The 133,478-nt window shown below is 62.1% G+C and overlaps 3 protein-coding genes across 22 annotated transcripts; 2 read left to right on the top strand and 1 right to left on the bottom strand.

Moving 5' to 3' along the window:
• The first annotated feature begins 12,158 nt into the window (after window positions 1–12,158).
• On the top strand, window positions 12,159–24,525 carry CAPN10 (calpain 10). 3 transcript variants are annotated; one of them, XM_045559929.1, is made up of 12 exons: window positions 12,165–12,441; window positions 15,094–15,225; window positions 16,350–16,546; window positions 17,178–17,395; window positions 18,972–19,113; window positions 19,543–19,709; window positions 19,971–20,251; window positions 21,328–21,530; window positions 21,687–21,948; window positions 23,499–23,698; window positions 23,928–23,973; window positions 24,133–24,525. In XM_045559929.1, the coding sequence occupies exons 1-12, from the start codon at window positions 12,295–12,297 to the stop codon at window positions 24,160–24,162; spliced, it is 2,025 nt and encodes a 674-aa protein (XP_045415885.1). In that variant the 5' UTR covers window positions 12,165–12,294; the 3' UTR covers window positions 24,163–24,525. The 3 variants fall into 3 exon arrangements, with proteins under 3 accessions (XP_045415884.1, XP_045415885.1, XP_045415887.1); XM_045559931.1 differs by lacking the exons at window positions 21,328–21,530; window positions 21,687–21,948; XM_045559928.1 differs by lacking the exons at window positions 23,928–23,973; window positions 24,133–24,525 and having other exon boundaries at window positions 12,159–12,441; window positions 21,687–23,591.
• A 2,392-nt stretch (window positions 24,526–26,917) lies between these two features.
• GPR35 (G protein-coupled receptor 35) lies at window positions 26,918–44,548 on the top strand. Of its 2 annotated transcripts, none has more exons than XM_045559927.1 (2): window positions 26,918–27,008; window positions 43,567–44,548. In XM_045559927.1, the coding sequence occupies exon 2, from the start codon at window positions 43,576–43,578 to the stop codon at window positions 44,494–44,496; it is 921 nt and encodes a 306-aa protein (XP_045415883.1). In that variant the 5' UTR covers window positions 26,918–27,008; window positions 43,567–43,575; the 3' UTR covers window positions 44,497–44,548. The 2 variants fall into 2 exon arrangements, with proteins under 2 accessions (XP_045415883.1, XP_045415882.1); XM_045559926.1 differs by lacking the exon at window positions 26,918–27,008 and adding an exon at window positions 39,676–39,990.
• A 9,626-nt stretch (window positions 44,549–54,174) lies between these two features.
• On the bottom strand, window positions 54,175–115,184 carry KIF1A (kinesin family member 1A). Of its 17 annotated transcripts, none has more exons than XM_045559909.1 (48): window positions 115,061–115,166; window positions 110,384–110,460; window positions 109,312–109,491; window positions 108,815–108,880; window positions 108,231–108,409; window positions 107,929–108,040; window positions 106,409–106,486; window positions 105,713–105,778; window positions 104,992–105,009; window positions 102,155–102,230; window positions 100,739–100,817; window positions 99,728–99,870; window positions 99,248–99,274; window positions 97,867–98,075; window positions 96,645–96,724; window positions 96,166–96,241; window positions 93,700–93,779; window positions 93,391–93,497; window positions 92,285–92,368; window positions 91,069–91,249; window positions 90,882–90,954; window positions 90,343–90,436; window positions 88,444–88,592; window positions 87,873–88,051; window positions 86,321–86,458; window positions 85,380–85,649; window positions 80,722–80,840; window positions 78,806–78,891; window positions 77,877–78,015; window positions 77,623–77,791; window positions 77,354–77,444; window positions 76,513–76,631; window positions 75,689–75,744; window positions 74,089–74,197; window positions 73,183–73,249; window positions 73,000–73,084; window positions 70,409–70,514; window positions 62,652–62,766; window positions 61,528–61,661; window positions 60,628–60,689; window positions 60,164–60,309; window positions 59,328–59,528; window positions 58,741–58,818; window positions 58,100–58,224; window positions 57,336–57,488; window positions 55,533–55,725; window positions 54,800–54,918; window positions 54,175–54,454 (listed from the first exon to the last, which is right to left on the bottom strand). In XM_045559909.1, the coding sequence occupies exons 1-48, from the start codon at window positions 115,164–115,166 to the stop codon at window positions 54,412–54,414; spliced, it is 5,442 nt and encodes a 1,813-aa protein (XP_045415865.1). In that variant the 3' UTR covers window positions 54,175–54,411. The 17 variants fall into 17 exon arrangements, with proteins under 17 accessions (XP_045415865.1, XP_045415870.1, XP_045415871.1 ...); XM_045559914.1 differs by lacking the exon at window positions 85,380–85,649 and adding an exon at window positions 68,178–68,204; XM_045559915.1 differs by lacking the exon at window positions 85,380–85,649 and adding an exon at window positions 63,949–63,972.
• Between the last annotated feature and the right edge of the window lie 18,294 nt (window positions 115,185–133,478).

Here is a 133,478-nt window from a genome sequence, read left to right as displayed (position 1 = left end):
GCTGCTCTTCAGGGTCCCCAAGGGCTTGGCTGACAGAGCAGCCCACCGCCCTGGGCCACACGGCACCCTGCAGAGCCTCCCACCCGGGCATGTCTCCCCTGCCCACGGCCAGGCTGTCCCAGCCCCGCTCACGCACAGCAGCTAGGATGCGAGGGCCGGGGGTGGGCACAGCCCCGATGCCGCTGCCGGACAGCCTGTTCGCCCTCCTTCCCGGTCCAGAGGCCCCTCCCCAGTGTCCCCTCCGGTCCTGGCCGCAAGTTCTAGTCCAGGCTTTGGGGGCGTCCTTGCGAACGGCAGGCCGGGTGAGGCTGTGCTCCGTCCAGAGCCCTCACGCCCAGCAGGGGACAGGGATGGGACAACTGCAGAACACCCTGCGGAGAGGGATGGGGTGTGGAGAGGGAGGGGGCGCCTGGCAGTCCCTGCTCCACGGCCATCTAAAGCCCCCCAGCAGGCAGGGCCAGGGACCCTGCCCCGAGTGGCCACCCTCGGGAGGACCCTCTTTTCCTGTTTGCTTCTTGGCTACACCTGAACGTGGTGGCCACAAAAAGTCCCTCCTTAGTAGCCGATGTGCCTTCTCAGCCCTTCTCTCCCAGGCTGTGTGCAAGTCTCAGTGGCCACAAGCCCTCACCCAGGCTCTTCGTTTCTTTGGCAATTCGACTCTCAACAGCTTTGTGTCTCCGGGTGTCCTTGGTTCCACCCCTGGTGCCACTGCCATACCCACTGTGCTTCCTCCAGATGCAGCTCAGCTGTGTCACCTCCGCCTGCCTCTTCTGACTTCAGAAAGCTCAGAAGTGACCCTCAGTAGTTATAACCGTGGGGAGGGGGTGGGGGTGGGGGCACCCACATCCATGACAGTGTCCTTACCGGACCCACCCTGGCTCTGTGCCCACTTCAGGCTGCCTCAGCCCTGTGGGTTCGGGTGTCCCCGGCTTCCTGGATTCCTCTTCCTTCCAGCAAACGCAGGGTCCTTTCTAGCCCTTCTCCTCCCCGTGGTGTCTTGTCAACATAGCCCGGGACTGACACTCACTGCCAATGTCACTTCCCAGCCTTTTCCACTGGACCTACAAATTATTTCATACGCTGTCCCATGAGTCATCACAGTTGAGTTTCACCAGATGTTCTGCCACCATGTGACACGGCGTGCCAACATTCCAAACTCCAGTAGGTTATCTGATGGCTGCAGCCTGGCGCCCCGTCCACAGGCTGGCTTCTGTACCGGGCAGCCACGTTACGCTCCAGCACAGACACACAGACGTCTACAGCAACAGAGCTGTATTTCTCACGCTGCATGTCCACCTCGGGCCAGCGGGGCCAGCAGGGCCGGGCGGGGGGCGGGGGGAGGTTCTCTTCAGTGTGACTATTCAGGGACCTGTGCTGGAGGAGGAGACGTGTCCTGGCACCTTGCGAGGGGTAACGAGAGCCGCTAGAGGGGCTCACAGTGGAAGCCCCGGTGAGCCACTCACCACTGCCGCTCACGCTGGCCCCACAGCCACAGGGCTGCAAGCCCGCCACACGCACAGCAGTGGGGGCATCTGGCAAACAGCACCAGCGAGCACCACAGGAGCGAAGGCCAGGACTCGGGAGAGAGCTGCATTTTGGGAACGGTGGGGACTAACCAGGCTGTTAGCAGAAGAGTGGTGTCGCTGGGGCTGGGGGTGACACTCAGAGAGTGGTAGGGCACGTGACACAAGAGCTTGGCTTCTACAGAGGCAGCGGTGTGAGCGGACGGTGGATTTGCACGTGTAGTCCCGTGTTGCCTGGGGCCTCTCTGGTCCTTACAGTCCAGATAAGGTTTTCTGAGTCCCTCGAGCCATGTCCCGTGCAGTCCAGACTTGTCCCCAAGAATGTTTCTCTCCCATCCTCACTCTTACTGGGGCTTCCTGGTGGTGCTCCTCTCCCAAGGCCAGATGCTTTGACAGAACACGAGGGGCTCAGGTGTAAGGGCCCAACTGAGAATCACCCACCCAGGATGGCGCCAAGAGTGTGACGGAGCACAGCACACTCAACAAACCAAACTTACACCTGAGAAGCCAGGCACAGTGGCTCACATTGGCAATCCTAATACTCTGGGAGGCCGATGGGGGAGGATCGCTTGAGCTCAGGAGTTCAGAGACGAGCCTGAGCAAGAGCGAGACCCCGTCACTATTAAAAATAGAAAAATTAGCCAGGCACGGTGGTGCGTGCCTGTAGTCCCAGCTACTTGGCAGGCTGAGGCAGGAGGATCACTCGAGCCCAAGAGTGAGAGGTTACAGTGAGCTATGATCATGCCACTGCACTCTATCCTGGACAATAGAGTGAAAAAAAAAAAAAAAAAAAAAACACTTACACCTGAGAAAACAGAGCTACCAGAACAATCAGAAGAGGGCTTTAGAACACATATAATCAAAATCTTAAACATAAAGGGGGTTTTGGAATAAACCATAAGATAGGAATAGGCACTTGCGAAACAAGAACAGGTAGTTAATGAAAAAGAACCAGCTAGAGACCTTGGAAATTTTTTAAAAGGCAATTATTAAAAAATGAATACTCAGTAGAATGATGCTATGGTTTGATGTCCCCTTCCACAACTCATGTTGAAATTTAATTGCCATTATTAAGAGGTAAGACTTTTTAAGAGGTGATTAGGCCATGAGGCTTCTGCCCCCATGAATGGGATTAATATAATGATCACAGGAGTGGACTGTTAGAAAAGCAAGTTCAGCTCTCTCTCACCTGCCACCTTCCGCAAGGGGACGATGTAGCAATAAGGCCCTCGCCAGACGGGGGCCCCTTAAGCCTGGACTCTCCAGCCTCCAAAACTGTAAGAAACAAATTTCCTTCTTTTATAAATTGCCCAGTCTATGGTGTTCTGTTCTAGCAACATAGAACAGACTAAGGTAGAAAACTGGTACCAAGAAGTGGAGTTGGTGCTGTAACACATACCTGAAAATGTGGAAGCAGCTTTGGAACTGGGTAATAGGCAGAAGCTGGGAGGATCTGGAGGAGCAGGCTGGAAAAAAAACACACGCAGACACACACACAAAGCCTGTATAGCCATGAATGGAGCATTACGGGTGACTGTGGTGGGGGCTCAGCAGAGAATAGCTGTAGCAGGTCACCGAAGCGGCTGTGATCAGAATGTTGGTAGAAATATGGGCAGTAGAGGCAGCTCTAATGTGGTCTCTCTCAGATGGAAACGAGGAACAGGGCTTTGGAAACCGGAATAAAGGCCATCTTTGTTATAAAGTCCCAAAGAACTTGGCTGAATCGTGCACGTGCCCAGGGGCTTTATGGAAGGTGGAATTTAAAGTGATAAACTGGACTATCTGGCAGAAGAAATTTCTAAGCAAACTATCAAAGGAGCTGCATGGCTATTGCTAACCACGCATCGTAAGATGTAAGCAATAAGAACTTACTGAAAGACAGAATTTATAATTCGAAGGGAAGCAGGATGAAAGACGTGGGAATTTGCAGCCTGGCCACACCAAGAGAGAAAAGGCACGTTAAGGAGAGCAAACCATGGTGTGGCCAGGTGACCACTTGCTGGAGAGATTAGTAGAAATGGAATGGAGCCAGGTGCGATTTGTCCAGGCAACGGGAGAAGGCATTTCAGAGATCTCTGAGGTTGGACCTCCCATCACAGGTCCAGAGCAGGGCCTCGAGGGCAAGGTTTCCAGAGACACTCGAGGGACCTCAGCTTTCACCGCCCAGGGCCGCCTGGGGACTCTGCTCCCGGAATCCCAGTGCAGTGCTCCTTGGCCACCCCAGCCATGGCTCCAGTGCTGCAGCTCAGCCAGCCACCCTGGAGGGCACAGGGCATAAGCCGTGAGCCTCAGTGGTGCCACGAGGCACTGACTGCAGACACACACAGTTTGCGAGCTGTGGGGACATGGGAGCCTCCCGGACTTCAAGGATGTCATGGACAGCCTTGGGGCTCAGGCAGAAACTTGGCATGGAGGGTCCCCACCAGGGCACTGTCCGGTGGAGCCACGGGAGTGGGCCCACCACCAAGACCACAGAACTGTAGAATTGTGCAGCACCAGCCTGGGAGAGCTGCAGGCACAAGGTGCCAACCCAGGATAGCTTAAGAGTGGGCTGAGCCCAGCAAAGCCATAGGGTGGGACTGCCCAAGGCCTTGGGGGTCCAACCCCTGCCCCAGTGTGCCTGATGTAGCCCAAAGGACCACCAGATAGCGTAACAGTAGAAAGGAGGGCTTTACTGGCGATATCAGTTTGCACACTGGAAGAGCTACTCTCTGCTGTTTGACGAGGGGAAGGCCAGGTTGGGTTTTAGGCCTCACAGGGTCTGCCTCACAGAGTCATACCTGTCCAGCAGGTTTGGGGGAAAGCTACACATGTGGATATTTATGAGGGGAGCCGAGCACATGCGCCACACGTAAACATGTATGTAACACACCCCATGTTCGCTTTGAGGCAGGGTTTTAGCAATTAAAATGAAGCGGAGTTTGGCTCCTTACATTAAAGGGTGAACTATAGGACACAGACGGTTTGGTGCAGCTTCTGGACGCTAGTGAAACTGGCTGAAGGTCTCAGAGGAGGATGTTTGCAAAGGCCGGTCCTCTGTCCAGTCAGTGTGGTGGGCTGGGCTGTCAATCAACCGATGATTTGCCTGACAGCTCCTACTGTTGGGGGTTTAGCGAGAATGCGGTTTTCCCTGTAGCCATAGGAATTTAGAAATGTGCCCCGCCAGTCAGGCCTTGAAGCCTCGATCTCTAGGCAACTTGTTTCCTTAACCTGAGGGTCCATCTGAGCTGGTAAAGGGGCATCTACTTTGGTCCTCAGATCACACCAGGACGCAGGACATGAAATCAAAGGAGTTTCCAGCTTTAAGACTTACTGTTGTTCTCCCCGTTGGGTTTTGGACTGACTTGGGACCAGTCACCCCTTTCTTCTTGCCTATTTCTCCTTTTCGGAAGGGGAATGTCTATCCGAGGCCTGTCCCCACTGCATTTTGGAAGCACGTCACTTGTTAACTCACAGGCTCACAGCTGGAGAGGAAGGTGCCCTGAGTCTCAGCCTGGTCTGACTGAGATGACACTTTGGACTTCTGAGTTGATGCTGGAAGGAGTGAAGATTTTGGGGACTACTGGGATGGAACGAATGCATTGAATGTATTTTGTATGTGAGAAGGACATGAGTTTTGGAGGGCCAGGGGAAAAATGCAACAGTTTGAATATCCCATCCAAAACTCATGTTGACATTTGAGTGCCAGTGTGACAGTGGTCACAGGTGTGACCTGTGAGAGGTGATTAGGCTCTGTCCTCATGAATGCATGAATGTCACCAACATGGAAGTGGGCTCGTCATCACAAACGTGGGCTGTGATAAAAGCAAGTTCAGACCTCTCAGTCTCTCGAATGTTCTCTTGCCCTTTCACCTCTGCCATGGTGTGATGCAGCAAGACGGCCCCTGCCACACGCGGGCCCCTTGACCTTGGACTTCCGGCCTGCAGAACCGTGAGAAATGAATTTCTTTTCTTCATGTTTCCCAGTCTGTGGGATCCTGTTACAGCAACACGAAACGAACTAGACACGTGGTCACATGAAGAGGGGTCCACGGGCTGGAACATCAGGATCAAGAGGCTCCCAGGACAGCAGAGCGATTTTAAGAAGGGAAACCATAAAGCAAAAGCTAAGTAGTAGTCGGTACTTGAGACGTGGGGTCACAGAGAGACAGACAGAGAAGTTCAGACCCATGAAGGCTCCTCTCTCCCCACATTCCCTTCGTTCCACACGCAGGGGACCTTTCCAGGCTCACACCCCAGACTCAGCCTCTCCTCCTCCTCTCTCCTCTGCCCCTTTCCTCTCCTCTCCCCAGCAGCTGCCCACCCAGCAGCGGAGCCCCTGGGGCTCCAATCCCTAGCAGCCCACCTAACCCCAGGCCCATAAGGTGTTTTCCCTGACAAAGAGGATCCTTCCACTAGGGGGGGAATCTGATGCCAGAGGTTAGGCCTCCCCTCCCCGACCTTTCTCTCCACATGACGCTGAGAAACAGAAGCTCAAGGGAAGGGAAGTCACAGCCAAATGTGGGGCTGGGCAAGGGTGTCTGTAGAGCGGCTGGCCCGGCACAGGACCCGAGAGGGGCTGCTAGCAGGCGCGGGGCACAGTGCTAAGATCACTACCACCCACCACCCAGGCCCAGAGAAACCTCTCCTTGTTCAGAATGAATGAGCAAACAGGCAGAAAAAAAATTCCACAGTGTGATGTGAATACAACACCCACAACACAGAAAATAGCCCACGTCTAGAATATGCTCACCTCAGAGGACTAAAGTCAACTGTGGAAATTGTCTGCGTAATGTTCATAAAATGTAAGAGCACATGACCATTTGGAACCAATAGTTACCAAAAAAATTCCTGTAAGGAGAATGTATGATTTTTATAATGAAGAAGAAAACAAAGCTTAATCTAAAGTATCACCAAAAAAGAATCCATTCCTGCATGGCAGAGGGCAGTGGGCTGAGGCCCGCCTTGCGGAACACTAGGGAGCTGCTGTGTCCCCGCTACGGCTGTCACCTCTTCCTCTGAAGCTCAGGTGCTCACTGGTGGAACGAGGCAGGAAGACCTACCTCTGCAGGTGTGCGAAGACCATGCAAACTCAGTGTCTCAACTTGTTCCAAATGAGCCTTGGCCCATTGAGCCCCTGGGGGCTGCCCCAGGAGAAACACTCTCCACTACTCTTGGGCTGCAGGAAAGATTGAGGTGGTCCGGTTCCAGCCCTGCCCGAGAAGACTCCTTCGGCTGGAAGCTTCAGGCTGGGCAACGGGAGAAACCCACGCTTCCAGGACCCCACCCCACCGCGCCCCACTTGCGACAATTCCACCAAAGGGCTCTTCGGTGGAGGAGCAGTGGCCACCCCCAGAGGCCCAGGACCTTGACTGTGACTAACCACCCCTGCAGCCCAAACTGTGACCAGCACTGACATTCCCTGAAAGTCCAGGACCATGACCTTCACTGACCACCTTCACAGCCCAAAACTGTGACTGTCACTGACCATCCCAGAGACCGAAGACCATGAACTTCACAGACTGCCTCCAAGACCACGACCTTCACTTACCCAAGGACCATGGGCTTCACTGACCACTCTCTGTAGCCCAGGACTGGCCACAAGCTTTACATCCAGTTTCTCTTTTAATCCTTGAAGCTGTCCTGTTGGCAGTACGATGGGGTTGTAGGTGAGGAAACAGGCTCAGAGAGCATTCAGGACTCCTACCTGCTCAGCAGGACCAGGCGGTCTTTGCTCAGGTCATCTTCTACTGCTGTGGACTGCGGAGCCCTGGCCTGCTGCCCTGCAGATGCCTCTTGGACCCACGGGAGTGGGCCAGGCTCCCTGACACCGCTCCTGCTTGGAGTGGCAGTTGGCTCCAGGACTTGCCTTTCCTGAGAATCCCAGACATAAGGCCTTGCTCTGAGGGACAGGTGCCCCGTTGCCCGCAGGCCCAGGGCACCACACCTGCTCTTCAGGAGCCCAACACAGCGCCTGGGGGTGGCAGGTCTGGGCTGTCTGTGGGCCTAAGCTGCCCTGCGTTTCAGACCTGTAAATGTAACAGTGAATGTGCCGACCCTAGCACACCACAAGGTGTTCTGAACACTGCTTTTCGCCCCATGAGCTTCCTAGAGTGGCAGGGCCTGCAGGGAGTCTGTGCCTTCCAGTCCTGCAGGGCCAGTGGGCTCCGCCATCCCCCTTTCCTCACCCTCAACTCTCCCTTTCTAACATGACTCACCACCGAGCACCTCCTAAGAACCAGATCTCTCTCTCCCCTTCTCCACTGCTGCCACAAAGTCTGCACCTCTGGGCTTCCTCTCACTGGCCCCAGCCTCAAGGACCTGCTTTGGAGCCTACTAGAGTGATCGTTCAAAATGCCAACGTACCGCCTCTCTTCACTCACCCGCAGAACAAGGGATGGTTTCTAACCTCGGGGCCTGCACGCTGGCCCTCCCTGGAGGATGTGATTGCCCTCCCCACCTTTCACAGCTCCCGGGCTGTGGGCTGCACCCTGCGCACGCCACACCCCCATCTCAGCCCTCAGGGATTTGGTAGTTCTTAAAACATGGCCATGAATTCTCTGATACTTCTTCCCTCAGAAGGTGGAGCTTAAGTTCCCTCTACTTGAGCATGGGCTGGACTTAGCCACTGGCTTCCAATGAGTGGCACATGGCTGGAATGCCGAAGCACACCATCCGACGTGGGGATAAAATGTACTATGGCTCCCGCCTCCCCTTCCTGTTGGATCACCTGCTCTGGGAGAAACCAGTGGCCGTGTCGTGAGGATGCTCAGGTCACCTCACGGAGGTCCACACAGTGACGAAGTAACGCTGCATGTGAGTTTGGAAGTGGATCTTCCAGCCCCAGCCATGCCTTCAGGTGACTCCAGCTCTGGCCCCACACTTGGACTTCAATCTCCCAAGAGACACTGAGCCAGCACTACTGTAAGATCTGCTCGCAAATTCCTTACCCACAGAAGCTGTGAGATAATGTTGGTTGTTTTCGGCCACTGAGTTTGGGGTAGATAATCAACACAGTGACAGCAAGTCTGTCTTGCTACAGCACAAGATCCAACTGAAAATTACTCCAGCAATAAAATTAAATCTTCTAGTATCCTACGGCCAGAAGTCCCAAGGTGGGGTGGCTCTAGGCCTCCCCTGTCCACGGGCTCAGCGATATGGCCAGAGACCCAGGTTCTTTCTATTTCTGCGCTGGGTTTCGGCATATTGGCCTCTGTCCTCTGGCTTGTCCCTTGTGGTCAGTACATGCAGTGAAGCCGGTTACAGCAGTGTATGGTACTATGTCCCCACACGCTGGCTCCCAAGACTGGAAGAGAACGACCTGCCCTGGCATCTTACACAGACTGAGGAAAACCTCCCTCGAGCCCCAGGCTGCCTTTTGTGCCTCACTGCCCAGGGATGGGCACGTGCTCCTCCCTCAGATTCTACTCTGACTTTGGAGCTAAGAAGTCAGACTTTCCAGATGACTGTAGCTGCCAGAAACTGAACAAAATCAAAACCGAGGGTTCCTGTTGATAAGAAGGGAGGTAGTGGCCGCGTGGTGGATCTCCAGCGGGACGTGGCAGCCTGCCAAACAGACGGTGCCCGCGGCCCAGTACGCCTCCCTCGGCCTCCCCCAGCCGCTGCTGCACGGCCCCCACCAGGGCTCCTCAGCAACTCCCCTCCTGAGCTGGATCAGCCGCTGGCTTCCCTTCTCAGCCCCACCTAACTCCGATTTTTCTAAGTTTGGAATTTTTGGACAAGGCACTGATTTTTAATCTGTCTCCATGAGAATGCAATGACCAGCACAGGGAAGTGCCCAATTATCGCCCCTTGACCAAACAGAGATGTAAGGTTCAGAGGAGACCACCTTGGCTTGTGACGTCAGGGAACATTCCCTTGAAACACAAGGACAGTCATCCAGGCAGAACAAGCGGGGAGGCGGGAGGGAGCAGGCAGGCACGGTTGCTTCCAAAGGGCCCCTGAGCACCCATGGACTTGGGAAAGTGGTTAGATGTGTTTCAGACAGTCCACTGGCCAGGAGTGGGGTCACTGGCGGAACCAGTCCTGCCTGAGGGACCCTCATCCTCCTATAACCCTCAAACACTGCAACATGGGGGTGATGTTCCTTCCTTATAGTAAGAATCCGGAGGCTCTGAGACTTTAATTATAGAATTATAGTGCCTCAGCCCAAGAGCCCGCAGCTGAGACTAGGGCTGTGAACTAGCTGACTCCAGAGCCCCTTCTTATCCCCCCAGCCCAAGCTGCTTCCAAATCCTCCTGACATCCCAGGAGCCAGAGACCCCACCACATGCAGGGCTGGGGATGGGCCCTGGAGGGAGAAGGGAATGCCCTCTTAATTGGCTGAGGGACATCTCTGCACTCTGGGACAGTGGATGGGACCACAGGGCATTCGGGGTGTCTTAGTCCACTCTGTGTTGCTATAACAGAATACCCTTAGGCTAGGTAATTTACATAGAAAAGAGGTTTATATGGTTCACAATTATGGTGCAAAGTTCAAGATTGGGCAGCTGCAGCTGGTGAGGGCCTCATGCTGCTTCAGTGCATGGCAGACAGTGGAAGGGGAGTGGGCATACACAGAGATGGCGAGAGAGGACGGGAAAGAGAGAAACCAAGGAAGCTAGACTTTTCAACCCACTTTGGGGGGAACTCACTCACCCTCTCCACAGGGCATTAATCTATCCACGAGGGATTCACCCACATTACCCAAACTCCTCCTACTGGGCACCAACTCCCAGCACTGCACATTGGGGATCACATTTCAACATGCGTTTTGGCAGAAATAAACCACATCCAATCCATGTCATGGAGTTAAGGGGGGTGGGGCAGGCTGACAGAGAGCTGCACTACGCCATCTCTGGCTGAAGCACCAGTAGTGCTGGTCACTCACCCATCCTGCGGGCCTGGGCTGCTGCCTACGTAGCACCCACTGTCTCCTGGCCCCTTCCAGGTTCTGGGGATCTGGCTCTGGGCATGGGCCCTGCCCTAAACATGGATGACAGGGAACACATCACGAGCTGCTGGCTCTCCAGAGCTTGTCAGCCTAGGAAAGTGACATGGCAAAGGCCCCGACAGAGAGTCTGCACCCTGGGCTGGCCCCAGCTCTGCTGCCCACCCATATGTGTCCCCTGGACAAACCAGCTGCCCAGCACCCAAGACAGAGAAAAAGAACTTGCTTCTTGCTCCTCCAAGACCCCCAGGTGCAGCAGAGTCCAGGGCCTTCCTGACTCCTTTCAGCTATGGTGCAGCCGCCAGCCTGCCAAGGAGTCAGAAACAATTTCTGGAAGAGTCAGCACCAAGGGGGTGCTGAGCAGGCATGAAGCATCCCAGAGAAGTGTTGACTATGTGGTCACTCCCTTTTCTAGAACTGCAACGACGAGTACCCTGACCCCAAAGTAAGGGGCTGGGACCTGGTGGAATCAAAATAGCACAATGTCACGCCACCTGAACAACTTCTACTCACAAAGGCCCTGTCTGGCCTCTCAGAGGGAGGAGCTGCAGCCGTTACAGGAACCTCGGGCTCCCAAACCAGGTTTAGTTTCTCTTCTAGCAGTAGGGACTTTTCACACCTGACCGCAAGAACTTCAGCTTGACCATCCTTCATATCCTGAGGTCTAGTAACAGTGGCTAGAAGAGGCAAAAGTCCTAACAGGTAGCAAACAGCTGTCACTAGAAGGGTTGGGGTCCCCTTCTCTCCTGCCTGACCCTCTGTAAGGACTCTAGCCTCAGCGAAGCAGGCTTGGAGGGGCAGGCAGAGAAGCAGCCTCAAGCTAGCCACCTCCTTGCTGGGAATGGAGGACAGACGCCTGCAGCAAAGGTGAATCCTGGCGCAAGCCCTGAGATCACTGTCCTCACCTCCCGGTGGCAATGAGTGGCCCTCAGCCGTGACTGTGTGCCCAGGAGGTCACTGCCCCAGCCACCAGGTCCAGATGTCCAGCCATCTGGGGACAGAATGCTTGGCGGGACGCTCCAGCCTCACCCCTTGTGCCTGCTTAAGACAGAGCGTCTGATCCGAAACTGCCTCGCAACAAAGCCGGGGCTTGCAAGGCCCAACCGGCGACGTGGCTCGCTCAGGCCTCTCCCAAACACAACCAGGAGAGCGGCGGGCACTGCATCTGTCCTTGACGGCTCGCAACTCGCCTTCCCCAGCGAATCTCCCATTAGTTTCTCCCCACAACCTGCGGCCACGAGCTCCGCAGCGGAGGGGCAGACAGGGGCCGGAAGAAGAGGCGCATTCTGGGAAGCAGAGACGCATTCTGGGGGCAGCGCGGCATGCTGGGACCTGTAGTCCGCGGCGCGACCGCGGCCGAGGAGGCCTCCCACATCCCGGTAGCTCCAAGAACCCGCAAGTGCAAGCGGCCCCTACGCCCCTGCCCGAGCCGAACCATCTCGAGCGCAAAATGCCTGCCGGCCCTCCGGGTAGGAGCCGTGGCCGGGACAGTTCCCGGTCCCGCCGGCTCCGGATGCAGAAATACAGCAGAGGCCACGGCGCCGCCGCGCTAGAGCCGAGCCCAGGGACCCCCGCCCCCGTGGGCCTCGAAAGCGCGGCTTGCTCCTCCCGGCGCTCGAGTGCGATTGGGCCGCTGTGTCATGTGATCCAGCACGGCGCTCCCGGTTGGCTGCAGCTTGGTTACCTGGGCGACGGAGCGAGCTGGCGCCCTGGCAGGATCAGTACCCGAAGGTGCCGGCGGGTTGGACGGCCAGGTCGGGCGAGGAACGGGCGCGCTCGCCCTGCCTCCGGGGCCGCCACCCTGCGTCCGCCGGCTGCAGATGGGCGCCCGGGGCGCCGAAGATGCGGGCGGGCCGGGGCGAGACGCCGGCGCCGGCCAGGGAGCTCTTCCGGGACGCCGCCTTCCCCGCCTCGGACTCCTCGCTCTTCTTCAACCTGTCCACGCCGCTGGCCCAGTTCCGGGAGGACATCACGTGGCGGCGGCCCCAGGTGGGGCGCGGGGCGCGGGCGGGCGGCGGCGGCGGCGCCGTCTCTGGCTTCTTCCGACGCTGCTCCTCGCCAGGCGGCGGGGCCGGGCGGGCGGCCGGGGCGCGTCGATCGCGGGCCCTGGGTGGCGCCCGCCGCCCCTCGGAGCTCCTTCTCCAGCCCGTCCGGTGCGAGCGGGACTCCGGGCCGACCCTCCGTGGCGCCCGCCTGCGGGAGCTCCGGGCGGAGCGAGTGCGGCGTCTGGGCAGAGACACGGACCGCGCCGCCCCCCTCCTGCTCTGGAGCGCGCTGGCCACACCTGGCTCCGGGTCAGCGCGCGGTCCCGGCCGCGGCCGTCCTGCCCTGCCGCTCTGCGCGCTGCGTCTGCTGTCGCTGGCGGTGCGGGCGTCTCGTGCTCCCCTGGGATGGCCAGGCTGAGCTGTCAAAGCAAAGCAAAGCGTGGTGGAATTTCAGCCTGGGAGTCTGTGCACCTGTATTTCCAGGTGTAAACATTTTAAAATGGCAACGCAAAGAGATGCCCTCGCCTAGTGCTGCGTTGCTTTTTTTAGAAATGGTTTATCTGTTGAGTGACACTGCCCAGGAACACCCTCGCCCTAAGTGGGTGCAGTCTGTGGACACACCTGCGTGGCCACCAGCCTTTGAGCAGAGCGGAACTTCCTGACGGGTTCTGGCATCTGAGGCGGCTTTGACAGGCGGCTTGGTTTCCTTGGGCAACCCAGAGGGAGCCCGGGAGGAGGCAAAGGTCAGAGCCTGCAGAGCCTTTGGGCCACGGCATTGGAATTTGAGTTTTATGTGATTGAAAATGGGTTTTGGTGCAATTAGAAGTTAGTATAGGGTTTTAGTAGAGAAGCGATTCTATTGAATTTTTTAATTTATTTTGTTTTTGTTTATTTATTTACTAAAGAGACAGGGTCTCACTGTGTCACCCAGGCTGTAGTGCAGTGGCAGGATTACAGCTTAAGCGATCCTCCAGGCTTAGCCTTCTGTGTAACTGGGACTACAGACGCTCACCACCATGTCCAGCTAATTTTTTAAAAAATTCTTTTGTAGAAATGGGTCTTGCTTTTGCCCAGGCTGGTCTTGAATTCCTGGCCTCAAGCAATCCTCCACCTCAGCCTCCCAAAGTGCTGGGATTACAGGCCCGAGCTACCGTGCCCAGCCTTGGATCTGTGTTTCAAGCTCACTCTTGCTGCTGGGTGGGACATGGAGTGTCGGGGCAAGAGTGCCAGTGGCCATTGCAGTGGTCCTGGAGAAAGATGCAGGGGCCCCAGGGTAGTGTGACAAGCTTTAGGATGTGGATTTGGAGAGATGGAGTGGAGAAGGACTTTGGAGGGGGATTGGCAGGCGTCAGGGATGGATTGAAGGAGAGAGGGTGAGAATAACGGAGGAGTCGGGCATGACTTCTGGATGGCTAGCCTGGGCAGCTGGGTGCATGGCGGCCTAGGCAGAGGCTGGGGGTGGTCTGGAGTTGGGCTTTGCTCCCACACGTAGAGGTGGAGCAGTCAGGAAGGCAGTGGGTGTGGGAGTTGGGAGCTCAGCAAGATCTGGGCTAGAGACATTCATCTGGGGTTGGAGCGTCGTAGGTGGTTTACAGTCCAAGGCCTGGGAGGGTGTGCCGGAGGAAGTACCAGTAGAAAAGAAGGGAGACTCAGGACTGAGCCTTGAGGAACCCTAACTTTTCTTGAGTTCAGGCAGGGGTCCTGACAGGTAGCCTTGAGAAGCAACAGGCAGTGAGGTGAGAGGACAGCCAGGAGCATGTGGCATCATGGAAGCCAAGAAGGGACCACTTTGCGGGGCAGGGGACAGTTAGCTGTTCTGAATGCTGCTGAGTAGTTGAGAAGGACAAGGGCAGAGAGATGCCCATGGGACTGGACAACGTGGAGGTGACGTTGACAGAGGCCGTTTTGGGGGTATGATTGGCTCAGAAGCTGGAGGGACCCATGTTGAGAGTGAACGGGCGGGAGGAGGCAGGGGCAGCAGCTCTTTCAAGAAGGTTGTTAATGAAAGGGAGCCTAGGAGGGAGCGTGGTGTGGAGGGATAACTCTTCTCTCCTGCCTTTATGCTCGTGGGATCCTCTGGAGGTGGGAGGGGCGGAGTCGTGGAAGGAGAGCAGGCTCTGGGCGGTAGGAGGGGCCCAGGGCCAGTGGCTTCTGGTGACGCAGAAGCCAGGCAGGCAGCTCGGGGGTGTGGACAAGGGGAGCCGGGGTGTTTGGAGGAGACAGAAGAAGGGGAAGGTATGAGATAGTGTGGGGACGTGGGAAATTGAGCCTTCTAGAGAAACAGTAGCAGCAGGGTGTCCAGCAGAATGGAGAACCTATTTGAGATTTGCCATCTGAATTCAAAGTGAAATTGTTTCCTAAATCAACATTTAGCTGTTGTGAGAAGGAGCATGGTAGGATTTGTCTGGAGTTGCGGGTTTTGCTAATAAGGAAGGTAGACAGAGATGGGCACCCCAGACGCTGAGCTGGATGGGGGTCTGCAGCCAGGAGGCGCTAAAGGACAGTGGCTGCCAGAAGCCAGCTGCCGCTTGTCCCCTTTGGGGCCACAGAGATGGTCCGAAGCGCCTCTCCAGTGTGTCACCTAGATCCTTAGGTTTTAGTTTGAAAGATCAGCCTTCAGGCACAATCTAACTCTGGACAATTTTCTTTATTTCAGGAAATCTGTGCCGCACCCCGGCTGTTTCCAGACAAGCCCTGGGAAGGGCAGGCGAAGCAGGGGCTGCTGGGGGACTGCTGGTTCCTGTGTGCCTGCGCCGCCCTGCAGAAGGGCAGGCACCTCCTGGACCAGGTGGGCGGTGGCGCAGGTTTCTCCTCTGCCCTCTCCCCCCGCCTGCGCGCAGGGAGCGCCGGACAAGCAGAGCCTTGTCTCTTCCCTGCCGGGGCCTCTGCTGCGGCTGCCCAGGCCAGTTAGGGGAAAGTAGCCGGGCTCTGGGCAGAGCCTCCGGACCCCCTCTCCTGCAGGAAGGATGCCTCGGCCCCGTCAGAGGGGTCCGTCGGGGAGGCCCTTGCCCGTCTCCTGAGCTCTGTGTTCTCCCTCTAGTCAGAGCCACACATTGGAATAAAGAGACAAAGGTGCCAGCCCGGAGAAGACAGGGCCAGCAGAGGGAGTCTCTGTCTCTGGTTTGGAATGTGTTTCCTTAGTTGATTATTTTGATAGGTTTTGAATATAAATTGGAAAAAGGTTATTAAACCGTTCCTGATGCCTTCTCAGACGTCCCTTCCCCAGCAGTGTCACCGTTGATCAGTGCAGCAGCGTGGACAGTGGTGACCTGCAGAGTTTGCCCATGGCCCAGGCCCCATGCCAAGCGTGTCACAGTCACTGGCTCTCAGTCTCCAGCCTCACCAGCTTTGACGCTTTTTTACAAATGAGGGTGCTAAAGCCATTGTCATTGTGTGTCTGTCCAGTAAGTGGCACAGCCAGGACGCAGTCCTCCTGGTGCAAAGCCGCACTCTCCTAAGCTGGGTCTGAATGCTGACCCCGAAGGAGCCCAGCAGTGGGTGCGGGGGGCTGTTGGGTGTGGGGCACCAGACTCCAGCAGCAGGAGGGGCTGCCACTCCTGTGGTGACATGCTGTTTGCAGCCAGCTCTTGTCAAGAATTGGGGCACTTGTACCTGCAGAAGTCACATTTGTTTTGGATTCAGGTCAAATGCTTATTTAGGACAGTAGAACATATTTGGGGATACTTGGATCCCTCAGGGTGGCCCTCAAATATTTAAATGAAAGGTCTGCTAATTTTGCATCCAGTGACTGAGCTTCCTGTGAGCGCTGACATCTAGGTGTGGAGTAGGGTCCTTTGCAAACAGCGGGGGCCCGTGGAGGGGTCCCGCTGTGGTCACGCTGTGGTTAGGACCCTGAGGAGCGCCAGGCGGTACTTGTCTCATGGTCTCCTTTGTCTCTCCCTGTGGTGGCAGGTCATTCCTCCAGGACAGCCCAGCTGGTCCGACCAGACGTACCGGGGCTCCTTCACCTGTCGCGTTTGGCAGTTCGGACACTGGGTGGAGGTGACCACGGATGACCGCCTGCCGTGCCTTGCAGGGAGACTGTGCTTCTCCCGCTGCCAGAGGGAGGACGTGTTCTGGCTTCCCTTGCTGGAAAAGGTCTACGCCAAGTGCGTGTGCTGGGGCCAGAGGGGCAGGGCGGGCGGGCAGCTGCCACCTCCTTGGGACGCCCGGAGGCTCGTCCCTGCTCACTGTGGGCTGCGGGGCCTGTTCGGTTTGGGGGCAGGGCCTGTCCTGTGGGAGGGGCCTGTCCCGTGGGAGGGGCTGACTGGCCCAGACACAGAGATTCTGCTCCTGGGCCAGCAGGAACCGTCGCCTCCACGGAGAGAATGTGCCTTGTCCTCTTTTTTCTCTCAGACCCAGCAAGAGCCACGCTTCCCTGTATTTGCATTTGAACCCCTGGGACAGGCAGCCTCCCTGCCTGGTCACTGGCGAGAAGCGAGGCCGCCCAGGCCTCCCAGTGCCTGTATATCGTGGTCCCGACTCAGGGACTGTGGCCCTCACCACAGTCTTAGTTGAATAGCCTTCCCTCTGAGGAGGCACTTGTCACCTTGCTAAAGGAGGCTGGGCTGGAGCAGGTGTGCCCGGAGGAACTGAGGAAGGCCGGCCAGGGTAGTCGGTGCCGTGATCGAGGCTGTGGATCACAGGCCCCGGGACGTGCTGGAGACCACAGGGGTCGGGGAGAGGCGGTGGCCATGCCCGACGCTGGAGCTCACTCCTGTTGTGGCCGTGTTCCCTCAGGGTCCATGGGTCCTACGAACACCTGTGGGCAGGGCAGGTGGCGGATGCCCTGGTGGACCTAACTGGTGGCCTGGCAGAAAGGTGGAACCTGAAGGACTTGGCAGGAAGTGGCGGCCAGCAGGACAGGCCTGGGGGCCGGGAGCCCAGGTCCTGCCAGCAGCTGCTGCGCCTGAAGGACCAGTGTCTGATCAGCTGCTCGGTGCTCAGCCCCAGGGCAGGTGAGGCACGAGGCTGGGCGACACGTGGTAGCTTTTTATATAACTGTTTACGTAGCTCGGTCAGGACTGAGTGGAAGGAAGAAAATTGGTCCTCAAGGGTGGTGTCCTGGGTTTGTGGTCTTTCCTTACTGTCCCCCTGCTCCAGAGGGAGGGGACCCTTTTTCCCTTGACCAGTCCTTTCCGCTGCATGAGCAGGAACTCGTGTTCTGATCACTGTCACGCGGAGGTGTTGTAAGAAGCAGGCAGCACTGAGTGGAAGCTGGGCATGTGTGTCGTCCCTGGTCCAGCTGGTGACCTGGCAAATGAAAGCTCATTCTTTATTTTAGTGTCATGTGTGTTCATTAAAGAAAGTTTGTTTATAAAAAAGAAAACCACTCAAATATAAGCATGTGCGATTCTTTGGTGCACATGCTCAGTTTTTTCATAAACATACACCTTTTACGTTCTGTCTGTGTCACAGACGGAATTTCCCGTGCCGTTACGTAGGCTGCGGCAACGCCGTATTTCATTAGCGGACTGCCGTAGCTTTCTTCATCCCTTCCCTGATGCTGGATATTTAAGGTGTTTCTGATCTTATGTAACTATGAATAATATTGGCATGAACATCTTTATATATTTTTCATATTTAGGATTATTTTTGTAATTTTGGTCAAAAAACGTGGCCATCAGACTGAAAGCTGTTGACAGTCACACGCCCAGCATGCGCGTGAGGGCTGGCGGGGGCCCTGGTCTGGGTCCCCACAGGCAGACCCCGAGACAGGACTCCAGAGCACGGTGGGGCACGGGCAGGCTGGAGGGCTTGTGCTCCCCCCAGGAGCCTGGGCGCTGGCCTGGGAGCTCCCGGGGGCGGGGTGGGGAGCTGGACTAACTCCTGGCACTTCAGGCTCTGGAGAAAGCCCCGGGTAGAGAGGCAGCTGCTGGCGCGGGAGCCTGCTGAGGTGGCCAGGGGCTGGGGACCCGGCAGAACACCCGGAATGGCGGCTGCAGCGCTGTTCTAAGCAAAGCATTGCAGCCCTTCCAGGAGTTCCTTCTCTTCTTTCTGGACCCCCGTGCCTCTCGGGACGCGGCACTCCTCTGTCCGGCTCTTCCATTTCTGCATCCGTGTGTCTGGAGGTCTCTGGCCTCCTCGCTGGGCCCCAGTCCTGCCGTGGTTTCTGGTCGGACGCTGTCTCAGCGTGCCCTGCCTCCGGGAGCCTTGCCTGTGGAGATCCCTCGGGTCCTTGGCGGCTGCAGTTGTGTCAGCAGTAGCGGTCGTGGCGGGTCTGAGGGCAGGCCCTGCGCTGATGGGCACAGGCAGCGTGAGGCCTGGAGAAGGGGTGACTTGTCCAGCGCCGGACGAGGGTGGCAGCCGGGCCGGGTTCAGCGTGCTCGGTGCTCTCCAGGGCGTCCCCCGCTCACGGGGCTGCAGTTGTTGGGAAGGGAGCCCCTGTGGTCCCTGGGGACCTGGGACCTCCTCGCAGCCGCCGCTGGGTGGGCTGGAGCATCTCCCAGGGAGAGAGACAGAGACCCTGCGTCCTTGTCAGTTTAGGGACCTCCTGCTGCCCTTCCTGTCGTGACTGAGCTGCTCCTCACGTAGGTGCCAGGGAGCTGGGGGAGTTTCATGCCTTCCTTGTCTCGGATCTACGGGAGCTCCGGGCTCAGGATGGCCAGGGCATCCTCCTGCTGCGGATTCAGAACCCCTGGGGCCGGCGGTGCTGGCAGGGGCTCTGGAGAGAGGGGTGAGTGCTGGGGGCGAGGTCTCGCTGTCGTCAGGAGGAGGGCTGCCACGGCCGTAGGTACCTGGGCCCCAGGACCCATCTGGCCCACACCCTGGTCACGTCCAGCTGGCAGGACAGTGCTTGGTTGTCTCTGGCAAGGCCCACTCAGTGCCTGCTTGCGGGCACTGCACCCTGTCTGGGCCCCAGACAGCTCTCGTGAGGCCTGGGGCTCCGTCCAAGGCCACGGGTAAATGTCATTCTGGGCTCGAGTGGTGGCCCTGGCAGGAAGCTCCTCTGGGCAGGGAGAGAGACTCTGACGGGTGGCCACTGCCCGGAGGGCCTGGTGCTGCAGAGCACCCCTGAGCGTGGGCTCCGGCCCACCCTGCCCTGCCTGTCAGGGGACCCGCAGCTCGCAGGGAGAGTCCCCTGCTGAAACACGTTTTCTTCCAGGGGTGAAGGGTGGAGCCGGGTGGATCCAGCAGAAGAGTCTGAGCTCCTGTCCCAGCTCCAGGAAGGGGAGTTCTGGGTGGAGGAGGAAGAGTTCCTCAGGGAGTTTGACGAGGTCACTATTGGCTACCCAGTCACAGAGGCCGGCCACCTGCAGAGTCTCCACACAGGTGCGAGGGTGGGCGCTGTTGGGAGCGTGTCCCCTCCTGGAGGAGAGGGCTGGGCAGGCAGCACTCCGCCCAGGCCCGTCTTGCTTCTCTTCGGCATGGAGAGGTTGTCCGTCCCCTCCCCGTCCCCGTCCCCCAAGGAGAGGGAAGAGGGCACTGTCGGAGGGTGCTGGCTTTCTCTGGGTCCCTGCCTCAGCTCGGCAGTATAGCGGGGAGCCGGCACGGCGCCATTTCCCAGAGCTGACGCCGGCGTGTTCTCACTAGGAAAGGTGCTCTGCCACACGCGGGCACTGCCCGGGGCCTGGGTCAAGGGACAGTCGGCAGGAGGCTGCCGGAACAACAGTGGCTTTCCCAGCAACCCCAAATTCTGGCTGCGGGTCTCAGAGCCGAGCGAGGTGTATATTGCCGTCCAGCAAAGACCCAGGATGCGCATGGCAGACCGGGCAGGCCAGGCCCGGGTGCTGGTGGGTGACGACCGAACCTCATGGAGCCCAGCGAGCTTCCCGGGCAAGGACTACCAGGCCGTGGGCCTGCACATCTGGAAGGCAAGTCAGCCCCGCCTTGTTCCCCTCTCCGTGCATTTGGGGGCACAGAGGCCGTGGAGGTCTGGGTCCCGGGAGTTGCCACACTGGGACATGGGTGACTGCACACGCCTCCCACTGCTGCAGGGGTTCAGACGCCTGCTGACACCCCCACAGCTGTGGCTCTGACCCGAGTCTGCAAGGCCGGGCTCCCTCCCCACACCCGGGCTCGCTGGCCAAAGGAGAACAGAGGCCCTGGGCCCTGCAGGCTCAGGCCAGCTGCCCCCTTCTGAAGCAGGGAGGGTGGAACCCCCTGAGGAGCTGCCAGGGCCGAAGCCCAGCTCTGCCACTTGCTGTGTGACCTCCCCACCCTCAGTCTCTTCCCTTGGGACATGCGATCCTGACTGGCTGCGTCTGTCCACACTCAGCCCCAGGCTCCTAAGTCGCTACTTCCTGGAGGGACTGGCAGAGGTGCCTGCCGTCTGGGTCAGGGTGCTGCCTGTTTGCTCACTCAGTGACTAGTGTTTCTTTCTTTTTATTTTATTTTTTTCTTTTTTAAAAAAGAATAGAGACAGGGTCTTGCTCTTTCTCGGGCTGGTCTCAAACTCCTGAGCTCAAGTGATCCTCCTGCCTCGGCCTCCTAGGGTGCTGGGATTACAGATGTGAGCCACCACACCCGGCCAAGTGACTGGTTTTTAATCTTGTGTGTCTTGACAGAGTGTGACACCTCATACCACATTGTTCCCTGTCCCTTTGTGGGTGTGGCCAGATTATGTTCCTTCCCTCTTGCAGAAGTTGCTGGAAAGCCTTATGTCCGGCAGTACCAGGCCGCAGTGGCCACAGTATTTTGTGGGCACAGCCCTGTTTCCTTCCCGCACAAGAGGACTCGTAGGCTCGTATCTGGCAGACGCTGCCCACAGGGCTGAGCAAAGCCCTGATCCACGGGCGTTTCTGGCTGGCCCTGAGGGCCGGGAGGGATGGACAGGCCTGGGTGCGCTCCTCTGTCACCTTGAGAAGTCCCCGTGCTCTGGGCAGGGAGGAGAGGGAGCGCCCCGGGCCAGCCTCTCCACGGCGCTGAGCCTCTGCCCGTGCTGCCGCAGGTGGAGAAGCGGCGGGTCAGCCTGCCCAGGGTCCTGTCCTCACCCCCCGTGGCTGGCACCGTGTGCCACGCGTATGACCGGGAGGTGCACCTGCACTGTGAGCTCTCACCAGGCTACTACCTGGCCGTCCCCAGCACCTTCCTGAAGGACATGCCGGGGCAGTTCCTGCTCCGCGTCTTCTCCACCGGGAGGGTGTCCCTCAGGTGAGCGAGCAGTGTGGCTGTTTGCTCTCCGAGACTGCAGCCCTGGGGGAGCAAGGACCCCTCCCAGGCAGGGTTCGGGCGGTGTCCCCCTGGGTTGGTGGGTGTTCGTGCTTGGCACAGGCTGCCTGGGACACGCTGCCTTGTCTCTCCTGTCAGCACCGTCAGGGCTGTGTCCAGGAGCGCCACCCCCGGGGCAGCCCTGCCCACCGGGGAGTGGGGGACCGTGCAGCTGCGGGGCTCCTGGCGGGCTGGCCAGACGGCGGGGGGCAGCAGGAACTTTGCCTCCTACCCCACCAATCCCTGCCTCCCCTTCTCCGTCCCCGAGGGCCCTGGCCCACGCTGCGTCCGCGTCACTCTGCGTCAGCACTGCCAGCCCAGGGGCAGCGAGTTCCACCCCATCGGCTTCCACATCTTCCAGGCAAGCTCCTCCCCCAGGGAGGCATGGGGGGAGCCCCAGAGCATTTGCATCTTGGTCCATGTTGTCCTGGCTCAGTCATTCGGGCGCCTCAGCCAGGCTGGCTGGTCACACAGACCCATCTCTAGGATTGAAAGTCTGTATTCACCGCGGTCGGCCCAGGCAGCCCTGTGTCCACCCGCCCTGGCTCAGGATGACTGTCACAAGGTCCCTTCTCCCAGGACCCAGGGCTCTGCCGGCTGCTTTTGTGGCTGTGGCCCAGGAAGCGACTGCAGGGAGGTCCCGCCTGGGCCCTGCCCCGTGGAATGGTCACACCCCCTGGAACCACCCGGGCGCAGCACCCGCTTCCCCGTGCCTGTGTCTGGGTGCTGGGCGTGGAGGGGAGGACCCCGCGGGCCGGGGGCTGCCTGCCAGGAGCCGGAAGAAGCAGTGGCCGGTTCCTGGTGAGGAGGGCACTTCAGGTGGCCAGAAGAGGGCATGGCGGGCAGGTGGACTGCCTGGTAGTCTGCTGGGTGGGCTGCTGAATCCAACAGGCAGGGGGGGCTTTCAGGTCAGGCGACAAACCAGGTGGGCAAGGAGCTGTGGAGCGAGCACTTGGCTACCCAGGGTGGGTCTGAAGCTGGCACCTGCGGCTGCAGGAGTCTGCAGGTGGGCTCAGCCACACACGGAGGGTCTCAGATCCCAGACAGCAGGCATGAAGGACACCGTCACTCCATGCCGTGGTCGCCTGCAGAGGGAGGGCGGGAGGGCAGGAAGGGGAGGACAACCTCATGACAGGAACCTTGATGGCCAGGGAGCCAGCCCCTTTGCCCGGTGTTGTTACCTGCCGGGGAGAGGAGCTCGTGCAGGTGGGGAGGGTCGGCACATCCGAGCCGGCACCAAGGCACCTTCCCCAGTCTGCTCTGCCCTGCCTGTCCCTGGTGACCAGACAAAGACCCTCAGCAGATTTGTAATTAGAGGAAGAGGGAGGGGTGACATGCTGAAGCCAGGGCTTGCGGGCCCGGACTCCACAGTGACAGGCCGGGTTCCGCATCCCACGAGGGCCAGGTGCGCTCTGGGGCCCAACCCAGGGGCTTGGGTGAATGGGCAGGTGCCCAGAGGAGCACGTGGGCCGGAGGGCGTCCTGCAGCTGCTGCTGGGCACTGAATGTGTGCCACAGTACAGGAGGAGCAGGTTCCCCTGAGCGAGAAGGTGCCCTGGCCCTCCGTTCCCAGAGCTGACGGGAGACCCCTGGAGTCCTACTCCTTGCTCCAGGCTACCAGTGCCCGGGGCCAGGCAGTGGTGGGTTTTTTAAATAAAGCCCCCTGGTGATCTGACGCTGCCAGGCCTGGGCCCATCAATGGCGCCTTCAGCAACAGTGACTGGGCCTTGGTGAGGAGGTGAGTCCCTCCTCCTCGGAGAAGGGCTGGGGGCATCCAAGTAGCCGGCAGCTGGTACCCATAGGACCCTGGGCCATGCGCCCTCCACTGGGGCAGTGAGGAAGGGGAGCAGCCTCTGGGCTGTGCGCGCCCCGCCCCACGGCAGGCCCCCCAGTGTGAGCCTGTGCCCGCCAGGTTCCTGCGGGTGGCGAGAGCCCGGGCGCGCCCCCACTGCTGCTGCAGGAGCCGCTGCTGAGCTGCGTGCCGCATCGCTATGCCCAGGAGGTGAGCCGGCTGTGCCTGCTGTCAGCGGGGACCTACAGGATCGTGCCCTCCACCTACCTGCCGGACACAGAGGGGGCTTTCACCGTGACCATAGCAATCAGAATAGACAGGTGGGGCCTGGGGCCCAGGGGGCAGCCACGGGAGGCTGGGGCCCTGGCATCTTAGCACTTGCCCGTCCTCCTCCCTGTTCTGTCCTGCCCTCCCTTCACACCCGGGTTCCTCCCCACCCTGGCAGGGACTGAGGCAGACGGGCACGCCTTGCACCCCTTCCTTGCCGCTCTGGGCCCTGGCGAGTGCGGGGTGGGGTCTGGGAGGGCTGACCTGGCGCTCTCCCCACAGGCCATCCGTTCACAGCCAGGAGATGCTGGGCCAGTTCCTCCAGGAGGTGGGTATGCTGCCTCTCAGCTGCCTGGGGCTGCCTGGCGGCCTCAGGTCTCCTGGTGGCCTGTGCTTGGGACATGAGGTGCCCTCGGGGCACCTGGGCAGGTGTGAGGGGAAGGCAGCCAGTGCAGTCCCTGCCCAGACCCTGCCTGTCCTCTCGCAGGTCTCCGTGATGGCAGTGATGAAAGCCTAACGGGCGGCACCGTGTGCCAGTTCAGCAGCCGGGGCGTCCACACATGGCGCCACCTCTGAGCCTCGGCTCTGGGGGGTGGCCGTGTGCCTGGGTCCGTGCGCGGCACCATGTCCCCGGGAGACGCAGCCCTGCAGCCAAGCAGGTGCAGAAGGGGCAGGAAGAACTCGGTGGCCTCTGTGTCCCACCGCCAAGATGGCAGATTCCAGGGCCTGGACACTTGAGAGCGTCCCGGAATTCCTCCCGCATCTCTGTCGTTGGCTCTGGACGGAGGCCTTACACCCGGCGGGCGTACACGGCAACAAATCTTATTTGGACCTCGGGGATGTAACTTTATAAATAAACACGAACACCGAGCAGTTTACACATTCACCTTGTTCCAGTAGCTCGAGGCTGGTCCGTGTGCTGTGCGGCTGTGGGGGCGGGGCTGGGTGGGGCTGTTGAGACTGAGACGGGGACGATACAGGTGGCCTCCGGAGGGGCCAGGGGCCTGGACAGTGGGTGGGGCTGGCCGGGCTGGGCGGGCAGAGCCCTGGGCTGGGGGACGCAGAACACTGCTGGACTCTGGGGTGCCAGGAGGAGAGACCCAGCGCGAAGGCACCGCCCAAGCCTGGCAGTGAAGACAGACATCTCGGGGACGGATACTGGAACAGGAGCCGCTGCAGGAGGAACGCGAGGCCCGTGTGGAGGGATCCGTGGGTCTAGATGGCAGCTCTGCCTGCAGCCAGCGCTGGCTTTGAGCTGTCCCGGGGGACTGGCTTCTCCGTCCCCACCCAGGCTGCAGTGGGAGCTGCGGGTGTCACTGAACAGTGCAGGGGACAGTTCCTGACACTGGGTAGGGAAGGCTGCCACTAGTCCCTTTTGAACTCCTTTACTTCTGAGCCCCTTGGTGGCTGGGGAGACCCAGAGAGCCTGGCACCCCCGTGCCAGTGCCACTCATCTCCTGTGTCTGTTCCTCAGTCTGCCCTCACGGGTGGCCCTGTGCCCACTGGCCTCTGCCGTGCCCTGGCTGCTGCCTGGGCCCTGTGAGCTCCCCCGCACCGTCCTCCAGCCCCCAGGCTGCGGTGGCAGCTGGGCTTCTCTGCGTGCGCGGCAGCCGTGCCCAGCAGCAGGGCGCTGGCCGGGGCGCTCCCTGCGCCCGTCAGCACGAGCTGGAACAGGCTGGCTCGTACCTCCTGCAAGGCCCTGCGTGGTGCGCCCTGGGCCTCTGGCTTCCACGGGCTTGGGCAGAGCTGGGGTGGTTGCCTGTGAGGTCAGCAGTGAGCAGCAGAGCCACCGCCGGAGCCCCCCATAAGCGTGAGCGGGTCTGTGCGGGGTGGGGTCTCCATGCAGACTGAGGCAGGTGGGCCAGCACCTGCGAAGGGAGGACGTGGGAGCCGCCTCCTGAGGTCCCCATCGGGTACTTCAGTCCCCTCAGTGCTCTGGGCTGGGTCCTGCAGCCTGTGCGTTGTCACTGGGAGGTGCTGACACCTCATCTCAGAGCCCCGGGGTGGGGGGGGCTGGGGGGCTGGGGCAGGGCCTCAGGCATCTTCTCAGGGAGGAGGAGGCTCAGGGCTCGGAAGCTTCCTGAGAGTCTGGGGAGTAACATCTCCAGGCTCCGCCAACTGCCCACTCCCCTGCTGAGGGTCTGCAGGGGGGTGTCCACGGGGTACCTCCGAGAGAGACTCGTCCTTGGCCTGGCGGCCTGGGGGAGGGACCTTGGGGGAGCCCACTGGCTTCTGGGAGGGAAGGGAGGCGGGCAGGAGGCAGGCGCTGTGCGGCTTCTCCCCCAGCCTCCCCCGCTGCGCCCAGAGCGCAGCTCTGCTTAGCCGGTAAAGGCCATCTAGACGCCTGTCCCCGCCCAGCCCAGCCTCGCAGCTCTGCCCAGAGCGTCACTGCCAGCGCGCCCGCACCTGCCTGAAGGGTGCTGCGGGGGCCCTGGGGTGGCCAGGCTCCCCTCCAGGTTGTCTGGGGGCCCCAGGGCTGCCGTTGAGCTGGGAGCTGCGGTCAGAGCGTCCCGTCTCTCAAGTTCATCTCAGCTCAGGCGTCAACCAGCCAGGCTCCCACTCGCACCTGTTTCCCGCGGGGCTGTCGGTTTGAGGACGCGGCACCTTCTCTCCCGTTGAGATTCCCCAGCTCTTCCCGCAGGCCCGTCTCAGCCCCTGGGCTGCTGTGACAGTGCCCAGACGGAAGTGTGCCACCGGGGTCCTCCTGCCTCACAGACTTGTCACGCCTTTTCACTGTGTCCTCACGAGTGGGAGGGACGAGGGGTCTCTCTGGGGCCTTTGTCGTGGGTCGCTACTCCCATGCTTCGTGACCTAATCCCTCCCCAAGGCCCCACCTCCCACTTCCATCACCTTGGGGGTGTGGATTTCAATATGGGAATTTCAGGGGGACACAGACATCTGGCCCCCAGCAGCGCCCTTCTCTTACGTGCCCCGCGGCACTCCTCGGAGTCCCAGTGGCCTGCGTCCCTCCCAGGCAGGGCTGCCTTGAGAAGACAAAGGCTGCGGCCAGGCGCCAGAACTCTCCAGAACCTGTGAAGACACAGTCTGACCTTTCCACGGCGTCCGTGGCTGTGGCCGGAGCCAGGCCCAGACGGGTGCCGGCTACACTGTGGGCTGTGTGGGTGAAGCCGCTTTCCCTCCGTGGCGGGAAGCGGGGGAGGGTGGCCCCGGCAGAGCCAGACGCGCAGGTCCGGGTGTGTGCCCCGAGAGCACTTCCCGCCCCCTCTCCCGCAGACTTTGACCCCAGTGTCACTTCCGGCTCCGGCAGGGCAGTTGGTGCTCCTTGGTGGGAACTGTGTCTGCCCAATCTTGGGTCTGGTGTCTTCTCTCTCACTTCCTGCAGGCCTGGTCTGAGCCTCTGGGGTGAGTATCGGGTTCCTGCTGCCCTGCGAGCAGGTGGCTGGGGAGGGGCCTGGCCGGGCGGGATGCTTCTTGCCAGGAGGTGGGACAGGCTTGGGCCAAGGGGTTCACACTGGGTCTCGCGCGCTCTCCCGCCGTTCATAGTCGTGCCTCGCTCGGTGCCCCACGGATCCCTCGTCTCCCCCATTCATAGTCGTGCCTCGCTCAGTGCCCCACGGATCCCTCGTCTCCCCCATTCATAGTCGTGCCTCGCTCAGTGCCCCACGGATCCCTCGTCTCCCCCATTCATAGTCGTGCCTCGCTCAGTGCCCCATGATGCCTCGTTTGGCTTTATTGGGTTTTTCTCTCCAAATATTCACAACTCAGGCGAGCTTTGCTGCCTTTTAAAACTGATGGGAGAGTCACTTTATTCCTGCAGATAATTTGGAGTCTTTTGACCCCAACATGAAGCACTGGATGTGGCTGCTGCGTCAGGGGAAGGGTCTGTCCTGGTTCGGAGGAGCAGCTCTGGTGGGCAGGCTGGCCTTGCCAGCCCAGCACTCAGCTCTCTGCGGGTCCCAGAGGAGCTCTGGCCGCAGCCTGTGGGCCGTCCCGTCATTGCTGGGACTCCCTGCCATTCACAGGAACAGTCAGTCTCCTCACAGACAGCACCTTGAGTCTGAGCTGGGACCACAGACCTGCTCGCTCAGGGGTCCCAGGGAACATACGCCAGGTTCAGTCAGAGGCACGTACAGTTTTCCCCCACCCAGGCCAGGGCTCAGGCTGGGCCCATTCTCAGCTGCCTAGGACACCCAGTCCCTTTATAAATCTGCCAGGAGACACACAGCCCTGGCTTGGGCTGGACCAGTCCTTGTGCCTGTGGTTTCCTGCGACCTGGACAGGTGTGATGTTGGGGCACCATGGTGGCATGTGCCAGTGTCTCTGTGTTCCAGCTGACATGGGCTCATCCCTCCTCCTGTAAGCCTAGTGAGGACATCAAGCAGCATGGACACGTCACTTCCCACTGTCTCAGTGCCCACTGTTCCTCCATTCTGTGTGGGTGGCAGTGGGGTATTTGTTGACCAGGTGAGGGTCAGCCAAGGGCAGGGAAGAGGCATGCTCAGGGAGTGGAAAGACGCTCTCTGTGCCTGCAGTATGGGGAGTGGGCTTGAAGAACACCACAAGAGCTGAGGCTGGAGAGGTAGGCGGGGGCCTTGTGTGTTACTTAAGGAGCTTGAGTCCTATCTCGTGGGCATTGGGGAGCCACTGCGTAGTCTAAACCAGGATCTGACACATGTGTGTTGAAATCTCTCTGGCTGAAGTCCTGACGGTGAATTGGAGGTAGAGGACCAGCCAGAATGCTGTTGCAGACATTCAGGTGGGGTCTTGAGTGAGGGCAGGAGGTGATAGAGGCCGAGAGAATAGGCCAGTTTTAAGGTATGCCCAGGAAGCAAAACCAATGGGACATGATGCTTGATGCTTAATTGGCTCAATCCCATAGAACAATACGAGGAGAACGGACATCTAATCCATGAACATGGTATATTTGTCTATTTATTTAGGCCTTCTTTAATTTCTCCCAGCAAAATTTTGTAGCTTTGAGCATACACGTTTCACACTTACTCGAAAGTACTTCACTTTTCAATGCTTGTAAATGGTATTGCATGCTTAGTTTTATTTTCCAATTGTTTGTTGCTAGTATATAAAAATGCATTTTTTGGTATAATAATCTGGTATCCTGTAACCTTGCTAATTTACTTATTGGTTCATAGTCTTTTCATTTTTTGGTTTTTTTCCCTGGCAAATTCCTCAGGATTTACTACATGCATGATTATGTTATTTGTGGTGATAGATACTTTTACTCCTTCCTTTCCTATATGTGTGGGGTTGTCCCCTTATTTCCTCTGGCTAGGACCTCCTGTACCGTTTTAAATAGAAGTGCTGAGAGCCACTTTGTTCCTGAACGTGTGGGAAAGTCTTCAGTCTTTCATCATTAAGTGTGACGTTTCCTGTAGTTTATCCGTAAATGCCCTTTACCAGATTGAGGAAGTTTCCTTCTATTCCTAGTTTGCTGAGAGTTTTTTCCATTCACAGTGTTGAATTTTGTTAAATACTTTTATGCATCTACTGAGAGGATTATATAAATTTTCTTCTTTATTAATGTAGTATTAATTTATTATTAATATATTAAATTAATCCATTGATTGATGTTCTAATGTTAAAATAAACCTTATATTTCTGGGATGTTTGTGATATATTATTTGTTTTATATATTGCTAGATTCAGTTTACTAATATTTTATTAAGGATTTTTATATCTATGTTTATTATTGTATTAGTCTGTACTTTTCTTATAATATCTTTACCTAGTTTGGGTAGGGAGATAAAACTTGACTTAGAAAATGAGCTGGGAAGAGTTTTTCCTTTATTTTCTGAAGTGGTTAAGATTGGCATTATTTTATTCTTAAATGTCTGATGGAACTTACCAGTGAAACCATCGGAGTGAGATATTTTCTTTGTAGAAAGGTTTTCAATTATGAATTCAACAACTTTAATGGACATAAGCTATTCAAATTTTATATTTCTTATATACATTTTAGCAAATTGTGAGCTTTGAGAAATTTTTCTGTTTCATCTAAGCTGTCAAATTCATTTGCATAATGTTCTTAATATTCTTTTATTATTCTTCTAATGTCTGAGGATCTGAAGGGATGTCTCATCTTTCATTTCTGATATTAGTAACTTATGGAGCAATGTTTTTGATTGATCTAGCCAGAAGCTTATCGACTTTATTAATCTTTTCAAATAACCGTGTTTTGTTTTATTGATTTCCCTGTTGTTTTCCTACTACATTGGATTTCCACTCCTTCTTGTTTCCTTTTTTCTACTTACTTAGGTTTAATTTGTTGTCGTTGTTTTCTAGCTTCCCAAAGTGGAATCTTATATCAATGATTCTAGACCTTTCTTTCGTAATACAAGTACTTAAAGCTACAATTTTTCTCTAAGCGTGGCATTAACCTTATCTGACAAATACTGATAAGTTGTGTTTTCACTATCATTTAGTTCAAAATATTTTACGTCCCTTTGATTACTTATTTAACCCGTGAGTTATTTATGTGTGTAATTTACAGATATCTGGCTCTGGGGTGCTGGCACGAGAGCGTTTCAGGGGAGGGTACGAGGGGGACTCAGAGACCCCCTCATGGCACACAATTGGGTGTTCATTTGTATCTATTCAACATCGTATTAAAACAGTTTTTAAAAAGACCTAGAGACTGGTCATCCTTGCAAACGCTGCTGGCAGGTGGATTGAGAGGATGTCTGGGATACAGGAGTCCAGAGGGACCTCAGTGAGACTCCGGTGCGCTGGCCGTGGCGGGTTCAAACGTCAGTGGGTGGAGCACTGAGGGGGTTTGGGGAAATGGACTCTGTGTGCGGGCGTGTCTTGCAGCGGAACTTGTGAGACCTGCCTGAGCCGGGGCATGGTCCTCAGCCGGGCTTGGCTGCCAGCTGGGCCTTTGGAGGAGGCCGATGGTTAACCAGAGCCAGGCCGTCCAGAGGGTGAGGTGGAAGGGCAGGGCTGAGGGCCCTGCACTGGCAGGACAAGTGGCCACGGCAGGGCTCCCTGGGGATGGTTCTCATGCTCTGGGATTTGCACCCACAGAGCTGCTCTCCCACAGGGCAGGATTTGCAGTCCCGCCTCTCCAGGGGCGTGCAGGTCACCACTCCGGCTGCCAGATGGCAGGGGTTCTGCACAACGACAGAATCTGACCTATCTGCCTTATCTGTGTCAACTTCCTGCAACTCCAACCCCAGCCCTGACAAGAGCTGTGTGACTGTCACTGACCTCAGAGGAGGAGGAGGGCATCAGAGCCCGCCAGCTCAGGGTCTGGCCCGGGTGCTCACAAATGTGTGCTGGAGAAAAAGAACAAGTGGATGAGCGTGGCTGGAAGAAGCTGGCGGATGGCGGGGCTACCCCGGGACCCTGCAGGGTGACAGGTGTGGGAGGGGAAGCAGGGCTGAGGGTTCTGGGTGAGGAGGGCCCGGACACGAACACCGGCCCGCCCTGCTGGTGTGCAGCGGGATGTGTCCGGTGCGTGTGCGCACGAGAGCCTGGCCGTCTGCAGACTGTGAGAGTGAGCAGGCACCAAGTAAAGACCGCCAGCCTTTTCCTGATGCCCCAGGCTGACCCTGACCTGGCTCTAACCCTAACTCTGATCCGGACCTCACAGCGACCCTCACCCTGTCTCCAGCCCCAGCCCTCACTGCACCCTGGGAGGGGCTGCTGTGCTCCCTGCCCGGCCCCTCCGCTGCCCGCCTTGCCCCGGACCCGCCACCCGCAAATGCAGCCCGCCGTCTCCCGCACGTGTCCCTGGCCTTCCTCACTCCCGCAGCCTGTCAGCGTCATCCAGGCCCTGGCCTTGCCCCTGCCTCCCCATCCCTTTGGTCCCAGGTGCGTTGTCCCAAACCTCACGCGTGGAGTCCCAGCACACCAGCTGTCCCCAGGAAAGAGCCCGGGCTGGCCGTTCCAATTCTCTCCTCTTCAGACACCCCTGGGGGGCTCGAGCCAGTTCCTGCCCACCCCCCCGGCCTTGGTCTCCCCACCTGTGCGGCACGGGCTTGGGGCTGGGGTGCAGAGGCTGCCACCCAAGTGAGCCGGCGGAGGCAGCCCAGCCCCCGGTTCTGAGGAGCCCTCTGCTCTGCAGGGTCCCCCCACGCCCGTGTGGAACGGGCTGCATCTCCCAGGCACTGGTGGTCCCGGCCGGCGCCCACCTGCGCGAGACCCTGTGGGGTGGGAGCGGTCGGCGTGACACGTGCATCCTGCTCAGGCTCTCCTGGGCTGACAGTTCCATCTCTCCACAAGAGGGCTCCTCACATGGATGTGGCGTGGCAGAAGCGTGTGTGTGTGCAAGCATATATACCTGTGTGTGCACATGTGTACATACGTGTGTGCATGTTTGTGTGTGCACATGCACATGTATAGCTGAGCGGAAGCTGTTTTGCACCTGCCACCCCAGGCCTGTCAAGTCCAAGTGCAGTCAGCCCTGGCTCCACGGGGCCTGCACCCTGCCCTGCTGCTTAGACAGCACCGAGCACCCACTGCCGAGTCCTCTCCCGGGCTTGCTGGGGCCCCAGGGCCTTTCTCCATCTGCCGCCCGGCCGCTGAGACTTAGGGGTCACTCGTTTCAGGGCCAGTGAGGAGACCCCGTCTTCTCCTGCACTCCTGTGGAGTTAAAGGAGAAGTCACAGCGTACTCCCACACTCTCTGTGGGTGGCAGTGGGTGTTCTGAGCTTTGATGTTAGCAATTGTACGACACAGAAACAGACAGAAGCGTAACGAGCCCACGTGGCCTTCACTCCGCCTTGGCGACGGTCAGATGGTGCCAATGTGGCTTCACCACGCTCCCCGCCACCCACCAGCCCAGCACGTCTGGAAACAGGCCAGACATTATGTCATTTTATCTACAAAACATTCGTTATGAATAAAAGATAAGGACTTTGAAAGCACCTGACCGCAACAACCCTCACCACAAATCGAGCCCTTGGTTTGTTTCGGCAAACACACAGTCAGTCTTCACGCTGCCCCTCGCGCTTCTGCAGAGGAGCCAGGCGGACCCACTCAGGGCGCCGCGGTGGGGCTTTGCGGGGCGGGGGAGGCACAGCTCCCAGCTCACACGTTAAAAAGTAGTGGCTGATTTGATTGAGTTGGGATCCGAGGAGTCTGGCTTGAGGCCCAGATCCTGGGTGTGGCCTTTCAGGCCCAGCCACAGGCCCGCAGGGGAGGTGGCCCGGCCCGCACTCTGCCCCTTCCCGCCAGCCACCGCCACCTGGAGGCCTCCTCGAGGGCTGGGGCTGAGGCCTCTCCCTGCACTCGTAGCCTCCCCTCCTCCAGCCCCACCCCAGGTCCATAAAAAGGCGGAGTCCTTGGACGTGAGACAGATGGTCCCCACTGCCTGCCTGGTGTCGTCCCCGTGGGGAGAAGAGGACACTGAGGAGCTGGCACCTTTCTCTTTTTTGCCTCTCGCCTGTGCTGTTGCGTTCTACAGTCCGTGCACACAGGTGCGACCATGACCTTGGCTCATTGCGCTGACCGGCCACAGCCACGGCAGCTGCCCCATGGGGTCCACGTCCAGCCTGCACATCCTGCATCTCCACTCGCCTCGGGGGGCTCCCGTGCAGGTTCCTGCAGCCTGGGCTTTGCTGCCCCCACCCCTCCAGTGCCGCTCTGTGTGTCCCCCTGCCAACCGTCCCCGTCACGGGTAGGCAGCCCCAGGCGCTGCGCCAGGCTCCGGCGTGATTCTTCCGAGTGGGGCGTCCCATGGTCTCTGTGCCGCCTCAGCTGGTGGGGCTCCCGGCAGGGCCAGGACACTCTCTCTGCTGGGCGCGGAGCCACTGATGACCACAGGTGGCAGGCAGCCGCCAAGCCTCCAAGCCCCCTGCGATCCCTGCCTCCCGGCATCCTTGGAGCTCTCTCCCCCGGAGGGCGGCCGGACCCCCCGACTCGCCTGAACGCAGCAAAGGCCGTGCTGCAGCCCCTCTGCTGAGACCAGCTGGCCCCGTCTTGGGTGTATTCGGTCCCCCTCCCTCTGAGGGAAGCCAGTTGCCATGTTGTGAGCCGCCCTGAGAACAGGCACAAAGGGCCAAGACAGGGGCCCGGGCAGGCGAAGCTGCCCAGCTGCCCACTGCGAGCACGGGCCTCCCGCAGCCACGCGCAGGGGCCTCGGGGAAGGGCTCGGCCCCAGGGGGCACCTTGATGGCTGGGGACCCTGCCTAGCTGGGCCTGGACGCCCGACCCCCAGAAACTGGGAGACAATAGCTCTTCCTTGTTTTAAACTGTTCGTTTCAGAGGTAACTTTTGTGGAGTGATGGATAGCAGACAAGGCACAACTGGCATCGGGTCGGTCATTAAGTATGGAATGTCCAATTTCCTTAAGCACCAAGTTTGACAGTTGCTGTCCCTGACATCTCACTTTGACACTTCTTGGTTTCTTTTTTTCCTATTCTGAAGGTACCTCCTCAGTCTTTCAAACACACGTTTTGGTTTGTGATTATCTTTCACATTTTTTAAAGCAATTTTTGTGAAATCATGGGTAAGTAAAAAATTTGTGTTATTTTTGAATATGAGTTCCCTCATGTAACCAGTGCAGTGCGGACAGTTTGAAAAGTCATCAAAGAGTTTGGGAAGGATACGGCTAATGAACGCACAGAACGTGGATGGTTTGAGAAGTTCTGGTGATTTTAATCTTGAAAGTGAGCCTCATGGGTGACCTGAGACCAAGGTGGATAACGATGAGCTGAAAGCTGTAGTGGAAGTGAATCCATCTCAACCTACGCGTGAATTAGCAGCAAGGTTTTATGTTACCCTTCCAACAATATTGGACCGTTTGAAACAAATCAGCAAGGTACAGAAGCTGGGTAGATGGTTCCACATGAATTAAATCAGCATCAGAAGAGAAAGCATCTCGAAGCTTGCCTTTCTTTGCTGTCACGACATAAAGGCGAATCATTTCTACACCACATTGTTACGTGTGATGAAAAATAGATTCTTTTTGACAATCACAAGCATTCGGCACGATGGTTAGATAAAGATGAAGTGCTGAAACACAGTCCAAAGACAAATATGCATCCAAAAAAATCTAATCGTATCTGTTTGGTGTCCAGCACTGGCATTATCCACTATAGCTTCGTGAAGCGTGGTCAATGGATTACAGCGGATGTCTACTGCAACCAGCTGGACGAAATGATGAGGATGCTTGCGATTAAGCAGCTGAGACTGGTCAACAGAGACAGGCCAATCCTCTTGCGAGACCACATGATGCAAAAAACAACACTGCTCAAACTACAGAGGCTGGACTTGGAAACTCTCTGTCATCCACTGTGTTCACCAGACATCGCATCAACCGACTACCACTTCTTCCAGGCTTTGGACCACTTCTTGCAAGGAACCATATTCTGTTCTCAACAAGCTGTTAAAAACACCTTTCGCGATTTCATCACCACTGGCTCTCCAGGCTTCTTTGCAGCTGGCATCAACACGCTACGGTTAAGACGGCAAAACCGTATGGATAGTTTAGGCGCATGCTTAGATTAACTGTACTGCTTCTTGTTTGAGATATAATAAAACAAACTTTTGATTCAAAATGGGACATTTCGTACTTAATGACCTAGTATAACAGATGATGCTTACTAGTCCTAGTGTCATTAATTCAAAGGATTTACAAAGCACTGATGTTCTGACTCTCTCTGCATTCGGTTTATTAGCTGAAATATGTTATAAAGAGAAGCTTCTCCTCCTTACCTGTGTGGTCACGTGGGGTGTAGTTTGCAGGGGAGGCAGGATAAGTGCCTGGTTCTATCCCTCCGTTTACCGGTTTTTAAAATAATGAGCTGTTTGCCAGCATCTTTCAAAAGTGACTCAGGAGTTTCTAAAGCATAATTACAAATTCATGAGGTTAAACTTTTAAACGTTCCAATTCATTGAAATCATGGTCCTTACTGACTCTCAAATCATCCCATCTTTGTCCGGCGCAGCCCGAGTGGTTCGGTGCCTGGGTCTCTCCGACGCGCCCCGGGCGGCTGTGACGGCTGCTGTGTTCCCTGGCGTGAGAAGACACGTCACGCACGGTTTGTCACCCAGGCTGGACAGCGTCCAGCTCTCTAAGGGGCACCTATTCCTCTCAAGGGAAACCGTATTGAGAGACCACAATCTGGATATTTGCGTGCTTGCTGCTACTGGACTAGTTGTTTTTAGGCCTTGTCCGGAGACAGAACTAAGAAGTAGCTTTTTAAAATAGGACACATTATGAGTACAAACTGATACTTTTATTCAAATTCAGATCTACATAGTTTTCACTTTTTTTGTCTTTTTTGAGACAGTGTCTCGCTGTGTTGCCTGGACTAGCTACAGTGTAGCCACACGCCTGCCCGCTGCCAGAGGGTTCCCAGCGGCTTCTGGCAGCAGCGGAGGCCCCAGGGGCAGGAGTGGGAGCTGTGGGGGGTGAATGGGCCATGGGGTGGCCGGGGCTTGAGGTCCAGGTCTTGAGCATCCGCCCCCAGCCGGAGGGAGCCCCTCCTGGCCCTGCCGGGGGCCGGGCGCCTCGAGGCACCTGTGGGCTGGGCTGAAGGGACCAGGAGGAGGGAGGCCGCCCCTGGTGTCCAGGGCAGAGCCCAGCAGGGCAGGCAGCCACCGGGCGCCTGTCGGGGTGTGGGCACCGGAGGGCAGGGGAGGTGCGGGGTGCCTTGGGGTGCCGCACTCGGCCCCGCAGACACCCTGGTGACCCCTCATGACCCCTCAGGGTGTGTGCTGCCCCCGCCCCTGCGCACCAGGTGGGGGAGGGGCGTGGGTCTGCCCTGCGCCAGCGGCGCTTCCCTTGGCCTTGGCTGTTCCGGGGACGCTCGTTTGCCCCCCTCCAGTGTGGCGCCGGGGTCCCAGAGGGGCGGGGAAGCCGGGCCTCCAGGGGCACTGTGGGGTCTCAGGCCAGGTGGGCACTGAGGCGCCCCACGGGGGCGGGTGTCAGGTGAGAGGGGTGGTCCTGCGGCAGAGGCCCCAAGATGTCCCCAGCAGTTTCTGCAAGGGGCCGGGGCTGAAGGGCTCGGGCACAGGGACAGGTGGGTCGCTGGCAGCCGAGGGTCTGGACTCTGCCCCTCACCTGTGCCCGGGCTCCTTCCAGGTGGCAACACTGGCTGCTGTCCACTGGGGCCCACGCCCCTCCCCCGCCGTGGCCTGCCTGCCACCCCAAACCCAGCCACTCCCTGTGGCCCTGTGTCCTCGTCTGCCCACACCAGGGATGGACTTCGCCGTCCTCAGACCCTTCCACAGCCACACACTAATGTCTCTATTTTATACACTTTTCTTTATGGAAAATTTCACATGCACACAGAGTGGGCCGTCTGGGACAGAGAACACGTGTCTTCCTCACCCCCAACGGGTCACCCCGGCCACGCCTGCCTCGTCTGGCACCTCCCACCCCACCAGGAGCCTTTCAGGGACTCAGACACTCGAGGACGCGTTTCTGGAGACAGGTGGTTGTGGGGTCCGGCCACAGCCCGTCGGGCATCCGCAGACACAGAGCTGATTCTGCGACCCGTCGACCCACCTGCGCAACCCTCCCAGGTGGCCCCAGCTGTTGGGGCCCAAACGAGGCCCCACAGCGTCCAGCTGCCGCCTTGCCACCTCTGTCCCCGGCCGTGTCTTCGCTTGCTGGACTCCACAGAGGCAGGACGTGGCTTCTCCCGGGGCTCAGAGGCTGGAGGGCAGAGCCCAGGGCCTCGGGCTCCAGGGAGCTCCAGGGAGGGGCCATGCCTGGGAGCCAGCGAGAGGGTGGCTGTGGCCCTGGCCCTGGCCATGGCCTCGCGGAGGCTGCGGAGTTTGGAAGGAGCTAGAGCATGAGAGGGAGGGACAGCCCCAGGAAGGGAGCCGTGGGTGCAGAGGAACCGACACTTGCCCCAGTGGCTTCCCCTCCCCTGCACCCACCTTGTGGCCGCCCATCTCCAGCACCCTGCGGGCCGCACTGGCCCACCCAGCACGGTGACGGTGACAGTGACGGTGACAGTGGACAGTGGAGGCAGGAGCATCTCCCCCTTGCTTTAGGGGCTGGTGTTTCCCAGCAGGACGTGCACTCCCAGACCTGGGTCTGCGACAGGGGAACAGAAAGTGCTGAGGGTGATGGGGAGGTGGATTCGTGTCCTCGTGTCCTCGTGTCCTCACACACTGATCTCAGCTAAGCAGCGCCTGGGGTGCAGAGGGCCCGCCGGGGCTGCCCCCACTCCTGGGGGGGCAAGTGAGGCTCTGGCCTCGGGCACAGCAGTTAAGGGGGCACCAATAACACAGTCATCAAGACAAAACAGCGACACGATAATCTAATACATCAAAACCGATGCAAAAATCCCCAGGTGTCAGCGTCTTAGCCTCCTTTGGGGTGACCCAGCTCCCCGGTGCTCTTCCCCCAGGGGGCTCATCTACCTAGACGGGTCTGCAGGGGCGGCCCAGGACCGGGGGAGGGCAGGATGCGGCCTGGGGCGGGCCCTGCTGTGCTGCTGAGGCTGGGCCTGGCCTGGAAACTGAGACCTGCCCAGCAGCGCCCAGGCCTCTTGGACCCCCAGGGACCCAGAGGCGTAGAGGGACCCAGGCAGGCCCAGCCCCCTCCCACCCAGGCCGGCCTTAGCCGGCCACTGACATTTATTGAGCACCTGCTGTGTTCCCTGGCCAGAGGTGCCCGGGGGCGCCTGCCACCCCTTGTGGGTCTGCTCTGGGCCAGGTCCTGCTGCGGAGGCAGGTGGTACCTGCAAGCTCCCACTTAATATACAGAAAGTTATTTTTTTTCCTCCCCTTATGATTTTTTTTTCTGTTTTCTTGCCGCCATCCTCATTTGCCGGCAAAGAGCTATTTTAATCAGCTAGAAGTTCCGTGGTAAAAATCAGACGGTGCGAGGCTGGAAACTGGGTCGAGGGTGTGGCCGCAGGAGGGGGGCGGGAGGGCAGCCTTCTGTGGCCCCCGGCAGCTCTAGGGGCGGGAGGGCCTGAGGGGGGCGGAGGTGGCGTGTGGGCGGAGAGAGCCACCCCCTTCTCCCCTGGCAGAGACAGCCGGGTCTGTGTGCTTAGTTTCTTCTGGAACCCCCTGCCCGAAGGGTGCTTCTTCCACGTCAGGGGCTGGACCTGGTGGGGACGGCCTGCCCTCCAGGCCACTGCCAGGGAGGAGTTGGCGGGGGACAACGCCCCGTTGAAGGGTGACATTGTCTTTGGGGGCCTTGGGCTGGCCTAGGCGGGGGCTCTGCAGGGCCACACTCCTGCCCGGGGTGCTGTCCAGCCGTGCAGCTGCCAGCCCGGCCACAGGTGGAAGAAACACGCCTGGGGAGACGCCCAGCCCTGCAGTTGGGGTCCACGTGTGACGGCGCATGTGCACTGAGCCTGTCGGGCAGCGCCTTCCGCTGACCCTGGAGGGTTTGGGGTGAGGGCAGAGACAGGGTGGATGGAAACCATCTGAGCCCTGGGCATCACTGCTCCTGGTGGGGTGGCTGGGCCTGCGGGACAGGCAGCCGGCGGGAGCGGGGCCAGGCAGACAGCCGGGGAGAAGGCGGAGGGCAGGCCAGCGGCCTCTGCAGGTGCCCGGCCTGAGGTGGGGGCCTGGGCGCTGGGCTCAGAGCTCCGCCAGCCACACCCCTTCCTGGGGAGATTCCACCACAGATAAGAGGGAGGGGGTGGGGGTCTGCACCCAGCGGGGCAGCCTGGGCGGGCAGAGCAAAGGTGCCTGCCCAGACCTGAGGAGTGGGGGGAGTATTCTAGAAGGGGCAGGGGTAGTCTGGAAAGGCTTCTGGGAGGCAGGTGAGGAGGGGCAGGTGGGAGGCGGGAGGAAGAGGGGTCGGCTAACGAGGGAGGGGCAAGGAGTCGGCCGCACGTCCCGCACTGGCCCTCTGGGCCCAGTGCGTCTGGGCGTCCTTCTGGGTACCCGTGTTGGTCGGTTCGCCCGCCGGGGTGCGTGTGCACGCGAGTGCGTGGTGCCCAGGGAGCATGTCTGCGTGAACCCACAGAGCGACCGCGGCATCCTGCTGCTTCCTGCCAGGGAGCTGGGCGTGCGGACTCCCATGGGGGCGGGGGCGGGAGCGACCGCAGCCGCCCGCCCGGCCCTGGGAAGGCCATGCCTTCGAGAAATGACAGGGCAGAAAAGCCGCGGCTGGGAAAGAGGAAGCCTCCCCAGTGCCCTGGAGCTCGCTGGCTCTGCCGCCTCTCCCTGTCCCCAGACCCACGCCTGGCCTGACAGAGGTGCCTGTTCTCTGCAAGTGTCAGGCGCAAGGCCGGCACCCCACTTCCTTCCCCAAAATCCCCTCACCCCCCGCAAACTCAAGCTGGGCCGGCGCAGGCAGTGGGGAGTCCCATCCTCCCCCATCTGGTGTCATCGCTCCACCCAGCATCCCCTGCCGCGAGAGGGGCAGAGTCGGCACGGTCTCCCCGGCCTTCCCGGGACCCCCCACAGGTGTCCACAGCACCGCGCAGAGCCAGGCAGCCGGCAGGTGAGCACCCCGGGCCGGGGGTCCCAGCAGGCAGACGTGTGGGGGGGTCTCAGGGTGGGATGAGGGTGTGGGGGGTCTCAGAGTGGAGTCAGGGTGTGGGGGGTCCCAGAGTGGAGTGAGGGTGTGGGGGGGTCTCAGAGTGGAGTGAGGGTGTGGGGGGGGGTCTCAGGGTGGGATGAGGGTGTGGGGGGTCTCAGAGTGGAGTGAGGGTGTGGGGGGGGCCTCAGAGTGGAGTGAGGGTGTGGGGGGTCCCAGAGTGGAGTGAGGGTGTGGGGGGTCCCAGAGTGGAGTGAGGGTGTGGGGGGGGGCCTCAGAGTGGAGTGAGGGTGTGGGGGGTCCCAGAGTGGAGTGAGGGTGTGGGGGGTCCCAGAGTGGAGTGAGGGTGTGGGGGGGGGGGCCTCAGAGTGGAGTGAGGGTGTGGGGGGTCCCAGAGTGGAGTGAGGGTGTGGGGGGTCTCAGAGTGGAGTGAGGGTGTGGGGGGTCCCAGAGTGGAGTGAGGGTGTGGGGGGGTCTCAGAGTGGAGTGAAGGTGTGGGGGGGTCTCAGAGTGGAGTGAGGGTGTGGAGGGTCTCAGGGTGAGATGAGGGTTTGGGGGGGTCTCAGGGTGAGATGAGGGTTTGGGGGGGTCTCAGGGTGGGGCGACAGTGTGGGGGGTCTCAGGGTGAGATGAGGGTTTGGGGGGTCTCAGGGTGGGATGAGGGTTTGGGGGGTCTCAGGGTGGGATGAGGGTGTGGGGGGGTTTTCAAGGGGACAAGGGGAGGGTGTGGGGGTCTTGGAGCCTGGTTGGTGGGATTTGCCGTGGGAGCTCTGCGTGGGGCTGAGACTGGGGACGGGGTGTCCTACGTGGGCTCCGAGCTGTATGGCACAGGCTGTGACGGCTTTGAAACCCTGGACAGCAACTGTTCTGCCGAGGCCTCCACAGGGCCTGGCCACGGCTCTGTAGCCACTCCCGGACCCCACGTCTTGGCCAGCGGACGGGGTCCCCGGGCCAGCGCCAGGCTGCGGAGCCCTGGGCAGTGTGGGGTCCCCGTCCAGACAGCAGGGACAGTGGGGAAGACGCTGCATGTGCAGGCCTCCCACCCAAGTTGGCAGGTTTCTGTCGCGATGGCGCAGACTGGGGGGCACTGCTGCCTGCCGTGTGCGGAAGCCGCGGCCCATCGTGCCGCCAGAGGAGGAAGCAGCCTGGGAGCCGTGCTGGGGCTCCTCTTTCGTGACAGCCCCCGGGCAGGAAGTGGCAGGCCCGTCCCAGTGGCCCCGGGACCACCAGCTGACGGCCCAGGGTGTCCATGGAGGGACCAGCCGAGCATCTGGGCCAGGAGGCCAGCTGGGTCCGTGTCCTGGACACAGATCTGTGTGCTGGGCAGGGGCAGGAGGGGACATTTGCTGGCGGGGGTGGCTTCCAGGACCCCACACCATCCGGGCTGGACCCTGGGACTCGACTCCCGGACTTTTCCGGGAGGCCCCCAGATGACAAGCCAGGGCCCACGAGCGAGCAGGGCGTTCCTGTCTTGTACGCTCCCCCCTGGTAGGCCGATGTTCCTTCCATCACAACTGGGACATTTTAAAAACTGCAGTTAAGAGTTTTTTAACATTTCCCCACAAAATATTGGGCCACACTGAGGTTAACCGGAGAGTTACAACCCTGGGTGTGTGTGACCCATGGGCAGACGGGGGCCTGGGGGCGCGAGGGGGCTGTGGGGTGGGGTGGGGAGCCCGGAGGGGCCGCCCTAGGCTCGCAGCCACCGTGCCCGGCCTGCGCCTCTCCCCAGCCAGCCTCGGGGGGTGTGAGTAGTGAGGGCCCCGCCTGGACTTTCATGCGGGTGGGCCTCAGTGGGCAGGGTGGGCTCATGGATTGCAGGGAGCAGCCCCTGCCCCGCCAGGTCCGAGTGCTGCCGGCTCCCGAGAAGGGGCTCCCGGGCCCTGAGCAGGCTCCAAGGACCAGCGCTCCGGGTGGGCTCAGCAGGGAGCGCAGGACACACGGGGTGGGGTGGGGGGGGTGGGGGAGAGGCGACCCCAGCCTTGGTTCCAGGGGCTCCATGGGGGGTGCTCGGAGCCTGGCTTGGCTCAGGGTCCCGCAGGACCAGGGTGGGGTGTTGCTGGTGAATCAGAGAGAAGGCAAGCAGAGCCCTTCCGGAGTACGGAGACAGCCACCGGGGTACGTGGTCGCCCCACGGGGTGCGGGGGCGTGTGGAAAGCTGAGCGCGCCAGCTGTGCCACTTCACTCAGCGGATGTGGCGTCCACGGAGCGCGTGGAAGGGGGTGGGCTACTGCTCTTCCTGGCTGACATCTGCCTCCCGAGTGGGCTGCAGGCCTGGAGGTTCCCGGGGCCACCACGCAGGAAGTGAGCCCCCGCCCCAGCCCTGATGGTCAGTCACAGGGCTGGGGTATTCTTCACTCTCCCGTGGGGGCTTCCGTGCTCCCCAAGGCAGAGGGAGGAGGCAGAGGGAGGAGGCCTTCCCCTGTGGACTGAGTCCCCCCTGCCTTCCACACACATAAAAGGGCCAGCAGGAAGCCCCTGCAGGGACAGTGACCCTGGCCAGCCCTGGGGGGAGGCCACCCCCACCCAGCCCCACCCCTCCAGGTCCTTCCTGGAACCAAGGGGGTGGAGCCCATGGCAGGCGTGTCCCAGGCTCTGGCCACCTGCTGGCCCCGCAATCTCACGCCACTCCACGCGTGTGATACCAGCACCCCTTACAACGGGGAGCCAAGGTTTCCCCAGCTTGGAGAGGCTGAGTCAGGTGCATCCATCCATGCTCGGAACGTCACGCCCCTGCCCAAGTCCTCCCCGGGCTGGTCTTGGCCCTCCTGGGCCGTCCTGCGGAGCATGTACAGGGCAGCAAGAAGCCACGTGGCCGGCGGAAGGGTGGTCTTGCCGGTGCTCCTGACAACCCGGTGGACACTCAGCTCCACCCCAAGGCTGCCCTGAGCAGTGTGGGGAGGGCCTGGGATGGCACCCCAGGCCGATCTCGGCAGGCCCCCAGAGCGCAGGCCGGGCGGGGTGCTCACAGGCTGCAGCAGGGAGACCAGAGCTCCCCGCTGGCCTGGGCCTCTGCTGCCAGCCCTGCCCGCTGGGGTGCAGGTGTGGGCCCAGCGGAGGCACCTCCTGCGGCCAGGGCCTGGGGGTTGTGGGAACCACGCTGGGCTTTGTCCCGGAGCCAGGCCTTCGCACCCTTAGGCTGGTGGTGCCCCCTCGGAGCTCCCCGTGCCAGGCGGGTGACGGCCTTTCGGCCCCTGCCCAGGTCTGGAGCGCTGGAGGGCAGGGCCCCCTCAGCTGGGGACCGGAGTGGGCTTTGAGCTCCTTCTGCCCAGTAAGAGGCAGAGGAGGCTCTGGAGACTGGAGGGGTCTGTGTCCAGCCCTGGGCCTGCCGGATCTCTCTGAAGGCCTCAGTTTCCCCACCCGTCCAGTGGGCTGGGGTCAGAGCTGGAGGCTGACTTGGAGTTCTTCACGGTTTCTGTGATTTCCTTGGGAAGGGGCGTCTCGGGTGGGTGTGGGGTGGGCGCCCCTCCCCCACGGCCTGGCCAGAGTGGGCGGGGCCTGCCCTCGGCTGACCCCTGCTCCCTTCTGCTTACGCTGCAGCCCGGGACCATGAACGACACCTGCGGCCCCCCCGAGTGGCCCCCGCCACTCAGGTACGTCTTCCTGGCCTACCTGGGCACGCTGCTGGTGCTGGGCCTGCTGCTCAACGGCCTGGCGCTCTGGGTGCTCTGCCGCCGCATGCCGCGGTGGAGCGAGACGCGGGTCTACATGACCAACCTGGCGGGGGCCGACCTGTGCCTGCTCTGCGCCATGCCCTTTGTGCTGTACTCGCTGCACCACACGGCCACCGACACGCCGCTGTGCCAGCTGTCCCAGAGCGTCTACCTGACCAACAGGTACATGAGCATCAGCCTGGTCGTGGCCATCGCCGTGGACCGCTACCTGGCCGTGCGGCACCCGCTGCGGGCCCGCAGCCTCCGCTCCCCGCGGCAGGCCGCGGCCGTGTGCGCTGTCCTCTGGGCCCTGGTGACCAGCTCCGTGGTGGCTCGCTGGGTCCTGGGCATGCAGGAGGGCGGCTTCTGCTTCACCACCCACTCCCGGCACAGCTTCAAGACCACGGTGTTCTCGCTCATGGGCTTCTACGTGCCGCTGGCCGTGCTGGTCTTCTGCTCTCAGCAGGTGGTGACCGCCCTGGCCCGGAGGCCAGCCACCGACAGGGGGCAGGCAGAGGCCACCCGCAGGGCTGCCCGCATGGTCTGGGCCAACCTGGTCGTGTTCGTGGTCTGCTTCCTGCCCCTGCACGTGGCGCTGACGGTGCACGCGGCCCTGGGCACGCAGAGCTGCGCCGTCAGCAGGGCTCTGGGCCACGCCCTCTTCTTCACGAGCAAGCTCTCAGACGCCAACTGCTGCCTGGACGCCATCTGCTACTACTACATGGCCAGGGAGTTTCAGGAGGCGTCTGCCCTGGCCGCGCCCCCCAGCGCCAAGGCCCACAAGAGCCAGGACTCCCTGTTCGTGACCCTCTCGTAGGAGGCACGCCGTGGGCGCCATGGGCGCCGTGGGCCAGGGCTGGGGTCTCCGGAGCTGCGGGAAGCTGTGGGCAGCAGCAAGCCCTAGACGGGCCCTGAACTGGCTGTGGGCTGGGGCCTCTCTAGCAGCCCAGGCACGGATGACCCGGGGACAGGGACAGAGACAAGGGCAAGAGGACTGAGGCCTGAGCAAGGCTGATCCCGGGGACCTGGGCCAGGCCACACACCTGCCACCCGGACTTGGCACCCCTGGGCAGGTGGGTTCCTGCAGGGTGCGGAGGGGCCTGAGCACCAGCCCCCCACGGGAGCAGGAATAAAGCCACACAGGAGCTGGTCTGACCGCCGTCTTGCGCAGGGATGGCCCTGGCCATGCTGCCATCCCAGGGCTGCCTTCCCCGCCTTTTCCAGAGGAACCTGCTCTACAGTCAGAAGAACAAGCACCGAACCCCCAGAGGGAAGCCGGCCCCAGGCTCTGGGGACACCCAGACACCCACAAAGGGGTGCGGTGGCTGGGCGTCTGAGTGCAGAGGGGTGGGGCCGCAGCTGGCGCCCTGCCGGGTGTGGCCCCCTCAAGAGGGACCTCCTGGGACCCCCACCTGAGACCTCCCAGAGCTAAAGGGGGACCCCGGCTTCACTCCCCAGAAATAATTTGTCAATAAACCAGTCCTTAAACCTGCCTGTCCCTGGCCAGACAGAGGCTTCTAGAAGGGCAGGTAGGGCTGAGGGGAAACAGCCTGGCTGGTCTGAGCCGCCTCCAGCTCCCACAGGCTCCTTCCTGCCCCTTATTTACAGAATTGGAGTAAAAAGTGAGACCCGGAGGACGAAAAGCCCAGGGAGAGGGGACCTGGCCCTGGGGCATTGGCACAGGTGGCGCCAGGCTGCCCGGGACGCGACGCAGCCCAGGGAGGTCTGAGCGGCTGTGACAGCTGGGACCCTCTGGGGATGCTGTGGTGGCTGCAGGCGCAAGTCGGGGCATGGGGCACCCAACCCCCACGTCCACCAAGTTCCCCGACCTCTGGACAGTGGCCCAGTGGTCCCCAAACCAGGTGAACCCTGGTCGATGGCAGGGCCTGGGCTGCAGGACGGGGGCTCCAGGCCAGGCTGGGAGGAGCCTCCAGCCATTTTCTCCCTGCAGACCACAGCTGATCTGGAACCTTCCACCCCAACAAGAGGAAGGCCTCTCAGCTGCGGTTTCCAGAGCCCCATGCACAGAGCGGGAGGATGGCCGGGAGTCCTGCCCGAGCCCCACCCTGTCCTTGGTGGGCAGCAGCCCTGGGCCCAGCTGCTCTGCGGTGGGGGCAGAACTGGAGGAGAAAGCAGGTTGAGGTCCTGCCAGGCTTTTCCCTGGGGGTGCAGGTGAGGGGCGTCTTCCTGCACCCACGTCTGGTGAGAGGAGAGAATCTCCCTCCCTGGCCCTGCCCCACCCAGCCAGGCAGGGAGGCTGCTGTCTGGAGCCCCCCTGGTGAGAGCACTGGGGAGGGGTGACAGGGAGCCCAGGTCCCCGAAGGAGCCGCCCTGTGTGGCTTCCAGGTGAGGGGCTGTTTGGGGGCGGGGCCGGCCTGGGTGGTCCTGGCGGGCAGCAGAGGGTGTGGCCACAGGAAGAAGAGGGGCTTCCCCAGGGGCAGCACCGCCAAGGTGGCAGGTGGCGGCACCTGTCCCTGCAGCTGTCCCTCCAGCGTCTGCACAGATTTTCCCAGGACAGGAAATGCTGGTGCCCAGGCAGTCAATTGTGTCAGTAAATGAGCACACGGGACGTGCACATGGGACGTGGCGATAAAGTATGCCAAGAAGTTGTTGGAGTTACTCGAGTCTGAAATCTGCTTTTAAAAACTTCAGCATTGCAAAGCAGGATCCACAAGCTTTGCAACACAAATTTAAGGATCCTCCCCCCATCTGACAGTGTGAAACTTCGGAAGAACCAAATATTGCCGTGGAAGACAGCGTCAAAGCCAGCTTTTCCTTACCACTGAGGGCACACGGAGAGGATGCACACGAGTGTTACGTTCTATGCAAATCATGAACTCACTTCGGTTTCTCAGATTATCTCCGATCTCCACACCTCACAGGAAATGGAGGAAACATTAACTTTGCATTTAAAACTGTGGTCAGACCTACACAAAACCGGTTTGTATGAAGAGCGTAATCATTTTAGGAGAATGCTTTGCAAGAATCATGAGCCCAGGATGTGCTGAAATTGATGTTTCCCAGAGATTTGTCGGAAACGTGTCCGTCGTTCTCTCTGCCTGTGAAGTGCTCTCAGCGGCTCTGGTAACGGTTGCAGCTGCAGGAAGGTCCTTCTCATCATGAAAAACTCAAAAACGATGTGCAATCTTGCATTTGCCAAGATTGACTCATGTCCCTTCCGATTAGATTGAGGGAAGAGGAAGTTGGTAAAATTATAAATTTCACTGACATAATTACTGCCTTTGCAGAAAGCGTTCGAGGAAAAGTGCCTGATGCCGGAAGATCTCTCCTTAATTAATATCCTCTATTGGTCCCGCGGCCGTCGTGCCAAACACATGTGTGCAACGTGTGGTCTGTTCCGTGGCTCACGTGCCCTCATTACACCCCAGCAGGGTCCCATGTTAGAGGAGAGTCCTGCTCTGAGCCTTGAACACCCCTCTTTCTGTGACTGTCCTCTGTCCCAGTGTGGAGAACGGCATGGTCATACTGTGCTTAAGCTGTCCCCAAGTGTTACCGCTGAGGGAAAGCCACCAGATGCTGAATTTGCCAACAGCTGCCAGATCCATTCATGATAAATAGGTTCCATTGGGACAGCTGTCGCTGACTTCTCAGATGCCCCTAACGACAGCACTTACCTAGACCAACCTTTTTCCTTGTTGACTTTCTGAGTCCAACTGCTTCAAGACCCAAATATCACCACCCCCTGTTTCAATCTTTACTGTGTTGTTAAGGTTGGAAACTTGTTCTATACCACGGGACCTCCTCGATCTATGAACTACTGGGCAGACGCATATCGTTTAGATCAGATAAAATTAAAAATATGTCCCTACTGTGTCAACAATACTTACAGCTAAAGCGTCACATGACTGGATTCTGAAAAGCTGCAAAGGAGACAACTGTGGTCCAGTTCTGCTCTGTCAGCACTTCCGTGAATGACTCTTTAATGAACACACACCCTCAGGAATGTCACTTGTGTGCTCCCCCCCCCACCCCCGCTGTGTGTTTCTATGTGGCACAGGGTCTGATCTGCCGGCACAGGGCGCACCGTTGCCTCGATAGCTCACACGTAGGGGTCCGTGCTTTCTGGGACACTTTGTAACCCCCTTGTCCTTACAAAGCATGCTGAAGACTCCCTTTCTCTCTTCATTGTAAAACTGAAAGGACTATACTAGCAGGATACATAGACAGGATATAAAGGATATATCCTATCTATATACTATCTATATCCTATCTATGCTAGCAGGATATAAAGATATTATAGGTCAAAGCATCCTAGGAATATTATTTCCAGGTGCTGAGTTTTTTTCAATAGGGATATGATTCAAAACCTTTCCACCACTACTATTAGGTTGGTGCAAAAGTAAAGTGATTGCGGTTTTAGCATTGTTGACATTTGCCGTTTGATACCGGAATACATTCTTAAACAAATGTGGTTATGCTATACGTCATTTTAATGTGCATTTCTCGCTTTATATTTTTTTGCTAATGACGTATTACTTGCGGTTTATTTTATATTGATTTTAGACATGACAACTGGCCAGTTTACATGGCATTCCTTCCGGATAAATGACCACTCACCACGGACTGGTTCTGGCCAGCTTACAGGAGCTGTGCACAGAGCACCTTTGTGTCCTTTGCTTTGACATATGGAGCCTAACTTTACTGCATTTTAACGTTAAGTCTCTATCCAAAAGCGAAACAGGCATCTGTAATATATATGTTTGCTTATCATGCATGTGCATGAACCCCTTCATGAATATTCATAGCTTCTCCTATAACCTGTTGAATATGTATATCTAGCCAACACGTTAGCTTGAAACTCCTGCCCCACCTCCCTCAGCTTCAGCCGGAGGCTCCACAGTGCAACCTGCGGTTTCCATCCTTTATAAGGAATAAAGTTCTCCTTTCCAAATTTATAGATCTCGTGATTTTAAGTCAACAAATCTAATAACAAGTGTACTTTAGCTTTCCTTAGAAGCATAACTTTTACTCTCCACACTGATCATATAGGAAATTTCAGTTTTTAGAAGATCTTGAGACTAGGAAGACAAACCAAGGCAGCCTGAGATTTTATTTAGTCTTGAGCTTCGGGGGCTGGCCCGGAAGTGACAGTTTTTACTTATTCGCTGTAAGGCTGGGAATTCCTGAAGCCCAGCATTTCTGTGCACATTCTTAAATATGACATGTCAGTCGTATTATATAACCACTGTTTCCAATTGTACCCTGTTTATAAAGAGAGAGCAAATTTTTATCAGACTTATATAAATAAAAATAAGAATACTCACAAATAGCTTCTAAGTTTTGGAGGAATCAAGTCGGGAGAGAAAGCAAATGCGTCCACCTTTGCTCACAAAAGGACACTTTACCAAATTATTGCAACTGGGGATAGCTTATGAAATAAAATTTCCTCAAATGTGGAAAACAAAACATTTAAGTAAAGAACCAACACTGTTTTAAATAAGAGTCATTAAAAACTTTATCGTTATCAATTGCTTAATTTCATATAATTAATTTTGTTTTGCTCCATCTTGATTAGCAATTTTTGTACCATAGCTGATTGCAAACTGTTTTAAATTGAAGAATTTAAGACAATAATTGTGGAGACAAAAACCTAGAACAGCGATGTTCAAAAATCTGATGAGGGCCAGGCACAGTGGCTCACGGCTGTAATCCCAGCATTCTGGGAGGCCAAGGCAGGAGGATCGCTTGAGCTCAGGAGTTGGAGACCAGTCTGAGCAAGAGTGAGACCCCGTCTCTACTAAAACAGAAAACTTAGCCAGGCATGGCAGTGCATGCCTGGAGTCCCAGCTACTTGGGAGGCTGAGGCAGGAGGATCACTTGAGCCCAGGAGTTTGAGGTTGCTGAGAGCTATGATGACACCACTGCACTCTAGCCTGGGTGACGAAGCAAGACTCTGTCCCCCCTCAAAAAAATCTGATGAGAATTTACAATTGACAAGGAAATGTATCTATTTCTGTGGCATACAAGCATTTAACATAATAATCACAATCATGACTGATAACACATATCATGATATATCACAATTTTAAGTATCGCATGTAATTTTGGAACAAATTTTCATAACACATTTACCCAAATATAACTTAAAGAAAGTTAAACACCATTTCTTATTTGACAAGACTTCCCATATGATTTATGAAATAAGCCTAATCATCTAATATCTCTGCAAGATCAAAAAGACTGCATTCAGGATTTTGATCCTGGGGAAAGCTGCCAAACGTGAGAAGAGTCAAAGGACTTGATTCAACAGGAGTGCAGGTCACTGCTGAACAGCAGCAGTTCATGCAGCCAGAGACGGTCAAGAGCAAGACAGAAATCTGCACAATGTGGAAAACTTGAGCCCTTTAAAGCTCAGTTTTCCTACGTAATAAAAAACCTAACAAAGACAACATGAAGCACAGGAAATTACCTGGGTGAAATGCAGAATCTTTGTTTCCTAGGCCAGTTAATTAAAAAATAAAGGAAAATAATCCCCCGTAGTGTATTGGTGTCAGCTGTGAGCAGGAGTCCGGATGCTGAGGCCGGGGCCTAGGGAGGCTCCCTGAGCGGCAGGTCGCTGGATCTGAGATCCTGGCCCCGAGATGGTTCTGGAATCCTCCCCCCGGCCCTGGTCTACCCCACCCAGCCTGTGCTGTGAACTCCTGGTGATCCTGGCGTGGGCTCCCCAGCCGGGGAACAGCCTAAGCCACGGTGTGGCTGTCCCGAGGGTCACATGTCCACTGGATCGTGTCACGTCTCTGGGGAGCCGAACCCTGGCCTTGGGGGCACCTGGACAGGACCCAGCCAGGCTCCCATCCCACTGGGTGACAGCACTGGCGGCTAAACCCAGGTAAGCTCTGGGCCAGAGGGCAGGGGTGGGCCGTGTCCACAGCGCAGGGTGCGGAGGGAGGAGCTCAGCCCTGCTGCCTTCCCCGCCCCCCCACCAGGACCTGGCGGGCACCAGCCCAGGACTCGGGCACCGCACCCCACCCAGACCTGAGCTCTGGCCTGAGGGACCCCAGAGGCACCCTCAGCAGGTGTGGAGGCAGCTGCAGTCCCACCTGCAGCCTGAGGGTGGCACCACAGGTGTCCCTGAAGGCCACGTCCCAGGGAGCAGGGGCCACCTTGCAGGCCACACCCTCTCTCCGGGTGTCCTGGAGGTGGCAGCTGTCACCTGTTGGCATAAAGTCACTCACCTCAGGAGGGCCTGGGGGCTCCTAAGCACTGGAGGCCCTGCCCAGAGCCCCCCAAAGTGTGTGGCTGTCGCCCCACCCTCCCCTCAGCCATCAGTGCCACGGTGGCCCCCAAACTCCCGCCGCGGCCTCGGGCAGGACCAGGGCCCTTAGGTGCAATTGCACCAGTACCTGGGGGCAGGTGCAGACCCCTGGGCCGGGGCTCTGAAGGGAACAGCCTCAGCGGCTGCCTGGGTGGGCACAGCGGCTGGCCTGAGGGTGGTGCCAACCGCGTCCCCGGAGAGGGGACTGGGGCAGGTTCAGACAGGGGCAGCCGGGACTTCAGGAAGCAGCTGGGGGCTCCAGGGCCGGCGCCCCTGGAAGTTCTCCCTGGCACCTCCCGCCCCCGAGAGCCAGCCCCACTTGTCACCAGGGAGCAGGGCACTGTCTCTCAACGTGCCGGAGAGACACACTGTGCCCTATCCCAGTCCCACCCAACAGACCAGACGCACAAATAAAGCCACCGCCGAGCCCCAGGCGTGAGTTGCGTAAGAGCCACGTTTATTTCTGGATTGGACAGAGCCGTAAGTGCACACGAACAGTACAGGAGCCTACAGCTAACACTCGGGTGGGAGACGGCAGGACTGCAGTCGCTACGTGGGGGTGGTGGTCATGACACAGGGTCTGGGGGCCACAGCAGTCACATATGTACAAGCCAGAGGTGCCACCTCCAAGCCACAGGGGAGCCCGGGCACGGGCGAGCCACAGAACACGGGCCCTTGGAGAAACTCGGGTCGGCCACAGCTGTTGTCCACTGGGGACCGTGTGGCCCCAGGGAGAAGGGACAGGGCCTTCTGGGGTCCCCACGCCACGTGACGCTGGCAGAGGACCAGCACCGCAACGCAGCACACCTGTAACATCAGTGCATCCCAGGACCCCGAGGTGCCGGGACTCTGGGGCCAGGACTGTCAGGGAAGCCACCTCACCGCAGCTGTCTTGGGGACGTGTGCGTGTGCCTGCCTGGCCAGTGACCCAAACGCTGGCATCGTCTGAGCGACTGCTCCACGTGGAGGCCTGGGACTTGCCACCCCCCAGCACCGTCTCGCCAGAGCCGAAGACCGTCCTGCCTGGAGCCCGCACCCCCTCCTCCCGCGTGGCCACCCCCGACCCCAGTGGGGCTGCGGCCCGGGCAGCGCCAAGCGTTCACGTCACACCGTGGGACAGCAATGGCCCCCAGCTCTGCCTCACCCTCTGCAGCTGTGCCCGGGGGGAGCCCCCTTCCAGACCAGCCCCCCTCACACCCCGGGCGTTTGGTGACTTGTCCTCAGCTCACAGACGCAGGTTGTGTCGGGCGGGGGCGTTGAAGGAACCAGGTCCCCCAACTCCTAGATGATTTCCCTCACTACCCCCTCTGGGTTTCTGGACCCTGACCCCTGACCAGGAGGCCCAGCCTGGCTCCGAGCAGTGCCCAGATGGCAGCAGGCCAAAAGGAGACGTCCCCAGAGCCTACGTGGCAGTGGAGGCTTCTGACTTTAGGCTGACGCCCAGGCCCCTTCGCTCCGCCCCCACAAGCCGCAGGTGCCCTGCAGGTTGGCTGGCCTGGGACCCCTGCGGCGTGGTGGGAGCCTCGGACCCTTCCGCGCTGCGGCTTCAGGCTGGCTGACCTGCTGGGCCACAGCGGGCCTGCGCCCCCTCTGCCTGCCAGGCCCTGGGGGCCAACTCCTCCATCCCGCCTCCCCTCCCTGCCTCAAGGGGGGCCTGACCACCACAGCAGTGCTTGTCCAAGACACCGTGTGTCACCACGACTCTGCGTCTCCACCACAGCCCAAGGGCACCTGTCGGGGGCGGGGGGGACCTGGTTTGGGACCAGGTTTAACTCCAGTCTGGGGTGCGAAACCTCGCCTGGGAGACCTGCAGAGAGAGCTGCCGAGTCCTATGCTTCATAGCCGTGGCCTCCCGACACCTGCGTCCCACTGGCAGGTCCCCATGGCCACCTGGAAGGGCCTTCCAGGGCCCGGGACCAGGGCGGTGGGCAGAGGTGGCCCCTGACACACCACACCTGAGCCCAGGTACAAAAAGGCGAGCTCAGTCCCAACTTCCGCCTGGGCTCGTTCCGGCTGGCAGGCAAAAGCCTGCAGCCAGTGGGGACCCAGCCCACTTGTCCTGCGTCCCGCCATCTGGAGGCGAAAGCTAAGGGTCTGCACAACTGGCCCAAAGGACCACCTCACACCGGAACCTTCCCACTCGGCATGAGCGGAGGACACTCACCCTGACTCCGGACATGTGCCTGTCTCTCCCCCAGGCCCTGCATGGGGAGCGTCCCCCTGTCCCATCCGTGCCACGCAGGGCCAGCCTGGCCTGAGGGGCCTCAGAACCAGCGGCACCTAGACCAGCACCAGACCCAGAGTGACCTGCTCGGGGGGGCGGTGGCGGGGACGGGCGCTGTTGCTCGGTTACGGTTTCCCCTGGAGCCACTGAGACGGGCCTGTGGGCAGGGCCTGGACCAGACTCCCGGCGTGGCCCCTCCCTGCCTCACCAGGACACACCGGCCACTGGACCCACAGACACCCTCCCCTGGAACACAGGGAGGAGTCTTTGCAAGAACACCGTTAATTGCAGAATTTCTTCCCAGGAGCTCCCTGAACTCGCTCATTTCCCACTGCAGCTGAGACCACACCTGAGCCCCTCTGCACCCAGCCTGTCACCCTGAAGCCCGAGCCTCCCCTCCATCCCTGTCCCTAAACCAGCCGCCTGTCCCAGCAGTCTGGGGCGGGTCTGCACTGCCCAGCTGGGGTCCTGACCCCTCTCCTCCTGGTCCCTGCCCAGGACAGGCCCCACAGCCGGTGCTGTCTGTGGCATCCCCCCACACCCTCTCCCGGGAGAAGCTGCTGGAATCGCTCCGAGAGTCCCATCTCAGGTGGCTGCCCCGAGGAGACGCAGAGTCTCCCCAGAAGTGACCCGCACCATCTTCCGTCCTGCTCAGACTTCAGGCACCAGGACATCCCCCGCCGGCACGAGGGCCTGGGCAGGTGCCCCCTGTGCCAACCAGACACGCCCTTGCTGTGGCCTTTGAAGGTGGCTGCTCCGGCCCTGTCTGTCCCCACAGGCTTGGGGGACGCACGTGGGCTCAGACGGGGCGGGGTTCCCTCTGAGTCCTACGGGTCTACGAGGAGCCATTAGAAATAAATACTTATAAATAGAACATGGTCTTATAGTTAATTTCTGAGCGGACAGTTTCGACGTCACTAACTAACGTATATTAATAATAAGTCTGTCTATGCTTAAAAAAATATTAGCACGCAGCGCGACCCCCCCCCCGACCTGTGCCCTCCGGCCTGCCCCGCGTTCCCAGCCCCTCCCGCCCAGAGCACGTTTTGGAAGAAACGACAACACAGGCAGCCTCTGCTGGGAGCGCGACGGGTCATGTGGCCCAGGTCCCGGCCCAGCAGGGCAGTCCCCGGGGAGCCGGGGTCACGAGCTGTCTGGTGGGGGGGGCCGGCGGCAGACGACAGGACAGACGGGACGAGGGGCCGGGCCCGCTGGCTGTCACGGAGGCTCCGTCAGACCCTCATCTGGGCAGACCTCCTTCGGGACAGCTTGGACCTGCGGGAGAGCCGGGAGGGACAGCTGTCAGGGCCGCGTCCACCACGCCCTCGCGGGCAGGCGCTAGGCGGGGCCGCCACAGACCTCCTGTGTCCCCTCCGGTCCCCTCACCACCCAGAGGGAGGGACCTGTCTCTGATTCCTGTCACAGGACTGGGACGGCCCCGCCCCGGCCTGCCCGCGAGCGCACAGCAGCCCCACACCAAGGCCCCCGCTCCCAATGCGCATTTCTAACATCCTCGGGATTCGTCACGTTACAGGCAGCAGTGACACGGAGGCCCGCACGACCGTCCTTAAGGACGTCAGGACCCTACGGGTGAAGGCGCACACCGCGGCCGGCCCGTACCGGATGGTGCCGGCCAGGAGCGGGTTGAAGGCATACAGCCAGTCGTGCATGTCCTTGTCGCTGTTGGCCTGCAGCAGGATGCCGCGGTGCTCCGTGCACACCGCAAACGTGTTGGGCGTCTGCAAAGGAGGATGCAGTGAGACCACGAGGCCTCCCGCCGGTCGGCACGTGCCCTTCCCCCTCCACCGGGCCTGAGCAGGCAGGAAGGACACCACGGGGACGCCTCCGGGATGAGCCAGCCCAGGAAAGACCCCATCCCAGACGCAGAGTGGGACAGGCTCCCTGCCAGCCCCGCCCACACCAGGCTGGCTCCTTCTGGAAGCCTCTGCGGCTGGTGGGCCCAGAGCCACCCCACCCCCACCCCGGGACCCTGGCCCAGCTGCTTGTCAGCTGTGTGTCCCCGGCCCGCTGGTCCTGGCCTCTCGTCTGGAGCCCCTGCCCCGGGCGTGGTCAGTGTGGGAGCACCTTGCTCTTCCCCACCACAGGGGGTCAGAACCTTCCAGGGGGCCTGGAGAAGCTGCCTCCTCGGCACTCGCCCAGGGCCACAGCCGGCCTGGAGAGCAGCCGGGCAGAGCCACGGGGGGCTCTTGGGCGCTCACCCCTCCCACCTCGGGGGAGCCCAGGAGGGGACTGGGTCACTGGCCCAGGGCCAAGGGAGGGATCTGTGGGGCTGCGCCCCTACATCCCACCCTCCTGGCCTGCTGAGGCCTCCCACGCCCAGCCGCCGCCGCACCTTGAGCATGGCCTGCTGGTCCTCGCTGTACTCCACCTGGGCGGTGGCCAGGTTGAGCACGAAGCGCTCCACGCTGTCCTTGTCGCTGTTGTACATGTAGGCGTAGGGGCGCCGCACCACCACGAAGCGCCTGGCCCAGCCCGACGTGTGCGGCTCCAGGAAGTGCAGGTAGCCCTTCTTGGAGACGATGGGGCTGCGGCAGACAGGGCTCACGGTCAGCGGGGCCGCCGGCCGCGGGCGCACCCTCGCCAGCACCATGGTCGGACAGGGCCCCAGACGGTGAGGGGCAGCTGCAGAACCCCAGCCCGGGAGGCTGCAGACCAGAACCACCAACCCACCAACCATCCCTGGGCCTCAGTTTCCCTAGCTGCAACATGGGGACACTGAAAGAAAAAAGCTGAGGTTGCCCCAGAGCTATCGCACCAACCCTGTGACCGCCAGGTTCCGCACCTGGACCCGGCCCGACCACCCACCTGCCCTTTCCCTGGGCTCAGTCCCAGCCCCTGCGGGTGGGTCACGGCCCTGCCTGACCTCAGGTCACAGCTGGGCCCTGCGGGTGGGTCACGGCCCTGCCTGACCTCAGGTCACAGCTGGGCCCTGCAGGTGGGTCACGGCCCTGCCTGACCTCAGGTCACAGCTGTGCCCTGCGGGTGGGTCACGGCCCTGCCTGACCTCAGGTCACAGCTGTGCCCTGCGGGTGGGTCACGGCCCTGCCTGACCTCAGGTCACAGCTGTGCCCTGCGGGTGGGTCACGGCCCTGCCTGACCTCAGCACACAGCTGTGCCCTGCGGGTGGGTCACGGCCCTGCCTGACCTCAGGTCACAGCTGGGCCCTGCGGGTGGGTCACGGCCCTGCCTGACCTCAGGTCACAGCTGTGCCCTGCGGGTGGGTCACGGCCCTGCCTGACCTCAGGTCACAGCTGTGCCCTGCGGGTGGGTCACGGCCCTGCCTGACCTCAGGTCACAGCTGTGCCCTGCGGGTGGGTCACGGCCCTGCCTGACCTCAGCACACAGCTGTGCCCTGCGGGTGGGTCACGGCCCTGCCTGACCTCAGGTCACAGCTGTGCCCTGCGGGTGGGTCACGGCCCTGCCTGACCTCAGGTCACAGCTGTGCCCTGCGGGTGGGTCACGGCCCTGCCTGACCTCAGCACACAGCTGTGCCCTGCGGGTGGGTCACGGCCCTGCCTGACCTCAGGTCACAGCTGTGCCCTGCGGGTAGGTCACGGCCCTGCCTGACCTCAGCACACAGCTGTGCCCTGCGGGTGGGTCACGGCCCTGCCTGACCTCAGCACACAGCTGTGCCCTGCGGGTGGGTCACGGCCCTGCCTGACCTCAGCACACAGCTGTGCCCTGCGGGTGGGTCACGGCCCTGCCTGACCTCAGGTCACAGCTGTGCCCTGCGGGTGGGTCACGGCCCTGCCTGACCTCAGCACACAGCTGTGCCCTGCGGGTGGGTCACGGCCCTGCCTGACCTCAGCACACAGCTGTGCCCTGCGGGTGGGTCACGGCCCTGCCTGACCTCAGCACACAGCTGTGCCCTGCGGGTGGGTCACGGCCCTGCCTGACCTCAGCACACAGCTGTGCCCTGCAGGTGGGTCACGGCCCTGCCTGACCTCAGCACACAGCTGTGCCCTGCAGGGAGTCATGGAGACCACCTGACCCCTGGTACGGAGCTGCCCCCTGCACTCAGGTCAGGGGCAGCCTGCGGGTCCCCCCCAGTACGGGGTCAGAGATGGCCTGCCTGTCCCTTGCTGGCGCAGAGCTGGCTGGTGGTGCTGCTGTTCTGGGCAGGGCCCCCACGCACCTGACCCGGATCTCCTGAATGTCGGGGACCAGCAGGCGCTGGGGCTCCTTGTCAGCCTCCGTCGACCGGACGGGGGAGGGGGTCTTCTTGGCGTCGGACTCTGGCAGCAGCTCGGGCTCGGGGCTGGCGGGCCGGGAGCAGGGCTGCGGGGTCCTGGGAAGCAGAGGGAGCCGTTGCAGCCCCTGGGAGGCCCTGGCGGGGCCGTCTCCAGCTGAGCTTCATCCCAGGGCCGCTGTGGGGCAGCAGCTGTGCCCGGCCACGCCCGCAGTTGGAGCTCCAGGGCCCACCCTCGGTTCCGGGACGTGCAGGGTGCGGCAGGCAGGTTCCCCTGTGACCTGGCAGCTGTCGGGCGGGTGTGCCCAGCTCTGCGGGCTCCACACGCTTCTCCCACGGGGCTCTCCTGCCTCCACCTCCGCCCCCGTCTAAGCAGATGCAGCATCTGTCTCCACAATTAAACTGAGGGTGACACTGTCCTCAGGGACCCTTGTATGTAGTAGAGGGAGCCGCGGCCTGGGGGCACCTGCCAGCCCCACGAAGGCCTGCACAGGGCGAGGCCAGCGGGCGGGACGCCATCCTCCGAGGGTGGGGCCACGAGCTGGGGTTGGGGGCTCATGTGTCCCGGGGCGGGGGGTGACCCTCCAGGCTCATCCCTAAATGCGTGTGGCCAGCCTGAGACGCTCAGCCACGGTGACCCACTTTCTCTGCCCTCTGCGCCTCCAAGTCACAGCCACGGCCGAGGGCCAGCTGGTGCCCGGCACCCTCACCTCAGGTCTGCGGCACCGTAGCGTCCCTCGACCAGAGAGGGGCAGGTGGAGGAGGGGGTGAGCGTGGCTGCCCCCAGAGGGGACATAGACGGGTCCCGCAGCAGGGTGACAGACATCTCAGAGAGCTGAAGAGGAGAGACAGCCTTTTGTGGGGGACGGTCTCGGCCCACGGGGGGGCCCTGCAGTGGCTGACTCCGTGCCTTTGCTCACACTCTACCTTCTCCTCAGGGCACCCCACACCCCTCCTCCCAGCAGCCTCAGCTCAGGTGGCCACCGCAAGACCCCCGGCCCGGCCCAGCCCTACGTGCCCCTGGCCCGCCCCTCACAGGGCTCCGGCTCTGCCCTGCTCGGGAGGCAGGTGCCACCTCCTCGAGGGGTGGGCTGGGGCAGGGTCTGGGCTGCCACCTCCCGACAGGGCCCTGTGGGGCCAGCACTGGTGGTGTCCAGGGGGGCTGGCATGGAAGGCTGGGGGGAGCTCGGGGCCTGACGCCGTGCGGGGGAAGCTTCCGGAGGCTGCGGGGCGAGGGTGAGTCCCCGGGGGCGGGGGACGCCCTGACCAGTCTGGCTGAGGGCCGGCCAGACAAGGTGGGGGCGGGAAGAGAACAGGATCCTGCCAGGGCCTGGGAGGACCCCACACGCACCTTGCTCTCGCTGGCGCTGACGCAGACGTGGCTGTGCGTGTACTCTCTGTTGAATGTGTGCGTGAGGAGGCGCAAGCACTGTAGACAGAGCACGTGGGGTCAGGACTGTGGCCTCCCGGGACCCGGCTCTGCCCGGGCACAGCCGAGGCTCCTCCACCCGCCTCCCCAGACAGACAGCCGGCCGAGGCCGAGCCCAGGGGGTCAGGGTGGCAGCATCTCCAACCCCCAGGGGGCGGGGGGTAGCCGGGGGACCTCCCGGGCCTGGTGTGAAGGCAGCGTGGCCCATGGCACGGGAGCCGTCCCCGCAGCGCAGCCAGCGGCAGAGAAGGCCACCTCTGGGTGGAGGGGTGAGCTCCCCAGCAGCATGGGTATTCAAGAGAGGGCAGGTCAATGCGTGGCGGGGGCTGTAAAAGGCACTGGACTCCCAGGGTGGGCGAGGGGGGGACAGGGCAGACCCCCACACTCCCAGCTCCTGGTGGCTCTGACCAGAGCAGCCTCCGCCAGGGCTGGGTCACCAGAGTCGCCCAGGAGTGACGTGGGGCCCTGAGGGGCTGGGGACAGGCCGGGCTGCCAGCAGCAAAACCTGCCTTGACGGCCAGTTCCCGCTGCCGCTCGCTGGGCACCTCCAGGGGGGACGGCCGGCCCTCGGCCGAGAGCGGGGAGGAGGCGCTGGAGGAGCTGTGGGACTCAGAGTCCTCGCTGGAGGCCGGGGACAGCACCTCCGGGATGGGCCGCTGCGTGGTCTCCAGCTTCTCCCGCAGCAGCAGGTAGTGCCGGGTCTTCTCCACCTTCAGACGGGCACAGTGTCGCCCGCTGCTCCGCGAGGGCGGCCTCGGCTTCCCGGAGCAGCAGGGCCTGCGGACAGCGCGGGAGACCCCCCTCCCCTGGGCTGGGGCCCCGAGCTCGGCCTGTGACACGAGGGACAGACCCCAGGCCACGGGGCTGGCAGCACTCAGAGCCCCACCCAAGCTGGGCTCCGCGGCCCACAAACAAGCTGCCTCCTCCACCCACAGCCTTGGCCGTGGCCCGTGGCCCACGGTGAGCAGATGGACACGTGTGTTCCCCACACGGGTTCGGGGGGCTCTGAAGCGCTGGTGGCCTCGGGCACGGCCCCCGCTTCCTGCTTCCCACTCGCACAGCCCGGCCGCCGGGCGTTGGTTTCCCTGATGGGAGCGACAGAGCCCCCCCTGTCCCGCAACTCCCCGCCACGTTTCCTCCTCCTCTGCCCGCTGCCTGCTGCCCTCCTCGGTTAAGCCGAGTGCACCGTCTGCTCTAGGCCGCCCGTGTTTCTGTCGTGTGCCCCAAAGCCACGGCGGGCAGTTTGGGTGTCACGTGGCCCATCCTGAGGGCGGCCTGTCACTCCCTGACTGTGGCCCCTCAGTGGGCCCCGGGCCGCCCCCGCCCCCGTGGCCACGGCCCCCACCTCCTGCAGGAGGCTCAGCTTCTCCAGCTCCCACTGGTGGTCCAGGATGAGGCTGTCACTCCGGGGCCTCCAGCCCGCCAGGTTCTCCTCGCCGCGCACATAGGCCACAGACGTGTCCAGCACCCGCCGGCGCCGGCGCTGCATCCCTGCACGGGAGACCGACCTCCGTCCCCGCCCGGCTGCTGAGCCCCTCCCCTCTGGGGGCAAGATCAGCCTCCCCTGTCCTCCGGGGCCCCAGAGCCGGACACTCCTCCTGCGACGCCTCACCCTGGACACCACCCTGTCACCCACGCTGTCCTCCCGGCTCAGGATGACTCAGGAGTGGCAGGTGCACACCTGCGTTTTGCAGACGAGGAACCTCCCCCAAACGCTGCTCAGCCGCGGTCACCCAGAGCGGGGCAGAGGCCGAGCCAGCGGGGGCCCCGGTGCCCTGACCCTTCCCCTAGCAGACAGCGGGCGCCTACCTGGGCTGCCAGCATCGGCCACGTGGCACAGGCTGAGCTCGTACACACCCGTCACACGGTTGCTGTGGGGGGCAGAGGGAGGGACACGTCAGCACCAGGCAGCACAGCGGGACACACAGATGGCCTGGGCACCACCTCGAACCCCCAGCAGAGTCCCACCCCTGCCTGAGCCAGGCAGCCTGGCCCAGGTGTGGGTGCCAGGGTGCCCGAGCTGCAGCCCCTGTTCAGAAAGCCCCAGCCAGACCCCTCCAGCCTCCTGAAAAAGAAGGGGCTGGACGGCGTCGCTCAGGCCCCCTGCGTCCAGGCCTGGGGACGATACAGGTGGCCTGAGCACATTTGTCCCAGATGCCAGCCCCCGGCACCTCCGGTCCCTCCAGGCACCGAGAGCCCTGCAGGACTCCCGGCAAGGGAAGCCCCTGTGCCCAGGACGCCGGTGCCTCCAAGGCCCCTCAGCAACCCTGCCATGGTGACAGGCCCTGCTAGCCGGCGTCCCAGTCACTGGTGACCTGAACAACCGTGGTTGGCCCTCGAGGATGCTGAGTCCTAACCCCCAAGCACCCTCCTCCTGGTCACAGATCCCTGAGGTCCCCAAGGAGCAAGGTCAGGTGGCAGGGGGACGGTGTGGCCCCCAGACCACCCACAGGAGGCCCAGGAGGGCACCCCAGGCCTTTCCCCACTGCCCCCATCCCTGCAGGCTGGCTGGGCTCCTCCCACCCTCCACATGGTGTTGGCGTCCCCTGCAGGTGCCCAGCAGGGGCGAGTGACGGGGAGCCCGCCGGGAGCGTGGCCGGGCCTCAGACACAGGCCACGTGGGCGTCAGGCTGCGGCACCCTCCCCTGCAGGGTCCAGCTCGGTCCTCGCAGGAGCAGGGGGCAGACGGGTGGGGAGCGGGGGGCTCACCTCTCTGAGGCCCGCAGGCTACCGCTGCCGAACAGGTTGCGGATGGAGCGGGAGGCCGGCAGCTTGGCGTCGCGGGAGTAGAAGACCATGCAGAAGTCCTTGGTGATGACAGCCGGCTGGGTGCAGTTCTCCATCTGCAATGGGTAGGGCAGGGCTCAGGCATAAGGGCCCTGGGCCTCCCCCCCCAACCTCCTGGGGGCACAAGGGCCCAGCACGGCCCAGCAGCCCAGCGCCCCCGCATCTTGGGCGTGGAGAGTGTCTGCTCCCGCCTTGGGCCACATCCTGCTGGGGACAGAGCCAAAGCCCTGCCTTCCCTGGGCCACCTCGGGGGAGGGTCTCCCAGTGTGGGGACCCTGGGGGTCCCAGACACTGGCCTCACCCTCAGGGGCGGGCCTCAGAGGCCTCACCATAGAGCGGGGGTGACACCCTCCCCCACCCAACGCCTGTGAGGATCACACTGGGTCTTGTCCGCGCACACGTGTAACTAAAACGCCACGGAGAGTTACTGCTGGTGGCCGGCACGCTAGCTGCCGAGCAGCCCGCTCCTGTCCTGCGGTCCCATGGGGACGTGGGGACGGCCGCACGGCTGGTGCGTCCTGGGCACACGCCGGGCAGGGCTCCGCCCAGCAGCTTCTCCTCCGCCCAACCTACCGCCGCCCCTCGAGGTGGTCACACCGTCCCCACGTCACAGCCACAGGGATGGGGCTCTAGGGGGAGGGGGTTGTCTTGCAGGTGCCCCCACCCCCACTTCCCCCAAGCCTCCTCCCGCACTGCTGCGCCAGTGAGAGCACCCACGCCCCGGCCTCCTCCTGCCCCTGAAGGGAGGCCACAGCCCACGCCTGGCGGGAGCAAGGGGCGTGGAGGGGATGCCTCTGTTTCTGTGCTGCCTGGAACACTGACGCAACGTCTGGCGGTGCTGCAGCCCTCTTGTAACCCCAAGAGGGTTACAAAAGCCACATGCTGAGTATCGCCGAGTGGCTTAATTGTGAGCACATGGATTAATTTCACTCGAGGACTTGAGAGACCCCCTGAGAAGAGCCTGGGTTTGTCACTGCCCTTCACAAGCACCTCCGGCTTTGGGGAAGGCGGGCTTTGGTGGGATGCCCTGGGCGCAGGTGTCTTGCCTCAATATAAGCGGAGAGGGTCATGTAGATTTTCTCGCGGTAGGGGGTGACCCGGTTCAGCAGCAGGGAGTTGTGCATGGAGCTGTCCCACGCAGCCTCGAACTGGTAAAAGGTCCTGGAAGGAAGCAGAGCCCAGGTAGGCGATAATGGCATGGGGGCCGCTCTCAGCGGAGACGGGGACATGCAGACAGACAGACGGACGGACGGACGGATGCGGGCACCCTCGGGGACAGCCACTGGGGCCACGGGGTGGAGCCCTGGGTGGCGGTGCCAGGAGGGACAGGCCCCTCCTTACTCGGGACTGTGTTGAACACGGGCCACCGCGCGGGCGGCGCCACCAGGGTGGGCCCGGGGTTTCTCAGCTCTCCTGCTGATGGGGGAGGGGAGGGAAGGAGGGAGGCGGGAGAGGGGGCTGAGTGGGGGGAGCAGCAGGGACGGGGAGCAGAGGGCGGGGGGCCGGAGGGGGCAGGAAGGGAGGGTGGGGCCTGGCGGGGCCCAGCCCGTCTGAGTAAGGAGGCGCCTGCGTGGCTCCCTGGACCGGACCAGGCCTGCGGGGGTCTGCAAAGCCCCCCAGCCCCGGCTCCACCCGTGGACTCGCCCTCTGAGGGAGGAAGGCCCGGGGAGGATGCTTGGAGTGGGAACAGGAGCAGAGGCCGCAGACCCTCCCCAGGGCAGCTGGGGGCCCAGCCAGGAGGCTGGGACTTAGTCCCCACAGGGCCACCATGCTCCACGGACACCTCAGGGGAGCAGAACAGGGTTTCCTGTTCGGGGACGGTCCCTGTCTTTAACCTTCCGAAGGGCACGTGTCCTAGACTCTGGGGGCCAGTGCTCGTTTGGAGAACGGTCATGTCTGAGGTGGAGAATCTGCCTCAATCCACACGTGGCCGCCCTGCGGAGCCCGGTGGCCCTGGTCGGCTCCCGCCCCGCCTCGCCCGGGCCCCATCCAAGCATCCTCACAGACACGCTCCAGACACGTCAACACAGAACAGCTGGTGGCAGCGCAAGCGCCGACACGAACGGGCCGCCGGGGCACCGAGGCGTGTGGGGCCCGAGCTGCCCCCTCTGCCGCACGGCGCAGTCCGGGGTGCAGGGCACGGGGGTCACGAGTCAGGGCCATGGAATGGAGCAGGGACGGGGCAGGGCCACTGTCAGACAGGTCCCCAGGAGAGACCGGAGGAGGGCAAGGACAGCGGGCCGTCAGAGACCGGGGCAGGACAGGAGGACGTCGGGGACAGAGCCACTTGAGAAAGCAGAAGAGGACAGACAAGCGGGGGCAGGAGAGAAAAGGGAGCTGTACCTAGTGTCACTTCCGAATGAAACGCTAAAGGCAAGGCAGCCGGACACACACGTACACACACAGAAGAGATGAGACATCAGAACAAGCACGTCACGGGCCCGGGGCCAGCTGACCGGGGAGGCGCAGGTCCCACAGCCCCCAGGCCTGCTGCACGGGGGGCCGGGGGCAGGCCTGTGGGAGGCCTGGCCCTGCAGACCCCCATCCCCCGAGTCTAGAGCGAGAGCCTTGGGTCTGTCCCCCACCAGACCTGGCAGGTGCCCCTGGAGCCACAGGCCTGGAGGGACGTCCTGCTCCCTGGGGCAGCTCAGGGCCCGCGGCCAGAGCTGGAGCCGGCGGCAGCCCGGCCGGGACAAGGGCCCAGGCCACCTGGGATGCCACCAAGGAGCTGTGGCACAGACGCGTGGCCCCGGGAGGTTCCTGACATCACTGTGCCCTGTTTCCTCGTGGGTACAATGGGGCGCACTTGTCCCAGCCTCCAGATGCCTTGTGGAGCGAGGGAGCTGCCGTGGGCACAGTGAGCACAGGGCCTGGCACCAGTGCTGTCAGCGTCCACCTGGGCACATGTCACGACCCCAGTGCTGAACCCTCTGTGCACCTGCTTGCAAGTCCCCAAAGGACCCTGGCCAGCTTCCCTTCCTTCTCTGCGTGTGTGGACATGCCCCCCCGCACCTGGCCCTCCGCCCCCAGGTGGGGACCCGCAGGGCTTCCCTGGCATCAGCACTGGCCCCTCTGTGTTCTTCAGGAAGGACCAGGCCCCCCTGGCCCGGGCATCTCCGCAGGCATTGGGAGCGTGTCCCCACCCCGTCCTGGGGCGCTGCACCCCAGGTGGGACACAGCAAAGTGGGAGCCCAGGAGGCCAGCACGACCCCAGGCCCGGCCAGGGCTGCTCCTCAGGACAGAACAGACTCTGCCGGGCCGGGGGTGGTCTTGGCCCCAGGCCTGGGGATTCTGCTCCCGGGATCCGGACGTCACACCACGCACAGCCATGCGGCCCCACCCACCATGTGGCCCGAGAGCCCTCAGACCGGAATGGACCAGAGAACACACAGCGGGGCCGCTCCCTGGGACCAGAGCCAGCGGCCGGCGGCCAGCGTCCATGCAGGGCTGGGCCACAGCGGACACCAAGCACCCGTCGGAGAAGGGGTAATGGGCCAGACGTGGCCTCGGAGGAAATGCCAGGTCAGGCCCGGCCAGGCCCAGGGAGCCCCTGCCCGCTCTCCCCACCTGCCACAGCTCAGGTGGGCAGCTCCTCCCTGCTGCGTCCCCCCACCAGGACGGCGTGAGGCCATCGCCCAACCCCATCACAACCGACCCCATCACAACCGGGGACCAGGACCAGGACAGAGCTGCTCCGTCAGCATCTGTCTTAGGGATAAGAGAGGGGTGAGGGGTGAGGGGTCAGACGGGAAGGGGGTGAGGGGAGAGGTGAGGAGATGAAGGGTAGGGGGAGGGGGGAGGGGAGGGAGAAGATAAGAGGGGGAGGGGGAGGGGAGGGAGAAGATAAGAGGGGGAGGGGGAGGGGACGAGGAGTAAACACACTTCCTGCCAGGCTCTGCTCTTCCTGGGGACAGACTTTTCCAGACACCCGTGACAGACGAATGAGCAAACGAGTGAGTGTTGTGGCCCCACAAATGGCACAGCATGGAAGGACAGAAGGGGAAACAGGTCCAGGTTCTCAACAAGGTCCTACACCTGGGCCTTCCCCAGGAGGCCGCTGCTCTGGGACACAGGCCCGTGGCTGGCAGGAGGGTGGGGGTGAGGGCAGCTGAGCCACGCGGCCCCCGGGCACCATCTCAGGGAGCGGCTGAGCCCCCTGCTGTGACAGGTCGGACCCTCGCTCTGGGCCAGGCGGCAGGCGCGGCCCTGGGGAGGCGCAAGCCTGGGGGGGACGACCAAGCCCCATCCACGGTGCGGATCACATCACAGACGCCCCCGTCCACGCCCCGCACCGTCTCAGGGCAGCTGTGTGCGTGTGCACACGTGTGCACGAGAGGCGCTCACGGAATCTCAGTGCAGCCCCTCGGCGAGACGGCTGGGATGAAACCTGGCTCCTCCCAGGAGCCGCGTACGTCTGCAGGGACCAGGAACCAGGGAACAGCGAGGATGAGGCTCGGCTCCAGGTATCAACTCACTTAATCTCACAGCAACCTGACTCAGGAGCTATTATCATCCCCATTCTTGGGGAGAAGGAAAACAAGGTTCAAGAAGGTTCCCCCTCTTGTCCACATTCACAGAATCAGCAGATGGCTCATGCAGGCCGTCCCGAGCTCAGCCGTGCAGGCTCAGGTTGCTGCCACTGCAGACGTCTGGGGTGACCCCCCGCACCTGCTCACGCACAGCACTCCCCACCACGGCAGCCCCCGCCCTGAGAATGGGGCCCCGGGAAGGAGGCTCAGGCCCAGGTCTCGGGGGTCTGACCCCCGCTCTCTTCCCCTCGCGATGCCCTGAGCTCAAGGCCTCCTCCTGTGGGCCAAGGGCCAGGCCGGCTGCCCGCTGGGGGCCGACGGCTCATTCTGCAACAGGCACAGCCACGGCGGGCTCAGCCCCGCTCAGGTACGGGGGTGGGGAGGGCCCCATGGAGCCCAGGGGGCTGACACAGGCAGGGGCGGCTCCTCTGCTTCCGCCTGCTCCTGTGGGCTTGCGCCAGGCAGAGCCCTCCTGGAGTCACTGTGTGTACACCTGGGGGTGCCTGGAACCCGCCTGGTACCCCCAAACATACAGAAGCTGTGGAACTCAAACGCCGGACAAACTCAAACTTGAACAAAATACAGACACACTCCCAGCACGAGGCCACGCTGATGGGCCCAGGAAACAGCCCTCCGGGGAGGAACCTGAGCAGAGGGGCCGGCTCACCCCCAGGACCAGCACGACGCCCCGCCTGCAGCCCTGCAGGGCTGTGCCCCTCCTCGGGGGCAGCCACCACCACAGGTGTCCCTTGACACCTCTGCCACCCAGCTGAGCCCAGGGAGGCCAGCCCAGCCCTGGCCTGCAGCAGCCCTGGGGAAAGGCCTGTCCGTGGGGGGAAGTGCGCATGGTGCATGCCCAGGGAGCTCGCCCACCGGCACCACGGCCCACTGCCCTGGCGGGGTCTCCTCCTGGCCACGGTGGTGCCTCAGGCACGGTTGCCAGGCCACAGTCACAGCAGCCATTGGCCCTGACCTGACAGCTGAGACCTGACATGGGCACGCCTCAGAAAGGCCTGGCCAAGCCTCCTGCCCGGGGCTGCGCCCAGGCAGGGCTGCCTCTCACGCTCCTGGTGACGCCACTTAAAGGCTCAAACGTTGGCCCTGAAAGGCCTCTGCTGCTCGGTTCCTTTCAGAAAAGCTGACCCGCAAGATGACCACCACGAAGCTCTGGCCACAATCCTACAGGGACCCAGGAGGGGACGGCCTTGGCCTTCCATTCGGAACTGACTCGCGCTCTCACCAAAGCCTGGGTTGGGGACCGGGTGGCCTTCCATGCCCAGGGTCTCGCCGACCCTTGGCCCCAAGCCGGCATGGGCAGGGGCCTACTCCTGCCAGGCTGGAACCTGGGAAAACCTAAGTCCAAGAACCCACTGTCTCTTCGTGGATTTGCCACCTGCCACTCCCAAAAAGGAGGTGCAGTGGACACGGCCAGAGGAGCACGGCTGGAGCCGCCATCCCTCCTGCCGGCCTGGCCAGGCGAGGGCTCCCACGCAGCTGTGGAATGTGCCGGAGCCTGAGAGTCCTGGCGGCTGGCTCCTGCGTGTCCCTCCCCATGCCCTGCACTCACAGCTCTGCCCACTACGGCCCTTGCAGGGGTGGGGCTGGTCCTCACGCGAGGCTGCGGCCAAAGCCAGCCCACCAGCCAGCCTGCATGCAGGGGACACGCGCCACACGCAGGGGCCTGGGTGTGGCAGGCCGGGGGGCGGGGGGGGGCGGGGAGCAAGGCTCGGGTGGGAGGGGCGGGGGCAGCCAGTGTCTACGGGAGGGCAGGAAGCTACAGAAGCAGCCAAAACCAGGGAGGGCGGAGGGACTCAGCCAAGAGGACAGGGTGGGGAAGCCACGGAGGGATCGGAACGATATTCGAAGGAAATGAAAGTAAAAGGGAGACAGAGGAACAGAGGGGAGGTGAGCAGGTGGAGGAGGAGGACAAAACGCCGGAAATTAAACTTTCAGGGTGTGAGGGGCAGGGCTTGGGGGGCGATCGGGGAGGGAGGCGGGAAGGAGAGAAGAGGCTGAAATAAAACCAAGGGACACAGATGGTACCTAGGTATGTCCGAATCAAGAAACTGCCTGCAAAACACAAACAACCACACGTTAGTGAGGGCGGGGGCGGCAGCGGGAGCCGGGGCAGCGCAGAGGGAAGCCGCCGCGGCGGCCAGGCCTGCTCTGAGCGGCGGGGCGAAGCGTGAGCCCCAAGCGGGGCGGGGAGGCCGAGGCCGAGGCCGAGGCCAAGCGCAGGGAGCCCGGGCCCCGCGGCCGCAGCCAGACGGGGGTCTCCTGAGCCTCAGCGCTGTCACACCAGCCTCCGCCCAGGACAGAGGACGGCTGCAGCAGTGGCCGCTAGCCCGGTCAGCTAAGCACAGGAGGGTGCCGGCCTGGGTCAGCCGAGGAGGGACCTGAAGACCTCTGGGGCGGGAGGGCAGGGCGGGGCGGCCAGCAGGGCAGAGCCAAGCGAGGGCCAAAGCAGCGGGGCGCAGGGTCCGCGAGCCACCCGTGGACAGGCCTTCCTCGTCCTCAGGCCCAGGGCCCTGACCCCAGGCACAGGGCTGGGTCAACCCAGAGCTGCCCCGGGACTGGCCTCACGTCACACAGCCTCCGTGCCCCGGGCACAGGACTGAAGCCTCTGTGCCCAACAGGTTCTTGGGGCCCAAGAAGCAGGTGACCTGCCTGAGGTCCAGCCATGAGCTGCCGCCTCCCCGGTCACCCTCAGCCTGAGCCCCAGAGCAACGGGGCTGGCCGGCGTGGGCAGGAAGATGCCAGAGCTCAGCCCTCCATGCAGGGACAGCAGGTGGGGGCAGGCCCAGGGCACCCACCCATCCACTTGCTCCTTCACCCCACTACGCCCTTTCTGCCCCAGGAACCCAGGAGCTGCCTGGGCAAGGGAAGGGTCAGGGGTCAGGGGAATAAGGTCATCTCCCGGGCTCCGAGGCACGGATCACAGGCAAACCAGCCCTCCTGGCCCCCACCCACCCCCTGGGTCCTCGTCCCCACAGCCCAGGCACAGAGGCCCGACCCCCGCAGGCAGCACCGCGTGGGGCGCCAGGCCTTCTCCACGCCCACCGGGGAGCGTTCTCATGGCGACAGGGAAGCAAGGCCGGGGGCAGCTGCAAGCCGAGCCCACCCCACCATCCCCTTCTCCCACAGGGGACTCTCAGCCCAAGTTTCACAGCACCACCTCCAGGGCCGGGCGGGGACCAGAGCCTCATCTGCCCCATGTGGGCCCGGCCCCTGACCCGCCACCACCGCGGTGCCCGCCCACCTGCTGCCCGCGCCACTCTGCCCCTGCCCGGCTGCCCCTGGGTGCCCACGTCACTCCGGTGCTGAGGGATCAGCCCACAGCCCAGTCTCGGGAGCCCAGGAAGAAACTGAGCTGTCTGGACCCAAGGAGGGGAAGGACAGAGACAAGTGCCCCAGGACCCTCCTTCCTCACGGACCCCTCCTCGCCAGGATGGGGTCCCCTCGCCCCTCTCCAGGCACACCCGGCCCTCAGACGTTCTTCCCACACGCGCAGCCACCAGTGAGCCGCGGAGCCCCCTGCTCGAGCTCCGAGGGTCGGCTTCTGTGCCGGGGCCGGGTCAAGCCCTCAGGGAGCACCAGGTCCCGTCCCAGCAGGACGTCCCCACGCAGCAGGGTGCCCTCGGCAGCCCTGAGCCACCTGCCCGACCAGCCTCAGGTGCCACCTCCCTCTTGTCCTATCCACATGGCAGAGCCCAGCAGGGCTGCCAAGGACGTCCCCAGGGCCTCGAACGCCACTGTCCAGGCCGAGCCGATCTTGGCTACCACCAGGGAGCTTGGAGAGGAGCAGCCCAGCAACGGGGCCACGTGCCTAGCGGTGCCCGGGGGCCGCCTCCACCCTGCGCTGCGAGACTGCTGGCCCCGGACCCCCCCAGGGTCCCAGCCTCGCCCACAGCAGCGTGGTCCGCTTGTCCACGCACAGCCCACCCACGAAACTCCCAGGACAGGACCTGCTCCTCCTCCAGGTGCCGTGCTGGCCCCTCTGCCGGGCGAGCGGCAAAAGGGCAGGTGGGTGCCTGGCCGGCCACGCGGAAGCACAGAGAAGTCAGCCGAGGGGACACGGGGGCCGTCAGCGCCCCCTCATCAGGCCAGTTCCCTCAGGTGTCAAGAGGGGGTGGGGGAGCTCTGGGCTGCACTCGCCACATGCGGCCGGGCCAAGCGGCCGAGTCCCCCAGGCGGGCCGGGAACAGCCTGGTGCCGACCGGGGCCAATCTCCAGGACTCAGGAGCAGAACCTGCCGCCACCCCTCGGGCACTCACCGGTCATCCTGGGCCGGGTGGATGTATCCGGAAGAGAGGATGTTGAGAGATAAGATGTTGGGGTCGATCAGGGACTCGTCTGTCTCTGGAGTGTTCCGGATGCGACCTGCAGGAGAGGCCATGTGTCACTTCCCAGGAGGGCAGTGGCTGCGGGTCCCACTGGCAGCCTTAGCCTGGGCAGGGGTCGCGTCAGCAAAGCAGCTGCCCCATGGCCAAGGCGGCGTCTGGTCGGAGGTGGCGCCGGGTGGACAGGGAGGCCCTGGCAGGGCACTTGGTGACCGGGTACCGTTTGCCGTCACGGCTCTCCTGTCCTCGCCACGGTCTCAGTTCTGTCTCTCGGCCTCAGTGGACACCCCCACCCCCCAGCTGACAGATTCCACTGCAGCCTAGAACCAACAGGCCTCCTGGCTGCTGACGAGGAGGGAATGTTCCAGCTTTTCACACTTAACAATAATGACAATGAGGGAGAGAAACAGAGACAGCAGGACGGAAAGAGACAGACAGACAAGACGTGCCGTAAAATCTCTCCTTGCAACGGGCGCTTCCCGCAGGCCCCTCCACGATGCCTGTGTTCGGGGCTGGGGTCTGCCAGTCACCCGCACAAGAGGCCAGCAGCACTGGGAGGAGGCACCTGGTGGCCTCGCCTAACGCCTGCTTAGCCTGGAGGTGACCGTTCTGCTCACTCAGGGAATAAACCACCGTGGGCACATTAAGTGGAAGGAGCGACCTCTCCCCCAAGGGCACGGAGACAAAACCAAACCCAGGACACAGCTGGCGCTTGGCACTGGGCCCGCCCTGCCCCCTCCCTGGAAACCTGACACGTGACCTTGCAGCTGTGCAGCATTTAGGCTCCGGGAGGAGGCAGGTGGGGTCCCGGCAAAGCGCCACTTCTCCACCCAGGGCCCCCCGGGTCCACGCCGGAGGCAGTGCCCACAGGGCCGGTACTTCGGCAGTTCCGTGCGGTCCATCTGACCAGCACCAGCCCACAGCCCCCAGTCGGGGCAGAGACAGCGGCAGTGCTGGGCCAGGGCCCTGTCCCTCTGCCATCCAAACCTCTGTCCTCTCCCAGCCTCGACGGGCTCCCACCCGCCACTCACACCTTTTGCTGATGCCCTCCCCACAGACCATCCATCTCAGCGGGCCTGGACGTCCCGGGGCCCTCCGGGAAGGGCACTGGGCTCGGGGACAGCTATGAGCATGGAGCTCGGGGTCCTGGGGGAGAGGAGAGGCCAGCTGCCCCCCAGAAGGTGACAGGGCTGCTCTGTGAGCCGAGTCCAGGCAAAAGCCCAGAGGGGCAGAGCCGAAGCCCCTCAACCTGACGGGGGCCTTGGTGTTCACCCCAGTGCCCCCCAAATCCCTAAAGCACCCCTTGTCCCCAACAGACACCCCTGTTGGCACTTTCAGGAAGGGGGCGGGCGAACGTGGGGCTGTGGGACCAGGTGCACAGGAGCAGGAGGCCTGAGGGAGGACGGACCCCCAACCCGTGGCCTCTCTGCTGTGCAGACCCCTTCCCTCCCGTGGGGTGAGCGTGTTGAGACCAGGACGCCAGCTTGTGCCACGGCGCTGCCCACAGACACCCCTCCTCCCACGGCATGGCCGGGTCCGCAGGCCGGCCAGGGACCCCTCCTGTGGGCAGCTTCACCGCGTCCAGCTTTGCCCTAAACGACACCCAAAGGGGGCTCTGCCGGCTTGCTCTGACCAGTGTCAAATGAGACACAGAGCCTGTGAGACAACAGCATTTGTCCGGGCTGCCCAGCACCTCCCCCCTCACCGTCCTGCCCTTTGGGACGCGGGGGACGGGCCAAGCCAGGGGAAGCTGCCTCGCACAGTACCCGGCCCAGCCGCCGCAGCACCAGGGCTGGCCGGGGCTTCCAGAGCAACACCCATGCGCTCCAGGGCAGGGGCAGGGGTCTGATGCTCGCTACACACACGAATGGACAATTGTCTGTGTCCCAGCAAAGCAGGCATTTGGTGGACCCCAGAGCTCAAACGTGAAGTCACAGGGAAAGAGCCCAGGATCCTCACCAGTGGCCACGGTTGGACTGTCTGCCCACAAAGACCTGTTTAGTGCCACCCCCAGGGTCTCGGAGTGTGACCTTCTGTAAGCAGAGGTCGCCCAGCTGAGCTGAGCGGATGTCACACGGGGCGGGGCAGGGCAGGCCTGCCCCAAGCTGCCCAGTGTCCCGATCGCCGCGTGAACACGGAGCCACGTGTCTGCACCAGGATCACCCAGACTCCCGGCCACCACCCGAGCTCGAAGTGACAAGGAAGCCTTTTCCCACACAGCTTTCAGAACACGCCCTGATTTCAGACTGCTGCCTCCGGAACCGCCAGGTGATCAATTTCTGCTGTTTCAAGCCACCCAGGGGGTGGCATTTTGTCACAGTGGCCCTAGAACTCCCGTGCAGGGACCAGACAGATATTGTGAATCATCACCTGGTCCAAGGTGCCCCTTTTGGGTGAGGGACTGAGGCACAGAGAGGTTTCCTGACGTAGCCAGGGTCACACAGCAACCTGGACGCCTGGCCGGGGGTCCTTGCTCTCCCACGGCCCAGCCCCTCCGACCCAAGGCAGCCGCCCGCCTGGCTCACCCACGACCAGCTCGCGCACTTCCTTCCAGCGGATGTGGCTGCCCGTCTCGTGCAGCAGGGTCACCGTTATCCGTCTCTGGATGCCCTGCCAGGCGCCAAGAGAGAGGACGTGGTCAGGCAGATGGGGCCACGCAGGGTGGGGGCAGGGCGCAGGTGGGCAGGGGCGGGGCAGGGGCTTCGCACCTGGTGGAGGAGGAAGGTCCCCATGCAGGGCATGCCCCCACGGTGGTCCACCACAGCGGGGATGTAGCTGGAAGAGAGACCCGCGTGAGGCGCTGCCTGCGCACCGGCCCGGCCCCAGAGCGGACAGCGCAAGACGGGAAGAAGTCAGCCGCCCCCTTCGGGAAGATCCGGCAGCCGATCTCTGGACTCGCCATCGTCCTCCAGCCCCGCCCCGTGTGCTGCGAGGGTGTCCCGCGGGGAGGTTGGGAGAGGCCCAGGCCTCTGCAACAGCCCCCAAGGGGGCCCCTGCGTCCCTCACCCCTGCGGATCTGCAAGCCGGGGCCAGGCACCGGGATGGGACTGGCGAGGGCCCGTTCCACCCGGGGCAAGAACCGCAGTCTGTGCCACCCCCACCCTGGGCCCTCAGCCTGCTGCTGCTGGACTGCACGGGCCCCGCCTGGCCACAGCCCAGCTCCCACCTGCGCCCAAGGCCACCAGGCAAGGCCCCGCACCCCTGGCCTTCCGGAGGCCACTGGGCTCACCGCCCACCACCCTCCCAGTCTCTGCTCAAATGTCCCCACGTGTAACTGCCACACCTGGCAACTCCAGCCCTGACCCCCACACCACAGCCTGGCCTGTCGTCTCTGTGCCTGGCACCCTCAGGGGCCACCGGCCCATGTGCTTGTCTGTCGCACCCCCACGTCCGCCCCCCCAGAACAGGGGCTTTGCCTGCCGTGTCCCCAGCCCGAGAGAAGGCCTGGCCCTGCCCGTGGGGTTCAGCGAACACGGGCTAAGAGGATGACTCTGGGTGCCGGCAACCCATGGGCAGGTCAGCACCTCGTCCCCGCCCCCCACCCCCCTGGGGGCCCCAGCCCAGCCCAGGGCTGCCCGCTCTCCGGCCTCAGGCCTCCAGCTGGACACACTCACTCTCCGTTGGCCTCCAGCTCGCAGATCTCGAAGTAGACCAGCAGGTCGTACTTGCAGTGGCAGGGCCCCGGGGAGGGCCGCGTCAGCGTGCTGAGCTTGGTGGCAGGCACTGTGGGGACAGAGGGAGGCGTGCACTGATGGAGACCTGACCCATCACACGCTGAGGACACGCTCGGGCAGGAGGCCACAGCGGGCAGGGGCTCAAAGGCAGTGAGGCCACCTCCCTGTCCGCACAAGAAACAACCAGCCCACCCCACCCTGCCCAGTCCTGGGCACTGTCAGGCCTCAGCACCTTGCGCTGGACGGTCACTCTCCCCTTGCCCCAGGTGGGAGGAGTACGTGGCCACACACCTGGGCACAGCCCTTGCAGAGAGCAGTGGCTGAGACCCCAGGACCAGCAGGGCAGCAGACACCCTTGCTCCAAGGCCCTACGCCCTGCATGGGGCCCCTCTGCCATGCTGCCGGGCCTGTCACCTGCACCACACGTTGGCCACAGCCTACTGCACCCATCCAAGCACATCTCACTGGCACCCACACCTGGCCTGACAGGCCCTGCCCATCAGCTCCCACTGGCCTCCCCTTGTGTCCAGCTCCCGACAAACAGCCTGTCTCCCAGCACGTCCCTCACCCACCTCCGCCCACGGCCCCCCGGGACCCTCCTCCATCAAGTCCCCTGGGAGCCTCCACTGCCTGTCCCATACGGGTGGGTCTCAGGTCTCCCCGCAGCCCGTGGGGAATGCGGAACACAGGAACACACGCCGCAAACCAGAAAGCCCACAGGGACTTGGCCAGCAGGGCCCGAGGGTGACTGCACCGCCCAGTGTCCTCAGCCTGCAAAACTTCGCCTTCAGGGGTTCTGAGACAGGGGCCGAATCTGTTCCTCCCTGCAGGGCGGGCACTAGAGTCTGCCCGCGACAGCCACCCAGCCACACGTGCAGACGCAGCGCCCACCTCCCCTGCCAGCGGCAGCCGCAGTCCTCACGCGGCCCCAGCCCTCTGGGCCACCGTGCCAGGGACAGGGCCCCCACTTCCAGGCGGCTTCCCAGGCCATGGAGGGCTTTGGCCTCCGCCCTGGCTCTCCGGCCTTTCCCTGACCGTGTCTCTGGGCTGTGGCTTTCGCCTTGCAGGGAATACATTCTACAACCTCCGTTAACTGAGATCCAGCTCACCACAGAGCTGCTCCACCGCCCACTGCCCCAGAGGCCGGGTCTCCGTGTTCCAGGTAAGGGCTCAGCTACCAAAGACTCCTCCTCCCACAGACCCACACACTCGCTCCCACCTCCGGCCTGGACCCCCCACAAAGCAGCTTCCTGGATCCCCTTTCTCTCCCAAATCTCTCAGCATCCAGCTCGGATGGCCCCGGGCCCCTGGGAGCCCACAGCCACGGACTTCCTTGATCCCCGACCTCTGCCACCAGCCCCAGGTGGCCTCACGTGGGCACGGGCCAGGCCCTCGCTCCATGGGGACCCCGGGAGGTCTGGCGGGAGCCTGGGGGAGCACAACCCCCTCCCGGAGGACAGCACACACTGCGGGGCCCCCCACACTGGCACCCACAGGGTGGGCACCTCGCTGCCCCGGGGGCTCCGAGAGCCCGGCCTACCTGGCTTGGACAGCGGCATGACGCGGGGGAAGTGGCGGCGCGAGGGCCTCAAGGGGCTATGGAGAAAGTGCCAGCGTGAGGCGCCTGGAGGACGGCAGGACCCCCCCCTGCCCTTTCCCACCAGGCCCTCCCCGGGCTGGGATGGGAGGAAGAGACCCCCAGGACTCCAGACCCCACCCCAAAGCCCCCAGGAAATCAGCGTGGGACGTGCCGGTTCCAAGCCCAGCCCCAGCAGCAAAGCCCCTCCCTGCCCTTCTCTTTCTGGGCTCCGCCCCACAGCCGAGGGGAGGTGGGGGTGGAAAGAGAAGGGCCCCCCGGGCCTGTCCACGGCCCTCCCTGCTCCCTAGGTGGCCAGGAGGGTCAGTCTGGCCCAGGGCAGACACCCCCATCCCACCCTCCAGGGTCCGGGGGAGATGGCCTCATGTCACAGCCCTTGAGACTGTCCCAGCCTCCCCTTGTCTGGGCCTGGGGGGCCTACGTGGAGGGAGGGAGCTGGACAGACGTTCCCCAGGGTGGTGGCACAGCTGGGCCCTTCCCTACTGTCGCCCGTGGGCAGCAGAAGCTGTCCTGGGACCCCTCGGTCCCCTTCCAGCCGGCGCCCCCAGACACGGCCCGTGCCCAGCAGATGGAAGTTCTGACAGGGAGAAACCCCCTCCTCAGTTCTGACGGGCAGAGCTGGGTGCAGGCCCAGGGCCCCGAATCGCTCTGTCCTGCTGGCCTTGGCAAAGGCCTCCTGGACAGCCGGGAGGCGCCTGGGCCCTGCCGTCCTCAGACTGCTGGGCGAGCAGGTCTGGGCGGCCCCTGACCCCACGCCGGGCACTGACCTGAGCACATCCTTGCAGAGGGGCGGGAATGGGTGCTGCTGGTAGTGGCCGAAGACCTCGAACACGATGGGCTGGCTCTTGATATACTCGATGAAGGACTTGGTCACTTCCACTGCGATCTGGGGGCGGGCGAGCGGGTGAGCCAGGCAGGAGGGCACAGCCACGCCACGAGCGAGGGGACGAGAGCCAGGCGCTCCAGGCAGATCCGGGCCCCCAGCCAGGCCCACCCTCGGCCACAGCAGGGACAACGGCCTTCCCGTGGCCTCCCAAGCCAGCGGCTCCTCCCATCGCACAGCCCGACGGACCCCCCGGACCCCCGTGGGCGAAGGCATCCCTGGGCCTCTCTCCCCAGCATGGGTGGGGCCCCAGGGCTGGAGAAGGTGACAGAGGGCAGGGTGGCCTCGCAGGGCAGGCCTTCTTGGGCCCTCGCCCACTCAGCAAGAGTGACGGGTTAAATTGGGTACACTCCTCCCAGATTCGTATGTTGAAGTCCTAACCCCAGGACTCAGGATGTGACTGCATCTTGAGACGGGGCCATTGTGGAGGTGACCATGGTCAAGTGAGGTCATTGGGGTGGCCCCACCCACGGTGACTGGGTCCCCGTGGAAAAGGACAAAGACACGCGGAGGGAGGAGGCCGTGTGACCAGACGTCACAAGCCCAGGGGAGTGGCCGCAGAGGGGCCAGCCCTGCCGACGCCTGCGGAGCTGGGAGACAGCGCGTATCTGTGGCACTGGGGGCTCTGCGTCCTCGTGCGGGGACAGCACTGACCCCGGCTGGTGCCCAGAGAGCCCTGGGAGGGGAGTGGCCAGGAGGGGCGGGGGGCAAGGCCCAGGACGTACGTTCTGGACGTGGTAGAAGCCCAGTGGGGGTCCCCTGCCCGTGTTCTTCAGGGGCTCCGTGGAGAAGGCCTCATCGTGGCGGTGGATGAAGCTGCAAAGCAGGAGACACTTGGCCAGGGGCAGGGACTTGGGACAGGCCCCCATGGCCTCCCTCACTCGAGCTGGCACACCGGGCGTGCGGGGCCTGCAGGCTGGGCCAACGCGCCCCACACAGCCCGCGCCTTGCTGAGCCCCCAGGCCCAGAGCCCCGCCCCCGCGTAGCCGCTCACTTGAACTGGCAGAAGATGTCGGCGTATTCGGCGGAGATGCTGGACGCCTGCAGCACGGTCACGCGGAAGGTGAAGGTGCTGCCCAGGCGGAGGTGGTCCAGGGCGGCGTCCGCGGGCCCGTCCAGGGCGGCTTTCTCGGGGGTGTCCAGGAGACCTTCCGGAGGCACCGCTGCTGGGGGCCGGGGGAGCAAGGGCACCGCTAGACCACACTCTTCCAGCAACGGGGGCGGGGCGGGTGGGGCGCGGCGACCTACCTGAGCAGGTGTTGTTGTTGACTTCGTCGGCCGAGGGCCCCGCGTCCGCGCCCTGGCCCTGGCCTTCCACGATACGCAGCTCTTCCTGGGAGGTCCCCGAGCGGGACATCCCCACCACGGGGCAGGACTCGGACTGGAACTGCCAGGCGACCAGAGTCAGGGACGGCCAGGACAGAGGGCGGCCCAGGGTGGGGCCCCCGCAGCCCCCATCGTGGCCCCCGGGAGGGCTGAGCCACCGGGAGCCTGGGCCAGGGCCTCCAAGGACCTGCACACCTGACCCGCCCACCCACCTGCCAGGGCCTTCCCAGCCCTCCTCCCCTGGGGGAAGGGGGAGTAAGTCTCTCTTTCCCAGCATCCCCGACACCGATGAGACCCCCGAGAGAGGGAGGGTGCCGGGCAGACTCGCCACCCCCAGCCCAGCGTGTCGGGTTCTGAGGTTCCAGGTGGGTGCGGGTCACAGCGAGTCCGGGGAGGGGAAAGGAAGGGGCCGACTGAGCCCGGCCTGGACACGGCTCACAGCACTGCCCTCCCCTGGAGGACCAGAGGCTGGAGGCCTCAGGGAGCTGCCTGGTTCTCACCGGGCGGGGGAGGCTGGGCAAAGGGGTGCAAATGTGGTGTCCCGTGGGGACCCAGAGGACAGCCAGCCCAAGAGAAGGGAGGCCAGGTGGGGGTGGAGGCACCTTAGTGTCTGTTCTGGAAGCTCACGTGTGCCCTGCTCGTGCGAGTCCCAGGGAGGTGGGAGGTGGACAGACCCCAGGTCAGGCAAACCAGGGAAGGGGCCTGGGTGTTTCAAACATCGAGGGGGCGGCAGGCTCAGGGCTTGGGACCCAGGAGGACCTGGGCTCGGGGGGCAGGAGGGCGCCCCAGGGGGGAAAGCGCACGGGAGCGGCTGGCACCCCGAGGCCAGGGTTCAGGTGGGAGAGCCGCACCTTTTCAAAATGCTGGTCATCAAAGGAGATTTTAGCAGTTCCCGACTGGCGTACGCCGGAGCCGTAATCAGGGGCCTCTTCGTCAGCTGCAGGAGGAACCGATGGTTGGGGCCTGGCTCGACCCCCAAGGCAGGCAGGGCCACCCAGGGTCGGGGCGAGCACAGTGCTCTCCCAGCCCGCCTGGCCGGCTGGGGCAGCCGACACTGCCAGCTGCGGCTCAGTGACAGCCAGGAGGCCCACCAGGCGCCCAGGGCCCAGAGGCAGCCCGGCGCGTCCCAGCCCACGCTGACAGGAGCCACAGACGCCAGCTGCATGAGCAGCACCGGGCAGCCCTCCCTGAACCTCACCATGTCCCTGCTGGTAACACCTCCAGGATCTCAGTGGCTTCCAAGCCACCATCTCCCATCCAGACCCCTGATGCACCCCACTCAGGCTGCAGGCCTGCCCGCCACGCTCTCGCACCCCTGCCCACCACGCTCTCGCACCCCTGCCTCCAAGTCCCCCCCAGACCTGCTGCCCGAGGCCCCAGGGCTCTGTCTGCCGTGGCCCACGCTGGCCACAGCCGCCCACCTGCGCTGAGCGCAGACCCGCTGGCCGCAGCCCACGTCAGGCCGGGGCAGGTGTGACTTCTGGGGACACTGACGCAGGGTCGGTGCCTTCGCTACGTTCCCTCCTCTACGACCACAGCCAAGGCCCAGGGGGCACTAGGTGTCGCCTCAGATGGAAGGATCTGGCACTAGGATCTCAGCAGAGGCCTGGGGCCCTGCCCGGGTTAGGCCACGTCCCAGGGACAGTGGTTTCCCCGCATGTGACCTGGGGACGGCAGGGCTGTGGTCCTGGGCTCGGAGCTGCTGTGCACCTTCCTAACTGGCGGCTTCATCTGAAAAGCGAGGGCCCCCTCGACCCCACGGGCTACGGGCAGGGGCCCTAGAAGGGAACCTTCGCACAGAGCCTGAACTCGGGCTCGGGAAATGCCCAAGCTCCCCCGACCAGGACAGTGACAGTTCCCACAAGGGCTGTGGACCGGCCCGAGCCTCTGGGGCGGCCCCACTCTCATGCGGGCAGTGGTGGGGTGGGGGCCCGTGGGAGGGGGTAGCTGGGAAGGCTCGGCCCAGCCCAGAAGGCCCCCCCGGCTGGGAACCGGTGCAAGGTGGACGTGAAGCACCTGGCTAGGGTGAGCGACTCCTCGAGCGAAGCCCCAGCAGAGGCCGGGGGTGGGGCCTGCTGTCGGCCCAGGCTCACCTGCTATCCCCGGGGGTCTAGGCCCTGTGGTGCCCCCGTGACTGGAGCACATTTTTACAAGCAGCATCCAGACCCTGTTTGTAGGTGGCAATCGGAGGCTCGGGGCCCACCCTGGGCAGCACACCCCGGCCCTCGGTGGGGTGGCCTGGGCAGTGAGTCGTCTGCACGTCCCACAAGGAAGGGGACTGGTGTCTTCAGGCCCACGTTGGAGGGAGGGTCCGCAGCAGACTGGGGCCCGGGGCCAGAAGTCTGCACGGCTCTCCCGGACAGTAGAGACAGCGGGGAGGGAGCCTGCTCTGCAGAGGCTGGGGCCGGGGGGCCAGGGGGTCTCTGGTCCATCTGGGGCTGCTATTGGGACAGGGGACCCCACACCAGAGCGGGCTCAGCCTGCATAGCCCCAGAGGGGCCCCCGCCGACCAGGAGGGTCCTGGAGCCCCGAACCAAGAGCCAGCACAGAGGACCGCCCCTTCGGGCCCTGCCTGTGGCCAGAGCTCGGCCGCCAGCCCGGCCGGGTGGGAAACAGCGTCAGGCTGAGCGCAGGGCCAGGCACGCCCACTCCACACAGGCCTCCGCGTGATGCCTGCAGAGGCCCCGCCCGGCCCCAGCCTCTGTGTGTGAAGGGTCAGGGTCAGGGTCAGGGTCAGGGTCAGGGTCAAGTCCCGCGGCCCGCGCACCTGAGATGGCCTGGACGGCCACGCGGAGGAAGCCCTTCACCTCGCCCTTCTCGCTGACGATGGCCACGCGGTGCACCAGGGGCACGGGGTACAGCAGGTTGCTCAGGTACACGAAGGCCCTGGGGAAGCAGAGGCCGCGGTCACGGGCCACCCCCAGCGTGCGCTCGGAGCAGCGGCGGCGGCAGCACGGCCTGGCTTGCAACACAACACGGAGCTGCAAAGCAGAGGGAGCCGCCGACAGCCAGGGCCGGGCAGCGAGGGCGGGTGGGGCAGACGCGGGCTCAGAGGACACAGGAGGAGGAGGAGGGACAGAGGAGGAGGAGGAGGGACAGAGGAGGAGGAGGAGGAGGAGCCGCAGTGAGCACAGGCACAGCCCAGCCGGGCCGTCTGGGAGGGCGCCGGGGACGGAGGTTCAGCCTGCTTCTTCAGGGACTCGGGGGCCGGGACCCAGACCACGCCGAGCCGCCACCCTCAGGCTGGCATATGGCGGCCGGCGGCCCTCTGCCTCCTGCCCACTCCCCAGTGGCCCCTGACGCCCACAGGCCCACAGCGGGCGCGAGTCCACGCACAGAGAGAACCTCGGCGAGAGGCAGCCCCAAGGGGAGTCGGCCCAGACGGGGCACCCCCCAGACCCCAGTGCTGTCCAGCCTGCCCACCGGGGACCCAGAGCACCGAGAGGCTGCTTTCGGGCAGCTTAGCCCTGCAGGCCTGGACAGAGGTGACCATCACCGGGGTGGCAGCTGCATTCCCTGTGCCGGCCACCATGGGGCCACACGGGCAGGCAAAGACCCCCAGCCACCCACCCGGGTTAGAGGCAGAAGTGCCGGGGATGCCAGCCCCGCCCTAGTCACAAGAGGAAGCTGAGGCCCAGTCCCCGAGGGGGCCCAGCAGGCAGGAACCAGCCAGCACCCCCTCGGCTTGGGCACGCTGGTGGCCTTCCCTCCCCAGGGCACCTGGGCTCCTGCACAGCAGCCTTTGCTTGGATGTGAAGGTGGGGACAGAGGCTGCTGTGAACGGGACACAGGTGTGCTGTCCAGAGGAAACGTAGTGGGAGCTCAGGCTGCCAGACAGGTACAGGCCCTGCTCCGCCCCGAGCTGGGGCCAGGTGGGACGGGCTGAGTTGTGGGGCTCTGAGCCAGCCCCTGCCCTCCGACCCCCCAACCTTTCTGGGGGCAGCACCCACTGCAGAAAGCCCAGGCTCGGAGGGCAGAGGACTAGGAGGGCCCTGGGCACAGCTTGCTCCGCCCCGCCCCGCCCCACCCCACCCTGCAGGGAGCCCCAAGGAGGTGCCCTGCCACCTCCTGCTATGGGCCCGGTGGGGACACATGCCAGGCACCTGGGTCCTGGCGTCCCTCTGTGTCCCTCTGTCTCAGGGACACACAGAACAGATCCAGGACGAAGGTGGCGTGTTAGGGCTGATGAAATATGGTGTCACACCCCATTTCACAGGTGAAAAAACTGAGGCACACAGAGACTGAGAAAGTCACCAGGGCCCTCGCTGGGCTGTGAGGCTGGCTCTGGCCCGACCCGCGCCCGTGTGGACGCTGAGTCCCGCCCGCCTGCGTCATTCACGCAGCCAATCGACCAAGCAGACCAGGTCTTCCGTGGTCCTTCAGCATTCCTCACGTCACAGGAGAAAGGAAACCCGGGTGCTGCGGCCCTGAAGACGGCCACAACCTCCTCAAGCCACGGCATGAGACGCAGCCCAGACTCTGCCCGGGAGGCAGAAACCACTCGGGCCAGGGCCCTCGAGGGGCCTCCTGGCTGGAGGTCAGGGGTTGTAGGATGGAAATGACCCCTGGGGTCTGGGGCCAGACACTCCCGTCCTCTCTGAGCCTCAGGACCCGCTAGGGACAGGTGCTCCTGGCACCCAGGGCACCCCGGTGAGGGAACCTGGATCTGGCTGCAGCCCGGTGTGGAAGCCCTGCTGGCCCCAACCCAGCCACTGGCAACGGTGACAGATTCGTCCTGCCAGAGACCCCTGGCGCCCAGTACCCACCACCCGCCGTGGCAGCACCAGCCTCGAGGAGCTGTGATCTGGGCCTGGAAGACGCCTGACCCTGTGCCCCCCGGCCCCTGGCAATGCATCCGGGGCACGACGGGACGGGGCAGAGCCCAGGGCCTGCCCCGCGGAGCCTCGTGCCTCTGCCCAGGGGGGACAGTTCCCGGCCCTCAGACCTCATGGTCCAGGGAAGGCTGTGCCCCCACCTGCCCTCCAGGTGCCAGAGACAACCTGAGGTCAGCGCCCACCACCGTGGGCCAGAGCACAGTCCCGCCCGGCCCCTGCCAGCCACGGCCACGCCACACCCACACACACAGCGCAGGTCTCAGGACCCCGGGGCTGAGAGACACTGTCCACTGCCACTCTGCAGAGACGGGGGCTGGGCAGCCCGGGCCCACGGTGGGAGCCTCACCAGCCCCGGGGGCGCAGAGCCCACCCTGAGTGCAGCCCTCGCGCCCGGGCAACCTTTATCCACCAGGTCCTGGACACTGGCCTTGGGCTGTCACCTTCTCTCCCTTCCCGCCCCCACGACCCTCCCCCCGGGCATGAGCCCCCAGCCCCACTGTCTCTGCAGCTCCTGAGCCCACCCTCTTCTGCACCACCCACCTTCCGGAAGTGTCCCGTCCCGGTGGGCAGGATTAGCCAGGGGAAACCAGACCCCCCAGGCCCACTTCCTCAGCCCGGGCAGCCATCTCAACCCACCCGCCTCCCTTGCTCACCGGGTGTGCCAGTCACCAGAGGCCCCCTGCGGGTGACGCAGGCCCTGGGTGAGGGGCCCCTGGCTTGGGACGTGGGAGGCGGCGCTGGGTGGCCTGGCCGCGGGCGCGGGGGAACCCGAAGCAGGCTGAAACCGTCCCCGGAGGAGAGGAGGCAGCGGAGGCAGACAGAGCGGGGGCTGAGTGTGGCTGGCGGGAAGGAGGAGGCAGGCGCTAACCACAGATTGGTGAGGTGCAAAGACGCATGCTGGGACCCAGGGAAGCCTTTCCAGAGGGGCAAGTGGGCGCCCCAGTTTCGCTGAAGCTTTGGAGAAAGAGCTAGCAGCTCCCAGAAGGATAAAGGAAACCCAACAGGGCCCTTCCCGGGCCTGGGCCTGCACAGCTGCGGCGCGGGGGAAGCCGATTCTTGCCGAAAGGAAAAGATCGGGATGCCTCCCAGGGAAGCCCTGCACAGACCGCCCGAGACACGGGCCGGGCCTCGCTCTGGTCACTTTGGTTTGGTTTGGCAGTTTTGTAAAATCTCAAATCCACAAAAGGGTAAAAAACGTTGGAAGGACCCAGCTCTTTCTGGCTGAGACTGCAAGAGCCCACGCCCCATTTCTCCCCACCTCCTGGTCCCCTGCGGGTCCTCATCCCTCGCCCACCTGACACCCGGAGCCACCCCTGGGGCCCGGCCGGGGCCTGGCCCTGCAGCCGGGGCTTTCTGAGAGAGGCCCTCACGAAGCTGGCCTGGGGCTCCCGCAGGGAGAGAGCTGCAAGTTCTCGTCCCTTAGGCCGGCTCAGCTCACCTAACGTCACCCAGTACCGTGCGTGGAAAACGAGTCGGAATGGATCCACGGCTCGGGCCCGTGGGAACCTGCTGCCTCCCAGGAGGGAGGGGGCTTTCGCGCCACCATCTCCACCCTGGGACGGGGTAAACCGGCCGAACCCTCTGGTTTACCTGGGGCCGCCCTCAGCCTCTGGCTCTCAGAACTGGTCTCCAAGCTCCAGACTTGTGAAAACGTCCACTGGCCTGGCCCACGGACGCCACCTCAAACTCCAAAACAGGTTGCTATTAAAATATCTTCTGCCTTTTATACATGTAAAACAAGTAAATGCAGCTGTTTCATGAGCTGAATTTCCTCCTACTACAGCTGGGTTTCCAGATCTTTCCTCCACCTCACTTCCCTTCCATGATAAGAAACTCGAAGACCCACAGGGCTCCCTGGCTTTGGGCTTCCGTCCCGCCTCCTGACCGTGGCCTCGCTCCTGTATTCGGGAACCTAATAGCCAGCTCCTCCCTGCAAAGGGCGTGTTCCGTGAGGACACAGAGCCCGGCCCCCGTCTCCGGCCATGGCAACCCAGGAGGTCGGGAGGGATGGGGTCGTCCTCCCCTTTGCCCCGGGGCTTTGGAGCGGGGCGGGGGGGGGGGGGGGCCGCAGCCTCCACTCCCCACAGGAGGCCCTTCCGGCCTCCAGAGGCTGCCTCCTTTCCCAGAGGGGTGACTCTGAGAGCCGCCCGGGAGCCTCTGTCTCCTCTGGACAACAGCAGGGAGGGCGAAGCCGCCTCGGCCAGGACGATGTGACCCCGGGGAGCACAGCACCAGCTCGGGGCAGCCGGCTCTCACCTCTCTCGTGCCCCTCGGACTCTAAGGGGGGAATCCGGTGCCTGAGCCGGCACCACGCCCGGGGCCCTGCGGCCTCTCTGCAGAAACAGTCCCGCCTGCCGGGGCCACAGCTGAACGGCTCTTCTGCAGCTAGGACCGCAGTGGCCCCACTGGCCCAGAGCGGCCACCTCCAGGGACGCGGGGGCCCGAGTGCCCGCAGGCCTCTCCGTGGGGGCCAGCCCCTCCGCCTGCCTCGCCCGGGGAGGCCGGGGTCGGCGCAGGGCCGCCTGTGAGCGAGCAGAGCTCCTGCACAAAAGAGCTGGTTCCTTCCCAGCATGCGCCTGACCTCACCAACCTGCCTACTAAACTGAACAGGGGGGGCCGGTCGTAAAACGGGTCCCGGCCGTCGCACAGCACGTGCTCCGGAAAGACGTCGTCCTCCAGGTCCTCCTCCTCCTCCTCCTCCTCCTCCTCCTCCTCCTCCTCCCCCACGCTCTGCTCCTCGGCAGGCTCGGTGGCGTCGGAGTCGGGGCTCGAGAAGGTGGGGGAGGGGGTGAGAGCAGCCATGCGCTGGCTCATGCATGTGTTGAGAAGAGGGTAGCTGTTGCAGCCAGAGGTGACTGAACTGAGGTTAGTGCGACAAGACAGAGAGAAGTTAACACCAGCTGCTCGCGGGGGCGGACAGGGGCAGGGGGCTTCTGTGGAAAACCAAAACCAAACACAGAGACCATCAAGAATGCTGTTTCGAAAGACAAGAGGACCAAAATGCACCCTGTCCCCCGGCTTGGAAAGAAATCATGTGTGCAGGAAAGGTTCCGGAACACACCAGCAGGTGGGACTGAGAACAAGGGTCCCGGCCAGGGTGACTGAGGCCGTGCGAGGACCTCGTGAGCTTGGCCACGTTGAAGCCTCAGAGTACCACGGCCACACCGTGGGGAGCAGGGGCTGGATGCAGACCCCGACGGGGGCGGGACAGGAGGCAGGGGTCACTAAGGCTCAGTGACTCCCACCTTCAAGGCCACCAGGTGACATGGAGCCTCCCACATTCACCCTCATGGACCCTGGGCCTGCAGTAGGTGTGGGTGGCAGCACCTAGACCCCGCCCAGGTCCCCTGAAACAACAGGGCCTGTGGGGCGTGGAGGACCCTGGGGCAGGGGAGCACAGGGCAGGGCCTGGGGACAGGAAAGGGCCCCTCGAGGCTCCTTCATGCGGGGCCAGGCCTTGGGGGAGGCCCCCTCCCACCCCTCTGCCATCTCCTCTCACTTGCTCGGCCAGGGAAGGGAGGAAGCGCCCACCTGCCCACCAGCCGGAACCAGGGGAAGCGGTCGTAGAAGGGGTCTCCACCGGTCACCACGTTGTCACAGTCCTCAATGACGCTGGAGGGCACCTCCGCTGCCCGGTCATACATCTCCCGCATCAGGTCCAGGCGCTGCCTGCGGCGGCAGGAGCAATGTGGGCTCAGCCACAGCCCGGCGGCCGCCACCACACGCCTCGTCCCCTTGGGGCCAGCGGGCCCAGCCCAGCTCCAGCCCCAACACCCTGCTCAGGGGCATCGAGGCTCAAGGGGCCTGTGGAACACAAACCCCGTCGTGGCCCTAGACCATGTGGTCTCTCAACCACGGGAGACACACTGCCACCTAAAGGTGTGCATCCACTGCTTACGCCTCCCCAGTGCAGTGACAGCAAAGCGGCGGGGACAGGCAGGACGGGCCCGGGGGTGGCGGAGGGGCAAGCGCAGAAGTGGGCGTCACCTCACAGCCCCGAGAGCTCAAGGAATGACGGGCAAACCGCAGACGGGGAACGGGAGACCCAGAAATGTCTGAAAATTGTTATTCCCAGGAAAGCCAAATGTTGCAGAGGAAAGATCAGTCACGGTGCCCCTAGGACTCGGGCACAACACGCACAGCACACGCAGTGGCTTGGCAGCCTCCCAAAAGCCAAATGGTGCTGCCTGGGAGCATGGGAGGGGAAGAGGGTGTGTGCATGTGTGTGTGTGTGTGTGCACACGTGTTTGCATGAATGTGACTGCATGTGTGTGTGTTTGCACAAATGTGTATGTTGGATGTGTATGTTTGCATGAATGAATGTGTGTTTGCATAGATGTGTGTGGGTGTGTGTTTCCATGCATGTATGTTTATGTGTTTGCACGGATGTATATGTGAGCGTGTCACTACTGACGTCTGTGTGTCCGTCAGCGTATGTGTGAATGAACTGTACAAGCAAATAAAGTGTGAGAATGTCAGTTGAGTATATGTTAACATGTTGTTTATTTTCTGTATTTTATGAGGTTTTGACATCTTTGGGGGGGGGGCCTCACTGGCTGGGGAGAGCCCCCCCCAGGTCTAGCTGATTCCTAGAGACAGTTGACAGCTTGTTGGTGCGCCCACCTTTCATACACAAACCAACCCCGAGCACCTCCTCTCTCTGATTTCTCACACACCAGGCAGCCAACACCCCCTGCCCCGCGTCACCAAGGACCAGGCAGCAGACGATGAGGGCTGGTCCCCACGCCCCAAAGCCCTGTGGAATGATCCAAACCAGCAGTCTCCCCGCCCCGCCTCGCCTTTGCCACGGAGACCCCAGTAAAGGAGGCTGCGGCCTCCTCACTGGCCCTGAGGCCTGCAGGGTGGGCCATGCCTCTACGTCCCCGAGTGTGAGTGACGCTCCACTCCTCCCTTGGTGGCACTGACCTGAGTGGTCACTCAGCCACCTCCACCACCTAAGGCTGAGGACAAGTCAGGGAGCGTGTGGGGCGGCAGAGGCCGAGCTGTGGGGAGGGCACGCAGCCTCGCCCAGGCGGGAGGAAGTCCCCGTGTGCCCACCCACCCAGCCGCCCTCCAGCCACACCTGAGCTTCTCCAGGGTCCAGTAGTGAGTGGCCCCGTTCTTCTGGTCCTGGACCTCCACCGCCACGATGGTGCGGGGGAAGGGCCGCGTCTCTCGGTCTTTGGCGGCCTCTGGGGGCAGCAGGTCAGGTGGCAGAGGGGAGTAGAGTGTGTCTGTGAGGAGGACAAACTGGAACTGGACCTGTGGTGGGCGTGAGACGACCCCTTGTCAGTCCTCGGGGGAAGGAGCCCAGTCCCCGAAAGGGCTTCCCTTCCACCTCCGGAGATCTCGGCTGCATGGCCCACGCGGTTCCCCAGGGCCTCCCAACCTGCCACTGGAGATGACCATCCGCTGCCCGCCTGCCCACCTGCCCGCCATCTCTCCGCAGCAGGAAGGGCGAAGCACCCACCTCGGCCAGTCCTGGGCCTCCCTCGCCTGCCCACCCCTTCTGGGGGCCCAGGTTAGGCGGGGCCACTCGGCCCACCCCAGGGCTGGCAGGGTGCCCGGTTCCGAGTCCTGGCTGTCCCGTCACACCGGGCTGGTGCCCTCTCGCCAACACAGACGAGACACGGTGCAGCCAGAGGGGCACCCACCTTCTTCTTCAGCTCAACGCTGATGGCGTTGGCCTCCTTGAGGAAGATGGCATTGCCCCACAGCAGGTCCCGCAGGGACGTGAACTGGTACCACTTCCACTTCCGGAAGGCCCACAGCGCCAGCTCACACTCCCTCTCCGTCCACTGGACTGTGGGGAGAGGTCACGTGGTCATCGTAGGAAGGCCACGACACTGCCCCACGCCCCGCCCTCTGACGGTCAAGCCAGGTGGGTCACTCTGTGGGGCTGCCTCGCTGATCCTGTGCCTGGCACACACAGGGTCATCCGCGGGGAAGGACCAAGGCTGAAAGGTCACTGCCCCATAGTCACTGTGGCTGGCCCGGCGGGAGGGCCAGGTCCAGGCCCCTCTGCCAGGCTCCCTCCACTCTGGGCCTGGGCTCCGTGCCCCCACGTCACACTAACTGCTCTGGGTGCACAGAAAGAAAAACTGGCAGAAGATCTGCCACGTCAGCAACGTGGAAAGCTGCATGTGCCCCAAAGGAAAGAGCCCGTCACCTCCCCGCGCAGGGGCATCACCGTGAGTCAGGCTGAAGGTCAGAGGGGTTGGGAGCACAGTGCCAACGACAGCCACATGCGCCCTGCCAGTGGTGGGGACAGGGACCCACGGGAGAGGAGGCAGGCGGGCAGGCCAGGTGCTCCCAGGTGGAGCACTCTCCCCGCCCACACGCCCTGTCCACTGGGCCCGCGTGGGAAGGACCAGCAGGGACACCAGGAGAGGCTGTCCGTGCACCAAGCACTGTGGCCTTGGGCTCCCAGCCCAGATCTGGAGCCTGAGTGTTGCGTGGGAAGGAGCTCCATGAGGTAGACGAGGCCCAGCAAGGGGACCAAGGTCACACCAGCACGCAGGGGCTGACATGGCAGTGAACCCCTGTCCCCGGCTACACCCACCTGCCCTGCCTGGGGGCCTCCCTCATGTGACAAAGGGGATCTCAACATGACGTGTGCAGTGGACCTGTCCTCAGGGACCCCAGGAGCCATGTGCCAGCAGGACAGGGGCCAGTGGACACACGTGAGTACGGCAAGCCCTGGCCAGCACCAGCCCCATCTTCCCACGGCTCCATCAGAGCCAGCAGGTGTCTGCACACACGTATGCACAGGCATGTGCATGCGTCCGCACAGACATATGCACAGACATATGCATGCATCCCCACACACATGTGCACAGGCATATGCATGCATCTGCACACACGTATGAATGGGCATGTGTGTGCGTCTACACACATGTATGAATGGGCATGTGTGTGCATCTGCACACATGTATGCACAGGCATATGTATGCACAGGCATATGCATGTTTCTGCACACACGTATGCACGGGCATATGCACGTGTCCCCACACACATGTGCACAGGCATATGCATGCATCCACACACATGTATGAATGGGCATGTGCGTGCGTCTGCACACACGTATGCACAGGCATGTGCATGTGTCTGCACACACGTGTGCACGGGCATGTGCATGTGTCAGCACACACATGTGCACAGGCATATGCATGCATCCACACACATGTATGAATGGGCATGTGCGTGCATCTGCACACACATATGCACAGGCATATGCATGTGTCTGCACACATGTGTGCACGGGCATGTGCATGTGTCAGCACACACATGTGCACAGGCATATGCATGTGTTTGCACATGGTGTGTGCATGTGCATGTGTGCAGACTGCAGCACGGCCTTCCCCAAATCCCAGGAGCCGGGAGGCCCCTCCCTAGGGGACTGGACCAGATCCCAGGGCAAAGTGCTGGCCGGCTGACCTCCAGGGTGGGGCCCAGGGCTCCCTCCTCTCCAAGGCCTTGTCCCAGCCCCAAGGTGGCCCAGGCCCTGCCACCTCCAGGCTCAGGGAGCAGTGCTGGCCCCAGCACTCACTCACCTTCGTCCTCCGGCTCCTCCTCCTCCTCGTTCACCTCCGAGTAGTACCTGGAGTCCATTTGTTTCTGCAAAGCCTCCAGCTTGCTCTCATAGTCCTGCAGAGAAGCAAGGCCTGCTCTGCAGCCCGCCCTGCCTGGGCTTCTCCGCTGCCCCTGGACACAGCCTCACCATGCCCCGCCGCACAGGCCAAGAGATAGGGCCAGGCGGGCAGAGAGGGCGGCGTGGGGGGGGCCAGGTGGGACCCAGTGGGGGGGGCCAGGCGGGCAGAGAGGGCGGCGTGGTGGGGGCAGGTGGGGACCCAGTGGGGGGGCCAGATGGGGACCCAGTGGGGGGGGCAGGTGAGGACCCAGTGGAGGGGCCAGATGGGGACCCAGTGGGGGGGGCAGGTGGGGACCCAGTGGGGGGGCCAGATGGGGACCCAGTGGGGGGGGCAGGTGAGGACCCAGTGGAGGGGCCAGATGGGGACCCAGTGGGGGGGACAGGGGGGACCCAATGGGCAGGAGCCAGCTGGGACCCAATGTGGAGGGCCGGAGTCCTCACCAGCCGCTGCTGCTCCAGCAGGTAGGTGGCCTCCTCCCGCTCACGGCGGTACTGGTCCTCCAGCTCCTGGAGCCTGCGAGGGGGCGGCAGGGTGAGTGGGGTGGCGGTGGGGGCACACGGGGTGGCGGTGGGGGCCACGCGGGGTGGCGGTGGGGGGCACGCGGGCAGGCACCCGGCCCCGCCTCACCTCTGCTCCATCTCCTGCTTCATGTCGATGCCCTGCTTCTCCAGCAGCTCACGCTGGGCGAAGGCCCAGTCCACGGGCTCAGCGGGCGTCTCCGCGCAGGGCGTGCGCTCCCGCTCCTGCCGGGCCTGCTCCGGGTGGTTGAAGCGGAACACGTGGCTCTTTCCCATGATGATGCGGTTTCCTGAGAGATGGAGGCAAAGCTGGCCTTAGGGACCCTGGAGGTCTCAGGGCTTGAGGAGCAGACGGGAGGACAAGGGGGAAGAGGGGCAGGCAGCCCACCGGCCCCAGCGCCAGGCCCTGCTTCCCGCCCTCCTCACCGCCTCCCAATCCACCAGGGTCATTTGCAAAACAAGGACCTGGGGCCTCCTGGCTTCAATGTCTCTGCAGGTGCCCCGCCCCCCACGCCCCCCCCCCCAGGCCAGCCCCCAGGCCCCCCCCAGGCCAGCCTCGCCGCCTGCCTGCAAGCCCCTCCCTCGGACATCCAGGTTCTTGGACCGCCTGCACCCCAGGGCTGAGCCTGGACACGTGCGCAGAGCACACGCAGAGCACAGCTGTGCGGTTCGCAGAGCCCCCCCCCACCCACGTCCCCCACTACAGTGGACACAGGGCCAGGGTCCGGGCCAACTCTGAAGTAAATCTCTGTACGCACGCCTGTGCGTGTGCGCGTTTGTACACACGTCTCCCTGTGTCCACATGCACCTGTCTACTTCGTCCGCGCAGCCTGCTCTTCTGCTTCTCTGGCGGAACTGCCACCACAGGGGTGATACCTACACGTCACTCACAACAGCCACCTTACCAATTCTGTCTGACTTCTCTAAAGAAGGGACTCTATACCCATGTGTGCACACGTGTGCAAGTGCACATTTTACAGCGTCAGGGCACCGCAGCCTGGGAACGGAGCCCGAGCCCAGGTGCTGGCATCTGCAGGCTGGTCACCCCCCACCACCAACGCTCTGCGACCCCCAGCCCAGCCCCCCGGGGAGGCGTCCTGAGCCCAGGGCAGACTGGCGGCCCCAGCTCCGCACTCAGCCCACGGCATTGACACGGGCCGGGCCATGCTATGTGTGCTATGTGGACGGCACCTTCTCTGCTCAGGCCCACAGCGCAGGCCCTGGGGTGCTGGCACCACGTGCCCACAGCCACAGGGGCTGGCCAGGCGCCCTGCAGGGAACGGGCCTCACCCCAGTGCCCACTGCCCCCCGAGCCACCACCGTACCTGACCGCAGGATGCTGGGCTCCGTGACCTTCTTGCCGTTGACGTAGGTATCTGCTCCCTCGCAAGGCTCCAGGGTCACCACGGCTGCAGGACAGTGGGGCAGAGAGGGGGATGGTGAGGGGCTGTCCCCTGCAGAGGCTCATCCCCCACGGCCCTGGCGTGGCCCACTCTCACCCCTCTCCTGCTGGCCACAGAGCCTGAGCGCTGGCGACGCCTCATTTTGGCCTCAGAGGAGCCGGGGGGTCTCCCCCACTTAAAGGAGGAGAAGAGTGACCCCCAGGACAAGAGTCCTGTGCCCAAGTCAGAGCCAGGAGGCCGTGCTGAGCCTGGCGGCCCAGGGCCCCACCAGGTCTCTGTGGGGACAAAGATGAGAAACATGTCCCGGGGGGTCCCCGAGCCCTCTGGGCTTTGGGCCCACCCACACGGGAGCAGGCAGGCAGGGGCTTTGCGGACAGAGAATTCTGGGAGAGCCAGCCATCCCCAGCACTGCTTAGGGCCACCGTCCTGAGGTGGCCGAGTTGGACAGCAGGCATAGGGCATGGGTCATGGGTCATGGCTGGACGTTCCCTGGGAGATGCCCTGGGCCGGGGGCCGGGGGCCAGGGCACTGAGACAGCACATGGACACAGCCGGCCCGGCACCCCGATGGGCAGCGCCAGGCCACGGGCATGGCCCCACGTCACCTTCAGAAGGGAGGCTGGTGGGCAGCGGAGTGGACAGGTGGCCGCCCCCCACTGGCAGGGAAGTGTGGACGGAAAAGAGTTTCCAGCCTGGCCCTGGGCTCCCTGCTCATGGCTCAGCCGTCCGGCCCACGGACCTCCGCCCCCACCCCGCCCCGCGTTCCCGGCCAGCAGCTGGGCACTCAGACCCCCGCCGTGTCCCCACTGCAGCCTTCAGAGAGCTCAGCTCCCTGAAGCAACCCTGCCCCGGCCGCGGGTGGCACCAGGAGCTTCCCAAGCACATTTCTAATGGGAGGTCACAAGGCTGACCCAAATGTCACAGGCGTGTGCACATGCACGTGCTGCCCGGAAGTGTAACCCCCACTTAGAGCAGGGGAGCCGCGGGGCCGGCAAGCTGGCCTGGGCCGGGGCCACAGGGAGGCGATACCTTCGCTGCCGCCCCGGGAGTCGCTCCAGAAGACGCAGTGCTCCTCCTTGATGAAGTGCCCGCTGAGAACGATGTCCTGCCGCCTCTCCCCGTCCTCCCTGCCCACTCTGTGGGGCGGGGGCGGCGTCAGCAGGGCAGCCGGGACCCAGCACAGCCCTGACGCCACTGCGAGCCGCCCAGGGATGCCCCCAGGGCCTTCTGGGAGCCCCCAGGGAGTGCGTGGCCAAGGACGCAGGGTCGGGGAGGGGCCACAATCCCAGCAGGTGCCCACACCCAGCGCCCCTGGGGGGACAGGGAGCCCAGCCCCACCTGGTGACCCCGTCCTTGATGTAGTACAGGAGGCACTCGGACATCAGCGGGTCCTCGTTCAGGTTGACGAGATGCGGTGTCTGGCGGGAGACAGGGGCGTCAGCTCCCTGGGGGAGTGGAAGCCCGGGGCTGGTCCCCACCTGACCTCTGCCAGGCACCAGGCCACCACCAGTCCGAGGCCTGGCATTTTGGGGGACACGGTGTCCTCCCAGCCTGGCAGAGAGTGCAGGAGGCCCCTAGGCCCCAGCTCAGCTGGCATCTTGCAGCCAGGAAAACAAGGCCTCAGCCAGGGCGCCGCCCACCTGACACCGAGGGCTCCTACACACACCTGGGCCTCCTACACACACCTGGGCCTCGTACACACACCCGGGCCTCCTACACACCCCCAGGCCTCCTGCACACACCTGGGCCTCGTACACACCCCAGGGCTCCTACACACACCCCCCCCCCCAGAGCTCCTACACACACCTGGGCCTCGTACACACCCCAGGGCTCCTGCACACACACGGGCTTCCTGCACACACCCAGGGCTCCTACACACACCCAGGGCTCCTACATACACCCGGGCCTCCTGCACACACCCGGACCTCCTGCACACCCCCCAGGGCTCCTACACACACCTGGGCCTCGTACACACACCTGGGCCTCGTACACACACCTGGGCCTCGTACACACACCCGGGGCTCCTACACACACCTGGGCCTCGTACACACCCAGTGCCCACCCTCACCCCAATGCGGGGATGTGGAGACCTGGTCATCAGACACAGGGGACAGACCCTCTGAAACTGTCCCCTCCCCCAGGTGGGGAGGGTGTCTAGCCAAGAAAGGCTGTGCTCCCACTGCAGGGCTGAGGCGGATGCAGCCTCAGGGTCCAGCTGGACTGTGTGCTTCTCCCGAGATCCAAAACACGGAGATCTCAGGAAGGGGTCCCTGGTGGTCCCACTCCTGGGCAGCGCCCAGACCCAGGGCCACCAGCGGAGCCAACGGACTCCAGGGTGCCTGGTCTCTCGGGGGAGCCCCACACACCCCAGGGGTACACCCCACGCCTGCAGGAAGGGACCAGGGTCTGGAACAGTTCAGGGAACAGTCCATTCCAGACCAAAGCAAAGGCCGGGAAGGCGCGTGGAGTTGAGCCCCGTTGGGGCACGGCCGGATCCTGCCCTGCCCAGGCAGCAGAACCTGCCCCACGTTCTCTCAGGCCCTTCCTACCTCCGGGCCTTAGCAGGTGCTGGTCCCCTGGCCTGGACCACAGCCCTGCCCAGCCCCTCCCAAGCTCTGGTCACACAGATGACTGCCCCCGTGTCCGAGCTCCCCGGCCGTGAGCACCCCAGGACCAGGTGGGTGCCGGCATGGAGAGCCTCAGAGAGCCTCGGTGGGCAGAGGTATGCAGTGGGCAGGGATGTGGGGTGGGCAGGGATGTGGGGTGGGCAGAGGTGTGTGGTGGGCAGGGATGTGGGGTGGGCAGGGATGTGGGGTGGGCAGAGGTATGCAGTGGGCAGGGATGTGGGGTGGGCAGGGATGTGGGGTGGGCAGAGGTGTGTGGTGGGCAGGGATGTGGGGTGGGCAGGGATGTGGGGTGGGCAGAGGTGTGTGGTGGGCAGGGATGTGTGTAGTGCAGACAGTCCCAGTGCTATGATGCACTTCACCTCTGGGAAAGTTCAAGCAACCCCTTCCGTCCAAGTTTGCCCCAAGCCGGCCCGTGGAGGTTTGGGAGGCTTGGCCAGGGCCCAGGAGGACGCCCTGCACCTGGGCCCCTTCCAAGGCCACCCCCACGCTCCCCTGTGCTTCTCTCCGATGAGCAACGTCCCAGGGCACGCCCAGGTGGGCCGCCCGGCCAGCGTCCAGCCCAGCCAGAGTCCAGCTCCTCAGGGGCCAGGCAGTTCTAGTCATTCTTAGGGGCAGGGGGGTGGGGCCTGGGCAGACGTCTCCCGGATGCCTGTGCTGCTGAATGGGGTGCGGGAGAAACACTTTGAAGAAGCTGCCTGGGCTGTGCTCCATTGAAGGGTCCCCAGCTGGAAGACCCCTGAGGCCCAGCCCATGGCCAGGGCCAGTGAGCCAGCTGGGCTTCATGGGAGAAGACAGGTCCCCGCTGGAACCAGCCGGACCTGATACCGGCTGGGCTCTGAGAGGGCAGCTGGCTCCCAGCTCCGTGTCCCCTGCCGGGCACGGCACAGGCTCGAGGGCAGGGCCAGGCCCCTGCATCTGTCTCCAGCCAGGGTGCAGCTTCCCAGGCTCACCCCGACCTTGAGCCCAGCCCACAGCGCAGACAGCGAAGAAACCCATCGGAGTCCCAGTGAGACCCCCACAAGGGAAGGTCTGGCTGTGGGAGAGCGTGGCCGCCCCAGTGTCTGAGCCAGACCCTGCCACGCTCCCCTCCTCCCAGGAGCCACTCTGGACTCACCACAGATGGCACATCACCTGGCCCCATCCCAGAACTGGGTCCAGAACTGGGACCAGCTCCTACCTTTTTGGGAGAGAACACACCCAAGGTGCCACCGTCCTCCCTCATGGCCACGCCCATCTCGGCCAGCAGGGCTTCCCTGGGGGGACAGAGCTGGGGTCAGCGTAGGCCCCACAAGGCTTCCGAGGCAGGTCCCACCCCTGACCAGCTGGGAGCCCGCAGGCCCCCGGCCGCTGTGGCCCTGGGGTGCCCATGCAGCGGCCCGTCTGGTCCTGGCTGGCTGGGGCAGCCACTGACGGGGCAGCCAGTGATGGCACCAGCCCCCCTGCACCACGGTCAGGGACTGAGTCTATCAGGCCTCGGTGGCCGGTGGCCATGAGTGCGGGTCACTGGGGGAGAGGGGACAGATTTGCCCTGAGTGTGGGACGCAGCCACTCAGGGTGCAGGAGCCCAGGGCTGGAGCTGGGGCTCGGTGCTTGTCCCGCCTGGGCCGTGGTCCCACGGGCTGTGCCCTCCCCTGGGCCTCAGTTTCCCCTGCTCACCTCTCCATCCGGATGGCTTCCGTGCGCCGCAGCTTCTCCTCCCAGGTCTCGTTGAGCTCAGCTATGATCTTCTCTGTTTCCTGCAGGGGACGGAGCTGCCTGAGCCTCCAGGGCGGGGCCGCGGGGTGGGGCAGGGAAGGGGGCCGAGCACGGAGCCCACGTTCCTGGGTCCCCCAGGCAGACGACATGTCTGGAAGCCCAGAGGGAATCTGGAGACAGCACGTCTTTCCCGGAGACGCGCCAGGGAACAGGGAAAGCAGAACCAGTCTGGAGGGAACTGGGAACACAGGCTCCGGAGACGCTGGGCCTCGGCTCCTACTGCGGCTGGAGAGCCGCGTCCTGTCCCCTCAGGACACATAGACTCTTCCCAGCACCAGCACCGGCTGTCCGGGTCTGCCCCCACCCCAGTGGGCCCACATTCCTCAGTGGGCCCCCCACCCCAGATGGACTCTGACCTCAGGGTCGCAGCCCCACCCCCCATCCTCACATCTGCCTGGGGTCGGCCTCTGTGCCTTGGGCCCCTCAGCCCCACCGTCTCCAGGGTCCGGGGCTCACACCCTGCACCCCTGCGCAGCCCTTTGCTGGAGGGATGTGTGAACGGAAAACCTGAAACCAGTCAAGCCCATTGCAGGAACCAGGGGGCACCGCGGGGCATGGGGGTGACCATGGTGTGCCGGTGTGAACACGGACACCTGCCCGGCCTTCTCAGGGGCTGTAGCTCTGCAGGACGCCGGGCAGGGAGCTGCCGCGACCAAGCAGTGATGCCAGTGAAGGGGTGCGGGGGGCCGGGAGGAATGAGACTGACTCCTCTCCCCCCGGCAACACCCCAGGGCCCACTGCCCCTTGACCCAGCACCAGCCCATGCGAGGAGTCTCGGTCCCGGGCACCCAGCACTTAGCACTTCCCCCTCCAGGCTTGGCATGGGGTGCCGGGGCCACGGGCCGTCCAGACACTGAGGGGTCCCGTGGGGGCCCTTTCTGCCCAGCAGACCAATCTCCGGCAGGCCACGGCCTGGGCCCCCAGATGAATGCACTGGGCTGCCCTGGGCGCTGCGGGTGGGCTGGGGACAGGCCACAGTGCACCTGGGCGGCCTCATGCCGAGGTGCCCACCGCTGCCTCAGCCTGGCCCCAGGAGGACGGGCTGTTCCGCTCTCATTTCTCCAGCCGCTCCCGGGCCCGGTGCTCCAAGCCCCCACGGTGGCCCAGCCGCCCCGGCCCTCACCTTCAGCCTCTCAATGGCCTCCTCGCTGCCCGGGGCGAACAGGATGCGCTCGTGGAGGCTGGACACAGAGGCCGCACGGCTGGACAGGGCTGAGAGCGAGGACGAGGGGCTCATGCCCACCAGGGCGTTGGTCACTGTGGAGAGATTGTCAGGGGCTTGACTCAGCACCCCGCCGCGGTTGCGGTTATTGTTCTCAAGGTCGGACACGTCTACGGGGAGGACGGAAGGACGACGGGAGAGAGAGAGAAGAAAGACGCAGTTGGGAAAAGTCAAGTACGGTGCGGAGAGAGGGGAGAAGCAGCAGCCCCCGCCAAGCGCATGCAAGGCCATCCCGCCCCACCGACGCGGGCGCGCCAGGCCAGCAGCAGCCCCCGCCCGCCTGGCCCCCAGGCCACCCTCCCCGCTGGGACTTCCGCTGCCCCCACCTGCCTCCCAGGCCCCTGCCAGGCGCCAGCTCACGCGTGCCCACCTAGCGCCTGCCCCTGCCTTTTCCTGCCTGCCCACTGCCTGGCCTGGCACCAAGACCCCCAGGCTCATCCTCATCTTCCCTGGGGCGCCGCCAGCCCCTCACACCTGCCATCGGCCAGGGCCACCATGTGCCCCCAAGCTGCAGGGGCCAAACTGCACTGGCCATTCAGCCGCTAACGTGGACACTGGCCAGAGACCCCCCTGGAGAGGGGAGCGCCGGGCCCCCTGGAGTTGCGGCGGGCTCATCCCCAGTCCAGGACTCACTCGCCCCTAAGGCCCGAGGGCCGGGGCTGGACGCCCCCTAGAGTGGGCGGGGCGGGGCCCCCCTAGCAGAAGCAGACACACAGCAAGGCAGCAGCAGGCGGGGACCCCACGGGCGCTGGGAACCAGGGCGCCCTGCGGCCCAGGGTCAGGGAGGCACCGAACCCCACAGAGCCAGGCCCCAGGCAGAGGGGACACGAGGCTGGCGGGGCTCGGCAGCCTCTGCTGCGAGTGCTCAGACTCACGGCGCTGCCAGGGAGAAGGGCCCTGGGTGTGCGGTCGGCTGGACAAACAGCCAGCAGGTGAGGCCTGGGCAGGGGGCAGGGCCCGAAGCCCCCCAGCCCTCCTAGCGCCTTGGCGCTGACATTCTGACCTGCCCAGGCCTCCGGGTGCACAGCAGGGTCAGAGGGCCCGACCTCAGCCACGCTCAGCCTGAGAAGGCCTGAGCTGCATGCCCCTGACCTCCCTGCTGCCTCAGTTTCCCATATAGACCACAGAGATGGAGGCGAGCTGGGCGCGTGGGCTCACAGGCAGACCCACTCCCACATCTATCCAGAGGGCCCTGGGACCCAGCCCTCCCCGCCCGTGCTGCCCAAGGCCCCGCGACGGCCGGCTGGAAGCAGGGGTGCGGCGGCAGGAGGGGGATACACACATTTGGGTCCTCCGGGCACAGTGCTGGCTACGGGGGAGGGGCGGCGTGGCGAGGAGAGACAGAGAAACAGAAGAACAGGTTTGTCTCCAGAGGGTCGAGGCTGGGCAGTCAGGGGCAGGCGGGTGGCCACAGGCGGGGCGGGGGTTCTTCGGCACGGGGACCCAGGGGCCGCTGCAGCCCAGCGCCCGTGGCCTGCCCGTGGGCTTCCGGGGGAGCCGTCTGTGGCCCACTTGGGCCAGCACCAGACCCCAACCATGCGGTTCCATCCAGGCCTCCCACCCAGAGGCAGTTCTGCCCAGGAGCACGGAGCAGGGACAGGGATCCAGGCCGGGGGGCTGTGGGGGCAGCTGGGAGCCGCCCAGCCCAGGCCGCAGCCATCGATCAGGATGACAGTCCCAGGAGAAAGGACGTGATGGCCCGAGAGGCCCCCGAGCCTGCGGCCCTGTGGCCCTGCGGGGACAGGCCAGTGCAGACACTCACTGTCGGTGATGTCGCCGAGACCCTGCGCGTACAGCAGGTCCCGCAGCCGGGTCACCTCGTCCTTCAGCTCGCGGATCAGCTTGTTGTTGGGGTCCTCGTTGATGACGGCGTTACAGCGGATCTGCTTGGCCCGGTCGGCATACCTGGGCGGCAGAGCGAGCTGCGGTAGCACCTGGGGCAGGTCCGTGCCCAGGTCCCTGCCCGAGCCCTGCCCGGGACCCTGCCTGGGCCACGGGGCGGACCTGGGCAGCACAGCCTGGCGCAGAGTGAGGCGTCGTCACCCACTGCGAGTCACTGGGGACGGTCTGGGGGCCACTGGCCTGAGGACATCTGCAGGTGGGCCACCCAGCCCCAGCTCACCCACTTGGGAAAACTGAGGCCGGGGGCAGAAGGGACAGGGCAGCGTCCGCTCCCCACAGGGAGGCCTTTGTCCTATACCTGTGGCCCCGGGGGGTGGGAGCAAGTCCAACACGGGGAACTGTGAGACTGTCTCCGTGTACGTGTGTTCTAGCCCATTCCACGTACCAGCAGATGCTCACAGCTACACGTCTAGGTCACGTGTGCCCACGTTGGGACGCACACCCTTTTTCCTTTTTGCTACAGCTGATGCAAGGTCAAAAGAGGCAGGAGACCCCGACCCAAACAACCGTGCAGCCCCCTGCAGGGCTGGGGGCCCAGGCTCCCCACCCCACAGCCAGAAAGATCTTTTAAAACACACCTGTGCCCCTCTTGCTAATTAAAACCCCCAGTGCCCCCCCAGTCAGTGTGACATTCACCCACGTGAGCACAGCACCCCCAGGCTGGTGCCACAGGGCCCTGGGCCGCCTGCAGCCCCAAAGTGCACCCCGAAGGCTGGTGGGAATGGAACGGGGCCCCTGCAGGCCCGGGAACCCCAGAACAGTCACTTCCAGCCTCACAGAGTCCCAGGCGAAACCCCCAAAAGAGCACCCCTGTCCCTGGTGTTCCCACCCCCAGATGGGGGCGCAGGGCCTGCCTCCCTGCAGAACACACCTCAGCGTGCTGAGGGTCTCGTCGTAGTTGATGTCTGCGGGGCTCAGAGCTGCCACCATAGCTGTCCTCGAGTTGCCGCCTGTGGGAACAAGGCCAGGTTGTGACCCCGGTGCTGTGTCCTCTGCCTCCGTCCCCTCCTTCGTTCACAGCCGGGGAGCCTGAGGCGCAGAGCCGCGAGCGGGTCTCAGGCCTCCTCCGTGAACAGGTAACAGGGAGGACCTGGCCCTGCCTGTGGCCCTGTCACCGCCGCACCGGGCACCTGCCGTTCCTCTTCCGGCAACATTCACAGCCGCCCGCCTCCTCTCCCACAACAGGCAGGAGGGCCGCGGAGCGTTGGCGGCATTTACTCCCAGACAAACACTGTTTACGTTCAATAATTTTTTCCCACACTTTCACGGTCTACACTTGGAGTGTTACGTTCACATTATCACGTGACATCTGTGTGAGGAGACGTGTTTTATTTCTCTTCAGCCTCCACCGCGCACACAGGCGCCCGTGGAGGGACCTCGGGCACGAGTCCTGTGGGGGCAGCGGCAGCCCAGACACGGTCACTGGCCCCGCCCCCGCCCTCAGGCTGCTGCTTGTCCTGCCCGACCTCAGAGACCTGTGTCCTCAGGGCCATGTCCCTGGGCGTGGCTCCCGGTAGGACCCTACTGGGACTGCCAGGTGACAGCATGAAGGGTTAGGCATGTGCCCCGCCCCCGCCCTGAGCCTGGGCATGGCCCTGCTGGGGAGCCTCCTGCCCAGCCCACGTCTCAGGTGAAGGGACAGGGACACGCTGCTGTCCTCTTGGCAGGGCCCCACTGCCCCTCCTCCACCCACCGCGATGCTGGCCTCGCTGGGGCTCAGCGTGGCTGCTGTGGGGCGCAGAGGCCATCAGCCAGGAAGGCCAGAGCCCGGCTGTGTGTTCACCGGCCCGAGAGTCAGTTCGCCTCTGGGCACGCCAGGCCCTCCTCGGTAAATGCCGCCGGAGAGGGCTGTGAGGTTGCTTTGGGAGGGCCGGGATCAGTGTTGGGGTGTTCCACTCTCTCACTGCTCAGGGCTAAGGTGGGGCGGAGGAGGGGCACTCACGGCAGCCCCTCAAAACCCAGCAGGCCAACAGGGCTCCCAGATTCGAGCCCCAGCTCCAGATGGGGAAACCGAGGTTCGGAGAAGGGTGGGTACTTGGTCTGGGTGTCACAGCTGACACCTGCGTTATGTGTTCCTCAGCCCCCGTGGCCGTCCTAGCCCTCAGACCTGCTCCCGCTAACCCACTGCCGCTGCCGCCCAGGCCCTCACCAAGCGGGCGCCCTGAACTACCCGGACCCTCCCGGCCCACCTCTCGGCCTCGCCCGCGCGCCCCTCCCAGGCGGGAAGATGGGCGCAGCCCAGGGTGGAAGTCAGAGCCCCGGGGACCGGTAACCCAGGAGTTCTCACCCAGGTTCTCCCGGAGGAGCCAGGTCAGCACGGAATCTCGGTACGGAATGAAATCTGTCTTCTTCTTTTTCTTGTTCTGTGGGGCAGGAATGGTCAAGGTCAACCCTGCTCACAGGCCCTCCTTCAACCGTCTGCTCCGCCGCCCTCCCCTCAGGACGAAGCACCCTGCACACTCCGGCTACCCCTGCGGCTCTTCCGTCCTCTGCTAGGACACATGGGGGTCACTCAAAATACGGACTCCGTCCATAACACTGCTGGGAATCGCTTCTCATGGACACTTGTCACTGACTCAATGATTCCACCAGTTGTGGACGTTCGTATATACAGCTCGTCGCATGTCCGCAAACAGTCGGCACATAGTTCTTTCGATTTTCTCTCACAGTCCCTCATACATTTCTTCACACTGTTCCTCACTCGGAACCTCGCACGGGACCTCATGCAGGCTCCTCACACAGTTCCACACGGAGTTCTCCACAGTTCCTCACAGCTGCACACGGCTATTCACATAATTCCACACAGTTCGTCACAGCTCTCTTACGCTTTCACACACAGATCCACACGGTGCCTCACGTAGTTCCTCACTGTCCTCAGTGCCTCCCCCTTCCCTCCTGGTTCCTCCCAGCCCGACACCCCGCGCCTCACAGCTGCCTCCCAGGTCTCTTTCCCACACGGTTCCCCACGCGATTCCTCTCAGCGCCCTCACACTGTCACTCACTCTGTTCCCCACACCGTTCCAGAGCTCCTCACACAGCCCACGACTCCCACACTTCCTCTCCCACCTCCACAGTTCCTCACAATTCTTCACAGAATTGCAGAATTTCCACACAGCTCTCCAAACACTACCCACGCCTCACCTCAGCAATTGCCCACCCGGTTTCTCACACGGTTCCACACTTACTTCTTCCACAGCTCTTCACTCAGGGGCTCACGGCTCCTCATCACTTCCCCACGTACGATTCTACGTGTTTCCCCACATCGTTCACAAACGTCCTCTCACACGTCCCCACAAACTTCTACTTCCCCACGCTTGTCACACAGTCCCCCACACAACACCTCAGTTTCCCACATGCTCACACAGTTCCTCACGCCGCCCCACACAGGTCCTCACACAGTCACACACGGGTCCCCACACTGCACTTCACACAGGTTCCCACGTAGTTCCCCACACACAGTTCTCACACTTCTGTAGGCCGTTCTGCGCACACTCCCTCGAGGTCTCCACACACAGTGCCCACACTTCCCCTACCGTGGCACGTTTCCGTGGCTCCTCAGACTAATCACACACAGCACCCAACACTCCCCACACTGCTCCCGACAATTCCTCACACAGATGCACATGCACTTCCCACATGGTTCCTCATACGGGCCTGCACAACGTCTTCACACTTCCCCATGCAGTTTCTCACATGGCTGCCCACACAATTCCTCATGTTTTTCCACACGGCCCCTCACACAGCCCCCTACCCTATTCCACACGGCCCCCACGCCATTCCACACGGCCCGCTACGCCACTCCACACGGCCCCTACCCCACTCCACACGGCCCCCACGCCACTCCACACGTCCCGCTACGCCATTCCACACGGCCCCCACGCCACTCCACACGGCCCCCCACGCCACTCCACACGGCCCCCACGCCACTCCACACGGCCCCCCACGCCACTCCACATGGCCCCCACGCCATTCCACACGGCCCCTATGCCACTCCACATGGCTCGCTACGCCATTCCACACGGCCCCCACGCCATTCCACATGGCCCGCTATGCCATTCCACACGGCCCCTACGCCACTCCACACGGCCCCCACGCCACTCCACACGGCCCGCTACGGCACTCCACACGGCCCCCTATGCCACTCCACACGGCCCCCACGCCATTCCACACGGCCCGCTACCCCACGCCACTCCACACGGCCCCCACGCCACTCCACACGGCCCCCACGCCATTCCACACGGCCCCTATGCCACTCCACATGGCTCGCTACGCCATTCCACACGGCCCCCACGCCACTCCACACGGCCCCCACGCCATTCCACACGGCCCCTATGCCACTCCACATGGCTCGCTACGCCATTCCACACAGCCCCTATGCCATTCCACACGGCCCCTACCCCACTCCACACGGCCCCCACGCCACTCCACACGGCCCCTACGCCACTCCACACGGCCCCCTACGCCATTCCACATGGTTCCTCACAGTCCACAGTTTCTTATAGTTCTTACATTTTCTCGGTTCCTCACAGCTCTTCAGACAGTTCCACACACCATTTGCATAATTCTTCAGAGTCCCTGACAGAGTCGGTCACAAAGTTCCCTGTGCATCTCCCCAAAAAGTTTTTCGCAGTTCCTCAATCCCCGCACTGTTCTTCACATAGTTCCTCCCACCTCCACACACAGTTTCCGCGCCCTTCCTCACACCGCCTCTCAGCTCCTCACGCAGCTCCACGCGCTTTCCATGCACCGTCCCCCACGGGCCCTCCCAGCTCCACCCTGAGGCCACCTCCCCAAAGCCATCCTGTCCGCGCACACCAAACACGGCTCACTTGGGGGTCACTCTCACAGCCCATTTTTTCCTTTCTGGAATTCAGCCCAACTCGTAACTATATTTTTATTTTTCTGTTTCCTCGCCCGCTGAGCTGCGGCCCCAGAAGACCCGCATTGTTCGCCACAAGGCCCAGCTGCTGGCACAGGGCCCCGCTCACAGTGGGCTCAGTGTGTGTGTTTGTGACGTGAGCAAGCGAAGGGGGAACTCGACTGCTGAGACCCGCGTGGGGACAGCTGGGGCCGAGGCTCTCTGCGTCCAGCCCCCTCCCCTCAGGACTGAAAAAAGCAGCTCACCTTGTTGGGTCCAGAGTCCTGAAAATGAAAAGACAGAAAGAGTCTGAGGACCTGGAGCAGGGCTGGGGCCCCAGGGCGTGAGGGAGGCGGGGACGGCCCGACTCCAGGCGACAAAAGAGCAGGCAGGGCCTGGCTCATGCCGGAGTCCACCACCCACTGCCCACCGTGGCTGCCCACCCGGAGCTGATCCTGACAGGCCAAATGCCAGTGTGGCCTCCCAGGCTGCCACCCCCAGCGGTCTCCTCTCCACCCCGTGGCAATTTCAGAGCAGGGTTGTCCTTCCCTGGCCTGAGGCCTGGTGTCTTGGTGGGTGGGCAGTGCCGCTTGTCCTGCACGACCCCACATGCCCAGCCCCTCACCTCCAAGGGCCATGGGCTCCCCCAGAGGATGGACAAGATTGGGCCAAGCAAGGTCTTTGCTGACCACAGCCCTGCCCTTCCAGAACACCAGCCAACATGCTCACTACGGCCCACGGTAACTCTCAGACCAGCCCTGTGAAGAGGTGGCACATCCCCATTTTACAGGTGGGGAAACTGAGGCTCCAGGGAGTGAGGAGGGTCACTGCCCCATCACCAGCCTTGTGACGCTGCCCTGCTCTCTGGGCTTTCCCTTGGACCCCGCCGCCTCGCCGTGGACGGGGCCTGGGAACAGGGATGACAGGCTCCCGGCCCCTCCGGCGTCCGTCCCCTCAGCCGAGGTCCGGAAGCTGGAGCCCGCTCACCATTTCCGCCAGGGCAGAGATGACCTTCCCCAGCGTGGTCAAGGACTTGTTGATGTTGGCTCCCTCCTGTGTGCGGAGAGGACGGTCGGGACGCCAGGGGGCCTTGGAAGCCTCGTGCCCCAGACTGACCCCCTCGGGCTGAGGCCACCGGCCCTGACTGCTGACCTCTGGGGCCACCAGGGCGTGGGTCAGAGGCCAGCCAGAGGCCACCCGCCGAGGACAGCAGTTGGCCCAGCGTTTCTCCTCGGCTCCGTCAGAACCCGGTGACACCCACACCTCCCCGCCGGCACCGTTTCCAGGGCCCCTTCCAACCATCGGACGACGGTGGGGTTGGGAAAGTAAAAGCTCTCCCTCCAGACACCCAGGACTGTTTCGACGGCGGTGGGGTGACCCCAGACACTGGCCAGCGGCCACGGCCCCTGCCGCCTCGCAGCCCACGCTCCTTTGCAGGGAAACGCGGGCCCCGCTGGCCCCGCTGCTGTGCGGTCACGGAGGGTCCTTGTTCACCCAGAGCTGGAGGGTTAAGGCCCTGGCCGGTGCCCCACCCCTGCCCAGGCTCGCCCTGGGGGTGCCCACGCCCCTGCATCCCAGGCTGAGCCTCCCGCCCGCCCCCCCTGCAGCAGGCCAGGTGGAGACGCCGGACCCCGCCGGCCGGGTGAAGGGGACAGAGGAGCAGCCGCCCTGCGAGGGCCCTACCTTGAGCCGCGTGCCCTTGGCGCCCGTGGAGTCGGCCCGCTCGCTCCCGGCCAGGTCCACCAGGCTGATCTTGCTCACCTGCAGGGCGAGTGTGTCCCATGCAGGAGACGCCACGAGGCCGCGGCCGGGGGCGCCGTGGCCAAGGCGGCCTCTGACCTCACAAGCCGGCCTCCGACCCCGCAGTCTGTGCCCGCACCTGTGTGCAGCCCTTTCCACGCTCTACCTGAGCGAGGTGCCACCACCCCCCCCCCGGGCGGCCGCGTGCCCCTGGTGCACGGGACGCTGTCTCCGCACGCCGGGCACTCTCCACGCGGTGGCGCACTGACTCCCTGGGCGCCCGTCCCTGTCCCCGACCTCCGCAGACAGCCCTCGTTGTCTGCGGTGGGATTTGAACCCAGCTCCAGAGAGGGCCACGGCCCCTGCTCAGCTGCCACACGGGCACCGCTGTGCCCAGAGTCCCCGGCACTGGCCGGCTCCCCGCAGGGCTCCCTCATCCTGGGGGTGTCACGTGCATCCCAGGAGCCACAGCCACCCTAAGCCACAGCTGCGGGGCAGGACTCGCCCCGGTGTTTACAGGCCGTGGACACTGGCGGGACCCCCTCAGGGCCCAGACAGCGAGGGCTGCGGCCAGGCGTCCCCGGCTTCCGGCCTCGCCCTCCCCGCTGGCCCCGGCCGCCCTCAGCCTGCCGGAGCCTCCGCGCCCCCCTGCACAGGGCCATGCTTGAGAGAACGTGCCAGGTGCGGTGACCTCCTGCACCACCAGGGACTGAGTGACACTGAGCTCGCCCGGCCCCTACAGACCCCTGGGTGTGTCCTGAGAGAACCCCACTGCTGGGAGGCGGCTGAGGGGCCCCAGGAGTTGGCCTGGACGGCGGTGTGGGGGGCACAGTCGGAGAGAGACAGGGAGAGAGTCGGCACCTGCCCTCTGCCCCTTCTGGAAGCCCCCGAGACTGCGTGTCTAGGATAAGGCCCCGGGGGAGGATGCCCTGCTCCACTGAGGGCTCCGGGGTGCGTGGGGAGGGCATCTGGGCTGGGCGGCAGGCGGGGCTGTGCCAGCTCAGCACAGAGTCGCCTTTGTGCTTGCAGAGGTCGGCGCCCGCCGGGAGGCCCTGCTCTCTGGAGAGAGTGGGGGGACCCCTGTCCCGCCAGCCTGCGCCAGGGCCCAGCCACCTCTGTGGCAGGAACCCACTGCCCACGTCCACCACCACCCTCTGAGGACCACCGTGTCTGGCAGGGCCTGTGGGGGCCGCACTGTGGGGCAGCCCTAGGGACACCCCTCTGCAGCCCCCACAGTCTCCACCCAGACAGCCCAGACCCCACGTCCACCGTGGCGGCCCCAGCTCGGGTCCCCTCCACACCCCAGGGCCCCACACGCTGGGAGGAGGTGGCCAGGGCCCAGCGTGAGGACACTGCCCAGACCTCACGTGTTTGGTGTGGCATCCTCGTCCCGCCCTGACCCCCACACCCTGACCACGGGTCACTGCGTGCGGGTGACCCCCCCGCCCAGGCCGAGCACTCACCTTCTCTGTGGTGATGTCGGTCTCTGCGTCATGGCGCTTCTGGGTGAAGATGATGTTGAAGACGGCGTGGGAGCGGCTGCTGGTCTCATTCATGTTTGTGGCCGCCACGGTCCTGCGCACGGGAAGCCACACGTGGTCACCCTCGTCCCGCGGTCAGGCGTGACGGTCCCGGTGGTGCCGCCCACTGGACCAGGCCATCACATCGGCTCCCGGCCGCCCGGCCGCCCGGCCCGGCCAGGCGCTGGCTGCACCTCCTGCCAGAGCTCGAACGAGGCCCACACCCGCCTGCCACCCCCACACACCTGGCCTTGTTCCCTGAGTCCATGAGGTCCTGGATGTCATTGTAGGAGGTGACAGCCAGCTTGGAGAGGTCCTCCACGTAGGGCCCCAGCAGCGGGTGCTCCCTCACGCGCAGGTTGCCCTTGTTCTTGGGGTTCAGGAGGTCGCGGACGCGCTCGCAGTAGATCTCCATGTAGCTGACCTGCAGGGCGGAGGGCCACACCATCAGGGCCCCCGGGGTGCCATGGGGGGTACCCAGCTGGTGGCCCTGCACGCGTGTGCCAGGTGGGGTGTCGCCCGCCCCCTCCTGGCCAGCCTTGCCTCGCTGTGGCCATCCTGGGCTCGGTGACACGTGCACACCAGGGCCACCTCCACCACGGTGAGGCCCAGGCCCCGCGGCACCTGTTCCCACACCCAGCACAGAACAGCTGCTCGACGAACACGGAGGACTGCCCCTCGCCCCGGGCCCCGCAGGTGTGGGTGTCCTGCGGGTGGGTGACAGGCTGAGGCACAGACTGGCCGGGGGACTCGCTGCCAGTCAGCACAGCACTGCCGCCCACGACGGGCATTCCCCGGCCCCGCCCCAGGACCGTGGCGGGGGACGTACCTCCACGGAGTAGGACATGTTGTCGTTGGTGGTGTCATTGATCCGGGAGAAGAGGTCCTCGCAGAGCTGCAGGCCCAGGGGACAGTGTGAGGGCGGGGGCTGCTCTCTGGCCACTGCCCCAGGCGTCTCCCGCACCCTCAGGATGTGCCAGCCGACGACAAGGCACCTGAAGGCCCCCAGCCAAGGGCCTGCGTCTGCGTCTTAGCTCAGGGTCCCCTGGCTGTGGGTCGTCCGCGCACACAGGGGCTGCTCCGCCATCCCGCAGACAGCGGGGCCCCTCCCCAAGCAGGCGCGGGACTGAGCAGCTCAGGGAAAGGAAGGGGTGGGGGGCTGGGGTCTGCAACCTGCTCTCAGGCCCGCGTGGCTCCCCCTGCACCAGGCACCCTTGTCCTCCCGGCTCCCTGCCTCTGGGGCCTGCCTGGTCCCTGGGCCTCAGCCCGTCCTGCCCCGTCTGCCGGGCCGCCCTCCCGCACCCGTCCCCCGCCCCAGCCGCGTGCCTGCGGGATGATGCCCTGCTGGTCCTTCTCCTGCTTGCCCATCATGGTGTAGGACTTGCCGGCGCCCGTCTGCCCGTAGGCGAAGATGCACACGTTGTAGCCCTCAAAGGCGTGCTGCAGCATCTCCTCGCCGATGTCATGGTACACCTGCTTCTGCGAGGCGTAGTTGATGTCTTCGGGCTGGGGACAGAGGGGTGGGTGCAGCTGCAGGAGGCTAGGTGTGCCTGAGGCTCAGCCCGCCCTGTCCACGGAGCCAGGCAGTGCCCAGGCCTAGCGGGCCAGGGCAGTGCGGTGGGGAGCGACGCCTGCCCCCACCCCAATCCTGCCTGGGGGCGGCTTCCTGGAGGAGGGGCTCTCTGCGTCACATGGGGGGATGAGGAGCAGCTGATCGAGCCAGGCGGCAGGCAGAAGGGCGACCCAGCAAAAGCCCAGCGGTGGGACCCAAAACCAAAGTGCTCTCCCTGTGACCATGGCGGGAGGGACAAGAACTAGGGCCGGAGGGGGGCAGAGTCAGAGGCTCAGGGACCCCCTGGGCCGGGTTAGTGTCTGGACCTGTCCTGGGGGCAGCAGGGTACTTAGGGAGAGGGCAGTGTGGCCGGCCAGGGGTCAGGGAAGGTGGGGAGCCCTGGGGCTGCTCGGGGCAGGCGCTCAGAGACCTGTAGGTAAGGAGCTTAGCTGGGGGCTCGTGCCTTCTAGAAGGATGCAGGAGGTGGTGGGTGGTGGGCAGGTCGCGCCTGGACTGGACGTGGGGGAGGGAGGGGAAGAGTCCAGGGGTCTCCCAGGCTCCCAGCTTGCAGGGCCCTGGTGCCAGGCGGCCGCGGGGTCAGCTTTGGACCTTCTGAGTTCAGGACGTCTGGGAAGTGGCGGCGGCGGGCACAACTCAGCCCTGGGCAGCCGCCACCGTGAGCTGCAGGCCCCTCAGTCCCTGCTGCCACTGCCTCACTGGAGGCAGCGTGTCCTTCCAGGGGAGCGGAGGGGGTCCCCACCGCATTAGAGGGGAACTTGCACTCAGACATGGCCCCCAAGGCCTCCACACCCCTGGGGCCCACGGCCCGGCCCCAGCCCGGCTTACCGAGGTGTGTGACCAGTAGGAGTAGTCGAAGCTGAAGCTTTTGGGCGTCTCCTTGGGCTGTTTGGGGTTGACGATGGCTGCGGAGGGAACAGGTGTGGTGGTCAGTGCTGCGCTGAGAGGGACCCTGGCCCGCTGGGGTCTGCGCCCCCCGAGGCGGGAAAGTGGGCCTGAGGGGCTCTGGCTCCAGACAAGCCAGGCCCCCAAACCAGAGAGGATCAGCACCCCACTCCCGGGCAGACGAGCCGTCCCCGCCCCTCTCTGGGGGGGACCTGCGGCCCACGATGCCCTGGGACGTCGCGGCACCCGGCCTGCCGGGCTCTGCGCTGTCCTCCGGCCAAGAGCCCCTGAAGGTGGCCCAGGAGGATCCTTCCTGCAGACACTGGGTCCCCCCCAACCCCGACCCAGGCTGCTGTGCTCCGGCTCTGCACAAACCCTAGAAGCCCCGGAGGCCAGGGTGTCCTGTCACTCTCGTGTCCTGAGGTGGCCCCGCTACATGGGTGTTCCATCCAGGGGACACCACAGCTTGTTCATTCTCCTGTCAGGGGACAGTCAGGCTCTTTCTAGGTTTGCTACTGTGAGCTCTTAGGGACTGTCCTGTGCGCGAGCCCCTCCTCCCCGCCTCCACCAAGCTTCCAGCCCAGTCCCGGCACCCGGGCAGGCTGCAGCCTCACGGAATGTCCGTTCCTCAAACCAGGAACAAATCTGGGAATGAGCCATGATGCCATCCCCACGGTGTGTCCCAGGAGCCCCCACCCCACCTGCCACCTGCCACCCTGGTCCCCAGCACTGCCCAGGCCCCGGACAGGTCTGGACGCGGCAGACACTGTGTCCTCGGCGGCTGGACAGAAGGACCCAAGCCCTGGAGCACTGTCTGAACCCGAAAAGTCTGTGTTCACGGAGGCCCCCCAGGCCAGAGGCAAACCCATTCCTGGGTTTTCCCACCCGGGAGGCGCACGGCCAGTCCTGGTCGGAGGGGGCTCTGGGGCCACCGGGGCGCCCAGCCCCCTCACGTCACCCCCTGCTTGGAGACGAAGGCCACGTCTGTCCATCCCTGGGACTGGCTTTCCTCCAGGGCGTAGGCTGGGACACAGCACAGCCTGCAGGACACCCACATCCCCCCCACCAGCGAGTGCCCAGGGTGACCTGCTGCCAGCCCCCGGGAGAGTAAGACATCCCCCCAGTTACAAACTGTGTCCCCTGAAACTCATATGTTGAAGTTCAAACCCCGAATCTCAGAGTGTGGCCTTATTTGGAGAGAGGGTCATCGTGGACGGACTCAGCTGAGATTCGGTCCTGCTCCACAGGGGTCCCTGACCCAGTGTGACTGGGGTCCTTGCAGAAAGGGGCAGTTCAGAGACAGACCCCACCCTGGGAGGAGGCCACGAGGACGTGAAGGCAGAGACCAGGGTGACGCTTCTGCAAGCCAAGGAGCAACCGCCAGGAGCTGGAGAGAAGCCGGCATGGATTCCCTCGCAGCTCGGAAGGAACCAACCCTGCTGACACCTTGGTCCCAGACTTCGGGCCTCCAGAACCGGGAGCCAGCTCGATTCTGCCGTTCGTGGCGCTTCATTACGCGGCCCCAGGAAGCTATGCCCTGTCTCCCCGACCCCCCGCGGCTGCTGCCCGGGCTCTGTGGCTCTGCCCAGGCCCCTGGGCCGCTTGCTCTGGCTCAGTTCCTTGTTGGCAGCACAGGGCAGACCCGGCCTCAGGCCCCACCTGGCCCCAGCCCCGCCCTGAGGAGTTCAAGATGTGCCCGGGCACCCTGGAGACCAGCAGGAGGGGCAGGTGACTGACCAGCACAGCCCTGTCCTCGGAGCCAGGAGGGGGCCACGTCCATGCTGTCCCCGGAGAGTGAGCTGCCCTGGCTTCAACTCCTGCTAGGACCCGGGTGACAGCGCCACGGCGCAGCCGCCGGAACCCTGCGCACAGAGAATGCTGGCGCCGTGGGAACAGCAATGGCAGCACCGTCCTGAGCGCAGCCCGAGCTGGGGCCTGGGGGCTCCAAAAAGAGGGTGGGGCCCCCTTGCTCACACCACCAACACCCGCTTCTGCCTCCTCCCGAGAGCCCTGTCCCACCCCCACCCCAGCCCAGGGCCTCCTGGTCGGCTCTCGCCCAGCCCCGGGGGCCCCGCCGTGCTCTGAGGAGCCTGGGGCCGAGGGAAGGGCTCGGTGCACATGTGGGGCCTCCCGGGCAGGCGGCGCAGGGGCAGCCCGAGGACCGTGGGTCTGCAGACAGAGAGGGTGACCTGGGCAGGTGACGGCCCCACACTGCAAACGGTCCACGGGGAGAGTCCGCACAGGACCACCTGGCAGGGTCCCTCGGACCTGCCTGTCCCCTGCCCCCAGCCCCTCACCCAGGTCCTGCGTCGTGGCTGGGAAACACCCTCTGCCATCACAAGTGGGCTCCCAGCTCCGGGGGACCTGGTCTCCCCAGGTCCAGGGCAGACCGGAAGCCAGCACCCCCCAGGCCTGGCCCTCCACCTGCACCTCGAGCCCTGGAGAGGGGTCTCCCAAGGCCCCTGGCCCCACAGGCCACCCCTCCCGCGGCCACGGCTTCCCCCTGAGAGGAGCAGACTCTGCTGGAGCAGGGGCCTCCCTCGCAGGGTCCTGAGATTTTCCTTGTGCAGGTGTGAGGAGCGAGGAGTCAGCCTCCCCGGGACCCTCGGGGCTGGGCCCCTGCTCTGCCCCATGGAAAGGCCCCCAGCCCCGCCCACCCGGCAGCCGGGCCCAGAGCCAGGGGCCCCACACCAGGCCAGCCTTCCCGGGCTCTGCTCTGGCTGCTCAGGCGGAGGACAAAGCCCAAGCCAGAGCGGGAGGCACCGAAAGGGGGGTGAGAGGACGTTAGCGGAGCCGCAGAACGGGCTGTGCTGAGCGGGCTCCCACCGACAGCCTGCTCGGGACTGAGTGTGTCCCCCAGACGCGCCTGGGCAGCCCTGCCCCCAGCGGGGCGGTGTCTGGAGGCTGCAGTGGCGCACGGCAGGGACCCGGCCTCTCCTCGTGCTGAGACTCAGCACTGAGACTCCGGGAGCGTGTGCAGCCCAGGCAGGGCGGGCCGGCCAGGCCGCCTCCACCCACCTCACTGACAGGCCCCCACCCCCTCCCGCGGCACCAGGCAGGCCTTCCCAGGCCCCGCCCACCCAGGGCCGCAGTTCCCACCTACGGTCACGGTTCACACCTGGGGTCACAGCTGCCCACTCTAAGCCAAGGGTCACACCACGTGCATTCTCTCTGCCTCGCAGGCCCAGGCCAGCAGTCACCACCGTGGCAGGTGCCATCGGGCAAGCGCCCATCCTGCCGGGCAGGGTAACCGGGAGTGCGCTCTGCGTGTCAGAGGGTCCCACAAGGCTAAGCCCCCACGTCCCTTTGTCAGCTTCCTCCCCGACCTCTGCGCCGGCCCCACAGTGCATCCTGGGACCACCTAAATACACTCTCGGCCCCCAAACCTCATCTCAGGGTCCGCTTCCAGGGCCCAAACAGGCAAGACCAAACGATCCGTAACAGATGACACCCGAGGGCACACCGGGCCCCTGCCCCCAGCCCCACCCTGGACCTAGGCAGGGCCATCCCTGCCTGCCCCCAGCATGACAAAGAGCCACAGAGCTCCACGGGCTTCCGGAAGGATCCCACCCAGCCCAGACTCCACCTCCACAGGCCCTAACGTGTCCAGAACATTCTCAAAGACACCCAAATCCTCACAGGCCCCAGAGACCAACCCTAGGGAGGCAGCTGCCATCGGACCTGAGTGTCCCTCCCTCGGCACCACCCCCCAAACCCGGCAGATAACAGACGAGCGGGGTGCATGGGCTCTGTCGTCAATACCCGGAGGACCAGGTGGCTGTTGGTGCCAACGGCTCGGCGTTGAGGCCATGAGCGCCCGAGCACAAACCGCCCAGCTGAGCCCAGTTGGCGACAGGACAGAGGGGGAGGGTGACTCGCTCCTGCTCTGAGACAGCAAGCTTTGGGGCCAGCATCAACCAGCAGGGACGACTCTAACTCTGGTTCAATTTACGTGGCCCCCAGTCGAGCCCACCTGACCGGCGGCACCAGCACAGGTGACGGCCCCCCTTTAGGGGAGCTGCTGACCCCAGGCCCTGCCTCTCGGTGGGTGCTGCTGACCCCGGGTGCTCACACTGTGAGAACTCACAGCGCTGCACACGGGGTCTGTCCACCTTTCTGAGTGTCTCTTACACCTCAACAAAAAGGTCTATAATTAAAGAGAGAGCAAACGGGGCCAGTCCTCTCTCTGCCCCCTGCAGGGGCTGAGTCCCGAGTGCTGCAGACACCGGCGGCGAGTTCTGTCTTTCCGGCCTCCTCACAGGTGCCGTCCCTCCTCCTCCCCGTCCCCCCCCTCCTCTTCCCCGTCCCCTCCTCCTCCTCCCCGTCCCTCCCTCCTGCTCCCATCCCTCACGTCTGCTCCCGCCTCGGCCTCCGACTCGTCAGAGGTCGGAGATGACTTATGACGAGAAACAAACCAAAGGAACAGACAAAAGGAAAAAACTTAAAACCCTACAGCAGCTGAAATAAAATAAAAAATCACGTCTGTGCATATCGGTTTGAATGGCATCCCCCAAACTCACGTCCCCTGGGAACCTCAGACCTTTAACAACGGGATTTGCTCTGCGAAGTTTGGATTCAGTGCAGGGGCCACACAGGGGGTCTGCCCGGGCCAGTACTCACTGGTGGTGCTTCCGGACATCTGAATGATGCACTTGGAGTCTCGGCTCATTTCCCGGGAGTTGAAGGGGCGGACGCGCACCGCCACCTTCACCGAAGCCCCGGCCATCTCCGCGGCCTTCGTCAGTCACTCGGTAGCAGCGAGGGTGGGGACACCTTGGGGAAAAGGGAAACACAAATTAGAAACTGTCTCCAAAGAGGCGGGACCAGTGCGCTGGCTGCAGGCGGAGCCCACGGGTCTTCCCCACGCCCTTCCCAACCCAGCGACACGACGCATGCACGGGGCACCCAGCACAGGATGAGGGACAAGAGGGACGAGAGCTGGAGGTGACAGGTGACACAAATTCCAGAAAGTAGAAAGCCAACGGGACCAGTGGAACCCAGCTCGGCCAGCCTGGAGAGCTAGCACCCGACACCACGAACCAGAACCGGTCCTGCTGTGCCCGTGACAGTAACCTTCAAACCCGGGGCGAGCCCCCCAGGAAGGGCTTCCCCTGCGGACACAGACTGGGGGTCTGTGCCAGCTCGGTGCCAGGACCCCTGAATGAGCGCTGGCTCGAGACCACAACGTCAAGGATGTTGTACAGAGGAGCAGTGTTCCGGAACGTCCCAGCCCACCTCCATCCCAGCAGTGCCTGGTACCCAAATTAGCAGGAAAGAGAACTTCACTCAGAAATCAAAAGAATGGGGCAGGCGGCCCCAAGCAACGTGACGAAGTCTACGTTTTCAGCACAATTCATGAAAAAGGATGAGCGGAATGTTCCTGCCTCACGCCGAGGAGAAGCAGCCTTCGAATTAGCACAAACTCTGCACAAGCCAGGAGCAGGTCCTGGCCCTGGTCCTGCCTTTGCCGGCTCTGTGCTTCCTGGGCCTCAGTTCACAGTCCTGTGGAATGACAGGGCTGAGGTCGATGGCCCAAAGTGATTTTGCCTCTCGGGTCCAGGGACTCCGAGGAAGACTGCTAAAAGTTCCCACAAAACGACGATGGAGCAGCCCCTGGGAAAGGCCTTTCCAGGGCACCTGGCTGGACGCTATGGTTTTGCCCCCCAAGGAGGATGTGGGGTCTGGAGGACAGGGGTCCCGACAGCCAGGAGAGGGGCCCGGGGCACAGAGCTGATGGCTACAGAATGGCCAGAGCGCCAGGAAACCGAACTCGTTCAGCCTGGCATGAAGAGGCTGCTGCCTAGTGCTGTCCATAAGGATCGTGGGCGCCCACTACGTGGTGAGCCCCCTGTCACAGGAGGCATCCAAGTAGAGCAAAGGCTGGTGGCCTCTGTAAAGCCCTTCCACACTGGCATTCCACGAAACCCCCTTTCTGTAAAGACAAACTTCTGCCTCGTCCTCCCGCCCACAACCGCCACCCTTGGGGGAGTCTGGCCCAAAGGCCCTTCCTGCAGGGCCCCAGCGTCGCGTCCCTGAAGATGACAGGGGCCAAGCACCTCTGGCTGCTCCCTGGGGATTCCGGGATCAAGAGCAGGAGGGGCCTGTCTGCAGATGGAGGGGGGACCACGGCGGGGCCTGGGCCAGTGCAGACTCCGGCTCTGACTCCCAGACCCAGCCAGGGCCAGTCCCCTGGCTCCCCAGGGCTCCCACGGGACAGGCTGGACAGGGAGCAGGGCTGACCCCTGCCAGCTACAGGGCAGGGAGAAGCTCCAGACCCCCACACTCAGGGCAAACAAGTTCCCAACGTGGCTGGGCTCGTGGCCGCTGCAGCACAGCCCCTTACCACCTGCAGCTGCAGCTGCGTCTACACTCCACGCCCTCCGTCCCTGTTCCGTCTTCTCACGTCCACAAGTGACCACCGGGGACTGCACAGAGGGACCCACCTCTCTGAGAGGTGTTTTCTGACATTGAAAAATCTCTGCACTTTGAAACGGGAAAAAAATCTTAGGACATTCCAGCCAGGCTGGGAAGAGGAGGGAAGTCTGAGCCCCTGAGCACAGGCAGGCTCTGAGCTGCCACCTTGCCGTGGAAGAGTCTGGTGTCCCTCGACGGAGGAGTCCCCTCACCAACATAGGACGGAATCAGAAATGAAGAAAATATTTGTGAAAACAGATGTTCAATCTGACATTGCACAGTTTCAGTTCTCCCCAAATTTAGCTATTTATTATAAATTCAGTGCAGTTCCAATACGCAAAATATTCCAACAGGATTGTCAACGGAATTTGGCAGGACAAGAGAATTTTGAAAAATCGGAACAAAGAGGCGGAAACATCCCCTGCCAGTTGCCACGCGGCCTGCAGACCTGCCGCCATTGCCAGGTCTGGGAACAGCACGTGAGCAGACTGGGCAGGTGCACCGCGGATGGGCACAGACACACGCAGACGCCACATGCACCACACACCGTGCACACCACACACACACCACACACCACACACACCACACACCACACACACACCATACACACCACATGCACACCACACCATACACACACCACACACACCATACACCCCACACACCACACACCATACACCACACACCATACACACCACACACACACCACACACCATACACACCACACACCACACACACCACACATAACACACACCGTGCACACCACACACACCACACACCACACACACCACACACCACACACACACCATACACACCACATGCACACCACACCATACACACACCACACACACCATACACCACACACACCACACACCACACACACCACACACCACATACACACCCCTCCATACACACCACACACACCACACACCACATACACACCCCTCCACACACACCACACACACCACACACACCACACACCATACACACCACACACACCATACACACCACACACACCGTACACACCACACACACCACACACACACACACCACACACCACACACATACACCACACACACCTCACACACCATACACCACACACCATACACACCACACACACCACACACACCACACACACCACACACCACACACCACACACACCATACACACCACACACACCGTACACACCACACACACCACACACACACACACCACACACCACACACATACACCACACACACCTCACACACCATACACCACACACACCATACACACCACACACACACACCATACACCACACACACCACACACCACACACACCACACACCACACACCACACATCACACACACACACACACACACACCATACACCACACACGAATCCATTAAGGGAAAGGCAGCACCTCTGGGAACGAGGCGAGGGCAGTATTGGGACGATTGTCTGCACAGCGTACTGAAAACTAAAGCTGGCACTTGATCTCTAAAAGCATGACGAGAGCATAGGGCACTCTCTGTCGGGCTCCGGGCAGAGAACGTGCTTAACGGCAAGCGCGAGGAGCAAGGGCGGCCGTGCGGGGCGGAGCCACGGTGCAGGCCATGCCCCCTCCTCGCACCCGGAGCAGCGGGACCCAGCTGAGACCGGGGAAGGGCGTGGGGGGCGCAGTGCCCAGCGGGCAGCACTCCAGGAGGGGCTGCCCAGACGGCAGACACTCCGCACCCGCCTCCCGGGCGCGTTTGCATTCCGGGCACGGGGCAAGAGGCTGGGAGCCTGGAGTCTTCGCGGACAGAGAGTGGTTGCCGAGGGACGGAGACGGCTGTGAGCTTTTGGCCAAGAGGAGTAAACTTGAGAGGCCAACATCTCCGCGAAGAGAGCGGGAAGGACTGAGATGAACTAGCAGCCAGTTCTTTCCCTAAGAGGTTGGCCAAATTCTGAAAGTATGAAGGGTGGAATTTTAAAAACCCAAGCAGAAAGCCTCCGAAAACCAAAGGAGTCTGCCACATCCAGGTGCTGAGGAACCAGGAGGCGAGGACGAGCGTCCCCAGCCGTCACACCGTCCCCAGCCGTCACACCGGGGCCTAAGGCAGGACAGATCCACGGGCGGGAGGAGCCTGTGCCAGCCACAGCCTGCCCCGACTCAGCCTTGCCTCGGACAGAGTCGGGGACCAGCGTCACGGTCACGCCAGCTGCCTGGAAGAGAAGGGAACCATCTCTGATGTCACACGGCACCCGCAGCCTCTGCAGGCTGTGATAGCAGCGTCACCATTAAACTAAAATTTACAGGGTATGAAAAGAGAAAGGCTCTATGATCAAAAACAAAGAGGAAAAATAAAGCAAAGAAAAACAGGGGAAAAAGAAGCATACCAGGCCGGGTGCAGTGGCTCACGCCTGTAATCCCAGCACTCTGGGAGGCCAAGGTGGGAGGATCACTTGAGCTCAGGAGTTCAAAACCAGCCTGAGCAAGAGCGAGACCCTGTCTCTATCAAAAATAGAAAAAATTAGCCAGGCATGACGCCTGTAGTCCCAGCTATTTGGGAGGCTAAGGCAGGAGGATCGCTTGAGCCCAGGAGTTTGAGGTTGCTGTGAGCTAGGCTGACGCCACGGCACTCTAGCCCCACTGACAGAGTGAGACTTTATCTGGAAAAAAAAAAAAACAACAACAATACCTACACATTGTCTAGATGTAGGAGTTATTAAACAAGGACTTTAAAACAACCATGAGTAATATGTTCAAAATAAGAGAAAAAGAGATAGAAAAAATAAATGGAAAAACAGAATTTTGCCAGAGGATTGGAAACTACACAAAAGAATCAAATGGAAATTCTAGACCTGAGAAACACAGTAACTGAAATCAGGAACTCAGGAGATTAGACACAGCTGCAGACAGTGTTGATAAACTAGGGCAGAGGTCCCCCACCTTGGTGGCATCAGGGACCGGTTTCTTGGAGGACAATTTTTTTATAGACGGCGCGGCCGCAGGCAGAGCTCAGGGGGTGATGCGAGCGCTGGGCAGCGGCTGTATGGACGCTCACTCGCCCACCGCCCCTCCTGCCGCACCCCTCCGGTTCCTGAGTTTCACGGAAGACAATTTCTCCACAGTCGGGGGCGGGGGGTGAAGCTCCACGGCCCCGCCCCTAACAGGCCACAGACTGGTACCCATCCTCAGACCAGGGTTTGGGGACCCCAGAACTAGAGGACATGTAATAGAAAATATAGAAAATTTTAAAACAGTCTAAAAAGAATCAAAAATACAGATGTGAGAGTCAGAAAAATGTAAGACACAATGAAGTGGTCTGACGTGCACACAACTAGAATCTAAAAGGAGCAGCAACGGACGGTCGAATGCTTGTGCCCTGCCCCAAAGTCACGTCCCCCAGGCGGTGGTGACGGCAGGTGGCACCTTTGAGAGGTGATGAGGTCCTGAGGGTGGAGCCCTGGCAATGGGATCAGTGCCCTGGTAAAGAGGCCCAAGAGGGACCCCTCCCCCCCTCGCCCCTTCCATCGTGTGAGGACACAGCAAGAAGTACCAAATCTGCCCTGATCTTGGACTTCCCAGCCTCCGCAGCATGAGAAATAGATTTCTGTTGTTAAAAGCCACCCAGTTTGGGGTGTTTTGTTACAGCAGCCTGAATGGACTAAGACAGAGGAAAAGCAATATTTTAAAAGATAATTCCCATGAATTGTCTAAAACTGCTTACGTATAGCAACCACAGATTCAAGAAGCCCTGCAAACACAAAGCAGGACACACACACAGAAAACCAAAGGATTTCGTAATAAGACTGTTGAGTAACAAAGGTGAAGGGAAAAATCTTAAAATCAGCCAGAAAAAGAAAAGACATATAACCGTTAAAGGGGCAAGAATAAGATTGACCATTGACTTCTCAGCAGAAATAACGGAAGTTGAAAACAAGGTTGCAAGGTTTCGACATCGTCACGTGAGTGGTAGAAGGACTCACGTGACGAGGACACGTGCTATAACCGCTAGGGCAATCATTTAAAAAGCACAAAAATAGGCCGGGTGCAGTGGCTCACACCTGTAATCCTAGCACTCTGGGAGGCCGAGATGGGAGGATCACTCGAGGTCAGGAGTTTGAGACCAGCCTGAGCAAGAGTGAGACCCCGTCTCTACCAAAAATAGAAATTATCTAGACAGCTAAAAATGTATACAGAAAAAAATTAGCCAGGAATGGTGGTGCATGCCTGTAGTCCTAGCTACTCAGGAGGCTGAGGCAGAAGGATTGCTTGAGCCCAGGAGTTTGAGGTTGCTGTGAGCTAGGCTAACAGCATGGCACTCTAGCCTGGACAACAGAGTGAGACCCTGTCTCAAAAAAAAAAAGAGAGAGAGGAAAAAAAAAAAGCACAAAAATAACGTAAAACAAGTTGATAGAAAAATTTTAAAAATTCTTAAAATACCTTTCATTAATCCAATAGAGGGCAAGAAAGGAGGGAAGCAGAACAGGAAAAGATGGGTCAAGTGGAAAATAGAGTTAATGTTGTTGGTAAAAGCCCAACTCAATCACTATGAACGAAATACTCCAAGCAAAACATAACAATTGTCGGACCAGATTCTTTTTAAAAATTATACTCTGTTTGCAAGAGACCCTTTACTCACAAAGACACAGAGAGGTTGAAAATAAAAGGATGAAATTTTTCAGTTCGCTTGTTCTATCAGCTACTGAGAAGGAAAAATACACATTCAATATGCTCTTCTCAAATGCACACGGAACATTTACTAAAATTTGCCTTACGCCAGTCATAAAGCAGCTTCTACAAATGTCCCACTTAAATTAAGGTCGTGGGCATGTGCTCTCTGACCACAACAGAATCAGGCTATAAACCAACACCCCCCACGAAAATCACCCACAAAAATCCCCCAACTGCGTGTACATTAAGCAATACAGTTCTGAATAACACCTGGGTCAGAGAAAAACAATCACGTCAGAAGTATTTTGAACTGAATGATAATGAAGAAACATCAGAACTGTGGGGAAAATCCTATGGAACACAACTCATGCCGGACTCCCATGGAAACACACGGCGTTAGAAGCCCAGGGTGGAGACGGCCAGCAAACCCCATGACGCAGCTCCCAGTAATTCTCAAGGACTCTCTCAAACGGACCACAGACTCTGAACACGACCCACCATTCCTGGGTTGGTGGACCTGGGTCCCCAGGGAGCTGTGGCCGGCAGGGCAGACCTTTGGGAAGTCACAAAGCTTTGCCTTGAGAAGGACCCAGAATTCCACTACCTTGACTCTGCTAAGCCGGTTAGCACACGAGTTCCGCTTTTCAGTTTCCCAGTGTGGCTGCTATACGTTCCTTCATCCTCAGGGGAGGGTTTAGGTCTCGCTCGGTCTGCCCTGACTTTGATTTCAGTGGCGTTTGGGGAGGGAGAGATGATAACAGATAAATCACACAAGCACGACCACCAACACAACCAAGCACAGAAGGGCAAACGCTCTGTAACTCTATCCACATGACTTCAAAAACAGGCACGAATTAGCAGAACGAGCGCAGTATTTAGCCATATAGAGCTAAATTTAAAAAAACAGCTAAGAGTGGAAAGAAATTTGGGATGAGGAGCAAAAACTGCTGATTTTATAAAATATTTTGTAGCTTGTTTGATTCTGCTACACTGCGTTCATACTTCACCTAAAAACAAGTATGTGTAGGGTCATTACCAAATGGCTAAAGTGAAAGAAAGAAATAACATCACGATTGGAATCCAGGTACCACGAAAGCTGGATCCTTCAAAGCTGCAGCCTCCGTGAGCTGAGGCAGGGCAGAGACGGGGGTCGGCCGGCGCGAGGCTGAGCCCCCGCAAGTGCTCCTGGGAGTCTGAGGCCACGGACCTGTCCTCCTGCAGCCTGGGCTCAGATTGACGATATCTGTGTGATCGGTGCAGTTTTCAGGTGTTGGCACCCAAAGCACCCAGCAAGAGCACACAGAAGTCCTCCCTAGAGAGCACCTCCTCCCGCCAGGTCCCCAAGGTCACAGAGATGAAGCCCAGTCAGATGTGAGCACACAACGAAAAACTACCGAGCGTGGACAAGCAACTCACGGTGAGCAATGGTCTTAAAAAGGTAAAAAACAAAAGCAAAGACAAGAAAGAAGAAAAGAAAAGAGAAAAAAAAAGAAAGAAAAGGAAAGAGAAAAGAACAGGAAAAAGAAGAAAAGAGAAAATAAAGAAAAGGAAAAAGAAGAAAAGAGAAAAGAAAAGGAAAAAGCAGAAAAGAAAGCAGAATTAGATCCTCAAGGACTTTAGATAATGAAATTGTCAGACACAGATTATAAAATAAATGTTTAACTGTTTATAAAAATAAGCAGGGATGAAAAATAATGAAGTAAGATATAGAAAATAACCATGCAGAACTTTTAGAAATAAAAATGTAATTATATAAATTTTAAAGCTCAGCAGACGTGTTAAATCAGCAAATTACATAGAGCTGAGCTGAACATAGAATTAACCAACTGGAAAATATGTCAGAAAAAAATTACCCAAAATGGTCCCAGAGAGACAAAAGGATGAACATGTAAAACCAAGGTTAAGCATCATGGAACAGGGAGGAATTTATTAATTTATCATGGCAGGGATTTTTACACCCCTTTCACTAATTGATGGACCAAGCAGGCATATAATTCATAGGAATACGGAAGCATGAGCAGGACAACAATCGTGGACTAATGAACACAAGTGGACCCTTGTTTCAGAAGATTAGCGGGACACATTCTTTTCCAACACATAGGAACTCTCGCAAGGTCTCACCACGTACGAGGCCACACGGCAACGCCCAGTGATTTTCAAAGACTCTGTATCGAATGGATCATGTAATTTGAATACAATTAAATTAAAAAATTAATAAAAATAACTAAAAAACGATGCTTAGAAATGTAAATAATAAACTTGCAAACAACTGCTACACCAAAGAAAAAGTCATGATGGAAATACAAAAATACTTAGTAAATGCTAATGACAATACTACTAGCAAGACACGCGGGCTTCCACTTCCAGCCACAACGGGAGTTACGGGGGCCATACGTCATCTCTCACTGTGAACAACAACTGGCAAGCAAGACAAAATACAGGAAATAACTGTTCTTAGACACGGAACACAGGATGGTGACCCCCGAGAGAAGGGAAACCTACCAGGTGAGCCCTGGCTCGCCCTACGTCTGCCTGAAGGTGACACGCAAGTCTCAGGCTCAGGGAGCTAAGACCCAAGCTCCTCGTCGGCCACTCTGAAGAGTTGAGGAGATGGAGGTCAGAGTTCCGGTAGCTGGAGGCAGCTGGAAGTTGTGGATCAGAGTTCTAGAAAGGAAGGAGCTGCTCAGCAGACCCCTGGAATGTGCACAGGGTCTTTGCAGAGTACCATCCAAGTGTCATCCAGACACAGAAACACCAGGCTGTCCAAAGCTGAGCAACCCCCAGAGCTCACCCAGAGTAAGGAGATACCTGTGATCCAGTCGGCATGGGGCGTCATCCTGACCCCTCCAGCCCAGACATGTGGTGAAGACCCCAGAGAAGCAATGCCTTAGTCCCAGGACTAAATTATCCCTGCAGGGGGTCTACTCTGGACCAACGCTAGAAAAGCTTAAAGACAGGCCTCGACTGATCGAACGTCCTCAAGTCAGCTCTCTGCCAAAAGAGAGGCCAACCTGCTCTAAAAGAGGAAAACACCATTCAGGCCCTCGACAATATAAAGATCATGTCCAGCATCCAATCAAAAATTACTAGCCATGCCAAGAACCAGAAAAACGTGATTCATAACCAGGAGAAAAGTTGGTCATTAGGAACATCAGTTTCCTACAACCATTAAAGACATTGATTCAATAGTTTAAAAACTCTGCCCACAAATGCACCTTTTTATAGGTGAGTTCTACCATATACTTAAAAAAAAAAGGATGATTCCAATCCTACACAAACTTTTAAAGAGAATGGAGGGGGAGAGGGAAATAAAGAGAAAGAACACAGAGTTGCCCCACAGTATCTGTGGGGGCTGGTCCCAGGCCCCCCAAGAATACCAAAACCCGCGGATGCGCAAGTGCCCTGTATGAAATGGTACCTGCATGTAACCCACACACATCCCTCACCTGCTTTCAGCCGTCTCTAGGTTACTTGTAACACCTGAGACAACAAAAACGTTATGTGAACAGTTCTAGGAAATAACGACAAGAGAAAAGTCTGTACATATTCGGTACAGACGCAACCATCGGGTTTTTTTAATATTTTAGCTCTGGCAGAACCCACAGACGCAGGGCCCACGGACACGGAGGCTGCGGGTGCTCCCAACTCAGCCACTGAAGCCAACAGAACTTTGGCATCAAATTAAATATGGAAAATTTGGGAAATGAAGATTACAGGCCAATTTCACTGATAAACTTAGATACAAAAGTCCAAAATGTGAGAAAATACAAAAATAGCAAGAAAATACAGCAGCAAGTCAAAAGGATGAGGCAGATAGGCTTAGTCTAGGAATGCCAGCATGTCCCAACCTGAGGGTGCGTATTATTACAATTCACCACCTATCAGAGTAAAAGAAATAAAACGAGTTCCTCGGTAGATTCTGAAAAAGCATTCAATAATTTTCAAGACCCATTTATGATACAACTCTCAGCAATATTAGAATAAAAGACAACTTTTTTTACCCTCCTAATAGCCAGCTACTAAAAACACACCCAAGCGTCACACCTAATGGTGAAATAGTGGGAACATTTTCTTTAAATTCAGAGACAAGCCCCGGGGCTTGCTGCACCGTGCCTGCTAACCCTGCAGGAGGTCTCAGCCAGACCAGAAAGACGGGAAAATAACAGACAACACCACACGGAACAGAAGGAAGGAGCCAGATCGCCACAGCCTGCAGACCACTCGCTCATCTGCATGGGAATCAGGATCAATAGAAAAAGGACTTGAATTAGTGGGGAGGTTCAGCAAGGTTCCTGGAAAACCACGTTGCTGTACCCCAGACACAAAGAATTAAAACATATTTTAAGGCACCGTTTAAAATAATGACCCAAACTATAGAGCACCTAAGAATAAATATCACAAAATATACACATATCTTTTATAAAGTGTGAATACTTTACCAAAAAGATTACAGAAAATATTTTTAAATGAGGAACTATCATCTGTTCCTGAAAAGAAATCTAAATATCTTAAAAAGGTTGATTTCACCCAAATCAATCCAAAAAGTCAATGTCGTTTTAAATGAAATCTCAAGTTCTTCTGTGAAACTTCACAAGTTGCCCCTAAACATGTATGCGGAAGATTGAAGTGCTCAGAACACCAGCAGCAAGTCTGAAGAAGAATCAGAGGGCAGAGGGCCACACACCCGGCTGATCTCGATCCTGAACATACAGCCACCGTGTCCGGTCGGGGGTGCTGGGCAGGGCTGGGAACCCCCAGTGCAACAGAAGACCCCGGAAACACACCTGCGCAAAGACAGCGCTTTGGACGTCTGAGGAGGTGGCTTTACAGACAGGAGGACAGGGAGGGCTGTGGTGGCGGGAAAACTGGTGGCCAGACGGAAAAATACATAATTAGATGCCCTTTCATATAAAAATAAATTCTATGTGGATTAAAGACCTAAAATGTGAACAAAAAAAAAGCTTTGGAAGAAAATTTAAAAGAGGGTTATCTTTGTGCTCTCCCTTAGAAAGGATTTCTTAACCCCAGGAAAGCACAGGAGGAGAGGTCTGGGCGCCAGAAGACACCACTGAAATGGTGAGGAGACCCACGGGCGGCAAAGGATCCAGGTGCAAACGGATGAAACAGAAAACCACAAAAGAAAATGGGCCAAAAGGTAGGAACAGGCAATTGACGTGAAAAGATACTCAGCACAGTCGTGATTAGGGAGGCGCGTTTTAAACTGTAGCCATCGGATCGCAGGATACAAAAAGCCTGATGGGGCACCAGGAACCCCGACGGCCACGTGAGGAAGGAACCGCCGCTTGGGAAGTGGGGGCGGCGTCTGGCAAAGCGCAGACCGTGGGACCCCGCAACTGCGCAAGTGGAGACGCAGCACAGATTCGCAAGGAGGAATACACAGAACGCAGCACTGTTCATAATTGCCAAAGGCCTGGGGACGCCCGGGGACCCACCTACCCACTGGGTGAATAATCGCATCTATTCGCACACGGGCGCTGCGCAGACGTGGACGGGGCCGAACTGGGGCCAAACTGGGGCCGTGTGTGTCCCCATGGGGAACCTGGCAAACCTCCTTGGGACAACAAAGAAGGATGCAGACATCGCACAGGGTGGGCACAGCCCATACGAAGTTTCAAAGGCGCAAGCAACGCCACGTGCAGCTTAGGGGCGGTGATGAGCGCACAGGCAGCGTGGCGGGGCCTCCCGGTCGCAGTCAAAGGCTTCTCGGGGGGCCGGCTGCGACAGCACGGAGGGGACCCTCCTTGCCCCTGTGCCCCATCTGTAAAGTGGGGTCGCGATAAGCCCTCCCTCTTCCTTCCCAGGGCGTGTGGACCCGGAGAGGTGTCGCGGGGTTGGTGCGCCTCCGCGGCATGCTGCGTCATTGCTAAGGCTGATGGTGGGCACGTGGCTGTGTGCTGTGATTTCTGTATTCGTTTTTCTATGTCCTAAGCATCACAGGACACAATTTCTAAAAGATTTAACTGCTTTTGAGGAGTCTTGCTGTGAAGGGAGCAAGAAATCAAGCAGCCAGCTCCACCCCTTCTCCTAAACCAAAGCCTGCGATGGACACCCCACCACCCCCTGCCCTGGGCTCCCGTTGGAACCCCACTCAGATGGAGGGAAAACAGCAGCACAAACGCTCCTCCTCCAACGGTCGCCCAAATACACAACGGACCAGCAAGGCCTTCACATATATGAGACGAGCAAAAAGCTTCAAAGGGAAAGACCAGAGTAAGTCAGCAGAAAACAAGCCCTGCAGGAAGAGAGACAAGCCTGGGAGCCAAAACAAGCAAGCAAGCAAAACCTCCATTAACACAGCAGAGAGTTTCAAGAAGGTACTACATTTTCAAAACAAGAACAGGATGCTACCAAGTAGGAATAGAGACAAGGACATTTTAAAGATAAATATGTAAGAGCTGAAATAGAAAATTCAAAAAAAAAAAAAGTCCTAGAAAATGAAGTCAAAAAAAGGTCCCGAAAATAGAACATAAACACAAAGACAGAATGTTCAAGAAAACAAGGTGAGGTGGCTCATGCCTATAGCCCCAGCTACATGGGCGGGAGGATTGCTTGAACCCAGGAGTTTGAAACTAGCCTGGGCAACACGGTAAAACCCCATCTTAAAAAATATATACAGAGGCTGTCCGGAGAGTATTAAACCATTGTTAATATAACGAGAACAGTTACATGGCTGGATACTCTCCGGACAGCCCTCTTATATACATAAGAGAAAAGGCAGCTACACAGAAGACCAACCCACGAATTTAACTGGGAAAAAAAAAAGAAAGAAAAAATGAAAAGGCAGGGAATTATGACCAAATAGAAGAGACCTGCCTTCAGTTTAAAGGGCCCACTGAGCACAAATAAATGCAAAAAAACCCGCACTGGCACCCATCCACGTCAATGGTTAGAACACCCTGGAAAAGAAAGGATCCTGAAAGCTTCCAGAAAGAAAAGACGAGTCGCTGACTTCTCATAAGCAAGTGGATACAGAAGATGATGATGATGCAGCCTTCAGAGTTACAAAGGAAATGATTTACCAAACAGAAGTGCTGCCAGACAGACCACCTACCCAGTGTGAGGGCAGAGCAGAGACGCTCTCACACATCCAAGGACTCATGCACCTTTGTAGAAAGTTATATAAGGATATGCTCCAGCAAAACAAGACAGGAAAGCAAGAAACAAGTAGCTCTGGGGTCCAAGAACAGAGACTCAAGACTCCAATCCAAGGGATGTGGCCAGGAAGTGGCAGGTTATGGATCAAGCAGCCCAGATAGGACAGACACAGGAGGCAGGTGACTTCTGGTAGTGGGGATGCCGGAAAGAGGGGAAAGGTAAGGACAAAAGAAACCCGGTCGATATAAGAACCATAACAGAGTGCTAGGGAAAATAAAACACCAACCAAGAGTGTCCTGCCAAAGGACAGAGCCGACACAAAGGGTTTGAGGCCTTAAGGTTGCTCCTTTGGTCTGAGCCTGGCTGCCACATCGCTGCTTGTCCTGAAGCTGCAGCCCTCCCAGGCACCAGGGAGATGCAGCCACCATGTGGCCCTGGCCCCAAAAGCAGGCAGAGAGTGGGGACCAGATGCCACCAAGCAGCTGAGAAAGCCTCTGCCCCAGCCCCACAATGGCTCCTCAAAAGCCTGGTCCCCACAGACCCCAGGCCTTGAGAGTCAAAGGCCCAGTCCAGCCCTACCCCTCATCACCCTGGCTTGGGCTGAGGATAGATGGGGACAGAAACAGGCCCACCTGAGGGTTCTGGGCAGAGGTCCTGACTGCCTCTAGGGCACTCCTGGGCACCACCAGCCTAGGCTGGGTTCAAGGGAAAGGGGCCTGCAGGAGAGTCGGGCGTTCCTGCCCCTAAAGCTGCACTTGGGGAGCCCCATGAGAGACCCAGAGGGGAGGGGGCACCACCTGCCTCATGAGGTCTTGCAAGCATCTGATGAGGGGGTGCACAGGAAGTTACGTCCACCTCCTTCCTCTACCCAATAAAGGTTCACTATCTTCCTCCTCACCCCCAAAGCCTAGTTGGGGAGGGAGTGACTACCTGAGGGGTGGGGACTCACAGCAGGCTTCACGGTAGAAGCAGCATTTGGGGGGCCTAGAAACCTAATGTGGAGGTTGGGTGGAGAGTGCCCCAGGGAAGAGAACCAGGCAGGGACAAAGACAGCGAGGGACAGAGAGACTCTACATGTGTGTGCATGTGTGTGTGTGCATGTGTGCCAGTGTAAGCGTGTGAGTTTGTGTGCCTGTATGCAAGTGTGTACACATTTGATTATGTGTACGTGGGTGTATGCATGCATGTGTGTACATGTGCATGTGAGCATGTGCGTGTGTGTGCCTGCATGCGAGTGTGTGTGCATGTGACTGTGTGCATGGCAGGGTGGCTGGTCCAGCACCCTGAAGGGCACTGTGGGGAATGGATGAGGAGTGAGAACAGAGGCCTGGGCAGGCAGGGGGCTGGCCTGCCCTTCCAGAACCCCCGCGGGGAGTCCTGAAATCTGACGGGGGGGCACACAGTGGGGAGACCCCCCCGCCGCCATCTGAATCCCCAGGCTCTGTGGGAGCCAGGACCCAGCCTGCCTGGCCTGCCCAGACTGCAGGGCCTGGGATTAGGAGATTAACCCGGGTGAGAAGGCTTTAGAGAGGCGACGGCCCCACCCACTCAGATTCCACAGACCGGGCCTGAGTCCCACATCCCACATCCGCACATCCGATCAATCTGCAGGCCCAGCTAGGCCTGCAGGAGGTAGAGGCCGGCAGGAGGGGCTGGGGCAGGGCCCCACAGGGGTCAGGAGGCTCGGCCTCAGCAGGCCCTGACCTTGACTGTGCCCTCCTCCCTTGCAGTGGCCCCATCTGCAGCACACGGCGGGTCTCAGCCAGCCCTTCCCTGGGCTCTCAAGGCTCTGGGGGCTGAGGACGCAGCCAGGCTGTGGCCGGGAATCCCGTAGGTTAAGCCGCATCAGGTGGGCCCGCTGCCCTGCCCCAGGGGCGATGCCAAGGGACCTAGGTGAAGGCCTTGTGATCCCAAGCCCTCCTCCTGCAGGTGAGGACGCAGGCCCTGGAGACCAGGCACCTGGGCCCCCCGGAGAGGTTTGAGGCCGAGGATGGTCCAGCCCCAGCAGAGTCCTCAGAGATGCTCCTGAGCATGGATGGGGTGGGGGAGGTGACACAGCCCTTTGGCCACCAGCATGGGGGGTGGGGAGTCCTGCTCTTTGGGCCAAAGAACACGAAATGCAGCAATGCCCTAGGGAGCACCGGGACTCCACAGGCAGGCAACCACCTGCCCATCCTGCCAGTCACTAGCTGCTGAGCCACCCAGGCCCACCACTAGCCACCCCTGGTGACAGCTCAGGCCTCTCCCAGCTCTCAGATACAGGTCTCAGCCCTGAAGGGCTTGGCTGGCCTGGGCACGTGCAAGGGTGAGGCCATCCTAAAGGTCAGCGTGTGGTTCTCAGTGCCAGTGGCCCCTCCGTGGACCCCCAGCCAGCAGTGGCAGGGCTCATGGGAACACTCCCCCACTGGCCACACTGAGACCACCTCCGCAGGGCCTCCTCCTGAGGCTGTGCCGCCCCCATCTCCACCTCCCCCCATGTCTGTTCTCCCGTTACCACCTCACCCTCCACAGCAGGACTGCCCACTCTACTCCCAAGGACACGGCGGCCCTGGGTTAGCAGCGAGGACCAAGGGGCTCAGGCTGGGCAGCTGGGCAGGGGCTGGGGTGGAATTTCAGCTCGGCCAAGTTCCAGCTCTGGGCTTTGGGCAGAACTTCAGTCTCCACCTGCCTGGGGCTGGCCCAGCAGGGAGACCCCAGGTGGGCCATCTGTGGGGCATTCCAGCAGGGGCAGCACCCAGTACAGGGCAAGGGGCTGGCACACACCAGGTATCTGGCAGGTCCCCACCACAGGGGCCCTCTCTGGGACCCTTGGGGTTGGGGGACCCTGACTGGGCACCCGATTCCAGCCACACCTGCAGGAGGACGTCCTGCCCTTCTTCCGACTGTCTGCAGCATGGGATGGAGGTGCTCATCTGGTCCCTGCCTTGGACCCAGCACCCTCCCTGGATCTCACGCCCAGGTAGAGGCTGGCCTCCCCTGCAGCCCACCCTGGCCTCTCAGCCAGTAGCCTCCCTGCACCCTCCAGTCCAGAGGGGCCCTGGGTGCTGACCCCAACCACCCCATTCCCCCAAGCAAGGAACCCACGTAAACAGATGGTGTAGGTACAGAGCGGGTGCAGACCTGGCCCTGCCCTGGCAGCATCCCTCGCCCTAGGCAGGCTCCACACCCCACAGCCAGCTGCAGGGTGGTCAGCCACACCTGCAAAATGGCCGCCGCAGGTACAGCCCCAGCCCCCTCTGGACCACGGAGCCACCGACCCTCACAACCCTCTGCTGCCTGCTGAGACTAAGGGGGCCGGGCAGGTGCGCGGCTGTGCCTTCCGCAGGAGCCTGTGCTCTGTCTGCCGTGCGTCCCCGGGGTCGGGCGGGGACCAGCCCAGCACACCTCCTCCTCTCCGCGAGATCCGATCCGCTTGCCCTAGCGGGGCTTTAATCCCAGCAATGTGAGCAGCCCCGGAAGGGGCGGCCGCTTGGGGAGGGGTCCTCTGGTCTCTGGGGAAAAGTCCCCATTCCTGGGGACGTGGGCGCGCATCGGGTCCGCGCTAGGGCGACGTCGGGCTCGCGCCCAGCAGGCCCCATGACTTGGCATTCCCTCCTTCCCCTCCCCCTCCAGCCCCTGCGGCCAGCAGTCCCCCCGCCCACCCAGTACCCAGCGCCCCACCGCCCCGGACCCTCCCTCCCAGCAGCGACGCTGCCCTGGCCCCCTCCCAAGCGGGAGGGCTGTGCCTCTGGGGGGTGGGGAGGGGAAGGGGCGGCTTAAAGTGGGCGTGCAAGGGTCTTCGTGCTCGGCTCCTTCCTGTCATCCGAGCCGGGACCGCGGCCAGCGGAGACTACGCGGCCCCGCAGCCCCCTCCCCCGCCGCCGGACCACACCTGTTACAGGGGCGCTGGCTGCGTAGACGCAGGCGACCCCTCCCGGGCGGTGGGTCTTTCCGGAAAAGAGCTGGGGTCTCCTGGGGAGGAGAGGGGCATGGGGTGGGGTGGGTCGCCACCGCGGTGCCCACAGAGCGGGTGCCCAGGGCCTCGCGCCGCAGCCCCCGCCCGCCCCGCCCGCCCGCCTGTTTTGCTCGCGGCTCCAGCATCCGCCCTCCCCCATCCCGTGGACCAGAGCAGCTCCCCGCGCCGACGGTCCCGCACGCGCTCCCCTCGGACCCGGGCGCTGCAGCCGCGCCCTCCGCGGGGCCCCACCCGTGTCCTCACCCCACTCGCCCACCCTCCCCTCCCCTCCCCCGCCGGTCCCAGCACAGCTGGGTTCGCATCCTCGCTGGGGGGCTCCTCTCCAGGGGCGGGGTAGGGCGGGGGAAGCGAGGATGTCTCCAGATCCCCCCGGCCGGCCGTGCGCGCCCTCCCCCCGGCGACCCCCGCCCACCCAGGCCGGGGGCCCCGCCGCCGCAGAGGCCGCAACCCAGGGACCGTTCCCGCTGCGCATGAAGGGCGGACACCCCTGAATTTGCCCCTTTGTTCTCTGCGGGCAAAGAAGAGGATGGGGGAAGGGAAGGGGCCTCGGGCTGCGGGCCCCAGGGAGGCCGCGCCTGGGCTGGGCTCCCCAGGCCGGGGCGCGGTAGGAGCAGGCCGGGGGCCGCGTGTGGGCTCGGGGCGCGGGCGGCGGGCGGCGGGCAGGCGGCGGCCTTACCTCTCCAGCGTCACCGGCGGCGGCCCCGCACAGGCAGCGGCAGCGCGCGGGTCCTGCAGCCCGAGCTGCCGAGCTCGCCGGCTGCGCCAGGCGCTGTGACGGCCGCGCCGCGTGACGGGCTGAGCGCCCCCGGCCCGGCCCCCCGCGCCCCTCCCGCCGCGCTGGTTGGCTGCGCGCGGCGCCCGAGCCCCAGCTGCCAGCCGGTTTGTCGCACGGGCAGAGGGACGGGCGTCGCGG

The sequence above is a fragment of the Lemur catta genome, chromosome 8 (genome assembly GCF_020740605.2).
Source record: "Lemur catta isolate mLemCat1 chromosome 8, mLemCat1.pri, whole genome shotgun sequence".
Taxonomy (NCBI): Eukaryota; Metazoa; Chordata; class Mammalia; order Primates; family Lemuridae; genus Lemur; species Lemur catta.
This window is presented reverse-complemented; position numbering and strand designations above follow the sequence as displayed.

Bases quoted from the DNA above. Each gene is read 5' to 3' on its own strand.
- CAPN10 (XM_045559928.1), top strand. From the start codon at position 12,295: ATGCGGGCGGGCCGGGGCGAGACGCCGGCGCCGGCCAGGGAGCTCTTC. The intron at 15,226-16,349 runs GTGGGCGGTGGC...CTGTGGTGGCAG, and splicing joins GCAGGCACCTCCTGGACCAG to GTCATTCCTCCAGGACAGCC. The intron at 16,547-17,177 runs GTGCGTGTGCTG...GTGTTCCCTCAG, and splicing joins CTGGAAAAGGTCTACGCCAA to GGTCCATGGGTCCTACGAAC.
- GPR35 (XM_045559927.1), top strand. From the start codon at position 43,576: ATGAACGACACCTGCGGCCCCCCCGAGTGGCCCCCGCCACTCAGGTAC.
- KIF1A (XM_045559909.1), bottom strand. From the start codon at position 115,166: ATGGCCGGGGCTTCGGTGAAGGTGGCGGTGCGCGTCCGCCCCTTCAAC. The intron at 92,369-93,390 runs GTATCGCCTCCC...ACTGTCCTGCAG, and splicing joins CTCCCGGGGCGGCAGCGAAG to CCGTGGTGACCCTGGAGCCT. The intron at 58,819-59,327 runs GCAGGTTTTGCT...CTCTGTCTACAG, and splicing joins AGCGGGAACTGGCCGTCAAG to TGCTTGCGCCTCCTCACGCA.